General features: G+C 42.5%; 1 protein-coding gene across 5 annotated transcripts; it reads left to right on the forward strand.

Annotated features, from left to right (window-relative positions):
* The first annotated feature begins 4298 nt into the window (after positions 1–4298).
* Positions 4299–100373, forward strand: ptpn20 (protein tyrosine phosphatase non-receptor type 20). Of its 5 annotated transcripts, XM_029753292.1 has the most exons (42): positions 4299–4444; positions 29126–29212; positions 40441–40540; positions 41754–41907; positions 42572–42643; positions 42834–43008; positions 43325–43460; positions 43579–43717; positions 44500–44652; positions 45096–45281; positions 46756–46918; positions 46999–47257; positions 47604–47680; positions 47847–47924; positions 48075–48182; positions 49088–49204; positions 57861–58069; positions 70366–70467; positions 70913–71006; positions 71104–71189; positions 71747–71909; positions 72356–72570; positions 73422–73520; positions 73670–74118; positions 74306–75110; positions 75730–75900; positions 75984–76158; positions 76711–76921; positions 77019–77056; positions 78160–78224; positions 78706–78867; positions 81018–81459; positions 82733–82854; positions 82980–83065; positions 88298–88434; positions 88661–88809; positions 88962–89052; positions 95731–95887; positions 96155–96332; positions 96666–96881; positions 98346–98408; positions 99048–100373. In XM_029753292.1, the coding sequence occupies exons 1-42, from the start codon at positions 4354–4356 to the stop codon at positions 99216–99218; spliced, it is 6951 nt and encodes a 2316-aa protein (XP_029609152.1). In that variant the 5' UTR covers positions 4299–4353; the 3' UTR covers positions 99219–100373. The 5 variants fall into 5 exon arrangements, with proteins under 5 accessions (XP_029609152.1, XP_029609147.1, XP_029609150.1 ...); XM_029753287.1 differs by lacking the exon at positions 4299–4444 and having other exon boundaries at positions 28957–29212; XM_029753290.1 differs by lacking the exon at positions 4299–4444 and having other exon boundaries at positions 28957–29212; positions 88298–88407.
* Positions 100374–144179: the final 43806 nt, after the last annotated feature.

Consider the following 144179-nt stretch of genomic DNA (forward strand, 5'->3'; position numbering starts at 1 on the left):
AACAAACTAACATGGTCCAAGTACACCAAGACAGTCGTGAAGAGGGCACGACAAAACCTACTCCCCCTCAGGAGACTGAAAAGATTTGGCATGGGTACTCAGATCCTCAAAAGCTTCTACAGCTGCACCATCAAGAGCATCCTGACTGGTTGCATCACTGCCTGGTATGGCACCTGCTCGGCCTCTGACTGCAAGGCACTACAGAGGGTAGTGCGAACAGCCGCATACATCTCTGGGGCCTGCCACCCAGGACCTCTATAAAAGGCGATGTCAGAGGAAGGCCCTGAAAATTGTCAAAGACTCCAGCCACCCATGTCATAGACTGTTTTCTCTGCTACCGCACAGCAAGCGAAACCGGAGTGCCAAGTCTAGGTCAAAGAGGCTTCTAAAGAGCTTCTACCCCCAAGCCATAAGACTCCTGAACAGCTAATCAAATGGCTACCCAGACTATTTGTATTGTCCCCCCCTCTTTTACACCGCTGCTACTCTGTTATCATCTATGCATTGTCACTTTAATAACTCGACCTACATGTACATATTACCTCAACTGGTGCCCACCCCACATTGATCCTGTACCGGTACCTCCCTGTATATAGTCTCGCTATTGTTATTTTACTGCTGCTCTTTAATTACTTTTGTTTCTTATTCTTATCCATATTTTTTTTAACTGAATTGTTGGTTAGGTGCTCATAAGTAAGCATTTCACTGTAAGGTGACACCTACACCTGTTGTATTCGGCGCATGTGACGAATTACTTTTGATATGATTTGATCAAGTATGCAGACATTTGCACATCTCTAGTCAGAACACGTCTTTCACTAACTTTTTCCCCCTGGCACATTTTCTATCTGGCGTCCGCATTGTTTGAATGAGTTTATTGAATTAGTTTTTGTTGTGGATGTGTTCTGTGTGATGCTTGGATAATATTATACAATAAAAGGTCAAATTAAGAAATTAAGTTGTAAATACCATTATTTACTATCAGTACAAAACATTGTTTAGATGCTTTTCAGACAACAATGCTGTTTTAGACGTGTTTGTTTCATCATACGTTCTGTAGCTATTGTTCCAATCACATATTTGCGATGGTACGCTGCAGGGAACACTCAACAATGACTCTCAAACACCAAGTTAGGCATACCTAATTTCAAAATAGACCATAATCACTGTCAATCGTGAATGATAATTCTTCATGTTTTATCAGTGAATCTGCATGCCAATAATTTGTGTGATTGGCATACCAAGAAGGAGAGTGATGGAGTGCTGCATCAGATGACTTGGCCTCCACAATCACCCGACTTCAATTGGGATGAGTTGGACCGCAGAGTGAAGGAAAAGCAGCCAACAAGTGCTTTTCAGCCAACAAGTGCTTTCCAACAAAAGCATTCCAGGTGGTTGAGAGAATGCCAGAAGTGTGCTGTCATCAAGGCAAAAGGTGGCTACTTTGAAGAATCTTAAATATAAAATATATCTTGATTTGTTTAAAACTTTTCTGGTTACTACATGATTCCATATGTGTTATTTCATAGTTTTGATGTCTTCACTATTATTCTAAAATTTTGAAAATATTACAAATAAAGGAAAACCCTGCAATGAGGAGGTGTGCCCAAACTTTTGACTGGTGCTGTATACAGTAAATCAATCAATAATTTGTCTGTAGGTATTTTTAGATATAGGCATATTGTAAATGTGTCTTAGTCTCGTCACCATCTTGTTGCAAAAATAAATACAAACACAAACATAACTTTAAGCTACATATTGTAGTCTTTTAGAGTCCAGTCCATCTGATCTGTGTGGCTCAAGGAAAGCTCATTATGTCCAAACAAACTGATTGTGAGCCACTGAGCGGATGATCTGTTACAGATCTCAACAGCTAACATCTAACTGATGAAATCCAATCACACTTCACTAAACACTAGAGTACTGGAAATACTGTTTGGATGAGCTGGCACTAGGATGAGCGGGCTCTGTTTCTGAGTATTGGCTCAGGGACAGTCCGTACAGTAAAAGGCTCAGAGGAGAGGGTGTGGCTGAGATTTCGAAGAAACAAATGGGGAGGTCTATTTTTGTTTAGTTGCAAATTATTCCCTGTTATTTACAATGGTAAAACAAAAAAATTATCTTGAATATCCTGGTTCGGACTTCCTTGTTTTATCTCCATCCCTGGATTGATTTATTATCTCAATGGGGTGGCTGCACCTCAAACAGTTGCTATTCACTGACCTGTGCTGCTAAACTTCGGAAGTCTACTTCAGTGCTACTGAATCACTGCTATTGGCTTGTTTGTTTACTTTCGCACCATCAGACCTCAGTGACAAAATCACCAGACAGAGGGAACTAACTGTAATGGCTAAAATGGTAATGTTATATGGACGATATGCAGTAAACAGACACGAGGCCAAAGATGAATAAATATGTTGAGCAGTGCAAATTAAATCAGTCTTAATGACATTAGTTTTCGAGACTGATCCCTAGTTGATCACCTGCTCAGTTGTGTGTGTGTGTGTGTGTGTGTAGTGTGACAGACTGACTGTTTGATTGATGTGTCTGTCTCCCGGTTGTGTGTGTGTGTGTGTGTGTGTGTGTGTGTAGTGTGTGTGCAGGATGAGCAGCACGTTTGTGACGCTAGCGGAAGTGTTGGAGTGTCGAGGAGGCCCTCTTCTGGAGGACGAGGTGTGGTCCCTCCTCCTGGGCACTGCAGAGTCCCTGGTCGATGTCTCATACAAAGGTACAGTAATACTCCTGATGTACTTACTCACTGCCACTGACTAATACTAAATACTACTCCTGGGCACACACTACAGTACTGTTCTTTAAAATGACTAATGCTAATGTAGTAACTCAATATACTATACATACTTCTTAATATTACATAACATTATACTAAGGATATATGGATTTGTGGAGAAACATGATTTATTTAGAGATTTATCAGGTATTGCATGTCATTTCCACAGAATATTTCTATTCACTTTTCAGGACATAACAGTATGTGTAGCATCATAAGCCCCACCTCCCTGCTGCTCTCGGCCACTGGAACACTGGCGTTTAAGAACTGCACCCTATCAGATGAGGCAATGGCCTTCACCGCGCCAGAGATGCTGCAAGGCCGTGCCTCCTCAACCAAACCTGCTATAGAGAAGGTTAGCATACACACATTGTGCACAAGCCCCAGCTCCAATTAGACGTTTCGTAGGCAAAGTCCTAAGGTCAGCTTACCCTCACCAAATCCTATCTACATATATATCAGGTGTAAATGTAAACCTGACATTAGATTTGCCTCTATCGCAATGTGGTTTCTGATGTTGACATTAGTAGTTCTGCTGTTGAGCGGTGTAAGTGTGGATTATCTTGGTTCACTACAGACAGAGGATTTATGATGTAATCCATCTCTCACATGGCCTTAGGCCAGCAGCACTAACTAAAAGCATTAACACTGCTGCAGTAAGCTAAGTCCCTGCACTGACGCTAATACACAAGGGGGCAGCACTATGCTGTGTGTGTGTGTGTGTGTGGGGGGGGGGGGGGGGGTTCTCCTGATGCAGTAGATGGCAGCACTAACACAGCAATGAGCCTCAAGTAACTTGAAGCAAAGATAACACACACATATTGCCATCCAGTGGTGCTAGAGGAAATGCATTTTCGTAAGTGCTGCCCTTGTGTCGACAGTGCTTTGCCTGTGTAAACCAAAACACAATACACAAGGATACACCATCTGCGGTGTTAATGTGAATTGTTTTGGCATGCAGATTTTTTTCCCAGAAGGATTTAATGTCTGACTCATATTGAGTGTCATACTCTAATCTCTCTGTCTTCTACCAGATGCTGGTGTATTCACTTGGTATGACTCTCTACTGGTCTGTCGATTATCATCTACCTCAGAATCAGGTGGGTCCATACATTACCGTGGCCCTCAACATTAATTGACTTCAAAATTGAGAAACATAAAACTTGTTGAACAACAACTCGTTCTCTCAAGACTTTCTCTCAAGCATGTTCAGGCACCGCATCACACTTCTCTTTTTCCCTCCGTTGATATTGATACCTGGAGAGAGATTGATACCTTGTTTTTCATCTTTATTCTTGTCTCTCCCAGCCGGTCCAGTTGAGTGACCACCTTAACAGCCTGCTACTGAGCATGTGCGAGGACCTGGCCCAACGCAGGGTCAATCTGAACAGTATCTTGGAATCCTGTGAGTCTCAGCACAAAGCCTCTCTCCTGCCTCCACCCAACAGAGTCATAGGACAACTGGTGGAGGATGTCTTTCACAAAGCTGTGAGTGTGTGTTGGGGTGGCGGGGTGTCAGTGTATGGGGGTGTCTGTCTGTGTAATGCTGCAATTTTACCCGTGGAATGCTTTTCTCTCAGGTGGACCATGGCTCTGTGCCAGAGCCCTTTGCCCCGCTGAGTGGGATGAGTCAGATGATCAGAGAGAGGCTTCACGGTAAGGACAGTATCTAAACGGCCTCTATATCCCTCACAGCAAACCAGGAACATTCCCAGGACATTAGGCAACATTCCCCTTAAGTTGTAGTTAGTATGAAGAAAAAAAATCATTAGTATAAATAACGTCCCACAAACATTCAAAGAATGCTTTGATCACCCAATATTTTTTAAAGAAATGTTTGAAATTAAATATCCTTGGAATGTTCTCGTAACATTCACTAATGTTGTTTACAACATTTGTAAAAAACTGCCACAGAACGTTCCCCTAAGAATCTTATTAGGATGCCATGGAATGTAATAACACAATGTTCCGGTAATGTTCTGCCACAACATAACATGGGAGCAATAGAAGTGGTTCTGAGGAAACATTACACAAAAGTTCTGCTAATGTTGATGGATATGTTATTGGAAACACCCATAACAACAAGCAGGGAATATTACTTCAATGGTCTCAAAGTTATAGTGTTACGTTATGACATGATGATGTAAAAACTTTCCCAGAACATGCTTCAGCTAATATATCTGGATTCAATTCAATTGGTTCTGAGAAAACATTACAGAAACGTTCTACTAATGTTCATGGAGACGTCATCCAAAACAACATGCATGGAACATTCCCGCAAGACTCTATAGTTATTTTGTAATGTTATGACATGATGTTCTAAAAACTCACTTTAAAGATAATGGAATTAGTTATGAAAACATTGCCTTTATGTTCTGCTAATATTAATCGTAGTGTAACCAGGGCTCTAAATAAAATAAAAAAATCTATGGTAACATTGGTGTGCCCAACTTAAAGAAAGGAGCTCAACATAAAATCTTGGAGCACAAGAAGATGCAGTATATATATTTTTACATTGACTGAGATATAGCATTTTTTAAGCACATGTTGTGCTCTAGAAATTAATATTTTACCATGTAAAACATTTGTTTATTATAAAAAGCTAAAATGTTGATACAAAAATCTGTCATTGAAATTAGTCATTTGTGGAATAATAGGTTTCTACATTGTGTAAAAGCACTACCTTTGAGATGCATTACATTGAAAGTCCTACACTGTTTATTTAAGAGCATCAAGTTTGTGAGTGATGACCGTGAAGCCTATCATGCAAGAGATCAGTCATTCATTCATCGCTATGATCATTGATTTTCTAAATAAGGTATCCCTTTTCCTTTCTTTCTGCCCCCCCCCCAAAAAAATACAAATATTTTGATATACTGGTAAAGTAACCAGGTTGTTAGCTAGCTAATGATGTAACATGACTGAACAATGTGTAAACAAATAGCTGTGAGGGGTTTTGGAACGACCCACGACATGGTTTACGAACAGTGCCTAAAAATGAACTTTTTGGTCTACCAGCCACTGTAGCAGGTAGATGAAAAAAGTATACGAGCCACTCAGAATTCTTACCAGCCAATACATTTATTCGCCATAATGAAACACACACAAAAAAATATATTTTTTGTTTTTCCAGGTTTCGCACTTCCCCCAGTTGTTTTCTCAGATTTTCACTATTATTCAGACTTTTGTAATAGGAAAACAAAATTGGATCGTCTAAATCCTCAACAATGCTTAAACCACATTAGGAGACCACTTTTGAGGTTTGGGGAAGAGAATTGAGCATCATTTGAGCATGTCAAGAGACTGGTGTTTGTCTGGCTGTGTTTCTGTACTGCATGCACAATAGCAGTTTGCAAAAGAAAATACAACTCGATTGATACATATCATCATGATTTCCTATCATTCTGCCAGTTAAGCCTACTTTGCAATTAACATTTAATTTGGAACATTTTATGGGAAAGGCTTTAGAAATGACTGTTTCGACATCGCCAACTGGCTACACAAAGTGGTAGACACAGGCATTCCCATGCAGTTACGTCTTCAGAAAGTTGCAAGAAATTCAAATCAGTGATGCATTCTTTAATATTCTTTACATGTAGGCTTTGGATTGAACCAATCTGCGCTAACTTTTTTCTCTAAGGCACTCAGAAACAACTGCACAGGGAAGCCTATCATTACATCAATTATTATCTGGGTGATTGTTTTTCCTGGTTGCACTGGTTGCTCCCAAAATAAAATGTCAGGTTGCACAAAATATCTAGTAGCATACGCGACCAAAATGGTCTCACTTTAGAGCCCTGAGTGTAACATTATTATAGGAACTTGCAAAACTTTTGAACAATTTTCATTTCAATCTTCATACATCATGATATTTTATTAGACTATTGTCTAAACATAGTTTTTTTTTTAAAGAAAGTTAAATCAAGTAGATTTAAACCTGCAATCTGAGATCTTCCAGCCCTTTAGGCTGCTTAGTGTGCAGCGCCAACAGAATCCTAATGTTTCCAGTAGATTTCCCTTTACACTGAACTCGTTAGAGGGGCTGAACTCACCGATTCTGCCTGGGCTTTTCTACTGCTCATTAAGAAACATTTGATTTGCATCTTGGGGTTGTGGTTCGATGTGGGTGTGTTCGCTAAGGAAACTATTAACTGAATGATTACCTGCTGCATTCAAAGATAACCAACCTACAGAACTAGACTAAACTTCACTTGCGCCATCCTTGTGGTATTGAGAGATAAACATGGTAATGCTGTCACTGATTGCAGATAAAGGAAGATAGTACTTGCTTTGTTGTCCAACTGATCTTGTCCTTTCTGTCATGCTGTGAACCCCATTCATTGCCGCTTGCAGCTATATTTGTTCTTTGTCCCTCTTGAGTCATGACAGCAACATTTTGCCCTCAAAATCTATTTTGAAGTATTTGCAGAGAAGATCATAGTCCGCAATTTTACATCTAATTAAGGTGTTTTGTGCAGTATAGCGCAAGTAAAAAAAATGTGCATGAAAACTAGTCCATGCACTGCAGACAGTCGAGTCAGCTGCTGCTGAGCTCAGGAATTATTTCTGAGAACATGTCTACTACTTCATCAGCAAGCTGTCAAACTATCATCACAGATGGAAAAATGAACCAGATGTTTCACCGGATGTATAAATCGGATGCATCCGGTTGGCATTTCCACTCACCACCAAATATGGTGATGAGAGGAAGCCCAGTGCCCGATGTTGGGAGAAGATGGAGCGAGATGGATTCTGGCCGATGTTCTGCAAATTTTCTCATCTATGAAACATTTGATCCCAATACAGTTCTCTGTTCCCAAAACTAGAATCAGTTACAAACAGAGTGGACCAAGGTTGGTAGACTTTACCCTTTGCCAAAGTAAAAAAAAAAAAAAAAAAAAACATTGTGCAAGGGCAAATGTTGTTATTGCAGAATAGGCATTACCTAATGGAAATATGCAAATATATGCTAGAAGTGCCAAAAGGTTCTCCCTAGCTCATGCTTGGCTCTGCCCTCCTCCTTGCTTGTTTAATTTGCTCCCATTGCAAACGACATGCTGTGGTCTAGTTTGGGTAAAATAATCTTTGCTATCGTAAATAAAGCACAAGCTACACGCTGTTTATCAGTGCCCAAATTCACTAACTCATAAGGCCCGGACAATACCAGTATTACGATACTCATAAGTATCGTGGCTAGGAAACAAAACACAAAGCGGATTTAACTTCTTTAGGAAAACAGCCGTATCATTATGTTGTCATCCAGAGCTGCATTTATTCATTTTCCAAGCTATAGCACATCATATTTTACCAGAATTGTTTTGCGATACTGGTATTGTGCCTGCTAGGTTTTAAATGAACTGAGTAAAATCTCACGGACAATTATTCCCAATCTTCTGGGAGATATGTCAAGTGTTTTCTGTCTGTTAGAAATGGGGGAGAGATTAGTGGCGTTGAAAGAGTATCCAACATAACACTCTGAGTCACATGTTGGTTAATCACTCTCTGCAGTAGATGTGATGCTATTATTACAGCAGACTTCCCTTCCAGTGACGTAGCCTCCTTTATACAGGGATCTGTGGCTATTCTTTCAAACATTGTGCCTACTTTGACCAAACCCATCACTGAAAGTGGACGCTATCTCTGCCACTAGTCACTAGTCACTACCACTAATCCACTTCTAGAGTGTTCATTTACAAATGGGACCATATATTACCGGTATTAAATGTTCTCATTACGGCCCTTGTTTGTCCCTGTTTTACTGTCGCGAGTGGCATGTTAATGACAGATCTGTATCTCAATGCATTTTTTACCTAAATTACCATGCATTTCCCAGTGTGTAGACCTCCAAAACCAACCTGATACCCCAAATAAACAGTTTAGGGCAACCTTAAATCAATGTACGGGAACAGTTGACCCCCCCCCCCCACCTTCCCAGCACTCATCTCATCTCTTCATTTTCTTCTTCAGAGAGCGTTACAGTTCATCTTCCCAACGGCACAGTTGATAGCCCATGATAATGTCCTGATTTCAATATCTGGGAAATAATCACTTTCCCAAGCTCACAAGTCTCTCACCTGAGCCACCACCACCATGTTCTTGGTCAAATGATCCCTTCCATGCATCAAGACGCCATCTGTGTTCACCTTTGCATTACTCGAGAGAGAGGACAGAGCAAAACAACAGTTTTAGACATATCTGATTCTGGAAATCCAGACCATCTATTCACCATATGACAATTTATTACATTCCCAATATTCTTAATACCAAAATCTCTCAGACAAATGTCAAAGGGCATTACAACACACTGCTGAAACCATTTTTCAAATAGGCTTATACTGATATTTGATCCCAGGCATCTATTAGAAAGCTGAGTGAGACGTGGCCTCCTACATCTCCCTTCACATAGAAACGGTCATCTATATGAACCACTATCGATCAACCGAGGCCATACAACGCTATGTGAGAGTTTCCTGCCCCGCTGCTCTCAAGAGTGTTTGCTGCTGGGTTTTTTTCAAAGATGCAAACGCTTACATCGCGGCATTCTCTCCGAATGCAGCGGGTGCAGTACATTTAAGTCATTTAGCAGACGCTCTTATCCAGAGCGACTTACAAATTGGTGCATTCACCTTATGATAAGTAGGCTCCATTACTATTAAATCTGACCAATGGCCCCACATCTAACAGGGCTTTGATGATTTACCCTTTCCTCCCTGTTTCTTTGTCTTGGGCCATTAAAACCACTGTTAGTGACTTTCACTGTAGCAGCATTAACCCCTCGTAAGGCTGCAAAGTAATCGGAAGTTGATTTCACTCTCAAAGCGTTGTGCTCTATTTCATCCCAATGAAAATGTTGGTCCACAACCCCCGCAACTGCCGATTTGATAACAGGTTTCAAGCCTGCCATCAGAACAGATGTACGCATTCTATCAATGTACTCACGTACCCAGTCTTTTTGCAACGGAGTACATCTACGAATTTTGCGTTTATCGGTTTGTCTTTTTTGTTGATAAAATGCTGACATCAACACACTGCTGTATTGAGCTTTTGCTTTTCTTTTATGTTATTGTCACAATTGCATCTCTGAATTTTTTATTAGATTGGAATTTTCCATCAGCAGGGAATGGCTGACCAATTTTATCTAGTTTGCCAAATTTTTCTCATTGTCGAGATGATTTGGTGGAATGCTTGTGGACCTCTTTCAGCGCCTCTATGACTATTAAACTTTTCTTCCTCTAGTCCCCCTTTACAAGGAGAATCGGGGCCGCCGGTCACCATTTCAGTAGTTATTATCTCCTCACCCACGGCTCTAATACACGCCAATTTGAACTATTTTTTTTAGGTAGTGATATCCACTTCCCGGAGAGTAGTTACGGTGTCTGTACCTAATAATTTGGTCACTGGACCTGATATCTTGTATTAGAAACAATACTGAAGCTTCTATCAATTTACTACTGTAGAATACGGGTGACCTAATGTCTTATTCCAATGCTACGCCTCAAAAATCACTGTTGTTGACAACACACATTACCAAATCTTTCACAGTTCCCTGCGCCAATAGGGCAAAAACCAACCTCTCTACTGTTAATGCACACAACTCATGTTCACACAACGTTTGAATATCAAATGTATTTATAAAGCCCTTCATACATCAGCTGATATCTCAAAGTGCTGTACAGAAACCCAGCCTAAAACCCCAAACAGCAAGCACTGCAGGTGTAGAAGCACGGTGGCTAGAAAAAAGTCCCTAGAAAGGCCAGAACCTAGGAAGAAACCTAGAGGGGAACCAGGCTATGAGGGGTGGCCAGTCCTCTTTTGGCTGTGCCGGATGGAGATTATAACAGAACATGTCCAAGATGTTCAGAAGTTTATAGATGACCAGCAGGGTCAAATAATAATCATCATAGTGGATGTCGAGGGTGCAACAGGTCAGCACCTCAGGAGTATATGTCAGTTGGCTTTTCATAGCCGATCATTGAGAGTATCTCTACCGCTCCTGCTGTCTCTAGAGAGTTGAAAACAGCAGGTCTGGGACAGGTAGCACATCCGGTGAACAGGTCAGGGTTCCATAGCCGCAGGCAGAACAGTTGAAACTGGAGCAGCAGCACGGCCAGGTGGACTGGGGACAGCAAGTAGTCATAAGGCCAGGTAGTCCTGAGGCATGGTCCTAGGGCTCAGGTCCTCCGAGAGAAAGAGAATTAGAGAGAGCATACTTAAATTCACACAGGACACCGGATATGACAGGAGAAATACTCCAGATATAACAGACTGACCCTCGCCCACCGACACAAACTACTGCAGCATAAATACTGGAGGCTGAGACAGGAGGGGTCGGAAGACACTGTGGCCCCATCCGACGATACCCCCGGACAGGGCCAAACAGGCAGGATATAACCCCACCCACTTTGCCAAAGCACAGCCCTCACACCACTAGAGGGATATCTTCAACCACCAACTTACCATCCTGAGACAAGGCCGAGTATAGCCCACAAAGATCTCCGCCACGGCACAACCCAAGGGGGGGGGGGGGGGGGGGGCGCCAACCCAGACAGGAAGATCACGTCAGTGACTCAACCTACTCAAGTGACGCAAATATTTTTTTTTTTCTATGAATGTGGCTTTCCTCCAGAATTTATAGACAACCTTATCACCATCCACATTCCCTCCTGTTGTCCTTCTCCATGGACTACTTCTTTACAACCTGATATACTAGTACACAAGCATAACAATTTATACATACACACACACACACACACACACTATGGCCTTACGACCACCGCGGCTGGGACTTTTACCCCCCTTTACAGGTCTAGTAGGGAACCAAACCCACTCTGGATTTACCCTCTAGGACTTACCCTCTGCAGGTACCAGCCTGCTCGGACTTACCTTCCCGGGACTTACCATAAAGCTGCCATCAGTCGTAATACAATGGGACTACTGAATAAGCTCAGGCTTTCTAGGTCCGTATCCTATAATTGGTTCAGCCTACGACTCTCATCTCCCCAAGATGTCAGAATGAGTGGTAACAGGTGTAGGAACTGTGCCTACCTTGTTTTTGGTGTCGGCTCCTGTTTCACTGATTCTGAATATCTAGTTTGACTGTAAATCGTGGTGAACCCTGATCGCAGCGCCAACTGTTAGGATCTAAATTAAATGAGTAAAAACTCACAATCGATTATTAAAGCTCAAAACAAGTTGATTCACCCAATGCATCAGACACCTCAACAGACAAAGACATGTTCCCACCAGCACAAGTGTATACATACCCCAATTTAGGTGAAGTCTCCTCCTTCCCTCTAAACATTACATCTTTATTGCTAGGCAGGAAGTACAGTGATCTGGGTAATAAACTGTTCCTTCTCCCTTAATGTGACCTGACCTGACCTCGGCCCCTATTCCTCACTAATCCACAGTTCTCCACCCTTATCAGTGACCGCAACCATGTGATTGCCTTTCCGTTACACAGTAACACTCCAAGCCCTGGCTCATATCCAACCTTAATTGCCTCCACCATATACATTCCTCCTACAGATAATCATTCACTTCTAGTGTAGCACCCAGATTGTGGCCCTTCTCCTTTCCATAGGATACCTGATGTCTAACAATAATGTGTTCTGACAGAATGTAAACATTCTACATTCCCCTCTCTCCCTCAGTGACATGAATAAGGATATTTCATATTTTCACATTTAGAAGTCAGAACCCATCAGTTCCATCTCTGTATTTGTCAGTTAAGGTAGCTAGGAGCAAGCAGGCACATTGAGCAGGCAGACCACATTAGCTAAATAAGCTTATCAAGTCACTGGCGAGTGGCAACGTATGTGCTTCAGTGCCGTTTTGTTTTTACAACTTTCTCACTATCTATTACCGGAGTGTGGTTCTGTCTGGCAGTGTTTCATAGTGAATCATGTTACAAAACAGGTCGAGGCGAGACACAAGATGCTTGCGAATGGGTTTTCAATTTTGGAATAATGACAAGTGGCACTTGGGATGCAAGTGTGGATTGTATCAATTCGCATTTTACCCAAAACAGTGAGATTCGAGTGATCACTATCAAACACATCAGCAAGTGGCCACTCCATAAAGGGCTTCGGGGCCAAGTGTTCTTTCAACATTACATAAGACAACACGTCACCAATGTTAACAAGTCCAAGGCACTGCGTAGCCTAATGGGCAGGCCTGTCTCATTATCAGCACATTTGTTTCTCTGTGCATGACAGTTCTCCCTAGGTGTTACCATCTTGTGTTAGAGGGCAAGGGTGCATTATTGAAAGCACAACCCAACCCTCAAATATCCAAGAATCTAGGGACGTAACAGCTTCCCGAAATCTCACAAATCTCAATTTTGGAAAATACTGACTTTGATCCTACACTTTGTAGTCAATGTTTACGCTAAAATCAAGTTTCACTAATATCGATGCAACATAGACCATTGGTTGAAGATCTGATAACATTCAGTATAAAACAATATGCATAAGTAAAGAAAATTAGAAAGGGGAAAAATACTTTTTCCATGTCACTGTAGATGGGAGGGGTGAGGGTAACTGAAGGGTTGGACAAAAAAAGATAACTAAATGTGAAATGTGCCGTAAAATTGATATACACTGAACAAAAATATTAAACGCAACATGTAAAGTGTTGGTCCCATGTTTCATATGCACAAAAAGCTTATTTCTCTCAACTGTTGTGTACACATTTGTTTGCATTCCTGTTAGTGAGCATTTCTTCTTTGCCAAGATAATCCATCCACCTGACAGGTGTGGCATATCAAGAAGCCGATTAAACAGCATGATCATTACATAGGTGCACCTTATGTTGGGGACAATAAAATGTGCAGTTTTGTCACACAACAGAATGCCACATATGTCTCATGTTTTGAGGGAGTGTGCAATTGACATGCTGACTGCAGGAATGTCAAATCAGAGCTTTCGCTACATTTTTATTTATTCTACCATAACCAACCTCCAATTTCATTCTAGAACTTTCAGCAGTACTCCCAACCAGCCTCACAACCACAGACTGTGTGTAACCACAAAAGCCCAGGACCTCCACATCCAGCTTATTCACCTGCTGGATAGTATTTGAACGGCCACCCTGACAGCTGATGAAACTGTGTGTTTCCACAACCAAAGAATTTCTGCACAAACTGTCTCAGGGAAGCTCATCTGCATGCTCATCATCCTCATCAGGGTCTTGATCTGACTGCAGTTAAGTTAAGAGTCGTAACCAACTTCAGTTGGCAAATTCTCACCTTCAATGGCCACTGGCACAATGGAGAAGAAGTGTGCTCTTCATGGATGAATGCCAGTTTCAACTATACCGGGCAGATGGCAGATGACGTCGTTTGGGTGAGCTGTTTGCTGATGTCAACATTGTGAACAGAGTGCCCCATGGTGGCGGTGGGGTTATGGTATGGGCAGGCATAAGTTACGGACAGCGAACACAATTGCATTTTATTGACGGCAATTTGAATGCACAGAGCTACCGTGACAAGATCCTGAGGCCCATTGTCATGCCATTCATCCACTGTCATCACCTCATGTTCCAGCATGATAATACACAGCCCCAGTACACAATTCCTGGTAGATGAAAATGTCCCAGTTCTTCCATGGCCTGCATACTCAGACATGTCACCCATTCAGCATGTTTGGAATGCTCTGGATTAGAGGTCGACCGATTATGATTTTTCAACGCTGATACAGATTATTGGAGGACCAAAAAAAGCCGATACGGATTAATCAGTCGATTTTTATATATATATCAGTTGAAGTTGGAAGTTTACATACACCTTAGCCAAATACATTTAAACTCAGTTTTTCACAATTCCTGACATTTAATCCGAGTAAATATTCCCTGTCTTAGGTCAGATAGATCACCACCACCTTTATTTGAAGAATGTGAAATGTCAGAATAATAGCAGAGAATGATTTATTGCAGCTTTTTATTTCTTTCATCACATTCCCAGTGGGTCGGAAGTTACATGCACTCAATTAGTATTTGGTAGCATTGCCTTAAATTGTTTAACTTGGGTAAAATGTATTGGGTAGCCTTCCACAAGCTTCCAACAATAAGTTGGGTGAATTTTGGCCCATTCCTCCTGACAGAGCTGGTGTAACTGAGTCAGGTTTGTAGGCATCCTTGCTCGCACACGCTTTTTCAGTTCTGCCAACACATTTTCTACAGGATTGAGGTCAGGGCTTTGTGATGGACACTCCAACACCTTGACTTTGTTGTCCTTAAGCCATTTTGCCACAACTCTGGAAGTATGCTTGGGGTCAGAGTCCATTTGGAAGACCCATTTGCAACTAAGCTTTAACTTCCTGACTGATGTCTTGAGATGTTGCTTCAATATATCCACATCATTTTCCTACCTCATGATGCCATCTATTTTGTGAAGCGCAACAGTCCCTCCTGCAGCAAAGCACCCCACAACATGATGCTGCCACCCCCATGCTTCACGGTTGGGATGGTGTTCTTTGGCTTGCAAGCCTCCCCCTTTTTTCCTCCAAACATAACGATGGTCATTATGGCCAAACAGTTCTATTTTTGTTTCAGACCAGAGGACATTTCTCCAAAAAGTATGATCTTTGTCCCCATGTGCAGTTGCAAATCGTTGTCTGGCTTTTTTAATGGCAGTTTTGGAGCAGTGGCTTCTTCCTTGCTGAACGATATAGGACTCGTTTTACTGTGGATATAGATACTTTTGTACCTGTTTCCTCCAGCATCTTCACAAGGTTCTTTGCTGTTGTTCTGCGATTGATTTGCACTTTCCGTACCAAGGTACGTTCATCTCTAGGAGACCGAATGCGTTTCCTTCCTGAGCAGTATGACGGCTGCGTGGTCCCATGTTGTTTATACTTGCATATTATTGTATGTACAGATGAACGTTGTACCTTCAGGCATTTGGAAATTTCTCCCAAAGATGAACCAGACTTGTGGAGGTCTACAATTTTTTTCTGAGGTCGACCTCTAGTTTGGACCATGTTAGTTTGTTGTTGATGTGGACACCAAAGAACTTGAAGCTCTCAACCTGCTCCACTACAGCCCCGTCAATGAGAATGGGGGCGTGCTCGGTCCTCCTTTTCCTGTAGTCCACAATCATCTCCTTAGTCTTGGTTGCGTTGAGGGATAGTTTGTTATTCTGGCACCACCCGGCCAGGTCTCTGACTTCCTCCCTATAGGCTGTCTCGTCATTGTCGGTGATCAGGCCTACCACTGTTGTGTCGTCTGCAAACTTAATGGTGTTGGAGTCGTGCCTGGCCATGCAGTCCTGGGTGAACAGGGAGTACAGGAGGGGACTGAGCATGCACCCCTGGGGAACTCCAGTGTTGAGGATCAGCGTGGCAGATGTGTTGCTGCCTACCCTCACCACCTGGGGGCGGCCCTTCAGGAAGTCCAGGATCCAGTTGCAGAGGAAGGTGTTTAGTCCCAGGATCCTTAGCTTAGTGATGAGCTTTGAGGGTACTATGGTGTTGAACACTGAGCTGTAGTCAATGGCATAGCAGGTCATAGCAGGATTTCTTGTAAGCTTCCGGGTTAGAGTCCCGCACCTTGAAAGCAGCAGCTCTACCCTTTAGCTCAGTGTGAATGTTGCCTGTAATCCATGGCTTCTGGTTGGGGTATGTACGTACAGTCACTGTGGGGACGACGTCCTCGATGCACTTATTGGTAAAGCCAGTGACTGATGTGGTGTACTGCCATCGGAAGAATCCCGGAACATGTTCCAGTCTGTGATAGCAAAACAGTCCTGTAGTTTAGCATCTGCTTCATCTGACCACTTTTTAACAGACCTAGTCACTGGTGATTCCTGCTTTAATTGTTGCTTGTAAGCAGGAATCAGGAGGATAGAGTTGTGGTCGGATTTACCAAATGGAGGGCGAGGGAGAGGTTTGTACGGAGTACAGGTGATCATAAATTTCTTTACCTCTGGTTGCACATTTAACATGTTGATGGAAATTTGGAAGAACTGATTTAAGTTTCCCTGCATTAAAGTCTCCGGCCACTAGGAGCGCCGCCTCTGGGTGAGTGGTTTCCTGTTTGCTTATTTCCTTAAATAACTGACCAAAGACAGGGAATTTTTACTAGGATTAAATGTCAGGAATTGTGAAAAACTGAGTTTAAATGTATTTGGCTAAGGTGTATGTAAACTTCTGACTTCAACTGTAATATTGCCCGCTAACGTGAATTTATTTTAATGAAATATGCAGGTTTAAAAATATATACTTGTGTATTGATTTTAAGAAAGCCACTGATCTTTATGGTTAGGTACATTGGTGCCATGAGTGTGCTTTTTCGCGAATGCGCTTTCGTTAAATCGTCACCCGTTTGGCGAAGTAGGCTGTGATTTGATGATAAATTAACAGGCACCGGATTGATTATATACAGCGCTGGACAAACTAGTTAAACTAGTAATATCATCAACCATGTGTAGTTAACTAGTGATTGTTAAGATTGATTGTTTTATATAAGATAAGTTTAATGCTCCCTAGCAACTTTCATTGGCTCCTTGCTGCACTCTCGTAACAGGTGGTCAACCTGCCACAGTCTCCTCATGGATTGCAATGTAATCGGCCATATCGGCGCCCAAAAATGCCGATTACCGATTGTTATGAAAACTTGCCGATTAATCGGTTGACCTCTACTCTGGATCGACGTGTACGACAGCATGTCCAGTTCCCGCCAATCTCCAGCAACTTCGCACAGCAATGGAGGAGGAGTGGGACAATATTCCACAGGCCACAATCAACTCTATGCCAAGGAGCGCTGCATGAGGCAAATGGTGGTCACACCAGGTACTGACTGGTTTTCTGATCCACGCTCCTACTTTCTTTTTTTAAGGAATCTTTGACCAACAGATACATATCTGTATCCAGGCTGTATGACAACTTACAATGACGGCCTTGATTGGGAGTCCCATAGGGCGGCGCACAATTGGCCCAACATGGTATGGGTTTGGCCGGTGTAGGCCGTCATTGTAAATAAGAATTTATTCCTAACTGGCTTGCCAAGTTAAATAAAGGTTGTATTTTTTTTTTTATAAATCCCAATCATGTGAAATCCATAGATTAGGGCCTAATGAGTTTATTTCAATTGACTGATATGAACTGTAACCCAATAAAGTTTTTGAAATTGTTTCATGTTGCATTTATTTTTGTTCAGTGTACTATGTATAAGCTGGAAGTAGAAGTCTAAGTATGGCTGACAATTAGTTTACTCCTATTAGTGGAGGTGTAGTAGGTTTAGGGGAAAATATATATTTTTTACATTTGGGGGATTAGAAATTCAGCAAACAATTACATTGATAGCACCCACAATCTATCTGCAATATTAAAGCTGATCTACCCCCCAGTATTTAAAGCCTTGCACTTTGAAGTCAACCCGGGTTGGACTGGCCTTGGTGGGCTAGCTCGAATTGCATTTCCACTGCCTCCAGAATAGAAATTTCTATCTAGAAATTTAGAAAGTAATTTGGCTATAACTAGCTAGTTTGCAAGATGTTGAAAAAAACATTAAAATTCACCCACCCCACGCTGTAACTGTTACCCTATACTCTCGACGCCAGCTAGCCAAATGTTTAGCTTGCTATCTAGCTTAACGGTAGCGTTGTCACTAGCTTGATTCCTAATCTTCCTTGCCTTGGTATTTGCTATTACTTAGCAGGCTAACCAAACAAACCAGACAATAGGTTTGATTAGGATGCAGCTAGCTTTCAATCCCTGCTCACTCACATTAGCTATCTAGCTTGTTTCAACTCTGATTTGCTAGCATTCGAGGGCTGACTTATCATAAACATTTGTGACTCATCACCTGGATTCGGTCTTTATGTAGCAACATTTGAATCATTTTTTTTACATTGGCTAAAAGTAGAGACTCAGAGCTACAAAATGGTATATCATCCACGGCATTTTTGAGGAACAATGGGAAAGTAATTCTACTTTGAAAGTTGATACACTTGTAACCGCACTTTTGAGAAAACGGCCATTGAATGTTTTGGTCCTACTAAAGAGCTCTCCTTTTGTCTACACACATTCAGCATTGTTCACACCCTCTTAAACCAGCCCCACCCATCTCTTTAAGGATTCACATGAGGTCATGTGCTAAAGGCTAAAAGTGGTAGTAGCCTACAATAAAGAAAAATTCCAGATAAATAAATACACTTGTCTAAATTGATGGGTCATGTGAAAGAAATGTTATAACTCCCAGCCACATCCAGTGGTGGAAAAAGTACTAAATTGTCATACTTGAGTAAAAGTATAAATAATTTCAAATTCCTTATATTAAACCAGACAGCACAATTGTATTTAAAAAAAATTGCCAGGGGAACAATGTATTTAAGTATTTCAACCATTTCAACTTCCTTAAATTAAGCAAACCAGACGGCACAATTATATTATTTTCTATTGATCAATAGCCAGGGGCACAAGCCAACACTCAGACATAATTTACAAACAAAGCATTTGTGTTTAGTGAGTCTGCCAGATCTGATGCAGTATGGATGACCAGCGATGTTCTCTTGATAAGTGTTTGAATTGGACAATTTTCCTGTCAAAATGTAACAAGTACTTTTGGGTGTCAAGGAAAATGTATGGAGTAAAAAGTACATTATTTTCTTTACGAATGTAGTGAAGTAAAAGTCACCAAAATATAAATAGTAAAGTAATGCACAGATACCACAAAAAAACTACTTAAGTAGTACTTTAAAGTATTTTTACATCACTGCCAAAATGCCTTTACACCACTGCCAAAATGACTTTTACACCCAAATTACAGCATGCCTTGTAAAGGCACGCGGACAAGGACCAAACAAACACTATACAAAACACAGGATTGAACCCCAAACAAAAGAGCGAGGAGTACCTCGAATAAATAACATAAGCACACAACGATTACCACATGGGATGAGACCCGTAATCATCTGCGCAATCCACAATGACACGAAAGCTAAAACACACAGCACAGGTACTCACACGAACCAACGGACATTGTAACAATAATCGACAAGACAATGGTAAACCGAGGACACACTTATACAATTACTAATCACTGGGAATAGGGGCCAGGTGTGCATAATGAAAGTTCCGGAGGGATCCGTGACACACCAGTACATTAGCATACTTTATATACTGTTACACACGCACTTATCACATAGTATTCCATACATCAGTTAAGGCCATGCAACCTGAGTTGAAACCTGAGTGAGGTGCACATGTACAGTACATAAACAGATACATGCGCCATATATTTAAGTGGTGGACACTTGATGCGGTCACATGATACTGTTATGGTATATCACAAAATCATGTTACGACCACACATATCAATATTAATTTTCTATATCAATATTTTGTCTTGCTAAGTGGATGGACTCTACAAAATGTGTAAACGGTACAGCCAAATGGTTACTTGCATAGTAGCACTTTCAGAAATAGATCAATATAAATAATGTCAATATAAATAAAATATACAGTGTGTACAAGAACAATAACGATATCAGTGATAGACGAGGTAGTTAAATGCATACAATCAGGGGTAAAGCAGGATAAAAAAATAATAGTAGCAGCAACGTATGGTGTGTGTGTTACGAGAGAGTCATTTGAATAGAGGCACTGCAGATAGTGCTAATGACTGGCCCGTCCGAACCACGCATGAACAAGGGAATCTATATTTGGAGAGCCTGTTTCTGACCTGCCCTTGACTTTGGTGCAGGGCATGTGATGTCCACCTCTTCGTCGCAAAACTCCCTGATCTTGTCAAAAGATAGTTTGTCTAGCTGTGTCCAGTCCAGGTGGTGCTTTTCCAGGCAGACCATCTATGGGAGTAAGGATGTCAGCGTTGCGCAGCAGCTGAAACCTGGTCCTGACAGTCTGAACGCCCCTTGGCGACAACACCAGACTCCAGAGCATTGAAGCTGTAAAACAGGGAATAACAAAAAATCTGAAGACATTATGTATGAGGTAAGAATAACCTCATACAAAGAAAAACATTTTAGTACCTGAAGTGCTGGTACTGTTTGATCTGTGGCAGCGGCCTAAAGTACGGAGTCAGGTGTTTTTGCCAGCCATAGCTTTCCACCAGCCCCGTACCATCCTCCAGTCCAACCAACTCTGGGATGTTGACCCCTGTCACAGTGCTGTCCTTCAAAACACCAGCAATTTCACACAGTGTTCACTCTGGTCTTTCTGAAATGTTGCTCGATGAGGCCGAAGCACAAGTCAGGGGAAAACTTGGTGTGGCCTGTGATCAGGAAGTGAAGGTCCAGATTGTGGTGGAGCTTGTGCATGGTCCACCAGGCACAATATCAGAGCATAAACTTGTTCTTGTTTTGGCCACTACAGTCATGTCTATTCAGGTCCACACGTGTGTTCCAAACTCCATAGTTGAGGAAATGGTGCATGTAGTTGATAACTGTGCTGCTGCCTTTGCTTGCTTGGGCCAGCTCTCTTTTTGATGACTGTATGACTGGTGGATTAGAGTCAGGCGCGTTCTACTGATTAATGCTTAAAGACAAATTCCAGATACAAATATTTTAGCATTATTATACAATAGATGCGAAATGGCATTCTGAGAACATCACTACACACAGTTCATACGTTCTTTGTTAGTCAGTTCATTGTTAGTTAGCAAACCAGCCATTGAACTCCAGCTGGCTAGCTAACAGCAAGCTTTAGCTTGCAATGAAAACAACTTTCGGACAGAATTGGAAACGTATAATATCTGAATCTGTAGCTAGATTCTTACCTGTATACATGGATGAAAGCTTCACAGGAGTAGCAACATATTTGCAGTTCTCCATGGCTAACATAATATCTTTTGAAAAAAAAACTGCAGTACGGGAGCAGCTCATTTTATAGACATAAGATGCAACACCAACCAATCCAAACTCATCTCTCGGCATGGCCAGCCCACTCATTATCTCAGCCAATCATGGCTAGCGGGAAGGTTGCTGACGTTTTCCTGTGGCTAAACCAACTAGGCTTGTAATTTAACAATTGTATTCGTATTTACAGATGACATACACGTTTGATATTAAAGCACATGAAAGTTCAGATGTTCAAGAAGGCATTTCTGCCAAAAAACACATTTTGATGAAAAATACTTTTTTTACATTCAAAAGGATCTCCTGTGAAGTCGTGACTTGCGACATACGCCTAGTTTCCTGAATCGGGTCACATTTGTGTAGTGCAAAAATAAATGGATCCAAGTATGTTGGTAATTCATGTCATGTCCGACTACGGCTTGTCCATGTGCTAGCTAACAGCAACAAACCCAGACGAGCTAAATGTGAAAACTTCCAGTAGAGATCAGCTACTCATTAGCTAGCTAGCATTAGCTATATTATAGCTCTAAAGCATAATGTTTACGTTTTGAAATAACATATATTTATTTGATTGTACAGTTGTAGTCAGCAGTTTACATACACTTAGGTTGGAGTCATTAAAACTCGTTTTTCAACCACTCCACAAATGTATTGTTAACAAACTATAGTTTTGGAAAGTCGGTTAGAACATCTACTTTATGCATGACACAAGTAATTTTTCCAAAATTGTTTACAGACAGATTATTTCACTGTATCACAATTCCAGTGGGTCAGAAGTTTACATACACTATGTTGACTGTGCTAATTGACATCATTTGAGTCAATTGGAGGTGTACCTGTGGATGCATTTCAAGGCCAACCTTCAAACTCAGTGCCTCTTTGCTTGACATCATGGAAAATCAAAAGAAATCAGACAAGACCTCAGAAAACAATTATAGACCTCCACAAGTCTGGTTCATCCTTGGGAGCAATTTCCAAATGGCTTAAGGACAACAAAGTCAAGGTATTGGAGTGGCCATCACAAAGCCCCGACCTCAATGCTATAGAAAATTTGTGGGCGAAACTGAAAAGGTGTGTGCGAGCAACGAGACTTCAAAACCTGACTCAGTTACACCAGTTCTGTCAGGAGGAATGGGCCAACATTCACTCAACTTATTGTGGGAAGGTCCTTTGCTGTTGTTCTGGGATTGATTTGCACTTTTCGCACCAAAGTATGTTAATCTCTAGGAGACAGAACGCGGCTCCTTCCTGAGCAGTATGACGGCTGCGTGTTCTCATGGTGTTTATACTTGCATGTACAGATGAACGTGGTACCTTCAGGCCTTTGGAAATTGCTCCCAAGGATGAACCAGACTTGTGGAGGTCTACAATTATTTTCTGAGGTCATGGCTGATTTATTTTGATTTCCCCATGATGTCAAGCAAAGAGGCACTGAGATTGAAGTTAGGCCTTGAAATACATCCACAGGTACACCTCCAATTGACTCAAATGATGTCAATTAGCCTGTCAGAAGCTTCTAAAGCCATGACATAATTTTCTGGAACTTTCCAAGCTGTATAAAGGCACAGTCAACTTAGTGTACGTAAACATCTGACCCACTGGAATTGTGATACAGTGAATGAAAGTGAAATAATCTTTCTGCAAACAATTGTTGGGAAAATTACATGTCAGTAGATGTCCTAACCGACTTGCCAAAACTATAGTTTGTTTACAAGAAATGTGTGGAGTGGTTGAAAAACTAGTTTTAATGACTCCAACCTAAGTGCATGTAAACTTCCAACTTCAACTGTACATTCTATACATAGTGTTAGCAAGTACAAGCTAAGCTTTTCTAGCTATAATATTTAGCTATCTAGCTTTTCAAATGTTTGCCTAGAAAGCTAGCGAGCTAGCATCACATTTAGGAAATAGAAAAAGGGTCTTTAGTTTTAAAATTGGGGGGGACATAACTTGGTGGGGGGTCCTCCCATATTTGGGGGCATCTAAATCTCATTACCTGCATTTCTACACAATATAATATGACCCATAGCACTTTTAGCAGTCTCTATTAAGAACAACATAAGGTAAGCAAAAATGCCCAGTCATCAAGCTAGGTAAGAGATCATCACTAAATATGTGACTCATTTCAGGAAACTAGGCATATGTCGCACGCCACTTCTTCACAGGAGCAGTATTTGAAATGCCTTCTGGAACATGTGAACTTTCATGTGACTTAATAACAAACTTGTTTTCCATCCATAAATACAAATCCAATTGTTAAATTACAAGCCTAGTTGGTTTAGCCACAGAAAAAGCCAGGAACCTTCCCACTAGCCATGATTGGCTGAGATAATGGTTGGGCTGGACATGCTGGGAGATGAGTTTGGAATGGTCTGCCATGTAGCATGCTTCTGTCTATAACGTGAGCTGTTCAGTATGTGTTGACAGTTCTTTCTACCGCATCATTTTTGAAAGATTTAACGTTAGCCATCGAGAACAACAAAAGTTTTGCTCCTTTCCTCCACAACATTGCTGGCTCACTAGCTAATGTTACGTGTATGATTTGTGAGGTAATATTATTCTAATCAGAAAGCCATTTGCATTGCTAGTTATAGACTAATGTTATCTAGCTAACATTTAACCTAATTTGTTAGTGTTAGCTACCTGCAGATTCATACTACAGCTATGACAATGTTTGTATTGGTATGAGTTGGGAGTTAGCTACCTAGCTAGCTAGTTAGCTACCTAGCTAGCTACATGTCTAAACAAAAGGCCAGATTATGAAATGACCCATCAAATTAGCCAGGTGTGTCTGGGGGAGATTACGGCCATCTATTGTATTTCATGAACATGTGTACATGTCTAGACAATAGTGACCCATCCACTTAGCTAGATGTGGCTGGGGGGTGGTTATAACATTTCCTTCACATGAAGTGTGTCGGGTAAGCGTCATCTAATAATGCAAAAATATCTCCCAGGTCATTTTTGTTTGACATATTTTGGGTCACCGGGAAAAGCCTCTATCAACCCTTGATACAGTTTGAAAATCAACTTTAGAGGTTTGTCAGACTGCCTTGAAATCGTTTCAGTCTTTGAAGCTTCTGGCTTGTCCAGTGTTTGCTGCAGAAAGAAAATAAAGTGTTGAATCTGCAAGTATTCACCTCAGCTCCGTCACAGTCTGGTCTTCCCTGGCTACTTGACCCTGATGAAACCATTGTCACCATCTGATCCTGCTCAGATGAGGTATGACAAACAATTACATCGATGTACATTTATACATTGATTCTATTCATGGATAATATAATGGTTCAACAATTGAAATTACCATTATTCCCAGATCCCAGACTGTAGCCTACCCATCAACTCAAGATGGAACTTTGTATCCAGTCACTGATTGTTATAATATCCTGCAAAATTCACCTGAGCTCTGTAGACTGGTCTTCCCTGGCTGTCTGAACCTGCAGGGACACCTGTCACCATCTGATCCTGCTAAGACATGATGAGCATAGTGTTGTGTACTTACTGACTGTGCACCATGACTGTGAAGCCTGTAGAGCTGTTTATACCATGTCAGTGTGAAAAGTAGGAAATTAGCTCGGGAAACTGACAGCTCAATAACGATACATTGCTATACTGACTAATAAAACTCACATTGTGCTGAAAAAAAGTCTGAATATTTGTCTTCAATCGTTTGGCTGCTCGTTTTTTTTCGTTTGATTCAGGTCTAGTGTGATTGAGGCAAAAATAATTGCTAAAGTTAGCTAACGGCTAATGGTACATCATCAAATTGACTTCTGATGAAATTAGACTAAACAAAGCATTTCCATACACACACAACAGCTGCTACTGCTACCTGACAGATACTGTAGCTAGAGGCTAGCTAGAGCTGAACTGGCTGTGGTAACTACTAGCTTGCTAAGAAGCTGCTAGTAGTTCATTAATTTCAGTCGAGAGGGGATAAAACATTAGATAACGTAACATTTCAGTTACACTACTAGCTCAGCACTTTTTTTCTGTCAAACAGCAGTTACCTTGCCAGCCAGATCAGTGCAACTAAAGAATTGCCAGTTTCTGCTCTGCTTGTTTTTACAACTTGGAGAAAAAGCGCAACACAGTCAGCAGCTGCATCTGTTCATCTCTCCCGTGCTGGTCCTATACCGCAGCTTTTCAGAAGCGTTGCCTTCACACAGCCTGTTCGCACGCTCTGTGATGTCTGTGTGCTCCTAAATCAAGCTGGCTAAAACTGGAAAACATCCTACCCAACCGCTCTGAGACGTTTGCATGGTCCTAAAGCACATTGGAGCCATGTTTTGTATCACAGTGCAAAGATAAAACTGGAGGGGGGACAAACATACAATTTCAGAAAGTGGGGGGGGTTATGTTCGCCCGTCGCCAGTGAAAGTTGTGCCCCTGGTAAAAACAGCTCTAGCTTAGTTTATAAGACAGATGTTTATTTTTTACAGGATAATTACTTTTAAATTACTTTTGATGCACTCGTAGCAAGGATTTTTTTTAAACTAGCGAAAAACTGGAAACAGTACATCCCATAAAATCCCCCTAATTAGACCCCCACACCCCCCTCCTCGCTGTGAGATATAGGCCTTTGAGTCTGGATCTGAGCACCTCCCCTATGATTTCTAGAATACAAAGACATTCTAACCGTTCTGGTCTGTCCCAGAAACCGATGGGCTGGGCCTGAGTAAGAACACATGTGGGTAAAGCAGTTTTTTTTTAAATTTGTCATGGGCCTTGATACTCCATTGGTTAGAAATTATCCAATTGCTGATTACTTTGTTTTGTTCAACACCACTCATTTTGACATCACCTCAAACTACTTCAATGATGGCAGTCTCAGATTTAAGTACAGTATGTAGCGAACAATAGAGCAGCGGAAGAATTCAGTTTAAGTCATCAGGCAAGGCTATTGTAAGAAGCTTCAACATTGCCAACAACATGTCGTAGGCTATTAAAAAAGGACCTACCTGATGATATGTGGCCACTGTGTTGAAAAACAACTAGCTTTTTCTCTAATCTATTGATGACCAGATACTTCAGTTGTAACTGTGGCTCTGTTGCGCTCATGTTTTACGGTTGATAGACAACTTTTCCACTTTTTCAAACATGGACTCTTTTCAAATTTTTACATTAGCCTATAAAAATCAAAAGGTCTCCGGTGTTGCTGCATGGGCTCATTCTTTGTCTTGCTGTCAATTACACAGGTTGTGTGACCAATTTCTTGGTCGACTCATGTCGGCATCTCTGTGCATCAGTGATGGGGTAGGCTAAATAAATACAACCGAATACAGTGCATTCTGAAAGTATTCAGACCCCTTGACTCTTTCCCAAAAAAACGTATGTTACAGCTTTATTCTAAAATGTATTAAATTGTTTTTTCCCCTCATCAATCTACACACAATACCCATAATGACGAAGCAAAACAGGATTTTTGAACATTTTGCAAATTAAAAACTTATATCACATTTACATAAGTATTCAGACCCTTTACTTAGTACTAACCGCCTTGAGTCTTCTTGGGTATGATGCTACAAGCTTGGCACACCTGTATTTGAGGAGTTTCTCCCATTATTCTCTACAGATCCTCTCAAGCTCTGTCAGGTTGGATGGGGAGCATTGCTGCACAGCTATTTTCAGATCTCTCCAGAGATATTAGATCGGGTTCAAGTCCGGGCTCTGGGTAGGCCACTCAAGGACATTGAAAAACTTGTCCCGAAGCCACTCCTGCTTTGTCTTGGTTGTGTGCTTAGGGAAGTTGTCCTGTTGGAAGGTGAACCTTTGCCCCAGTCTGAGGTCCTGAGCGCTCTGGAGCAGGTTTTCATCAAGGATCTGTACTTTGCTCCATTCATCTTCTCCCAATCCCTGCCAATGAAAAACATCCCCACAGCATGATGCTGCCACCACCATGCTTCACCGTAGAGATTGTGCCAGGTTTCCTCCAGACGTGACACTTGGCATTCAGGCCAAAGAGTTCAATCTTGGTTGCATCAGCCAAGAGAATCTTGTTTCTCATGGTCTGAGAGTCCTTTAGGTGCCTTTTGGTAAACTCCAAGCGGGCTTTCATGTGCCTTTTACTGAGGAGTGGCTTCCGTTTGGCCACTACCATAAAGGTCTGATTGGTGAAGTTCTGTTGTCCTTCCGGAAGGTTCTCCCATCTCCACATTGGAACGCTGGAGCTCTGTCCGAGTGACCATCAGGTTCTTGGTCACATCCCTGACCAAGGCCCTTCTCCCCCGATTGCTCAGTTTGGCCAGGCGGCCAGCTCTAGGGAGAGGTTTAGTGGATCTGTCATGGGCGTCGTAAGGATTGGACCAAGGCGTAGCGGGTAAAGTGCTCATCTTCTTAATTTATTTAAAGAAAACACTTAAACAAAATAAACAAAGACCAAAAACAGTTCCATAAGGCATCCAGGCTATACAGAAAATAACCACCCACAAAACACAAGTGAAACGAACGCAACTAAATATGGCCTCCAATTAGAGGCAACAACAACCAGCTGCCTCCAACATAGAAATAGAAAACAGAACCTAAACCAAAAACACTGAAACACACAAAACAAACACCCCGTGCCACGCCCTGACCAAACTACAATGACAAATAACCCCTTTTACTGGTCAGGACGCGACAGGATCAAAACTTTTTGCATTTAAGAATGATGGAGGCCCCTGTGTTTATGGGACCTTCAATGCTGCAGACATTTTTTGGTACTCTTCCCCAGATCTGTGCCTCGACACAATCCTGTTTCGGAGCTATAGGACAATTCCTTCGACCTCATGGCTTGGTTTTTGCTCTGACATGCACTATCAACACTGTGGGACCTTTATATAGACAGGTGTGTGCCTTTCCAAATCATGTCCAATCAATTGAATTTACCACAGGAGGACTCTAATCAAATTGTAAAAACAGCTCAAGGAAACAGGATGCACCTGAGCTCAATTTCAAGTCTCATAGCAAAGGGTCTGAATAAATATTTAATTAAAGTATTTCAGAATTTTTTTTATATAGTTTATCATTTTGCAAAAAAATCGAAACCTGTTTTCGCTTCGTCATTATGGGGTATTGTTTGTTTCTGATGAGGGAAACAATGTATTTAATACATTTTAGAATAATGCTGTAACGTAACTAAATGTGGAAAAGGTCAAGGGGCCTGAACGCTTTCCGAATGCACTTGTATGCCTAATTAAAAGAACAGTGATGAAGGAAATGAAAAAATCCTGGGCAGAGCATGCTCAGAGCATTTGGCTGAGCGGGACTTGGAGCGAGAGAAAGCAGACTTTCCAACATTTTTTCAATCCGCGCCACGCTCCAGCCAAATTATGCACATTCCGCTCCTCGCTCCACTCCAGCTCCACTACTCCACTCACATCCTCTGATTCACATGGCACCAACGGAAACCCTTGTTTTTATCTTCTGTTGCAAAACCTTTTGCAATGTATTAATACCGCGTGCATTAATGAACTGTCTTCATCTGGTGTTCTACCTGGTTTCACCTGGTATTTTGCTTGGTATTTCACCTGGTGTTGTACCAGGTAAGCGTGATCGGTATCCTGACTACAGTGAGGGCAGCGCGGCTGGAGCGGAGAGCAGACGGTACTCTAACGACTCCACCAAGTCAGGTAAAATGCATGTGTTAAATGCTGAATCATGTTTGGTTGGAACAAAATAGCTTTTTGGTAGCACTTTAGTTTACAGTGCTGAAATAACAGGATAACGTCCAGAAAGTAACAGTAAACAACAAGGAAATAGGATGGCAACATCCAGGTAAGAATGCAGTAATAACCCATTAATAGTTAGTATGTAGCTGCTAAATACTGATATAAAGTGTGATGCATTTTCCTTGTTATGCAGAAACAATTATTTGTTACGGAAAACTATCAATAAGAGGCTAATAAGCAGATGTATTTTGAGGCCATTTCACCTCTTACCAGCACTGCCCATACTTATTAATAATGCACTTGAAACGATTACGAGGCGCATGCGTGTACCGATAGGATGCATAGGGTGTGAGTAGCTCCGTTTTGTACAAACAAAACATTTACATTTACATTTAAGTCATTTAGCAGACGCTCTTATCCAGAGCGACTTACAAATTGGACTGTGGTTTATATGTAGAAACTAGACAACAAAGTCTAAATCAAGCCTCTAAACGTGATCAATCAATATATCCCGAAGCAACTGGGAGAGTGTGAGCGATTAGGTTTGTGCAGCAGTGAAGCAAACAGTTGGTAAAACACCTCAGCCGCACGAATCCAACAGACCATGGCCTCCTTCAAAAGAAAAGGAAAAGACAAAGGGCAACTTGGAGACGCAAACCAACAAGCTACTTTGTAATATGTTGTCAAAAAAAGTAGATTTGCTCGATAAAACAGTAGAGGCTGTCAAATCAGACAAGCAAAAACGTGCGCATGAATTTACAATAAAAAAGAAATATCCTTTTGGAAACAAAGTTGCAAACTTTAGAAGAGGAATTGGACCAGCAATAAAACAGAATGAGATGTATATTGTCCTTACGAGAAGACGAGGAAATAGGAGACAGTCACTGGAGGAAAATGGGATCAATTCTCAACTCAGTTTCCCGGCTGTGTTGTAGGTATGGAAGGGAAAGCAAAGGATGGAATTCACAAGCACCGATAAAGCCTTAATCTAGCTGCAAGAAACTTTTCCACTCGAAAGCCTACAAACATTAAGCGTAATGGAGACCTCCACGGACAGAGTGGAGCCCCCTGCACTGAGAAGATGGAGTGGGAAGAAGCGATGCACGCAGGCTACATACAGTAATACTTAAGACCTGCTTATCGTACATTGTGACAGTATTATTGTCCCCTCCCCAAACACAATCTATAATCTACTTTCCCCAAGTAACTGTTCATCTCTATGAAGTAATGATAGAAGTAGCCGATGCCAACAGGCTACATGGACACTGATAAGAAAATTCAAAGGGGGAAATGTAGCATAACATAGACTGATCAGGTGAATTCAGGTGAAAGCTATGATCCCTTATTGATGTCACCTGTTAAATCCACTTCAATCAGTGTAGATGAGGGGGAGGAGACAGGTTAAATAAGTTTTGAGGCAGGTTAAATAAGTCTTGAGGCAATTGAGACATAGATTGTGTATGTGTGCCATTCAGAGGGTGAATGGGCAAGATAAAATATTTAAGTGCCTTTGAACGGGATATGGTAGTAGGTGCCAGGTGCACCGGTTTGTCAAGAAGAACTGCAACGCCGCTGGAATTTTCACACTCAACAGTTTCCCGTGTGTATCAAGAATGGTCCACCACCCAAAGGACATCCAGCCAACTTGAAACAACTGTAGGAAGCATTGGAGTCAACATGGGCCAGCATCCCTGTGGAACGCCTTCGACACCTTATAGAGTCTGGCTGTTCTGAGGGCATGTCAATAGGTGTTCCTAATGTTTGGTATGCTCAGTGCATGTCAATAACTGTTCTATGGATAGGTGTGTGTGCGCCCATGTGCGTGCGTGCTCGTGTATATGAATGGATGTGTGAGGGAGGGTGAATATGTATAGAAAGGCAGGAGAGAATGGGTGTGTGGATGCATAAGGTAAATGTTGTATGTGAAGTAATGAGAATGGACGAGTAAGTCGACGTATGAATGCGTGTAAATGTTTCTGAGAAGAGGGGAGGGTGGGAAGAGAGGGGAGGTTGGGACAGGCTTGGCTTGGATAGGGGTGTGTAAAGGGGGGAGGAAAACGGAGGGGCAGGTGGAGAAGGACAAGCTTGACTTGGGAAAGATGGAAGGATTTATCTATACTACAATGTAATTTTATTTATTTTGCAAACCTGCTGTAAAATTAATAAGTTCTGGCCAAATTAGGATAGGTTGTCAAGTCATTATTATTCCTTGTGTCATTATAGCTAAGATCCAATGGTGGTTATTGGTGAGAGTGGAGATGGGCTTTATCCAAGGGATCGGGGGGCTGGGGGCTGGAAGGGCATCAGACACTTCCGTGAAGTATGTGTGGTGCCTCCACTCATTTCACTTTGTTTTTTTGGTGGACCCACTCTCCCTAAGTAGAGCCCCACCAGCCACTATACTTTAATTTAATTCACACGGTATTATAAACTGACTGCACTATTTAAGTGGCAGTCTTTCTCTCATGTATTTACAATCACATAATCCACAAAATGTTGGTACATTAGGAGAGGAGTTGGTGCTTAAAAGCCCTAAAAAGGAAAAGTGTTTCAAAGTACAAACTAGTACTTGCTTTATGTTTTTTGTGTGTTATTTGTTAAATGTTTGCTCAGCCTACATGTTCACACATTCTATACAGTACCAGTCAAAGGTTTGGACATACCTACTCATTCAAAGGTTTTTCTTTATTTTTACAATTTTTTACATTGTACAATAATAGTGAAGACATCAAAACTAAGACATGGCGATTGGAACTAATAATCTCAAATTTGGATTTATCAGACCAAGGACAGATTTCCACCAGTATAATGTCCATTGCCTGTGTTTCTTGTCCCAAGCAAGTCTCTTCTTCTTCTTGGTGTCCTTTAGTAGTGGTTTCTTTGCAGCAATTTGACCATGAAGACCTGATTCAAACAGTCTCCTCTGAACAGTTGATGTTGAGATGTGTCTGTTACTTGAACTCTGAAGCATTTATTTGGGCTACAATTTCTGAGGCTGGTAACTCTAGTGAACTAATCCACTGCAGCAGAGGTAACTCTGGGTCTTCCTTTCCTGTGCCGGTCCTCATGAGAGTCAGTTTCATCAAAGCACTTGATGTTTTTTGCGACTGCAGCTGAAGAAACTTTCAAGGTTCTTGAAATTTACCGTATTGACTGACCTTCATGTTTTAAAGTAATGATGGACTGTCGTTTATCTTTGATTATTTGAGCTGTTCTTGCAATAATATGGACTTGGTCTTTTACCAAATAGGGATATGTTCTGTATACCACCCCTACCTTGTCACAACACAACACTGATTGGCTCAAAAGTAAATTCCACACATGAACTTTTAACAAGGCACACCTGTTAATTGAAATGCATTCCAGGTGACTACCTCATGAAGCTGGTTGAGAGAATGCCAAGAGTGTGCAAAGCTGTCATCAAGGCAAAGGGTGGCTACTTTGAAGAATCTCAAATATAAAATATATTTTGATTTGTTTAACACTTTGTTGCTTACTACATGATTCCATCTGTTATTTCATAGATTTGATGTCTTCACTATTATTCTACAATGTAGAAAATAGTAAAAATAAAGAAACTCTTGAATGAGTAGGTGTGTCCAAACTTTCGACTGGTACTATTTGAATTAAACCAAAGATACTGCAGTACGGGAGCAGCTCATACGGGAGTACGGGAGCAACACCGACCAATCCAAACTCATCTCTCGGCATGTCCAGCCCACTCCTTATCTCAGCCAATCATGGCTAGCGGGAGGTTGCTGACTTTTTCTGTGGCTAAACCAACTAGGCTCGTAATTTAACAATTGTATTCGTATTTACAGATGACATACAAGTTTGATATTAAGGCACATAAAAGTTCAGATGTTTGAGAAGGCATTTCTGCCAAAAAACACATTTTGATTAAAAAAAAAGGATCTCCTGTGAAGTCGTGACTTGCGACATACAGTTTCCTGAATCGGGTCACATTTGTGTAGTGCAAAAGTAAATGGATCCAAGTATGTTGGTAAATCATGTCATGTCCGACTACGGCTTGTCCATGTGCTAGCTAACAGCAACAAACCCAGACGATCTAAATGTGAAAACTTCCAGTAGAGATCAGCTATTCATTAGATAGCTAACGTTAGCTATATTATAGCTATAAAGCATAATGTTTACTGTTAATGTTTTGAAATAACATATATTTATTTGATTGTACACTTGTAGTCGGAAGTTTACATACACTTAGGTTGGAGTCATTAACTCGTTTTTCAACCACTCCACAAATGTACTGTTAACAAACTGTAGTTTTGTCAAGTCGGTTAGGACATCTACTTTGTGCATGACACAAGTCATTTTTCCAACAATTGTTTAAAGAGAGATTATTTCACTTATAATTCACTATATCACAATTCCAATGAGTCAGAAGTTTACATAAACTAAGTTACATTTACATTTAAGTCATTTAGCAGACGCTCTTATCCAGAGCGACTTACAAATTGGTGCATTCACCTTATGATATCCAGTGGAACAACCACTTTACAATAGTGCATCTAAATCTTTTAAGGGGGGGGGGTTAGAAGGATTACTTTATCCTATCCCAGGTATTCCTTAAAGAGGTGGGGTTTCAGGTGTCTCCGGAAGGTGGTGATTGACTCCGCTGTCCTGGCGTCGTGAGGGAGCTTGTTCCACCATTGGGGTGCCAGAGCAGCGAACAGTTTTGACTGGGCTGAGCGGGAACCGTGCTTCCTCAGAGGTAGGGGGGCCAGCAGGCCAGAGGTGGATGAACGCAGTGCCCTTGTTTGGGTGTAGGGCCTGATCAGAGCCTGAAGGTATGGAGGTGCCGTTCCCCTCACAGCTCCGTAGGCAAGCACCATGGTCTTGTAGCGGATGCGAGCTTCAACTGGAAGCCAGTGGAGAGAGCGGAGGAGCGGGGTGACGTGAGAGAACTTGGGAAGGTTGAACACCAGACGGGCTGCGGCATTCTGGATGAGTTGTAGGGGTTTAATGGCACAGGCAGGGAGCCCAGCCAACAGCGAGTTGCAGTAATCCAGACGGGAGATGACAAGTGCCTGGATTAGGACCTGCGTCGCTTCCTGTGTGAGGCAGGGTCGTACTCTGCGAATGTTATAGAGCATGAACCTACAGGATCGGGTCACCGCCTTGATGTTAGTGGAGAACGACAGGGTGTTGTCCAGGATCACGCCAAGGTTCTTAGCACTCTGGGAGGAGGACACAAGGGAGTTGTCAACCGTGATGGCGAGATCATGGAACGGGCAGTCCTTCCCCGGGAGGAAGAGCAGCTCCGTCTTGCCGAGGTTGACTGTGCCTTTAAACAGCTTGGAAAATTCCAGAAAATGATGTCATGGCTTTAGAAGCTTCTGATAGGCTAATTGACATCATTCGAGTCATTTGAAGGTTTTCCTGTGGATGTATTTCAAGGCCTACCTTCAAACTCAGTGCCTCTTTGCCTGACATCATGGGGAATTCAAAATAAATCAGCCAAGACTTCAGAGAAAAATTGTAGACCTCCACAAGTCTGGTTCATCCTTGGGAGCAATTTCCCAAGGAGTCCTATAGAGTCCTATATTGACATAACCTGAAAGGCCATTCAGCAAGGAAGAAGCCACTGCTCCAAAACCGCCATAAAAAGCCAGACTACGGTTTGCAACTGCACATGGGGACAAAGATTGTACTTTTTGGAGAAATGTCCTCAGGTCTGATGAAACAAAAATAGAACTGTTTGGCCTTAATGACCATCGTTATGTTTGTAGGAAAAAGGGAGAGGCTTGCAAGCCAAAGAACACCATCCCAACCGTGAAGCATGGGGATGGCAGCATCATGTTCGGGGGGTGCTTTGCTGCAGGAGGGACTGGTGCACTAAACAAAATAGATGGCATCATGAGAAGGAAAATGACGTGGATATATTCAAGCAACATCTCAAGACATCAGTCAGGAAGTTAAAGCTTGGTCGCAAATGTGTCTTCCAAATGGACAATGACCCGAAGCATACTTCCAAAGTTGTGGCAAAATGGCTTAAGGACAACAAAGTCAAGGTTTTGGAGTGGCCTTGACAAAGCTCTGACCTCAATCCTATAGAAAATTTGTGGGCAGAACTGAAAAAGGTGTGTGCGAGCAAGGATGCCTACAAACCTGACTCAGTTACACCAGCTCTGTCAGGAGGAATGGGCCAAAATTCACCCAACTTATTGTGGGAAGCTTGTGGAAGGCTACCTGAAACGTTTGACCCAAGTTAAACAATTTAAAGGCAATGCTACCAAATACTAATTGAGTGTATGTAAACTTCTGACCCACTGGGAGTGTGATGAAAGAAATTAAAGTTGAAATAAATCATTCTCTCTACTATTATTCTGACATTTCACATTCTGAAAATAAAGTGGTGATCCTAACTGACCTAAGACAGGGTATTTTTACTAGGATTAAATGTCAGGAATTGTGAAAACTGAGTTTAAATGTATTTGGCTAAGGTGTATGTAAACGTCCAACTTCAATTGTATGTAATGTGTACAACAACTATGTATTTATACTATGACTCTTCCATATACATCGGATGTCCACCGCCCTCATATGACGTCTGCTTAACTGTTTTATCTGGTTCTTCAATGACAGACGGAACAGACAAGGTTAACTTTGATTCTATATAATAAAGGCCAACAATATCCAGTTCATTACATGGAATAAGGTTATTGAACATTTAAAGAGATTGTCAGCAGATGTGGTTTTCCTGCAAGAGTTACTTCATAAAAGTAGAAATGTAATATTTAAATAGGAGCTTGGTTGGAGAGGCCTATGCTGCCACCTACAGTACTTTTGTAACTGTAGAGGTGTAGGCAGTCTGATAAACAATACACCCTTTTCCCTTATATCCCAGCACACGGACCAAGAAGGACGTTTTCAAATTTTTTATTGTATCTTTACATGGTGAAAAATACACATTGATTTCATTGTATATCCCCCCATCCTCTAGAGTTTTTAGATAGAATTCAAGCTATATAAGATCAAACACAGACTGGAACTAATATTTTAGCAGGTGACCTAAATTACACATTCAGCAAGTTAGACAGACAGCAATAAAAAAGGCAAATTCAAGAAGCCTCCAAAAAAGTCTGAAAAATGTAATCTCTACAAATATTTTACAGGACACCTAGAGATTGACTATTTCCAACTACAAAAGACTGTTCCTTTTTTCTCAAAGTAAGAAAAGCTCTTTAAAATGGACTACATTTTTATCTCCAACAATATACTGGGTTAAAAAATCCATGATATCTTTTGGACATCAGAGCAATGTTGAGGGAATTGTATTTGAGTCAGAAAAGGATACCCATATGAAGGTAAGATATACAAAACCATGCAGAAAGCCTATCCAACTGACAATCTCTTAAACAATATATTAACTATTCTAACCAAGACCTAAAAAGAACTGATATTGGCACAAGATGGAAGGATTATTGGAACATAACTAATGAATATTATACAGGAGACAAAATTCACAAATTCTATAGCAAAAGGCAGAGTAATGTCTTAAGTGTAAAGCTAACAGGACTCAATGATTCATGCTTTCTGGGATTGCTATAAAGTTCAAAAGTTATGGGCGTAATTAGAAAGTTTGCTGTCAGAAGTTTTACAATATAAATGTACTTTTAATCCATCTACTTCCATATTTCAAGACTTGTCAAATGAGGGTGCGGTGAGATACCCAATGGGTTGGTCTGTACTTTTCTCATCAATCATTTTGAAAAAACATTTGCTTAAAAACTAGAAATCAATTGACCCAACATCATTAAGACAGTGGATGAATCAAATGCATTATTATTTAAATATTTTTAAAAATATGGGCTATAGAGAGAAAAAGAATAGTGCAATTGGATGTCATATGGCATAGAGAAGTGGTCACCAACCGTTCCTGAGTCAAGATCACTTTCTGAGTCAAAATGCAAGCTAGGATCTATCGCTCAGATTTTTTTTATACATGACTTAAAAAACATAAGTTGTTTTCAACATTAACCAATTAAATCCAGTTCTGTAGCAATGAGGTTTGTGCAGTAGGCTATAGGCACAATAAATTATCACTGCATAATGGCTGTGCTTAAATTACCCTGCCAATGTTGTTCTTCCCAGAACATTCTGAAATTATATTTCAACATTTTAGGTATATGATCACACTGGTTATATATAGTTTGTTGTATTACTCGTGAGGCACATTTACTGGACTGATGGCCTGCATCTGATGGTCAGTCTAAGGGGAGGGAGGGAGCAGCGGTGAGATTGCCTCTCACCCAACTCACAGACCCTCCTCTCTCCCTCCCTCCTCTGAGAAAAGGGGACACAGTCTTCCAGCTGATGTCGAAACTTAAGCTGCACTATTTCTACCTCATGCACCAATTCATGTTACTCCTATGACCAAAGAAAGTGAAATATTCCTCGATATTAAAAAAGACGCAAGCCGCTAATAATACCGAAAGTTTAACGAAACATTTTGCTATACTCACTCGTAGCAGCTGCAGTTCTGGTTGTAGTGTGAGTGGAAGTAGGGAGAACGCGCATTTTATATCTTATAAAAGTGTTGAACAAAGTGCTGACAGTGCTGAATAACTACTTACCCATGAACTTACTCATAAAAACAGCAGCTCTTTCCTGTATTCGCTGAGTCTCTTTAGTCATGGTTTTAAAAGTTTTAATCTCACATTAAGAACTTTGCTGTGCGTTTGAGGCTTATTTTTAGTCTATGGTGCGAGGAAACTGTGCAGACACGGTGATCTCAGCTATCTGATTGGGCAACAGTAGGCCTATAAGTGCACTTGATTTGCTCTTTGGGCCTGCCGAGTAGGCGGAGCTCTACCTTCAGACACATGAAATGGTTCAAATGGGAACACTTTGCCTTCCCGGCGCTAGGGCTTCTGAACCAAATGCACCTACCGCCAACAGCAAAAAGTAAATAAAAAATAGAAATGCAAAGCTTTATCATTGGATTTTTTTACAGAAATGTTTGTTGATCAACTAGGAATAACTTGTCGACCAGTTGTAAATCACTGGCATAGTCTTCCCTGTGGCTCAGTTGGTAGAGCATGGTGTTTGCAACGCCAGCATGGTGTGTGCAACGCCAGGGTTGTGGGTTAGATTCCCACGGGGGGCCAGTACAAAAAATAAAAATAAAAAATGCGTGAAATGAAATGTGGATAAGAGCGTCTGCGAAATGATTAAAATGTAAATTAGAAATTGAATGGGTGGAAACATGTGGGTCTGAGCATGCGTTGTCTTTTGTCTATGTATGGTTTGTTTGGCCAACAAAAAATTGGAAGAATGTACTTGGAACTTTCGTAGAAAGATTGTTTATTTAACAGAAATGTTTGAGAAACGATGTACTAATTCTGTATGTGGATTCTCATCTAGGGCTGTTACGGTGACCGTATTACAGTCACACCGGCGGTCACAAGTCATGACAGCAGTCAAATTCCACGTGACCGTCACAGTAATTAGGCTTCTCCGTGCTCGGATGCTGCTGATGGTCATTAGTAGCCTACCAAACTTGCTAACTGCCTGGTACTCAGCACTCTATTGTCCCTCTAATCACCCCGACAACAATGCAAATGTATCAAAAATCTAAACAAACACTTCATGAGAGCCTCAGAACTCATGCTGCGCAACATTTCTATTGGCTATACAATTGCGTGAGAAAACATAGTTTTGATGGCCTATATTAAAAAAGGGAAGGATCCCTCAGCTCTCTATAGGCTAAGCCTACTGTATTTATTTCTCAACTTTCCTAATATTATGCACATTGCTTCTCTTTACAACAAGAGTAAAGCCTACCTGGCTGGCATGAAAATAAACCATGGGAAAGGCGTCCTTCATTCGCTATTTAAGTGCATAGATGACATGTATATTTTTTTCCCCTGTCCCTGTTTTGTGACTGGTGCATGATAGTGGTCCATTCTAAATCCAAACAAATTTCACGCATATAGTCCATTCGGAAAGTATTCAGACCCCTTGACTTTTTCCACATTTTGTTACGTTACAGCCTTATTTCTAAAATAGATTTAAAAAAAGAATCCTCATCAACCTACACACAATACCCCATAATGACAAAGTGAAAACAGGTTTATAGAAATGTTTGCACAAAAAGAAAAGATTACCTTATTGACATTAGTATTCAGACCCTTTACTCAGTACTTTGTGGAAGCACCTTTGGAAGCGATTACAGCCTTGAGACTTCTTGGGTATGACGCTACAAGCTTGGCACACCTGTATTTGGGGAGTTTCTCCCATTCTTCTCTGCAGATCCTCTCAAGCTTTGTCAGGTTGGATGGGGAGCATTGCTGCATAGCTATTTTCAGGTCTCCAGAGATGTTGATCGGGTTCAAGTCCGGGCTCTGGCTGGGCAACTCAAGGACATTCAGAGACTTGTCCCGAAGCCACTCCTCTGTTGTCTTGGCTGTGTGCTTAGGGTTGTTGTCCTGTTGGAAGGTGAACCTTCGCCCCAGTTTGAGGTCCTGAGCACTCCAACATCTAGTGTGTTCCAACGTCTAGTGTAAAGCCTTCCCAGAAGAGTGGAGGCTGTTCTAGCAGCAAAGTGGGAACCAACTCCATATTAATGGCCATAATTTTAGAATGAGATGTTCGATGAGCAGGAGTACTTTTGGTGATGTAGTTTATCTCTAACAGGTTATTACTGCGTTCTTACCTGGTCATTTCAGCGTTATTTACTGTTTACTATTACTTTCTGGATGTTACCGTTATTTCAGCTTTGTAAACTAAAGTGCTACAGTTTTGGTTTTTCTCGTTTAGTGACTCATGGAAAACAAACTGATGTTATTTGTGTGACTTAATTCTGGGTTTGCAGAGGAGTAGCTAGACAGCTCTCAGTGTTTTTCAAACATGATATTTGTTAATACTGTACAAAAAAAGGAGATTTCCCTGTTTCATTTGTTGAAGAATGTTCTAGATGATCTTAAGCACTCCTAATGATTAATTTGCTCTTTACGGTTAATGAGATAAATATTGCTGTGGAATGTGGAAGCTGCTGACATACATCCAGAGGGAAAGGTTCCTTTTCTTAGTGTAATATTTGTAAACCGTTGCTTGCAATAGGTATAACAGTATAATGTGTGGCATGTTTAAAATATTTAAATATCTTTGAACTGAACAAATGTTTGTACTAGGCCTATTTATTCCTAAAGTATCTGTTCTATCAGTGTCGTTTGGTGTTTGTGTTACAGAAAGTTTACTTCACAAACCCTGGAGACAGAAACCCAGGAGTTCGCCCACCCCTGCATACCCACCAAACATAGACCGGTATATATACCTGGAAATGTTGCGTACATGGCTAACAAAGCAGATGAGCACACACACACACAAACACACCTACCTGTGGGACTGACCTGTGTGTATCCTCAGACTTTAAACAACCAGATAGACTCTGGGAAATATGCACGCCCTCATCCATTACTGCATCCTACAGTCTTTGGAAAAAAAGTGCTATCTAGAACCTAAAAGGGTTCTTCTGCTGACTCCATTGGAGAAATGTTTGAAGAACCCTTTTTGCTAAGAGTAATACACGAAAATGGACAAAAATAAATAATTTTATGTTGTCTACAACGTACTTGATAATGAGCAACTAATGCTGTAAAAGTATTGGAAAAGTGTTCTGATTGTTTTGGAATAAGGCACAAGATTAAAGCCTGTGAAGGAAATGTTACTTTGTGAGGAAACAGTCTTGAAATATTAATCTTGACTTTCCGTCACGCTTCATAAAATCCGCCACCGGTTTTCCTCGCAGATCCCCACTGGAAATCTCCACAGGCAGAATCAAAGCAAGTAACGACAAGAGAATTATTAAAGATGCAAATGGGGTAAGAAGGGAGCCCCTGCTCGCAGCACCAAGTGGAGTTTCTTACACAGGGACACGAAGTCAATCTTAAATGAATCATTGTTTATTATCAGTGCGCTGGAGAAGTTCCAACCAACTCAACGCACCAAGTACACATGTCGATCAGGAGCTCTAATGGGGCAATCCCGTTAGTCCCCTTATATACTGGTTACAGACACGTTAAATAGGCATAGTTCATAAGGTTGGTTCTGGCATGTGTCTGGCACCGTCTCCTATCATAACTTAACAAACATATTCTGGGTGTTCTGCCAGATAGTCCTAAGGAGGAGGTCATGATGCCCCCCCACCACCCCTCATATCTTTACCAGACACAGGCAGAAACCAAGGATTGTTTATGACACCAAAGACAAGATTAACATTTCAAGACTGTTTCTTCACAAAGTAAAATTTCCTTCACACGCTCTTTCTGAACTTTCTATATATCTCTCTCACTGCTTGTTGACTTTGACTCTGAGCAACAATGACACTGTCTGAGTGTGTCACTCATCTTCCCTGTCCCCTTCTGCATGTTGTCCTTGTTTATTTCTCTCTCTCGCTCTCTCTCTCTCTCTCCTTCCCTCTCTGACTATCTCTCTTTCTTTGAATCTCTCCCTGACTCTTTCTCCCCTGTCCTTCAAGACTGCCACAGGGTCTCAGACACAGAGAAAGTAGTAGTAGCTGGCTGTGCCAGAGCCCCTACATTGGCGTCCCCTCAAAGGGCGCACCCCAACTCCCCAGCCCCTCCATCACTTTCAGCGACTCCTCAGCCAGCCTCACTCAGAGGAAAGCCAAGGTAAGTCTGTCTGTCCATCCGTACCTACATCAGTCCCTGCGTCCGTCCGTCTATGATCTATCTATGACACCCTGTTATGTTGGCTGAGACCCATGGAGTTATCTGCTGGGCTGTGGGGGTGATAATACACAAGAGCATTCATGACTCTAAATCATAGATTCTATATACTGTGTACTTCTTATTATTCTCATAGTTTGTCCTACACAGTTTAAGCTAGAATCCCAGTTACTTACATAATTTGATTGATTTGTATGTTACTCAAAGTACATTCAAGGTTTTTTACAGGAAAAATAGTTTTTCTTCGAAAACTAGGATGTGTACATACAGGAAAGTGTGTGTGGGGATGAAACGAAGATACAATAAACTAGGTTCAGTCAATGTAGCCTGTGACGTCACGGCCCCAGTGAGATTGAGGTAGCTGTCACCTCCGATTCAGTTCTGGTTTATCAGTCTTGACTTCAGACTGCAGTGCTGCTGGAGCATAGTGACTGTCACAACCAGGGTTGGTGCATCCTACACACAGACTGGAGAGTGTACGGACGTGTATGAGTGAGTGTGTGTGTGTCTGTGTATTGTGTTAGTATTGTTTCTGTGTGTAGCAATGTTATCATGGTGTGATTGTGTATCCGCATTGCTGTGTTTACATCGTGTTGTGTCTTGTCAGGCTCTTGGTCCCGAGTTTATCCGAATGGCTGACGAACCCCAGGTAGTTCTGGAGCTACCCGGATCCATAGTGGTAAGAACATTTACCACAATATTCATGATTTTTATTCTTGAGTGCATATTTTTGTTGACTACAGATTGATTGATTATCTTTTTTTACCCTCCTTTCTGTGTGTGTGTCTGTTTCTGTCTCTCTCTCTCTCTCTCACGCTCTCTCTCTCTCTTTCTCTCACTCCTGCACCTCATCCCTCTCTTCCCACCAGTCTAAGAAGGGCAGGTCTTGTTCGTCCCAGAGAGAGGTCATTGTGGTGTTGCCCAGTGGTCAGTCTGTATTGGTCAGATGTGACATAAAGTCCAGAGGGAGGGACGTGTTTGACATGGTGGTGGCTCACGCTAACCTGGTGGAGCACTTCTACTTCGGACTGGCCTACATCGATGGTAAGAAACTGACAACAACTTTGTGTCTCATAAACATACAGATTTAGGATCTTAATTTGATCACTATTTTGTTGCTGAGAATTTTGCAGGAAATGCAAACTTGTAGTGTATTTAAGGTTTAAAAAGGCATCTAAAGTTTGTAATTTCTACTTTAAAATGTCAGACTTGATTTTCCATAACTAAAATTCATTATAATCCACATAATAATTCACATTTCCTGTTGCGGCAGTATTATTTTCCTGCTGTAGCAAGCAAATGAAGATGCTACATCTGTAAAGTTGATTTTATAATGTCATATATATTTCCTTTCTTTTAGATGATGAATATTTCTTCTTGGACCATGAGACGAAAATCTCTAAAGTTGCTCCTGACAGTTGGAAGAAAGTAGTGTCGACCTCTTTTCTTGTTTTTCTAAGGATCAAGTTTTTTGTTGATGATATCTCCTTCATATTGTGAGTCTGCAATACTTTTTTTATTTAAAGAATCTGGAGATTTGGTGTCATGAACTGTTAGTGAAATGCAGTTATCAGTTTTTTCTTTAAAGAACTGTACATTGTTGTGGTGTTCCAGACACAAGGTGACGCTTCACCAGTACTACTTGCAGCTGCGGAAGGACATCCTAGAGGACAGGTTGTACTGTAACGAGGAGACAGGCATGTTCCTGGCGGCTCTCGCTCTACAAGCTGAGTTTGGGGACTACATGTCTGAGGTAAACTGAGTGAAGCACTGTCTCAGTTAAGAAACTTTTATTTTAAAATATTTTATTTTATGATGTACATAATGGATTACGTTCTCCATAAAACCCTGAGAGATTGTATGGCTCTTAATCAGTCTTCCAGCCAGAGCAGTAGGTTTATGAGTAAGTAGTACATCTCATTGACAGACCTGCAACCTTGGTGTTAAATTATGTGGTAAAGGGTATTGATAGGCACTACGCACTACGCTCTCCTCTATTGACTTATTGAAGGCTTTCGATACTGTAGACCACTCTTTATTTATTCAAAGATTGACTGCAATTGGGATATGTCTTCAGGTATCATGTAATTGATTTGACAATTACTTGACACACAGGACACTGTTTTTTTCTGATGGTGTTATGTCAGATTTCCTTGATATTACGAAAGGTGACCTACTAGGATACATTTACATTGAATTAATTGGTCTAGAGCAATTCAGTAGGCTGGTTGAGGACCTTTTTACTGGAGAATGTGTTTGTTTTTATGATTGTGTTTTACTTTTTGTGTATTGATGTGAATAGTGATGTGTATAGGGTATATTGATGTTAATACAGGGCTCATCTGTAAAAGAGACCTTGGTCTCCGCATGACAAAAATGAGCATTTCTTATTGGACAAGTCAAGGTAGTCCCTTCATGTTTCAGTTACTTTTCTTCCGTTTGGTACCTATGGAACACAATCCTGTTATATCTATGGTAAGAACTACTACACTAGTGGCAGTATATGTCATTGACAGGCCTGTTATCTCTGTTCAGTTGTATGGCAGGAACTACTACCAGCTGGAGCAGTTTGTGTCTAAGAGGATGCTGGAGAAGATGGCTCTGCCCAATCTAAAGGAGGAGTTGCCACGGTTACATGCCAACAATGCCGAGATGCTGCCAGAGGAGGCAGAAACCGAGTACCTAAAAGTAGGCAAGAGGAGAGACAACACACATAAATACAGTATACAATACTGTATGCATGCATTTGCACACACACACTCAGTAAATTTACTGAATTGAAATAACCACTTTTTTATAGAACTTTTATTTGACTTATAGGTGTCGAAAATCTTCATTTTAACCTTGTTTAACCTCTTTCAAACCTTGTTCAGCCCTGCAACATGAAAAAATGGCCCGCTCTCACACTTGATTATTATTTGCAATAATATAAGGTTTGGAAATGAAAGGCAATTAAAATCAAGCTTCTATTATTGCAAATCATAATCAAATGAGTGCTGGCCCTTTTTATATTTGATCTATTTTGGTTTTAAGAATTCTATTTACTTGTCTACACAAGAATATTTTGAGTTGAGCACATTCTCCTTTACTACGATCAACCTTGCAACATACTTGTTCTATCTCCTCTTCAGATCGCCCAGCAGCTTCCAGAGTATGGGATGGTGTTCCATCGGGTAGGCCGGGAGAAGAAGCCGGTGGTGGGGGAGCTGGTGCTGGGAGTCTGTGCCACAGGAATCATCATCTATGAGCTGAAGAACCACCTCCGCACTGTCACACGGCGATTCCTCTGGAGGGAGACCGATACCATCTCTGCCAACGTGAGTACTACTGGAATACTAGGGTTGTTCTACAACTACTATAGTACTTTTACTAGTTCCACTGTAGACCAGATAGCAGATTTTCCACACAGTCTAAGAAAAACAGGTTCCAAAAGGGTTCATTACAGAGGGATTGGGTTCTACCAAGAATCTACTTAGAACCTTTATCGTCCTAAGAACTGTTTTTTCCTAATTTCATAATTAATTAACATTATTTAAAATAAAATAAAAGTGTTATTTTTCAGTCTTCTGTGATGTAATATTGGAATGCAAACTCAAAATATAATACATTTCAACTCTATATTTGACATGGTACAGGTGTTTATTTAAAACATTTTAGGACCATAACCATGTGTGTAAGGTGAATACTTTTGTTTCAACGTAGATTTGTTTAAGACTACCAAGAACACTCTGTATGACCCTGATTTAGCCCACTGCAGTAAAAGGTTAAACTTTAGCCTTCTAGAGTGAGAATGTTTTAAACTGTACCTAATATGAGGAAATGTGTACACAGCAAATTGGCCAGTATTACCTAGTGTTGATTTTCAGTGTAACATTTCAGTGTAACAAAGAGGTAAATTAACACTCGGTGGTGTAAAATGACCCCAGTGTTGTTGTGAAAACCAGAGGTGAGTGTGATTTGTGTAATTTTTACTTTGTGTAGAGTAAAATACTCAGCCACACCCATCATTATCATATTTCCCAGCATGCTCTAAAGCATGCCCTAAAGTTTGTTTCAATATCTGTGCTTTTGCATGTGCATTGGTTGATTGATTGATCTGATGCAAAGATAAATAGCATACATTTTTCTAAACTAATTGAGTCTGTTAGTAGTTGACTTATTGCCCTCATTACTGAGATGGTTGTTCCAGTTAAGATGGTTTAGGTAGTTTATCATTCTTCCCCACCCTGGCAGTCATTCTGAATGCAGGTTGCGGGTGATTAAAAGGTTCAATTGTTGGATATCCTCACTCTGGCTGGATGCCAATAAGAATTACACATAATTTTGCAAGCCAGCATAACGTGACTAGAAGGTATGGTGTGGCCTGTAAACTAGGATTTTCAATATTAGGAAGGTGTTCTTAATGTTTTGTACATTCAGTGAATGTGTCTATTGTCATAAAGAGTTTAATTTTAAAGCCTGGTTGAACCTTTTATAGACGGTTCTAGGAAGAACCCTTTCAAGATAAAAGGGTTCTCTGTAGAACCCTTCATAGAGGGTTCTAGGAAGAACCAATTACAGGGGTTCTAAGAAGAAACCAACAGAGGGTTCTATGTAGAACCCTCTGCAAAGGGTTCTACCTAGCATTAAGAAGGGTTCCCCCATGGGGACAAACCCCAAAAACCCTACATGGTTCTACTTAGCACCTTTTTTTGTAAGAGTGGACTGTGCTTTCAGAAGGTTTTGCCATTAACAGCTCCAATGCTCTTGATTTAAAAGACAACCCCCTGACAGTTGTCTCTCCTCCCCCAGCATCGTAAGCTGACCATAGAGTGTGGTGGTCCCAGTGGTAAGAAGCACAGCTTTGTAACAGAGAGTTCTAAGATTGCGCAGTACCTCCTTAGTCTCTGCTCCGGGCAGCACAAGTTCCACAGCGAGATGAGTTCCAGGCAACTCAGCCACAGCATCGCTCAAGGTACGGGGCTCTTAGAGCGCACACACACAAACACACACACACAATTGCTTATTCATTATGATTATTTGTTGTCCTTCCAGATGAGAACATTGACAAGTACCAGTCTATTTGTCGGACCAGTGACTCCCGTATGAAGCGTCTTTCATGTTCTGAGGTTGTCCTGAACAGCGTAGAGTTACCATCCAACCTCGGCCACCGCGAGTCATTAAGTAAGTCGTGTGATGACATCACGGCGAAGGTGGAGGCGCGTCTAAGGCAACAGAGAGAGTTGAGGGAAATGAACAGAGATCTACCCGAGCCATGCCCACTGTCAGAGATGAAGGAACAGCAGGCCTGGAGGTAACACTACAAAACAGTACAAAACACTATGTAACCCTACATAACACTGCATACACTACAAAACTACATAACAATGAACCTCATCATCAATAACATGATTTTCACTTGAGCTCAAAGGGTCCTACATTCCATGGGGGTAACTCACCTCATCCACTACAATGTGTTTATTCATCCACAAAGGGAGAGACCCTCTGCTAATTTACGTTGACTTTATCCTTCGACAATGATGACAATATTTATGGTGACAAACTGTGTTGTTGTGTTCCAGTACTCAAAAATTATTTCCAACAGTACAGATTGTTAGTATAATGATAAACTATGCAAACCCATGACTGTTGTGTTCCAGTACTCCAGAGCCCATCCCCAGAATCATGTCCAATCCCATGCTACAGAAACATGACTCCACAACCTCCTCTATACAAGGTGAGGACTGACCACGCTATATACTCTTATCTAAGGAATTTACTATAACACTGCATATGCTTAACTCTCTGCATTAACTTAACTCTTAACTTAACTCTAATCTTAGCTTTTTTTATGAATGCACTTGGTATTATGTTTAACCCCTGACCTGTGGGTTATTTTACAGTAGACACTCCAACCAGGGGTTCTCCAGAGAGAGAGATCATCAGTCTGGTCCTAAGGAAAGACCCTAAACTGGGCTTTGGTGAGTAATAGAGTTTTAGGGGTGATTAGGTGTTGAAGGGTGAATTTGTAGATTCGTTTTTTGTCATAGAAATACAATGACTCTGGTCCTCGGTCTCTCTCTCTCTCTCTCTCTCTCTCTCTATTTTGTATCTCTATCTCTCTTTCTCAGGGTTTGTGATAGTTGGGGAGAACAGCACAGGGAAACTGGACCTGGGAATCTTCATAGCCTCCATCGTACCTGACGGACCAGCAGACAGAGACGGCAGAATCAGACCAGGTACTGAACAGGGAGCTAAAACAAGTCTTCAGGTGTCAGATAAGATTACGTATCAAGTGAACATAGTTCAAACACACACACCTACACTGCCTTCAGAAAGTATTTTATTGTAATTTTTTGTCAACGATCTACACTAAATATTCTGTAATGTTAAAGTGGAAGAAAAATTAGAACATTTGTTGAAAAGTCATGAAAAATAAAACACTAATATATCTTGATTAGATAAGTATTCAACCCCCTGAGTCAATACATGTTAGAATCACCTTTGGTTGCGATTACAGCTGTGAGTCTTTCTGGGTAATTCTCTTAAGAGCTTTCCACACCTGGATTGTGCAACATTTGCCCATTATTCTTAACCAAATACTTCAAGCGCTGTCAAATTGGTTGTTGATCATTGCTAGACAACCATTTTCTGGTCTTGCCATAGATTTTCAAGCAGATTTAAGTCTATACTGTAATTCGGCCACTCAGTAACATTCACTGTCTTCTTGGTAAACAACTCACAGTGTCTGGTGGAAAGCAGACTGGACCAGATTTTTCTCTGGGATTTTGCCTGTGCTTAGTTCCATTCCATTTATTTTTTATCCTGAAAAACTCCCCAATCCTTAACAATTACAAACGTACCCATAACATGATTTAGCCACCACTATGCTTGAAAATATGAGTGGTACTCAGTAATGTGTTGTATTGGATTTGCCCCAAACATACAGTAACACTTTGTGTTCAGGACAAAAGGTGAATTGCTTTGCCACACTCCAGATACAGACTGTAACACAACAAAATATGGAAAGAATCTTTGGGGTGTGAATAGTTTCTGAAGGCACTGTACATATCATACTAGTATTTTATTTTATATTTGGTTGATGGTCAGACTGATATTGTGCTTTGATTGGTTGATTATGCAGGTGGTCGTCTGATTTCTCTAAATAAGATCAGTCTGGAGGGCGTGACGTTCACTGACGCAGCAGTCATCCTCCAGAACAGCCCTGATGAGGTGGAGCTCATTGTCTCACAGCCCAAATGTACGTAGAACTTATTACAACCCTTATACAACCCCACCCAAATATACTCTTCATACTCTGTCATTGTCAAATCAAATGTTCACTTCAAATCAAATTTGATTAGTCACATGCGCCAAATACAACAGGTGTAGACCTTACAGTGAAATGCTTACTTACGAGACCCTGATCAACAATGCAGTTTAAAAAAAATACGAGTAAGAAATAAAAGTAACAAGTAATTAAAGAGCAGCAGTAAAATAACAATAGCGAGACTATACACAGGGGGTACCGGTACAGAGTCAATGTGCTGGAGCACCGGTTAGTTGAGGTAATATGTACATGTAGGTAGAGTTATTAAAGTGAGTTGATAACAACAGAGAGTAGCAGCAGTGTAAAAAAGGGGGGGGGGCAGCAATGCAAGTAGTCTGGGCAGCCATTTGATAAGATGTTCAGGAGTCTTATGGCTTGGTCTTGGATGGCAGGAAGCTTGGCCTCAGTGATGTACTGGGCCGTACGCACTACCCTCTGTAGTGCCTTGCAGTCGGAGGCCGAGCAGTTGCCATACCAGGCAGTGATGCAACCAGTCAAGATGCTCTCGATGGTGCAGCTGTAGAACCTTTTGAGGATCTGAGGACCCATGCCAAATCTTTTCAGTCTCCTGAGGGGGAATTAGTTTTTGTTGTGCCCTCTTCACAGCTCTCTTCGTCATTTATTTTTATTTCTAGACCTTATCTGGAAGATTGCTGCTTTTCTCACTCGTCTTTTGTGGTACTCAGCATAATTATATATTTTTTTATTTGGTTGATTAGCTTTTTTCACCCTCTTCCATTTGTCTATGTGTGTATTTCTGGGAAAGGGTAAGGGGGATACCTAGTCAGTTGTACAACTGAAATGTGTCTTCCTCATTTAACCACTCTGAATGTGCCTTAAGCTAGGTTTCCATCCAATTGGCGACAAATTTTCATTGCAATATTCTAAAATCTGCATAAAACAAAGTGCATTTTCCCACCATCAAATTGATACAAGTTAAATGGGTTTCCATCGCATTTTCAACTGTACTAATGGTTTTGTCACAAAAGAATGTTGCGTTATATAGCAAATGTGCCCAATCTGGTCTTGGCACGTGCACTGTAGCCAATAGCTCGCAGATACATTTAAAATGTTTTAACATATTAGTCATTTAGCAGACACTTTTATCCAGAGATTATTACAGTAGTGAGTGCATACATTGTCATACTTGTTTTTTCTCACCTGGTCTCCCATGGGAACCGAACCCAAAACACTGGCGTTGCAGGCGCCATGCTCTACCAACTGAGCCACACAAGACAATACGGGCAGGCTACCTACATGATGAGATTATTTTGGACAAAAGAACCAGATTATTTTTATTGGTCAAACGGCAGCCACGCATCGATCATCATGTCACCACAATAAGACCCTCAATATTTATTGGAAAGGAGCGTCAAGCTCATCACCGTGCACTTTCACCACCCTATGAAGTTCATCATAATTTATTTCATCTGTAGCCTAATAAACTGCATGCTTTCCTGAGTCATAGTGGGAGAATCAGACAACATATCATCACGACTTCAAGTTTACTTCGATATGATGGTTATTATATTAATATTTGTGCATAAAGGCAATTCCACCGTCGTTTCTCACATATTCAATTTTACTGACATAAAAAGATCCCATCTTGTCTAGCCTATTTTGTTTTGTAGACATTTGGAATGTTAACAGACAAATTTGCTGTTTCCATCAGGCCTGTCATTTTTTATTTGACATTAAAAGGTTGGATGGAAACCTGTGGTCTCATTTATCAATATTGCATAGAAACTAGAATGTTCATACGCATAGAAAAAGTGTGTTTATCAACAATCCTACAAGTGTCATGCACACACCGGTAGGAGATAATCACTGATAAATACCAATTATTCTTAGCCGCAGTGCTCATGCATGACCTTGGCTATTTGCATTTTGAAATGCCCCTAATTAACCAATCAAAATGATCCCCTAAAGCCTTACCATGAAATACGAAACAACCAAAAAAAGCTAAAATATAATAAATTCAGACTGAAATAGAGGTGCTAGTGTCAGAGATTGAGTACAACCAAAATGTTTTATTTGGCTTGCTCAGTTGTTGCTCGACCAGTAAAAATAAATACAAAGCTAAAAAGAGCGGACCATTAAGACAACTAGTTGCTTTAACAATGACAAATATACTTCAAATGAGTAGGCAACACTCACCAATAAGCCGTCCATCCTCAACAGCTCCCTCCTGTAGGTGTATAGGCCAACATTGCTGTTCTGCAGAATGAATGAGTCGTGCTGGCCACCTTACCAACACATTCAGCAGCGTCCTTTGCGCATCAGATAACCTATCAGTTAGTTGGATGGGCTATTTACAGATGGGCTGTGTACAGCTGCAGCGATCGGTAAGCTGCTATGACAGCCAATGCTTGAAGTGAGTGAGGGAGATATAAGTCTCCAACTTCAGTGATTTTTGCAATTCGTTCCAGTCATTGGCAGCAGAGAACTGGAAGGAAAGGCGGCCAAAGTAGGTATTGGCTTTGGGGGGTGACCAGTGAAATATACCTGCTGGAGCGAGTGCTACGGGTGGGTGCTGCAATGGTGACCAGTGAGCTGAGATAAGGCAGAGCTTTACCTAGCAAAGACTTATAGATGACCTGGAGCCAGTGGCTTTGGCGACAAATATGTAGCGAGGACCTGCCAACGAGAGCATACAGGTCGCAATGGTGGGTAATATATGGGGCTTTGATGACAAAACGGATGGCACTGTGATAGACTGCATCCAATTTGCTGAGTAGAGTGTTGGAGGCTATTTTGTAAATGACATCGCCAAAGTCAAGGATCGGCAGGATAGTCAGTTTTACGAGGGTATGTTTGGCATCATGAGTGAAGGAGGCTTTGTTGCGAAATAGGAAGCCGATTCTAGATTTAATTTTGGAGGTGTTTAATATGAGTCTGGAAGGAGAGTTTACAGTCTAGCCAGACACCTAGGTGTTTATAGTTGTCCACATATTCTAAGCCAGAACCGTTCAGAGTAGTGATGCTAGGTGGGCGGGCGGGTGCGGGCAGCGATCGGTTGAAGAGCATGCATTTAGTTTTACTAGCGTTTAAGAGCAGTTGGAGGCCACGGAAGGAGTGTTGTATGGCATTGAAGCTCGTTTGGAGGTTTGTTAACACAGTGTCCAAAGAAGGGCCAGATGTGTACAGAATGGTGTCTTTTGCGTAGAGGTGGATCAAAGAATCACCCGCAGCAAGAGGGACATCATTGATATGTACAGAGAAAAGAGTCGGCCCGGGATGGTGCTTTTATGGCGATGTGGGTGCCGTCTATTGCTCCGTTCGTATTTGAGAAACCATTGATGACAAAGAAACCCCTCTTGACTTCAACCTGTTGTGCGATGGTGTATGGAAATGGAATGTTACAGTTTATTTTCCTGATAATTGCATCCAAAACATTGGTTTATCAAGGGCTGGGTGATGCCGATCGGCAAGCTTCACTTGAAAAGTGCCCTTTGTGGATAGCACTTGGATGTGCACAGGAATGGCATGCGAATGGCAGTCTTAAATCCTCACAAACTCCTATAAGAGTTTTGGGAAACAATGTCTGATGAGCCAATCTGTACTTTTTGCCAAAAAAATCCCAACTTTCTCTAAAAACTCGCTCTTTACGAAATGCAGCATGTGCCAAATCTTCCAACAGAGCAAGATCAACCATCTCTCATTCGATTTCCCACTATCAGTCTTTTATAGTATTTCACCAATGGTTTCATTTCACAGTACCTATAATTTAACAAATGATTGTACTTTGTATAGATTATTATCATAACAAATGTACTGCTGTGGTGAAATGATATGGCTGTCAAGATATGCTGCATGAATTCATGATGGAAATACAATGAAATCGAAATTATTTAATTAATACTCCCACAATTTGACATTTTCAACATATAGTGTATTTTCCCCATTCTATGCTTGACAAGCAGTTCCCCTATTCCACCAGATGGCACTGTGCATATACATGGTCAAGGTTGTGCGCACATTTACGCACACTCTCAATCAAACATTAAAATTATCCCACGCATAGTTAAAGCACAGATTTGTGCCTAGGCATGATTGATAAATGAGGCCCCTGGTTTGTGTCTGTCTGTTTCTTTCTCTCTCTCTTTCTATTTTTCTTTCTTTCTATCTCTTTCTTTCTTTATTTAGTAACTGTATACAGTACCAGTCGAAAGTTTGGACACACCTACTCATTTTCTACATTGTAGAATAATAACATTGTAGAATAACATCAAAACTATGAAATAACACATATGGAATCATGTAGTAACCAAAAAAGTGTTAACCTCTCTGGGCCAGTGGGACGTTAGCGTCCCAATCTAGTCAACAGCCAGTGGAATCGCGTGGCGCGAAATACAAATACCTCAAAAATGCTATAACTTCAATTTCTCAAACATATGACTATTTTACACCATTTGAAAGATAAGACTCTCGTTAATCCAACTACGTTGTCCGATTTCAAAAAGGCTTTACAGCGAAAGTAAAACATTAGATTATGTCAGGAGAGTACCCTGCCAAACATAATCACACAGCCATTTTCAAAGCAAGCATATATGTCACAAAAACCAAAACCACAGCTAAATGCAGCACTAACCTTTGATGATCTTCATCAGATGACACTCCTAGGACATTATGTTATACAATACATGCATGTTTTGTTCAATCAAGTTCATATTTATATCAAAAACCAGCTTTTTACATTAGCATGTGATGTTCAGAACTAGCATACCCACCGAAAACTTCCGGTGAATTTACTAAATTACTCATGATAAACGTTGACAAAATACATAACAATTATTTTAAGAATTATAGATACCGAACTCCTTTATGCAAACGCTATGTCAGATTTTAAAATAGCTTTTCAGCGAAAGCACATTTTGCATTATTCTGAGTACATAGCTCAGCCATCACGGCTAGCTAATTTGACACCCACCAAGTTTGGGACAACCTAAACTCAGAATTACTATTAAAAAAATTGGATCACCTTTGCTGTTCTTCGTCAGAATGCACTCCCAGGACTTCTACTTCAACAACAAATGTTGTTTTAGTTCCAAATAATCCATAGTTATATCCAAATACCTGCGTTCAGGTCACTATCCAAAGGGTAACGCGCGAGCGCATTTCGTGACAAAGAAATTCAAAATATTCCATTACCGTACTTAGAAGCATGTCAAACGCTGTTTAAAATCAATTTTTATGCTATTTTTTTCGGAAAATAGCGATAATATTCCAACCGGACAACGTTGTATTCATTCAAAGAGTGAAATAAAAAAATGGCGAAGTCTCGTGAACGTGCATCTCCAGTGTCACTATCCCCAGGCAGGCCACTTACAAACTCTGCTGCTGTACTTTGCCCAGAGACAGGAGACACGTCATTCCGCTTTCTGAGGGCTTTAGAGAGCCAATGGAAGCCTTAGAAAGTGTCACGTAACAGCACAGATGCTGTAATTTCGATAGAGATGCAACAGAAGGACTACAAATTGTCAGACAGGCCACTTCCTGCATGGAATCTTCTCAGGTTTTTGCCTGCCATATGAGTTCTGTTATATTCACAGACACCATTCAAACAGTTTTAGAAACTTTACAGTGTTTTCTATCCAAATCGACTAATTATATGCATATTCTCATTTCTGAGCAAGAGTAGTAACAAGTTTAAATCGGGTAAGTTTTTTATCCGGCCGTGAAAATACTGCTTGACATGCTTCGAAGTACGGTAATGAAATATTTACAATTTTTTTGTCACGAAATGCGCCGGCGCGTCACCCTTCGGATAGTTACCTGAACGCATGAACAAAACGGAGCTATTTCAATATAACTATGGATTATTTCGAACCAAAACAACATTTGTTGTTGAAGTAGAAGTCCTGGGAGTGCATTCTGACGAAGAACAGCAAAGGTAATCCAATTTTTCTTATAGTAAATCTGAGTTTGGTGAGTGCCAAACTTGGTGGGTGTCAAAATAGCTAGCCGTGATGGCCGGGCTATCTACTCAGAATATTTCAAAATGTGCTTTCACCGAAAAGCTATTTTAAAATCGGACACGGCGATTGCATAAAGGAGTTCTGTATCTATAATTCTTAAAATAATTGTTATCTTTTTTTGTCAACGTTTATCGTGAGTAATTTAGTAAATTCACCGGAAGTTTTCGGCTAGTTCTGAGCATCATATGCTAATGTAAAAAGCTGGTTTTTTATATAAATATGAACTTGATTGAACAAAACATGCATGTATTGTATAACATAATGTCCTAGGAGTGTCATCTGATGAAGATCATCAAAGGTTAGTGCTGCATTTAGCTGTGGTTTTGGTTTTTGTGACATATATGCTTGCTTTGAAAATGGCTGTGTTATTATTTTTTGGGAGGGTACTCTCCTGACATAATCTAATGTTTTGCTTTCGCTGTAAAGCCTTTTTGAAATCGGACAGTGTGGTTAGATTAATGCATTTGAGCCAATCAGTTGTGTTGTGACAAGGTAGGGGTGGTATACAGAAAATAGCCCTATTTGGTAAAAGACTAAGTCCATATTATGGCAAGAACAGCTCAAATAATCAAAGATAAACGACAGTCCATCATTACTTTAAGCCATGAAGGTCATTCAATACAGAACATTTCAAGAACTTTGAAAAATTTCTTCAAGTGCAGTCACAAAAACCATCAAGCGCTATGATGAAACTGACTCTCATGAGGACCGCCACAGGAAAGGAAGACCTAGAGTTACCTCTGCTGCAGAGGATTAGTTCATTAGAGTTACCAGCCTCAGAAATTGCAGAGCAAATAAATCCTTCACAGAATTTAAGTAACAGACACATCTCAACATCAACTGTTCAGAGAAGACTGTGTGAATCAGGCCTTCATGGTTGAATTGATGCAAAGAAATCACTACTAAAGGACACCAATAATAATAAGAGACTTGCTTGGGCCAAGAAACATGAGCAATGGACGTTAGACTGGTGGAAATTTGTCCTTTGGTCTGATGAGTCCAAATTTGAGATTTTTGGTTCTAACCACAGTGTCTTTGTGAGATGCATAGTAGGTGAATGGATGATCTCTGCGTATGTGGTTCTGACCGTGAAGCATGGAGGAGGTGTGAATGTGGGGGTGCTTTGCTGGTGACACTATCAGAATTCAAGGCACACTTAACCAGCATGGCTACCACAGCATTCTGCAGAGACACGCCATCCCATCTGGTTTGTGCTTAGTGGGATTATCATTTGTTTTCAACAGGACAATGACCCAACACACCTCCAGGCTGTGTAAGGGCTATTTGACCAAGAAGGAGGGGGATGAATTGCTGCATCAGATGACCTGGCTTTCACAATCACCCAACCTCAACCGAATTGAGATGGTTTGGGATAAGTTGGACCACAGAGTGAAGGAAAAGCAAGTGCTCAGCATATGTGGGAACTCCTTCAAGACTGTTGGAAAAGCATTCCTAATGAAGCTTATTGAGAGAATGCCAAGAGTGTGCAAAGCTGTCATCAAGGCAAAGGGTGTCTACTTTGAAGAATGTCAAATTCAAATGGCACTCTATCTTTTTTGCAGGTGCATGGTAGCAGTTGAATAAAATGAGAAAGAAGAAGAAACCCGCACACTGCTCTTGGTAGTAACACTGCTCTTTAATAATAAGCTTCATATATCAGCCTCACGGCTTTCGTCAGAGCTTTTGTTAGTTTTTTATATTATCAACACGCATACGAATGGGGTTGGTGTAAGTGCTACCAAATAAAACAATGTGCATTTTATAAACATTCAAATAGACTGTGTACATAAAACGTATTAAACACGTCTGTAAAACCACAATGAGGACAGGACATCAACCTACCAAGAAAGTTTTCAAAAATCATTGGGTACAGTGCAAGAAAAACGTCAGAGTAATCTGAAATGGGGGCATAATTCATATTCACATTTACCACATAACATACATAGGCATTTCATCATTAAGACCTCTAGGAAATAATGTCTGGAGGGTGAAAATCTCAAAACATTCTCTTTTGCTTAGAGTATTTTTTATATCACCTCCCCTGTCTGATATCTTAACTTTCGCTATGCCACAAAATCTAAAGGTAGAAATGTCATGTTTCAGGTAATTAAAATGTACTGCGACTGGATAATCCTTGTCATTTCTCCTGATTAAAATTTTATGTTCACAAATTCTCGATTTGAGAGAATGTTGTGGAATTATTGTAATCAAAAGGAGAGACTTTTACATTTCTTCAAAACAAGTCAACTTTATTATTTGATTACTGCAGTAATGGCTCATACTTTCCATGTTGGAGTTTTGGCAGCACAGTCGCTCTCTGTTGTAACAAAGGGATTTTTAACTTCTCTATACTGCAGTGCAAGAGCGAGAACGTTTACGACCAGTCGTTAAGTCATTAAACCGGCCCAACTGTCCCTCTCCTCTGGGAGAGAGGGGGTTTGGGCTATCTGTCATCCTGTGATCCTCACCGAGAGAGAGAGAGTCATGACAACATCGTCTTTTTCACACGTTTCCAGAAACCAGGCCAGCTCAGTATGGCTTGGTTTGGCATGGCTCGTTACTGCTCATTAGAGTAAAAAGCACCTCTTTGTCCCTTCTCTCCCATGCAGATTCTCTGAGAGACAGTAAGACTTCTCTGGCCCCCAGTACCCTGAGTCTGATGTTGGAGAGGGGCATTGGGTGCCAGACCACCCTGGATGGAACAGAATTCCAACCAGCCATGGAGGAGCTGGAGGAAGCACTGGCTCTGTCCAACATGGCCACACCTAAACATGGCAAGAGACTCCACATCCCTGTGGTCCGGATCCTGGATGCTCAGGTAATGCTGGTATATTAACAAGAAGTTTATCTTTAAACCCATGTATAACACTTGTATTTTTTATAATGAGTATTTCTGTTTTTGAATTTGGCGCTCTGCAATTTTCACTGGATGTTGGCCAGGTGGGTTGCTACTGAGGTTAATAAACATCTGCTGCGCTCTGCATGTGAACCTACACCTTTTTCTCCTTGAGTATTCATTACAGAATACCTCACCTAAAAACGTAATGGATTCAGCAGAGCTACAGTGGTGCCTAACCCCGCAAGAGGAGCTTATGGAGGAAATTTGCCATCTTCTCCGCCAGCCTATCCCTACTCCTCCGACGCCAGATATCGTAACCCATAGCCCTCCTTCGTTCATACCCATGCCTGGAAAATATGACGGTTCGTCTGGGAAATGTCAGGGATTTCATATGCAATGCAGCAAATACATTGAGCACAACCCCACTAACTTCACCATCGACAAGAGCATGGTGGATTTTGTTGTGTCTCTGCTCACAGGCAAAGCCCTGGATTGGGCCACCATATGGACTGCCAACAGCACAGAACTCGGATCCAAGACACATTTCCACACCCTCTTCAAAGAGGTATTCGATCACTCTCCCTCCGGTCGTCCTATAAGAGACCTCCTCATAGAACTTCAACAAGGACGCAATTCAGCTGCCGAGTATGCCCTTGAGTTCCGCACCATGGCTGCAGGGAGTGGATGCAATGAGGCTGCTTTACTTACCGTCTGCCAAAGAGGGCTCAACAGAGAAGTTCAGGTGGAGCTGGCCTGTAGATGTGACCTTCAGGATTTAAATCAATACTTTCTTATGTCCATCTCCGTCGACCACCTCATCGCCGACCGCCGAAGAACTCTGCCACCCAGGAACCCGAAACCTTCTCTTTCTACAATTTCGTCATCCCATGCAGTCTTCCAGAGCCCATGCAGTTGGGCCATGCTCCTCTCCCGTGTATTGAACGTCAAAAGCGGATCCAAGAAGGGCTCTGCCTATACTGTGGAGGGAAAGATCATCTACTCAGCCATTGCCCTGTTCGCCCCCCACGGAGAGATGAGAAGGGTCCCCCCGCTGTCATGCAGGTAGGCATGTCGTTATTTCTAAATATCTCCCAGAAACAATTCTCTGTCCCAGTATTGATAACCGTGAAGGGGGTTACCAAGTACGTAGAAGGCTTGATAGATTCGGGAGCAGCAGCTAATTTTATCGATCACCAGGTAGTACAAGAGCTTGACATTGATCTAACACCTGTCACCCTTCCCTTAAGGATTAACACCCTGGATGGGCAGTCATTAGGCGCAGGCTTCATCACACACCTGACAGAGCGTCACCCTCCAGATTGGAGTCTTCCACACCAAAACCATTCAAGTCATGGAACTCTCATCCCCCAAACAGCCACTCATCCTCTGACACCCCTGGCTTTGTCGTCACGACCCTGCAATCTCGTGGCAACAAGGTGAACTACTGTCCTGGTCTTCTACCTGCTTCTCCAGTTGTCTCAGCCTACCCTGCAGAGCCACCACCATTGAGGACTCGGCATTGCCACCCACCATACCATCTGAATACGCCAAGTACAGAAATGTCTTCAGCAAAACCAAGGCCTCCACTCTGCCACCACATCGCCCAGGAGACTGTGCTATTGACTTACTCCCTGGAGTGTCCCCACCGAAGGGCCGTGTTTACCCCTATTTATCCCGGAAAATGAGGCAATGGAGACCTACATTGATGAATTGAGTTTAGTTTAGTTTATTAATTTGACCATTTTAAAAAACAAGCACACATACAACTTAAAAGCCATGCATACACATGAATAAAATCATCGAGAATAACACACAAAGTCTGGTACTTATTTCCATTGTGGTCCTCTTGAATCACTCAAACGGTTTCATTCGTCCTTCTTCCCCGGCTGCGTCCAGCTTCTTTGTTGGAAAAAAGGACGGTGGTCTCCGTCCATGTATTGATTATCGTTACCTGAATGACGTCAAGAACGGTTTCCCTCTGATCTCAGCGACCCTTGAGCAAGTGGGCCGAGCCAACATCTTTACGAGAGACGAGTGGAAGACGGCCTTTATCACCGCTCGAGGGCACTACGAATACCTAGTCATGCCCTACGGCCTTACGAACGCCCCCGCCATCTTCCAATCCTTTATGAACAAGGTTTTCCAGGATATGATTAACTGCTTTCTCATCGTCTACATTGATGACATCCTGATTTACCCCTACTCCCTGAAGGAATACATACAGCATGTGCAAAAGGTTCTTCAACGGCTCCTTGACCATAACCTGTATGTGAAGACTGAAAAGAGTGCCTTCCATGTAACCTCAGTAAACTTCCTCGGCATCGTACTGACACCTGGAGGGGTCAGCATGGATCAAATCTTAACGCTATTGCATACAATTACATTCTAAATGATTCTAGGCTTCCAACTTGGTGGAAACAGTTTAGGGAAAGCCCTTTACTGTTTCTGTTAGACAATACCCAAGTGCACAAAGCGAGGTCCACACAGAAATGGTTTGTCGAGATTGGTGTGGAAGAACTTGACTGGCCTGCACAGAGCCCTGACCTCAACTATATCGAACACCTTTGGGATGAATTGAAATGCCAACTGCAAGCCAGGCCTAATCAGCTCCCGACCTCACTAATGCTCTTGTGGCTGAATGGAAGCAAGTCCCCGCAGCAATTTCCAACTTCTAGTGGAAAGCCTTCCCAGAAGAGTGGAGGCTGTTATACAGTAGCAGAGAAGGGGGACCAACTCCATATTAATGCCCATGATTTTGGAAGGAGATGTTCAACAAGCAGGTGTCCACATACTTTTGGTCATGTAGTGTATCTTATTTACATACGTATTCACACCCCTGAGTCAATACATGTTAGAATCACCTTTGGCAGCGATTACAGCTGTGAGTCTTTCTGGGTAAGTCTTTAAGAGCTTTGCACACCTGGAAATGTACAATATTTGCACATTTATTATAAATTCTTCAAGCTCTTTCAAGTTGGTTGTTGATCATTGCTAGCCAGCCACTTTCAAGTCTTGCCATAGATTTTCTAGCTAATTTAAGTCAAAATTGTAACTTGGCCACTCAGGATAATTCTATGTCATCTTGGTAAGCAACTCCAGTGTATATTTGGCCTTGTGTTTTAGGTTATTGTCCTGCTGAAAGGTGAATTTGTCTCCCAGTGTCTGTTGGAAAACAGACGGAACCTGGTTTTCCTCTAGGATTTTCCCTGTGCTTAGCTCTATTTCGTTTATTTTTATCCTCAACAAATTCCCTAGTCCTTGCTGCTGACAAGAATACCCATAACATGATGAAGTGATGTGTTGTTGGATTTTCCCCAAACATAACTCTTTGCATTCAGGACATTAAATTAATTTCTCTGTCACATTTTTTGCAGTTTTATTTTAGTGCCTTATTGGAATATTTTTACTCTGTTCAGGCTTCCGTCTCTTCATTCTGTCAGTTAATATAGTCTTGTGAAGTAAGTACAATGTTGTTGATCCATCCTCAGTTCTTTCTCCTGTCACAGCCATTAAACTCTAACTGTTTTAAAGACATCATTGGCCTCATGGTGAAATCCCTAAGTGGTTTCCTTCCTCTCTGGCAAGTGAGTTAGGAGGGATGCCTGTATCTTTGTAGTGACTGAATACTTATTGACTCAAGACATTTCAGCTTTTCATTCTAATTCATTTGTCAATTTACAAAAGCATAATTACGCTTTGACATTATGGGGTATTCTGGGTGTAGGCCAGTGACCAAAAATATCTCAAGTTAATCCATTTTATAGTCCGTCTGTAACACAAGAAAATCGGGAAAAAGTCAAGGGGTGTGAATACTTTCTGAAGGCACTGTACTTACAGTACATTCGGTAAGTATTCAGAACCCTTCACCTTTCCCACATTTTGTTACGTTACAGCCTTAATCCAAAATGGATTAAATTGATTTTTCCCCTCATCAATCTACACACAATGCTCCATAATGATAAAGCGAAAACAGGTTTTTAGAAAGGTTTGCAAATGTATTATGAATTAAAACATATATTAAATTTACATAAGTATTCAGACCCTTTACTCAGTTCTTTGTTGAAGCATCTTTGGCAGCGATTACTTATGGCCACGACTGTATTGTGCCAGTTCCGGGGTTCTCTTTTTCTTCTTGGGTATGACGCTACAAACTTGGCACACCTGTATTTGGGGAGTTTCTCCCATTCCTCTCTGCAGATCCTCTCAAGCTCTGTCAGGTTGGATGGGGTGCATTGCTACAAAGCTATTTTCAGATCTCCAGAGATGTTAGATTGGGTTCAAGTCCGGGCTATGGCTGGGCCAGTCTAGGACAATCAGAGACTTGTTCCGAAGCCACTCCTGCGTTGTCTTGGCTGTGTGCTTAGGGTCGCTGTTCTGTTGAAAAGTGAACCTTCGCCCCAGTCTGAGGTCCTAATCTGCTCCAGAGTGCTTTTCATCAAGAATCTCTCTGTACTTTTCTCTGTTCATCTTTCCCTAGATCCTGACTAATCTCCCAGTCCCTGCCACTGAAAAACATCCCCGCAGCATGATGTTGCCACCACAATGCTTCAGCGTAGGGATGGTGCCAGATGTCCTGCAGACGTAACGCTTGGCATTCAGGCCAAAGAGTTCAATCTTGGTTTCATCAGACCAGAGAATCTTGTTTCTCATGGTCTGAGTCCTTTAGGTGCCTTTTGGCAAACTCCAAGCGGGCTGTCATGTGCCTCTTTCTGAGAAGTGGCTTCCGTATGGCCACTCTACCAAGGCCATTTTCCCATGATTGTTCAGTTTGGCCGGGCTGCAAGCTCTAGGAAGAGTCTTGGTGATTCTAAACTTCTTCCATTTAAGAATGGTGGCCACTGTGTTCTTGGGGATCTTCAATGCTGCAGAAATGTTCTCATACCCTTTCCCAGATCTGTGCCTCGACACAATCCTGTCTCGGAGCTTCGACTTAGCTTTGAACTTATGTACTTATGCGTTGTTTAGAAAATGCCACCAGAGGGCGTCAGAGTTTGAGGTTAAAGAGTCTGTGCACACTTTAATGGTGTTTGACATGGTTATGATGCCAATAATTTAATTTAAATGTGATATTGTGACACAGAGTTTGGTAAATTACATAACACCTGTAATAACACCTGGTATGTAGACTATTATGTAGCATGTAATACCATATTTGTCATGCAGACTGTGTAATAGCAGTTGTTATTAGCAGGTGACATTCAAGCATATGACAACAGGATGAACAGTCATCTAGAACACCCATAATGACTAGTTTTATTTCACTTATGCTGTTACTCATAACAATTCCAAACTGCTATTGACAAATGCTATAATGTGTTATGTAGCTGTTATAAAGGCTTTATGACTGGTTCCTCTAGGTTTCTTCCTAGGTTCTGGCCTTTCTAGGGAGTTTTTCCTAGCCACCGTGCTTCTAAATCTGCATGGCTTGCTGTTTGGGGTTTTGACTGGGTTTCTGTACAGCACTTTGTGACATCACCTGATGTAAAAAGGGCTTTATAAATACATTTGATTGATATGCATTCATAAGGACACATAAAGTAAAGTGTTACAAAGTTCATCATACTGACCAGACAGTGTGCCATGGAACAGTTCTGTCGGCTGCCAAACTGCGTAGGATCTAGTTTTAGTGTGATGTCCCTCGGGATCCAGTGTGCAGCAAACTGTTCACAGTTGAGATGTTAATGAGATCGGCCTCAGTTCTTAAGTGTTTTGTGGGGTAGATTTCGGTATGGGGACAACAGTAGTCTCTTTGCATTGTCGAGGGATGATAACTTATGTGAAGGACCTGTTGATGATGTCACAGAGAGGAACGCTGATTTCACATGCAAACTCCTTCAATATTCTTGGAGGAAGGCCAGGGGATTTGTGACAGTTGATGGGGGCCAGTCTACTATACAATGAAATGGTGGGCAATGAGGGGGCTGGCAGGAAAGGAGACAGAGCTGAATGTTTGTGGAGTGGAAATGACTAGGACATCTTGACAAACTTTGTGTTGATAGCGTTTGCGATTGCCGACAAGTGCTGGCGATGGATTCCAGGAAAGTTTTTTTTTAAGTTCTTTTGGTCTTTTGGTGTTGCACATGGATTTTACTCTACAGTCGTGGCCATAAGTTTTGAGAATGACACAAATATTAATTTCCACAAAGTTTGCTGCTTCAGTGTCTTTAAATATTTGTGTCAGATGTTACTATGTAATACTGAAGTATAATTATATGCATTTCATAAGTGTCAAAGGCTTTTATTGACAATTACATGAAGTTGATGCAAAGAGTCAATATTTGCAGTGTTGACCCTTCTTATTCAAGACCTCTGCAATCCTCCCTGGCATGCTGTCAATTAACTTCTGGGCGACATCCCATTCTTGCATAATCAATGCTTGGAGTTTGTCAGAATTTGTGGCTTTTGTTAGTCCACCCGCCTCTTGAGGATTGACCACAAGTTCACAATGGGATTAAGGTCTGGGGAGTTTCCTGGCCATGGACCCAAAATATCGATGTTTTGTTCCCCGAGACACTTAGTTATTACTTTTGCCTTGTGGCAAGGTGCTCCATCATGCTGGAAAAGGCGTTGTTCATCACCAAACTGTTCCTGGATGGTTGGGAGAAGTTGCTCTCGGAGGATGTGTTGGAACCATTCTTTATTCATGGCTGTGTTCTTAGGCAAAATTGTGAGTGAGCCCACTCCCTTGGCTGAGAAGCAATCCCGCACATGAATGGTCTCAGGATGCTTTACTGTTCGCATGATACAGGACTGATGGTAGCGCTCACCTTTTCTTCTCCGGACAAGCTTTTTTACGGATGCCCCAAACAATCGGAAAGGGGATTCATCAGAGAAAATTACTTTACCCCAGTCCTCAGCAGTCCAATCCCTGTACCTTTTGCAGAATATCAGTCTGTCCCTGATGTTTTTCCTGGAGAGAAGTGGCTTCTTTGCTGCTCTTCTTGACACCTGGTCAGCCTCCAAAAGTCTTCACCTCACGGTGCATGCAGATGCACTCACACCTGCCTGCTGCCATTCCTGAGCAAGCTCTGTACTGGTGGTGCCCCGATCCCGCAGCTGAATCAACTTTAGGAGACAGTTCTGGTGCTTCTTGGACTTTCTTGGGCGCCCTGAAGCCTTCACAACAATTGAACCTCTCTCCTTGAAGTTCTTGATGATCCGATAAATGGTTGATTTAGGTGCAGTCTTACTGGCAGCAATATCCTTGCCTGTGAAGCCCTTTTTGTGCAAAGCAATGAAGATGGCATGTGTTTCCTTGCAGGTAACCATGATTGACAGAGGAAGAACAATGATTCCAAGCACCACCCTCCTTTTGAAGCTTTCAGTTTGTTATTCGAACTCAATCAGCATGACAGAGTGATCTCCAGCCTTGTCTTCGTCAACACTCACACCTGTGTTAACGAGAGAATCACTGACATGATGTCAGCTGGTCCTTTTGTGGCAGGGCTGAAATGCAGTGGAAATGTTTTTTTGGGGATTCAGTTCATTTGCCAGGCAAAGAGGGACTTTGCAATTAATTGCAATTCAGTACCCCCTCTAGCACCAGGGTCAGCGCACTCTCAATTTTTTTTTTGCCATCATTGTAAGCCTGACACGATCACACTATAAGATAGATTTATTAAACATAAGAATGAGTGTGAGTTTTTGTCACAACCCGGCTTGTGAGAGGTGACAAAGAGCTCTTATAAACTCAGCAAAAAAAGAAACATCCTCTCACTGTCAACTGTGTTTATTTTCAGCAAACTTAACGTTTAAATATTTGTATGAACATAGCAAGATTTAACAACTGAGACATAAACTGAACAAGTTCCACAGACATGTGACTAACAGCAATGGAATAATGTGTCCCTGAACAAAGGGGGGTCAAAATCAAAAGTAACAGTCAGTATCTGGTGTGGCCACCAGCTGCATTAAATACTGCAGTGCATCTCCTCCTCATGGATTGCACCAGATTTGCCAGTTCTTGTTGTGAGATGTTACCCCACTCTTCCACCAAAGCACCTGCAAGTTCCCGGACATTTATGGGGGGAATGGCCCTATCCCTCACCTTCCGATCCAACAGGTCCCAGACATGCTCAATGGGATTGAGATCCGGGCTCTTCGCTGGCCATGGCAGAACATTCATGTCTTGCAGGAAATCACGCACAGAACGAGCAGTATGGCTGGTGGCATTGTCATGCTGGAGGGTCATGTCAGGATGAGCCTGCAGGAAGGGTATCACATGAGGGAGGAGGATGTCTTCCCTGTAACGCACAGCGTTTAGATTGCCTGCAATGACAACAAGCTCAGTCCGATGATGCTGTGACACACCGCCCCAGACCATGATGGACCCTCCACCTCCAAATCGATCCCGCTCCAGAGTACAGGCCTCGGTGTAATGCTCAGTCCTTCAACGATAAACACGAATCCGACCATCACCCCTGGTGAGACAAAACCGTGACTCATCAGTGAAGAGCACTTTTTGCCAGTCCTGTCTGGTCCAGCGACGGTGGGTTTGTGCCCATAGGCGACGTTGTTGCCGGTGATCTCTGGTGAGGACCTGCCTTACAACAGGCCTACAAGCCCTCAGTCCAGCCTCTCTCAGCCTATTGCGGACAGTCTGAGCACTGATGGAGGGATTGTGCGGTCCTGGTGTAACTCGGGCAGTTGTTGTTGCCATCCTGTACCTGTCCCACAGGTGTGATGTTCGAGTGTACTGATCCTGTGCAGGTTTTGTTACACGTGGTCTGCCACTGCGAGGACGATCAGCTGTCCGTCCTGTCTCCCTTAGGTGTCTCGCAGTACAGACATTGCAATTTATTGCCCTGCAGTCCTCATGCCTCCTTGCAGCATGCCTAAGGCACGTTCGTGCAGATGAGCAGGGACTCTGGGAATCTTTCTTTTGGTGTTTTTCAGAGTCAGTAGAAAGGCCTCTTTTAGTGTCCTAAGTTTTCATAACTGTGACCTTAGTTGCCTACCATCTGTAATCTGTTAGTGTCTTAATGACCGTTCCACAGGTGCATGTTCATTAATTGTTTATGGTTCATTGAACAAGCATGGTAAACAGTGTTTAAACCCTTTACAATGAAGATCTGTGAAGTTATTTGGATTTTTACGAATTATCTTAGAAAGACAGGGTCCTGAAAAAGGGACATTTATTTTTTTGCTGAGTTTAGGACCAGGGCACAAATAATATAATAATAATCAATACATTTGCTCTTTATTTAACCACGTTACATATAAAACCTTATTTGTTCATCGAAAATGGTGACTATCTCACCACAGGTTAATGAGAACTGTGTGCTTGAAAGGTTGCACATAACTCTGCAATGTTGGGTTGTATTGGAGAGAGTCTCAGTCTTAAATCATTGTACTTAGTTGTCATGCTAGTGATGGCCGAGAATCCACTCTCACATAGGTACGTGGTTGCAAAGGGCATCAGTGTCTTAACAGCGCAATTTACCAAGGCAGGATACTCTGAGCGCAGCCCAGTCCAGAAATCTGGCGGTGGCTTCTGATTTAAATTACATTTTCACAGAACCGCTTGTTGCAATTTCGATGAGGCTCTCTTGTTCAGATATCAGTAAGTGGACTAGAGGCAGGTTATGAAAGGGATAACGAATCCAGTTGTTTGTGTCATCTGTTTCGGGACACCCGCGTAATTGTGCACCCAACTAACTCAGGTGCTTCGCTATATCACATTTGACATTTTCTGTAAGCTTGAGTTAATTTGCACACAAAAAATCATACAACAATGGAAAGACCTATGTATTGTCCTTGTAAATGCAGACAGAGAAGAGCTCCAACTTCTTAATCATAGCTTCAATTTTGTCCCGCACATTGAATATAGTTGCGGTGAGTCCCTGTAATCCTAGATTCAGATCATTCAGGTGAGAAAAAATATCACCCAGATAGCCTAGTCGTGTGAGAAACTCGTCATAATGCAAGCGGTCAGACAAGTGAAAATTATGGTCAGTAAAGAGAACTTTAAGCTCGTCTCTCCATTAAAAAACATTTGGGCAGTCTTGATACAACATTTTGAACAGAAATGCAATGGTTCGTTGGATCAGTCTAAAACTTTGCACATACACTGCTGCAATCTAGTGGCCAAAACCTAACCTGGAATAACCCATTGTGACCTTTCTCTTGCATTTCAAAGATAATTTTAAAAAATATATAAAAAACATGTTTTTTTTCTTTGTATTTATCTTTTATAAGATCTAATGTGTTATATTCTCTTACATTAATTTCACATTTCCACAAACTTCAAAGTGTTTCCTTTCAAATGGTATCAAGAATATGCATATCCTTGCTTCAGGTCCTGAGCTACAGGCAGTTAGATTTGGGTATGTCATTTTAGGCAAAAATGTTATTAAAGGGGGCTATCCCTAAGTTATAGCCAGGCTCCCTTTACAGGTCGTACAACCTGTTTAGTGCTTTGGGAAGGTCTTGGTTGTGCATTTGGGCTCCAGAGGACACAGTTGTGGTCACTTGAGCCGACGAGAGGGAGGATCTCAGGCTTCAAGTACAATGTCTTTATGTTGGTGACAATCATGTCAGGATGGCTTCACCTCTGGTGTTGTTCTAAACTACCTGACAGTTTGTTGTCCAAGGCAGATTCCATGGACACTGAGGTAGTTGAAGTCCCCAAGAGTTGTCCGATGTCTGGGTACTTAGTACGGAGCAAATCAGATGAGGATATTAGATGTTCAAAGAGTTCATCCTGATGTGGTGATTGTGGCGGTGAGTACACCACACAATGTAATAGTAGATAGGTGCCGTGCGAGTCTCAGGTGTCTCACGTTCACCCACAAGCATTTCAGATGGTCGGTAACACTAATGAAGGTTAAGGGGGTATGAATGATGGAACAGTCTCTGATTTACAGTGCAACACATCCTACCTGGTTGATCCTGCCATGTGCTTGTCTCAAAGATTAAGCCATGCAAGTCTAAGTGCACACGGACGGTACAGTGAAACTGTGAATGACTCATTAAATGTCTCAAAGATTAAGCCACGTAAGTCTTAGGGTGTTTCTCAATATGTATACTACCGTGCTCCGATCATTCAAATTTGAGCATATGCGGTCGGAACATGAGTCCAAATCAGAACACTCAAATCGGAGCAAGGAGGGCAATTCTCGGATGCGTACTCCATTTGTACACATTTTGAATAATGCATTGATGCAAGCTTCAATGGAAAGTATGCACAGGAATATGACTCAACCACTTAAAAAACAACGCAACATTTCTTGAAAACAATGGCAGACAATATTTGAGCTGGAGCGAGAGAAAATAAACTCTGACGCAGAATTAAATGTTGCCCATTCACATCTCATATGTTGCCTGAAACGTTGTATCTTGATACATTAATAAATATGAACTTTGTTAATTTTGGCATGTTTAAGTCAATAGTGTCAACTAGCTAGCTAGCCACGAAAAGTTGGTTGCTAGCTAGATTAATACGATTCACATATAGCTAGCTGGTAATTATGACGTAAAAAGTTTGCTTCATGTATATCTTGTTTCATCTCTTTTGCCATTGTCCTGACTGGAAGCAGGTTCAGGGAATGGGAATGTGCAGCGTGAGGGAATACGGTAGCAACGGAGTGCGAGTGCAATATCAAATGTAATATTTGATGCGTTCTCCACACTCTCGTCCCCACAAGAACGTACTCAATAGAACGCTCATGGAGAACGAACTCTGAGCATGAAAGTGTAGAGCACGGTTGTATGAGAAACACCCATAAGTACACACGGCCGGTACAGTGAAACTGTGAATGGCTCATTAAGTCAATGATATAGCTATAATAGCATAGCAGCTGTCGAAAGCTGTGTATGCTGGAAACCCTTGTGTGAAGAGGTCAAGTGAAGGGTTGTGTTGTTCATATGAATTTTGTGTGTTTTACGCTATTGACAACCTTAACAGAATGGTTGTGTGGTATAGGATAGGATGTGATTTAATTTTTTTGTCCCTGAAGGGAAATTCTTGGAAAATTCTACTTGTTCAAGAGACTTGGATGGCGACGTAATGGGATAATAGGTTAGCCGATCAAGGTCATGTTCGTGGCTAATGTATAAATGGATTAAGGCTGGAGTTCAGGAAATTTGGAATACGTTATTGTAAACGAGCTGTAGAATTCACGACGTGATAGCATTCTTGGCATTCGTTCATTTTCTCTCTCTTTCTCTCACACACTCCCCTACCTCTTACCACCTCCCCTATCTCGCTCTCTGTCCCTCTCACTTTCTCCCCCTCTTTCCCTCCTTTCTCCCTCTTTCTCTCCCTCCCCCTCCAGGAGGTGCGTTCCAGGTCTCCCTCTATCTGCAGTCTGAGAGCCAGGGAACAGCTTGTGGTGGAGCTGAAGAAGGCCAACGGCAGCCTGGGCATAAGTGTAGCTGTGAGTATATATATATATGTTACAGTAGTGCTTCCCAAACACACCTTGGCCATACCATAGAAACAGAATAACTAGAATGTGTACCCATGAGTGTTCCAGTCAAATTGCTTTGTCGCTTCTAGTAATTATATTCCTCATTTCCACCTATAATACTACCACTGTCTCAGTCACACCAATCTACAGTACACATTCTTCTATAGGGTGGAGGTTAGGGGTCAGGCTAGGGTTTAGGTTTAGGGGTCATGATCATAACAATCCCTAGTGACTTTGCCTAGCCCCTACTCGCAGTCTCCTATACTTATGCAGTATGTTATATGTTCTCTATAAGGGAGTCAAAACCAGTGTTAGTTTTAGAGGCAGTAGTCTGAGGCTAGGGCCAGGGGTAGAAGCTATGATATAGTATATACAGTACAGTATGGGATACAGTATGTGTTGTGCTCTACAGGGTGGCATGAACACCTGTGTTCGTTACGAGGGGATATACATCAAGAGTCTGGTGCCAGGGGCTGCTGCTGAGCAGGACGGGCGCATTCAGATAGGTAACCAAACATCACTAATCAACCAATACCTGACTAGAGTCGACATTCAGATAGGTAACCAGACATCACTAATCAATCATGTGTGTATGTATGACAGGTGACCGACTGCTGGAAGTTGATGGGTTCAACCTACGAAGTGTAACACACAAACAGGCCGTGGAGTGCCTGAAGAAGACTGGAGAGGTACGATGCAAACACACTCCATCTTTCTCTCGCTCTTTATTCTTGCCTCTTTCCTTCTCTCTCTTTCTCTCTGATAGTGGCAGGGCAAACCATATGTTTACAATTGTTGTTATTTTAGCCCTTGCTAATGAGCTTTAGCCTCAGCCTTTAGGCTTGCTGACGTTAGCATGCTCTACACTGAAACCCGGGCCACATCTCTAACATAGTGTTAACAGACAGCTTAGCTTAGCCCAGTCACCCCCTGTCCAATCACTGGGTTACGTAACTCCCAGATTCCAGGACAAAACAAATAACATAACAAATCTAGCTATATTCTCACGACTTCAGTAGCATAACGAGTCTTTAAACAGCACTGTCTTAACCCTTACTTTAGCTGTTTTGTTTTTTCTGTGTGCATGATCGTTGTGTGTGTGTGTATGAACGCTGTGTGTATGTTCACTGTGGGTCTGTGTGTGTGTCTGCCTGCCTGCCTGCCTGTGTGTGTGTGTGTGTGTGTGTGTGTGTGTGTGTGTGTGTGTGTGTGTGTGTGTGTGTGTGTGTGTGTGTGTGTGTGTTAGGTGGTGAGTCTGCTTTTAGAGAGGGAGCCCCAGGTGGTGTTGGAGGCGGGAGCGAATCGCCCCCGCTCAGCTTCACAGAGCCAATCAGGAAGTCTCAGGAGAGACAGCTCCATGGTGATGACCTTGAGTGGCAAGACCAAGGACTACAGCTTTGTCACTGATGGTGAGAGGAGAGGGCACACCACACACACACTCTCACACACACAAACACATAGGCACACAACCAGGCAGACACACACACACGCAGACTCCCCCGAGGTGGCTGTGACTTATCTGACAGCTACATTGTGTTGGCTGTCACAGCCCCGACACACCCCCAGTCCCCTGAGAGCAGACACACTGATGCCTTATAGCTCAGTGTGTCTGCGCGTGCGTGTGTGTCAGCGTGTGTGTATGCATGCGTCCGTACATACGTACAAAACTCGGTCTTGGTTTTACTGTTTACACACATTCCAGTCTGGTGGAGGGGTTCAATGAAATGAGTCATGTTTTTGTTTTTAACAACAGAAAATGCTTGTTGGTGCATGTAAATAATGATGTGAAGCTGAAGCACCCTCCCCCTCTCTCAAACACTCCTAAAATAATGATGACTCTTTGCGCTCTTCTCAGACAACACTCTGAAGGTGCTGTTGAAGAAGAGCCTGTGTGGTTTGGGCTTCAGCTTCTACATCAGTGAGTTGAACAGTGGTTGTGACCAGCGCAGCAGTGTGGTGCGGATCAAAACCCTTTTCCAGGGTCAACCAGCCCAGGAGTCAGGACAGATCAGAGAAGGAGACGTCATATTGGCTGTTAATGGACAATGGGTTAAAGGCCTCAGCTACCAGGTACACGATGTCTTTCTTGTACAAATCTCTTTATCATGGTCCTTCAAGCCAGATATGAAGAATTGTGTCCTGTTGGTGAGTGTGAATGAGGTGGTTAGAGTTAGCGTTGTATTAAGATTAGGTTGTGTATGTTAGGGTTCGGTGTTAAATATTTTCATATGTTGGCGTACCTTGCTGAATCTGAGAGGGGGGAGGGGGGTGGTCTACCGATGAGGCGCAAGAGCATCACTAATGACGTTCTTTGTCTTTTTGTATGTTCTTTTAACAAATTATGATTCACAGATCACAGATTATTTTGACGAGTGATGATTTTATGGAGGTGGTGCTTAAGAGGAGGCAAAGATTTTAACCATAAAGTTTGGGTAGCTGTTAGTGTCATCTAGCTAGTGCATGCAATATTTGGTTCTAGTTTCTGAAAAGAGGTTTAATTTAGTTTTAGAATGCAGTGCATCTCTCTGTATGTTAGCTCTGTGCTTTATTAAGCACTCTCTCTCTACCTCCTTTGCTCTCTGTGCCACATCACAGTTAATCCCCTAATCTGATCTAACAGAAATTAACTCTGTATGTCTCACCTATGGCTCTGAACTATGGATTACACAGCGGTCGGACTGAGACGGCAGTGTAGTTAACATGCAAATTAGTTGTTGTCATGGAATGCTTGGTGGCAAAGGGGTACTGTATGTATCTGTGGCCCACCAAAATAACCATACATTAGTGCACAAAGTACAGTGACAAATAAATGCAGCAGATACAGAGAACCCCTGACCAATATGCCCCTGCCCTCCCCAGCAGACTGACCCACACACATATCAAAAAATTCCTTGTACTGACCCTTGACCTCTCATCCACAGAGGGTGTTGTTCCTGCTCCGTGGGCCTCCGTCTGAGGTCCACCTGACTCTCTGCAGACCTGCTCTTGGAGTACTGTCTCAACTGGATGCTGACACACTGGTGAGTACACACACACACACACACACACACACACAAACACTGACACACACAGAGAAAAACAGGCACACAGATAAATAGACACACACACACACACCTACACACACTGAGCACTGAGAATTGAGCACTGAGTTGTATCTCTCTTTAAATAGGTTCCTTTCTTGTCTCCAACCCGTGGGGTGAGGTCCAAGTCTCTAGACATCAGGCTAGAGGAAGATTATAGCCAGCTGCTCAAGCTACAGGCATACCAGAACCATCAGTACAACCAGGATAACCAGGCCCAGAAGAAGCCAATGCAGACATCACAAGCCCAGGACCAAGCCTCCAGGCAGGCCAGCCAAACAGACAAATCCCCTGAGCCCTCTGGAGGTCCGAAGACTCAACAGAGTCAGGATAGTCAAGTCAGTGAGATGGATGCAGCCGAGAACCAGCCCTCCTCACCATCTCCCACTCCTTCCTCACCCCCTTCCCCCATCTCCCTCGCCAGCAGAAGTGATGCAGGAGACAGTGAAGAGTTGTCGGTTGTGGACGAGGAAGTTTCCGAAGAAATGAGCTCGGCATCTGTCGGGGCCAAGACTAGTACTAGTCCCGTGTACACCAGGTAACGTTGATGTAACATTTTAAGTACAGAACAAATAATTGATTGCTGCCTTCTAGAAACAGGTTGCTCTTATAAAATAAATGTTTATTTTCAATGGGATTTACCTGTGTAATTAAAGGATAAACCAAATGAAAATAAATACACAGACAAACACACAACTGTGAATGAACCCTGTATGTACTTCCAGTGGCATCAGAGAAGAGGCGGACGGCAGTTTAACATACTGCCTTATGGGTGATGGAATAACCATTCTGGCTGATAAAGAGTACTTGACCATCAGTTCGACTTCGGAGAGTCCCTCTAGCCTCACCTCAAACACCTCATGTACCCCCAGTGTGGCTCCACACACTACCTCTCATACCCCCAGGAACAGATCCACCCCCCCCACTAGGGTCCGATCCACCACCCCCAAAAGTACTTCCATCCCCCACAGCTTGTCCTCGCAAACCACAAGCTCAATAAATCCCAATTTGTCATCGCAAACCACCTCTGTCCAGCAGACACCATCTCAGCCCTCCTCTAAGCCTACATCCAGCCTTTCCTCTAGGATGTCTGACCTCAACATCAGCCACTCGGTGCATCCTCTCCAGCCCCAGCATGCTACACCTCCTCTTCTCAGCCTCTCCTCCCATACCTCCAACCCCAACTCCAGGACCTCCGATCGCAAACACAGCATCACCTCCGATCGCAAACACAGCATCACCTCCGATCGTAAACACAGCATCACCTCCGATCGTAAACACAGCATCACATTCAAGACTACCAATGCCTCCAACATCACTCGTTCAGTCATCCAATACAATCCCCAACCCCCTGACACATTGCCCCCCTCGCAACCCCCCGCACTCCACCCCTCTCCCCAGCCTCCCTTGTCCTCACTCTCTCCCCCAATTCGGGCTGCACCTCTCCCACACACACACCCTACCTGGAGACAGGAGACAGAAGGGGAGGAGGACGAAGATGAGGATGAGAATGAGGAGGATCCCAGAAAAGTGAGACTTAATGTCATTGACATTACTTTAAAAAAAAAAAATTATATTACATCCATAAAATCACTTTCCTAGGTGCTGGATTAAAGAGGATAATGTAGAACAAAAAATACATCTGTCAGTATTATTTTCCTGACGCAGCCATAGTTTGGGGTTGAAATGTTGTCCGATTAAACAACACTTTGGGAGGATATACCAGTGTGCAGATACATTTTTTGTTCTAATGACATTTGATTGAACTTTATTCATAGGGATCCCGAGTGGCGCAGCGGTCTAAGGCACTGAATCTTGAACCAGGGACTGTAGAGACGTCACTACAGCCCCTGGTTCTAATCCAGGTTGTATCACATCGTTGTGATTGGGAGTCCCATAGGGAATCACAATTGGCCCAGTGTCGCCGGTGTAGGCCGTCATTGTAAATAATATATTTTTTCTTAGCTCACTTGCCTGGTTAAATAAAGTTTAATTTTAATTAAAAAAATTATAAAAACAATTACACATTTTTTTTATAGCACTTTTCACAACTTAGTTCACAAAAACCCAAGCCTAAACCCTAAAGAAAACAGCAGAGATAGTGTCCAGGCCTTTGTTCTATTTATCTGTCTTTGTGTTTTCCATCCAGGGCATGATGAAGGAATTTGAGATGTGTGTGGTTCTGACCAAGTCGTGGAGCGGTAGTTTTGGGTTCACCATCACACGCAGCAAACTGGATGCCTGCTACTACATTCAGGACATACTGGACAACCCTGCTAAGACTGACGGACGGCTCAGACCAGGGGACAGACTAGTCACGGTATGCACACACACACGGGAACGCACACATACACATAGGCACACATTGTCTTTACCTGTCTCTCCCATATTCCCCACTCCCAGGTCAACGGCCAGGATATGACAAATGTGACAGATGAGGTTGCCATGTCGATCCTGAGGTCGTCTCCTAGGAGACTGAGTTTGATCCTGGGGAGGGCGGTGACCAACCTGATAGCTCCACCTTTTCCAGACAGCCTGCAAGACATCATACTGTACAAGACACCGACTGGACAGCTTGGTAAAACACTGAATGGCAGCATGACTATTAGTATTTATCAGATAGGGGAACTATATTATAGAAAGCCAGTGTGAGGGTCTGCGCTCAGGCTGCAATGTATGGTGGCTGGTGCGTGGGAGAAAAAATATTTGTAGAACTACGTAGGTACTCAAACCATGAAAAGGAAAAACCAAGGAGGTTGAGATGCAAAAATATACTTAATTTAATCCATGCTCAAAAGGATATTAAAAGGTCCTCGTGCAGAGTGCTAAAAAGTGCTAAACAAAAAAAGGAGCATACGTTTCGGCTTCTATGCCTTCGTCAGTGCTGTACAATCTCATTAAGGAGGCACGTACTTAAGAAGACACCGGCTGTGCGTAACAGATGCAGGAAAAACGTGCTCTGTTACAATTTCAACCTTTCTGTCTCTATATATTTCTAATATCTGGATGGTGTTCATTAGGGCACACCATAGCAAAAACTTTGCAATAGAAAACATTCAATTGTTTAGATCGTATATCCTCGTGTCACTCTTTTTTCTTCTGTTTTGTTCCTAATGAACACATCTCTCAGGTATAAAGCTGACGGGTGGTATAGGCAGCAAATGGCAGGGGATCTACTGTCTGGAGGTGGTTCCTGGTTCACCTGCCTGTGAGGAAGGCAGCGTCCAACCAAACGACAGGATCCTGTACATCTGTGGCCGATGCACCATGGGAATGACTCTGGAGGACGCTGTCAAGGCCTGCGAGAACGCTCCACGCAAAGTGAAACTCAAGGCCACCAGGTGTGTGGGGTTGCCTGAGTGTGTGTGTGTGTTTTGTAGGCATGCATGCGTTTCTTTTGTTAAATGATCCGTCTGTTTCCTTTCTTTCTTGTTGTAGAGATGACCAGCCTGTGACTCCCAAAGCCAAGAGTAATGGTGCGTATAAGATCATGTAGGGAGATGCTTTAACCTCCCGGTGACCACCATGTTCAGTTCAGGACTCATCTCGGTGTATATGACCGCTGGTTCACATAGAAACAGACACGAACTGAAACACTGGAATGTTGGCTAAGTGTTGCAATGGGTTAAGTTGATGTAACGAGAAGTTTGTAACCAGGCAGGTTGATGCCTCATTGACAAAGTAGATGCTATTCTCAGATCAATCATTACCAGGGTAGATAACCATATTACCTGAGACAGAAGCTTCATGGTTTGGTCTTTCAACATTGCGGTGTGTGATTCTGTGTCCTGTCTGTCTGTGTCCAGGTCTCATTGACCTGAGAGAGTGGAAGATGGAGAAGCAAAGGGAGTATTTCAGTGGGACCCCCTCTCTCGCTACATTTTTTTTATTGGTCTCTCTCCTCTCATCTCTTTGTCTGTGTTTGTAGCCGTAGCCCGGTGCTGACAGACAGTGTGTGTGTGTTTGTTGACAGACAGGGCCTGTGCTGCCACTGCAGGATTAATTATTACAGAGCATCTATACCTCCACTGGGGTATTAGACCACACACACACACACTAGTTGTTTGTTGAGGGACAAGAGAGGGGCAGTCTGAAAGGCCAGTGTTGTCTACTTGGTTGAGAGGACACCTATGCACCAAAATGGCCACAGAGGAGGGAGGTCAACGTGAGTTTCTGTCCTGTTCTGAATATATCATCACCAGGGGAATGTTTTACTTTTGTTTGACGTGGACAGCTTTTGCAGAGGCTTTGTTTTGTGACTGGAGGGATAGAACATTATCCAAGGTCAAACAGGAATTAATGTGTTAGATTGATCTTGTTTGATCATACGTCTGTATTGGTTGTAGTACCTTTGCTTATGAATTATTGATGATGTATGTTTCTAATACTTGCAAGTTGTTTTTATCTCTCAGTAGATTAAGTTACATTGAGCAGGATTCAGGAACATTGAGCAGGAGCTATCATTTACCTTACCTGCCACACTGGCCTTTGGGTTGACCATAGGACTTACATAATATAGCAAACTTTTTTGGTCCATTGAAATGAAATATTTTGTTCTGTCTCTCTGTTTGTTCTGTAGCTAAAGCCGTGCCCGAGACCACTGGGAAATTCAGACCACTTCTCTCTGTCACCTCCGATCAAGACGTAAGTGTTAGCTCTCACTCTCTTCGTCTCTTTATCTACCTATCACTCTCTTTCTCTATCTTTCCTCTCTGTCTCTTTCTCCAACTTTTCTTTCTCCATCTCTCATCTTTCTCCAACTTTTCTTTCTCTGTCTCTTTCTCCAACTTTTCTTTCTCTATCTATTTCTCTCTCTCTCTCTGATGACACAGGTTGAAACTAGAGTCATCTGTTCTCTCGGCTTGGGGCCTGTGTGGGCATTCTCACCTGATTCATGCATTAATATTTTACTGCTCAAACACTGCTTACCTCAGCCTGTGGCAGAGAATTGGGAATGCTCTTATAGCAGTCTGGATAAAAGTGTCCACTTAATAGATAAATTGTAATTGCAAGTATCGCGGGATAAAGGCTTCCTAACTAGAATTTTCACAGTAATTTGACTTAAGTGGAAGTTAGCATTCACCCCTATGACTGGATTTGTAACTTCTACCTCTCCCTCTCTCAGAGCTGTATCTTGCAAATATATGTGTGTAAGCCAGAGAGAGGGGGTCTGGGCTTTGCTCTGATTGGAGGATGCAACGGAAGCGCGCTCAGAGTGAAGGAGATCTGCGCTGGAGGCGTGGCGCAGCAGGATGGACTGCTCAGAGTGGGAGACATACTGCTTGAGGTACGCACACTCTAAAGCCCTGCACAGGCATGCATTTTAAGCACAAGGCCTACCCATGCCTGCGACATTCAGAAACTCGGAATCAGAAATAACTTCCTCCGTTAGTACAGTAAATCCATTAGTTGCTCCTCTCTGTCTGTCACTCGCTCCCTGCGCACAGCTCGCTCTGCATGCGCTCTACTCATGGCTGCTTTGAGTCTGTGTATCCATAGCAACAGCTCCACCTGGGCTGCTCTGCTCAATGAACAGATATAAGAGAGCATTTAGCTGTTAGCTATTTTTTGTCACTCTAAACATTTTCTGTGAAATAATCTCTCCTGTCTTATATTTGACGAGGTTGAAGTACTTTGTTATGATCTTAGTCAGATATGACTGTGTAGCAGAGCACAAACAAAAGGTTCAGCTTCAAAATATTAGTGATACACGAGCCCTGCCTGTACCCTAGTTATTCATGGGAAAACAGGCCCTACCTGACCCTATCCTGATGTATAATGTTGGGGCCCGTCGGGCTCGGGTCAGGTAGCAGAGCTCTAACGCACACATGTGACTTATCAAGGACTGATCCATCCATGACTGATGATGCGTCCAAACATAACTTTTAATACAGTTGAAGTCGAAAGTTTTACATACACCTTAGCCAAATACATTTAAATTCAGTTTTTCACAATTCCTGACATTTAATCCTAGTACAAGTCCCTGTTTTAGGTCAGTTAGGATCACCACTTAATTTTAAGAATGTGAAATGTCAGAATAATAGTAGAGAGAATGATTTATTTCAGCTTTTATTTCTTTCATCACACTCCCAGTGGGTCAGACGTTTACATACACTCAATTAGTATTTGGTAGCATTGCCTTTAAATTGTTTAACTTGGGTCAAATGTTCCGGGTAGTTTTCCACAAGCTTCCCACAATAAGTTGGGTGAATTTTGGCCCATTCCTCCTGACAGACCTGGTGTAACTGAGTCAGGTTTGTAGGCTGCCTTGCTCGCACACGCTTTTTCAGTTCTGCCCACAAATTTTCTAAAGGATTGAGGTCAGGGCTTTGTGATGTCCACTCCAATACCTTGACTTTGTTGTCCTTAAGCCATTTTGCCACAATTTTGGAAGTATGCTTGGGGTCGTTGTCCACCCCCACAACATGATGCTACCACCCCCGTGCTTCACAGTTGGGATGGTGTTCTTCGGCTTGCAAACCTCCCCCGTTTTCCTCCAAACATAACGATGGTCATTATGGCCAATCAGTTCTATTTTTGTTCATCAGACCAGAGAATATCTCTCCAAAAAGTACGAAGTTTGTCCCCATGTGCAGTTGCAAACCATAGTCTGGCTTTTTTATGGCAGTTTTGGAGCAGTGGCTTCTTCCTTGCTGAGCGGCCTTTCAGGTTATGTCGATATAGGACTTGTTTTACTGTGGATATAGATACTTTTGTACCCGTTTCCTCCAGCATCTTCACAAGGTCCTTTACTGTTGTTCTGGGAATGATTTGCACTTTTCGCACCAAAGTACGTTCATCTCTAGGAGACAGAACACGTCTCCTTCCTGAGCGGTATGACGGCTGCGTAGTCCCATGGTGTTTATACATGCGTGCTATTGTTTGTACAGATGAACATGGTACCTTCAGGCGTTTGGAAATTGTTCCCAAGGATGAACCAGACTTGTGGAGGTCTACAATTTTTTCTGAGGTCTTGGCTGATATCTTTTGTTTTCCCATGATGTTAAGCAAAGAGGCACTGAGTTTGAAGGTAGGCCTTGAAATACATCCACAGGTACACCTCCAATTGACTCAAATGATGTCAATTAGCCTATCAGAGGCTTCTAAAGCCATGACATCATTTTCTGGAATTTTCCAAGCTGTTTAAAGGCACAGTCAACTTAGTGTATGCAAGATTCTGACCCACTGGAATTGTGATACAGTGAATTATAAGTGAAATAATCTCTCTGTAAACAATTCTTGGAAAAATGACTTGTGTCATGCACAAAGTAGATGTCATAACCGACTTGCCAAAACTATAGTTTGTTTTAACAAGACATTTTTGGAGTGGTTGAAAAACAAGTTTTAATGACTCCAAACTAAGTGTATGTAAACTTCCGACTTCAACTGTATATTTGTACTAAATATGTGTCATTGTTGTATTCAAATGTGTTCTAGGTGAATGGTATAATAGTATCAGGTCTGAGCCACTGTAAGGTGGTGGATATCCTGCGTCAGGCTGAGGGAAACATCCAACTCACAATCTGTAGAGACATACCACGGGCTAACACAGCACCCTGCACTGATGCATTCTTCTCTATGGGCTTCCCTGGAGACAACATGGCCGTCTGTCCTGGATCCAATATGGCCTCCTGTCCTGGATCAGCATCCAATATGGCTTCCTGTCCTGGGTCAAATATGGCCTCTTATCCTGGATCAAATATGGCATCTTGTCCTGGATCAAATATGGCCTCCTGCCCTGAAGTCAACATGGCTACCAGCAATGGATCCAACATGGCATCCTGCACTGGATCAAATGTGTCAGTCTTCATCGAAGCCGAACCATACTCCAACCCTTCTGCATGCTCCTCACCTGATGTCCAGCAGGACCTTGCCCCTGGTGAGATCTAAGGGATAGTTAATCCAAAAGTAATATTTGTTGTGGGGTTTCATACTTAAAAAGTGTTACTTTTAGCTATTTTTAGAGGAGTAAATATTTCAATCTGCAGGCCTAAATCCTAAACAAAATGTACTTAAAGGCCCAATGCAGCCATTTTTGTCTCAATATCAAATCATTTCTGGGTAACAATTAAGTACCTTACTATGATTCTTTTTGACCATTTTAATTGAAAACAAACAAAAATAGCTTCTTAACGAGCAATTTCTCAAGCTAAAATTTCTCGGACTTTCAGGGAGTGGTCTGAGTGGGGAGGGGAAAACTGGAAACTAGTTGTTATTGGCAGATAGGTTTGTAACTCTTTCTTATCAAATTGTATTGGTCACATGTTTAGCAGATATTATTGCAAGTGTAGCGAAATGCTTGTGTTTCTAGCTCCAACAGTGCAGTAATATCTAACAAGTAATATCTAACGATTTCATAACAATACACAAACATGTAAAGTAAAGGAATGGAATTAAGAAAATACAAATATTTGGTCGAGCAATGTCGGAGCAGCATAGACTAAAATACAGTATGAGTAGTGCAAAATATGTAAACATTATTAAAGTGACTAGTGTTACAAATGATTAAAGTGGCCAGTGATTTCAAGTCTATGTATATAGGGCAGCAGCCTCTAATATATTAACAAATTTACCATCTGCTGATGTCACCAGGCAGGCCAAAACTCTATCCCACCAAAACAGGCTTAAATTTCAGGCGGTCTTTTCAAACGGCTCTTACACTAAAAGGGCATTAAAAAACTAAAAATATATGTGTCCTCCGAAGAGGGGTGGGTGGTGGTGGGTGGGTTAATAACATTTTTAGAAATAAATAAAGAATAGGAGCAGGATACATTTTATTCCGATGGCCATCAGGCTGCTGAACAGTGGAACATAGGACAGATGTAGGATGCTGAACAGTGGGACATAGGACAAATGTAGGCCCAATACATGGTCGGGCAGTAGACTGCAGAGACGGAATAATTATCTTTCCAGTGTTTTCCATATTGAATGTATTATATTTTGTATTTGTATGCTGGCTTCACAAAATGAATTTTCATGTAAAAAAAAAAGAAGGAATGGCATTACATTTGCACAATTTCACAGTATTATTCCAACCTCATACTGTGGAAATATATGTATAAAACCCAGGAAAATAACATTTTTGACTGCACTGGGCCTTTTAAATAATTGAGTCATACTGTATGTAATTTTGCCTGTGTATTTGATTACAGAGGGGACTTCTGATCCAGTACCTGATGTAGAGGAGGACATTACCCCCCGTTTACCCCCCGACCCCTCCTATCACCCCTCACTTCGCCTGCGGGCCCTCACAGAAGAGGACATGGCTGGACAGGTAACAAACATACACACAACACTGTAGCATTGCAGTCTATCATGAAAATAGGAGAAACCACACTCACCTGTCACCTCTCTCTCTCTTTCTCTCCCATTCTCTCTCTGGTTTGTGTGCGTGTGTAGGAGAGCTGTAACAGTAAACCCTCTCATCCGGCTTGCTGCCTGTCCAGCAAGAGTATGACTAACTTGCTCCATGAAGCCTCGGACAGGTAAGACTGATCTTATCCTTCTCTCCTCTTTTCCTCCTCTCCAGTTGTCTCTCAATAACAATCACACATTGTTGCCAGTAGGGGAGAGTGGGGTAAGTGGAGGTGAAATAAAAAAATATATACAGTGCCTTCGGAAAGTATTCAGAACCCTTGACTTTTTCCACATTTTGTTACGTTACAGCCTTATTCTTAAACAGATTAAATAATTTTTTCCCATCATCAATCCACACTCAATACCCCGTAATGACAAAACAAAAATAGGTTTGCGAATGGAGGATGCTTTTCCTGTGGTTCATATTCATGCCAGCCAGGTAGACTATACTCCTGTTGTAAAGAGAAGCAAGGTGCTTAATATTAGGAAAGTGAAGTTAAGAAATAAATATAGTAAGCCTAAAGAAAGCTTATGGGATTGTCCTATTTTTATTAGAGGCCATCACTCTGTTTTCTCACGCAATTGCATAGCCTATAGAAATGTTGCACAACATGAGCTCATGGTCTCTCATGGAGTGTTTGATAAAATGTTTCATTACATTTGCATTGATGTCCGAGTGATTAGAAGGACAATAGAGTGCTGAGTACCAGGCAATTAGCAAGTTTGGTCGGCTACTACCAAACTAAATTACTTCTATGCTCTCTTCGAGGAAATAACACTGAAACATGCATAAGAGCACCAGCTGTTCCAGACGACTGTGTAATCACAGTCTACGTAGCCGATGTGAGTAAGACTTTTAATAAGGTCAACATTCACAAGGCCGCAGGGCCAGACGGATTACCAAGACGTGTACTCCGAGCATGCGCTGATCAACAGGCAAGTGTCTTCACTGACATTTTCAACCTATCCCTGACTGAGTCTATAATACCAACATGTTTCAAGCAGACCACCATAGTCCCTGTGCCCAATAACACTAAGGTAACCTGCCTAAAGGTCTCATCAACGGGGCTACAGTGGAGCAGGTTTAGAGCTTAAAATTCCTTGGTGTCTACATCACCAACAAACTATCACGGTCCAAACGTCTATAGCCATGAAGTGCTTTGAAAGGCTGGTCATGGCTCACATCAACACCATTATCCCAGAAACCCTAGACCCACTCCAATTTGCATACCGCCCCAACAGATCCACAGATGATGCAATCTCTATTGCACTCAACACTGCCCTTTCTCACTTGGACAAAAGGAACACCTATGTGAGAATGCTATTCATTGACTACAGCTCAGCGTTTAACACCAAAGTGCCCTCAAAGCTCATCACTAAGCTAAGGACCCTGGGACTAAACACCTCCCTCTGCAACTGGATCCTGGACTTCCTGATGGGCCGCTCCCAGGTGGTAAGGGTTGGGAACAATACATCTGCCACGCTGATCCTCAAAACAGGGGCCCCTCGGGTGCGTTCTCAGTCCTCTCCTGTACTCCCTGTTCACTCAAGAGTGCACGGCCAGGCACGACTCCAACACCATCATGAAGTTTGCCGATGACACAATAGTGGTAGGCCTGATCACCGGCAATGATGAGACAACCTATAGGTAGGAGGTCAGAGATATGGTTGTTTGGTGCCAGGACAACAACCTCTCTCTCAACATGATTAATAAGACAAAGTAGATGATATGGACTACAGGAAAAGGAGGACCGAGCACGCCCCCATTCTCATCGACGGGGCTACAGTGGAGCAGGTTTAGAGCTTCAAATTCCGTGGTGTCTACATCACCAACAAACTATCACGGTCCAAACACTCTAAGACAGTCGTGAAAAGGGCACAACAAAACCTATTCCCCCTCAGGAGACTGAAAAGATTTGGCATGGGTACTCAGTCCTCAAAAGGTTTCAGCCACACCCGTTGCTGACAGGTGTATAAAATCGAGTGCACTCTCATAGGATGACACCTTTCCAAATAGTCAGTTCATCAAATTGCTGTCCTGCTATAGCTGCCCCGGTCCACTGTAAGTTCTGTTATTGTGAAGTGGAAACAACAGCTCAGCCGCGAAGAGGTAGGCCACACAAGCTCACAGAATGGGACCGCTAACTGCTGAAGCACGTAGCGTTTATAAATCATATGTTCTCGGTTGCAACACTCACTATCGAGTTCAAACTGCATCTGGAAGCAGCGTCAGCATAAAAACTGTTCGTCGGGAGCTTCATGAAATGGGTTTCCATGGCCGAGCAGCCGCACACAAGCCTAAGATCACCAAGCGCAATGCCAAGCATCAGCTGGAGTGGTGTAAAGCTCGCCGCCTTTGGACTCTGGAGCAGTTGAAACAAGTCCTCTGGAGTGATGAATCACACTTTACCATCTGGCAGTCCGACGAACGAAACTGGGTTTGGCGGATGCCAGGAGAACGCTACCTGCCCAAATGCATCGTGACAATTGTAAAGTTTGGTGGAGGAGGAATAATTGTCTGGGGCTGCTTTTCATGGTTTAGGCTCCCTAGTGAAGGGAAATCTTAACACAGAATGTCATTGTACAGCATACAATGACATTCTAGACGATTTTGTGCTTCCAACTTTGTGGCAACATTTTGGGGAAGGCCCTTTCCTGTTTCAGCATGACAATGCCCCCCTCCACAAAGCGAGGTCCATACAGAAATGGTTTGTTGAGATCGGTGTGGAAGAAATTGACTGGCCTGCACAGAGCCCTGACCTCAAACCCATCGAACACTTTTGGGATGAATTGGAACGCCGACTGCGAGCCAGGCCTAATCACCCAATATCAGTGCCCAACCTAACTAATGCTCTTGTGGCTGAATGGAAGCAAGTCCCCGCAGCCATGTTCCTACATCTACTGGAAAAATGTACCTGAGGAGTGGAGGCTGTTATAGTAGCAAAGAGAGGACCAACTCCATGTTGATGCCCATGATTTTAACCAATAGCTACACAGACTAACTATATTGATAAAATACTGTATATAAATGCAACATGTGAAGTGTTGTCCCATGTTTCATGAGCTGAAATAAAAGATCACAGAAATGTTCCATGCTCACAAAACTTATTTCTCACACATTTTGTGCACAAATGTGTTTACATCCCTGTTAGTGAGCATTTCTCCTTTGCCAAGTTAATCTATCCATCTGACAGGTGTGGCATATCAAGAAGCTGATTAAATAGCATGGCCATTACACAGGTGCAACTTGTGCCGGGGACAATAAAAGGCCACTCTTAAAATCAGCAGTTTTGTCACACAGCACAATGCCACAGATGTCTCAAGTTTTGAGGGAGTGTGGAATTGGCATGCTGTTTACAGGAATGCCCACCTCAGCTGTCGCAAGTTTTGAGGGAGTGTGGAATTGGCATGCTGTTTACAGGAATGCCCACCTCAGCTGTCGCCAGGGAATTGTATGTTAATTGCTCTACCATAAGCCGCCTCCAACGTTGTTTTAGAGAATTTGGCAGTACGTCCAAACAGCCTCACAGTTGCAAACTGCGTTTAACCCCTCCAGCCCAGGACCTCCACATCCGGCTTCTTCACCTGCGAGATTATCTGAAACCAGTCACCCGTACGGCTGATGAAACTGTGGGTTTGCACAAACCGTCAGAAACCGTCTCAAGGAAGCTCATCTGCGTCCTTGTCGTCCTCACCAGGGTCTTGAGCTGACTGCAGTTCGGCATCGTAACCGACTTCAGTGGGCAAATGCTCACCTTCGATAGCCACTGGCACGCTGGAGAAGTATGCTCTTCATGGATGAATCCCGGTTTCAAATGTACCGGGCAGACAGCGTATATGGCGTAGTTTAGACGAGCAGTTTGCTGAAGACAACGTTGTGAACAGAGTGCCCCGTGGTAGCGGTGGGGTTATGGTATGGGTGCATGAGCTATGGACAATGATCACAATTGCATTTTATCGATGGCAATTTGAGATACCATGACGAGATCCTGAGGCCCATTGTCGTGCCATTCATTCGCCATTACCACCTCATGTTAAAGCATAATAATGCACGTCCCCATTTCGCAATGATCTGTACACAATTCCAGGAAGCTGAAAATGTCCCAGCTCTTCCAAGGCCTGCATACTCACCCATTGAGCATGTTTGGAATGCTCTGGTTCAACGTGTACGACAGTGTGTTCCAGTTTTTAGCAATATCCAGCAGCTTCGCACAGCCATCAAAGACATGTCGGAAACATTCCACACGCCACCATCAACAGCCTGATCAACTCTAAGTGAGGGAAATGTGTTGCGCTGTACGAAGAAATGGTGGTCACACCAGATACTGACTGGTTTTCTGATGCACACCCATACTTTTTTTCTAAATGTACAGTATCTGTGACCAACAGTATTCTCAGTCATGTGAAATCCATAGATTAGGGCCTAATAAATACTGTATATTTCAATTGACTGATTTCCTTATATGAACTGCAACTTAATGAAATCATAGAAATTGCATGTTGTGTTTATATTTTTTGTTCAGTGTACTTAGCAATCTTATGGCTTGGGGTAGAAGATGTTCAGGGTCCTGTTGGGCAGCAGGTAGCCTAGCATTTAAGAGTGTTGGGCCAGTAACCAAAAGGTTGCTGATTCGAATCCCTGAGCCGACTAGGTGAAAAATCTGTCTGTGACCTTGAGCAAAGCACTTAATCCTAATTGTTCTTGTAAATCTCTCTGGATAGGTGCGTCTGCTAAATGACTAAAATGTAATGTAAAATGTTCCAGACTTGGTGCATCGGTACGGCTTGCTGTGTAGTAGCACAGAGAATAGTCCATGACATGGGTGGCTTTGACAATTTTTAGGGCATTCCTCTGACACCTCCTGGTATAGAGGTCCTGGATGTCAGGGAGCTCAGACCCAGTGATGTACTGGGCCATGCACACTACCCTCTGTAGCGCCTTGCGGTCGGATGCCAAGCACTGTGTGTTCATATTGAAGTCGTGTCTCAGTTGTCCTCGGAGTACACTGTGTACATCTCTAGTATCAAACTACAGACTGTTACTCAACGTTTTTGGAGTGTAGACTTTGACCACAATGAGGCAGCAAAGAGTCACGGATGAAACACAAACTTGTGCTGCCTATGATGATACTGTATAACCATATCACAATGGGATCTCCTGGTTGAATAGAGGTTGACTTGATAGTTAGTATATCAGTAATGATATATCATAACATAATTATTGATAAAATCAGATACAATATAGAAAAGCACGGAAAATAGCATGATTTCAACCCCCTACGAAACACTATAAATGGTCTGGTCTGCCTCCCTAAGGAAAAGTAGAAATGGTCTCATCCCTACCCCCTGATCCCTCCCAGGAACCAAATCCCTGTGATGCCATTGGACAAAACCATGATGGGCAGCAAGAACAGCCAATCAGATGGCTGGAGCAGCGAGGATGAGGATGATGAGACATTTGAAGCTCAAGGTCAGGAGACCATGTCACCTTTCTCAGGTACAGGGTCAGGGGAGGGTGGCCGGTTCAAATCCTAAGTCTGACAGGAAAATGTGTTGCCGTTGTGCCTTTGAGCAAGGCACTTACCCCTAACTGCTCCAGAGCTCTGCACCATGGGCTATTATTTTTATAGCACAGATAAATTGTTGATTTTTAAAAACCTAACTACAGTGCATAGGTCCCATATTTATAATCATGAAGAACTTATTCCCTCTCCTCTTTCCAGGTCCACCTATAGTATCAGAAGAAGAGTTGGCCAGCCTAGCCATGATCAGTCCAGCTAAGACCAGTCAATACGCTGGGTCCAGAGTGAAAGCCCTTATACAGATACTACAACATCAACTAGACCAGCAAGAACTGGTCCGAGAGTTCATGGTGGGCATACACTGTGTGTTCCTCATTCATACACATGCGCACACACACACGCATGCATGCAAACACACACACTTATGAAGTATGTTAACCACGTCATGTATCTTGGTCTGCCTTTTTCAATAGCAGCAGAAAACATTTTCTGTTTGTTTCAGGCCTTGGAGCATCTTAAGCCGTCTGATAACTGTCTAGTGGGGAAAGCTCCAGAGAACCGGGAGAAGAACCGCTACCGTGACATCCTGCCCTGTAAGTCCCTGTTAAACCGGTTGAACTACAGTCCCTTTCATGCTTCTGTGTAGTCTGCACTGGAACCATCTAATCTGGGCTGGAGAGGACAGCTGCGGGAAAAATTGACACGACGTGTTAATTACGTCATTTTCTGGTTGTAAGATTACAACCTAATGGTCCCTGTTGCAACCAGATAATGACGGCTTTTTCATGACGATATCAAGACGTCATATTTTGTTTGTTATCTGCTCATATAATAGTTATTAAAGCTAAAGACATATTTTTATGGTGGCTGAAAGACGTCAGCAACACGTCCTTATACAACCAGTATACAACCTAAAGGGTATACTACAAAGCAGATTCAATGAGTTAGCCAGTATTTCTGTATTTTTAAGTTATATCTTGAAAACTTTATTGCTGACATGCAAAACATTTCAGGACTATATCAACAATGGAATAATGAAACAAATACCAAAAGATAGTTTGGGACTATATCATTTTGGGACTATATCAACAATGGACTAATGAAACAAATACCAAAATATTGTTTTGGGGTGGAATTTTCCTTTAAATATGATAAACAACCAGAAATAACTTTATTTTCTGTTTCAATGAGAAAGGTAAACTTAGATAGGAGTTTTGGGTTTGTGAGTCAATTAGACCATACCCATTTCAAGCTCAAGACCATCTTTCTAAAAAATGTAAATGTATTTCAGAATATTTTGTCAAGTTAACTGGTTAAAACCTCTTATATCTAGACGTTCCGCTAGCGGAACACCGCTCCAATATCCAATGATAGGGTGTGGCTCGAAATACAAACTCCTCGAAAATCCGAAAACTTCCATTTTTCAAACATATGACTATTTTACACCATTTTAAAGACAAGACTCTCCTTTATCTAACCACACTGTCCGATTTCAAAAAGGCTTTACAACGAAAGCAAAACATTAGATTCTGTCAGGAGAGTACCCAGCCAGAAATAATCAGACACCCATTTTTCAAGCTAGCATATAATGTCACAAAAAACAAAACCACAGCTAAATGCAGCACTAACCTTTGATGATCTTCATCAGATGACACTCCTAGGACATTATGTTATACAATACATGCATGTTTTGTTCAATCAAGTTCATATTTATATAAAAAAACAGCTTTTTACATTAGCATGTGACGTTCAGAACTAGCATTCCCACCGAACACTTCCGGGGAATTTACTAAATTACTCACGATAAACGTTCACAAAAAACATAACAATTATTTTAAGAATTATAGATATAGAACTCCTTTATGCAATCGCGGTGTCCGATTTTAAAATAGCTTTTCGATGAAAGCACATTTTGCAATATTCTGAGTAGATAGCCCGGCCATCACAGGCTAGCTAGTTTGACACCCACCAAGTTTGGTACTCACCAAACTCAGATTTACTATAAGAAAAATTGGATTACCTTTGCTGTTCTTTGTCAGAATGCACTCCCAGGACTTCTACTTCAACAACAAATGTTGGTTTGGTTCCAAATAATCCATAGTTATATCCAAATAGCGGCGTTTTGTTCGTGCGTTCAAGACACTATCCGAAGGGTAACAAAGGGTGACACGCGGACGCGTATCGTGACAAAAAATGTCAAAATATTCCATTACCGTACTTCGAAGCATGTCAAACGCTGTTTAAAATCAATTTTTATGCGATTTTTTTCGTAAAATAGTGATAATATTCCGACCGGGAGTCGTTGTTTTCGTTCAAAGACTGAAAATGCAAAATGGACTCTTCATGTGCACGCGCGCACCCGTCTCATTGTTCTCAGATCGACCACTATCCAAATGCGCTACTGTTTTTCAGGCAGGGGCTGCAAAGTCATCATTCAACATTCTGGCGCCTTCTGAGAGCATATGGGAGCCTTAGAAAGTGTCACGTTACAGCAGAGATCCTCTGTTTTGGATAGAGATGACAAAGAAGGCCATGAAATGGTCAGACAGGGTACTTCCTGTACAGAATCTTCTCAGGTTTTGGCCTGCCATTTGAGTTCTGTTATACTCACAGACACCATTCAGTTTTAGAAACTTTGGAGTGTTTTCTATCCAAAGCTACTAATTATATGCATATTCTAGTTTCTGGGCAGGAGTAATAACCAGATTAAATCGGGTACGTTTTTTATCCGGCCGTGAAAATACTGCCCCCTCTCCATAACAAGTTAACTAATTTATGCTGCTTTCTAGTATACACCTCTGAACATAACGACATAATAACGTAATTTCAACCAGTTTTTCTAGCTGGGCAGTGGTCATTCAAGTCTTATCCCTTATTTAATGAGTTCCCATATTTAGTATATTTCTTTTCTCTCACACTCTCACACACTCCGATTTCTGTGGTAATTTACTCTGGTGACTCTTACCCACTTTAGCTTGTGCCATTTGTTTTCTTGTTAACGTAACGACCGTGGAAACGTTCGTAATGACCTCTCAACAACACTCCATTGTGGATTTAACTCAGTGTCTCGACACATACATCACAAGAAAGAGAAGAAAGTTAACTTTTATTTTAGTGGGTGTGGATTATTTTGTGCAATTGAAAAAAGTAACGATTTAATACAGTTGAAATGTTTACAAATTAGATGTGCTGAAATGAAAGCATCCACACTCGGATTATAGTGATATTATGTCTGATCTCACAAACAATGTAAAGTATGTATAGATAAGTGTAATCTACAGCCAAGTGTTTGGATTTTAAATCTGGGCATCCTTCTCTTGACATAGTTGTTGTCACGTTCTCTTGCATAATTCAACAACAGTAATTCATTAGGCACTCTAGACAGCACAGGTGAGTGCAGATAGGCCAAGACAGGAGGTTTTGGAGGTTGCAGCCCTGTTCCACCCCTTTATATTTATTAATAAATGTATGCAAATACATCCAGTGTATACAGTGGGTATCATAAATATTCATTGGATTTCTTCAAAAAATTGTTGTGTTACAAAGTGGGATTAAAATGGATTTCATTGTAATTTTTTGGTCAATGATCTGCAGAAAATACTATTTTAAAGTGGTAAAAAGTGTGTTTTTTATTAATTAAAAATAAAACACTAAAATACTGTACCATGATTAGATACGTATTCACCCCCCTGAGTCAATACATGTTAGAAACACATTTGGCAGTGATTACAGCTGTGAGTCTTCTTGGGTAAGTCTCTAAGGGCTTTGCTTTGCGATATTTGTGCATCATTCTGTCAAGGTGTTAAGGATCATGGCTAGACAGCAATTTTCAAGTCTTGCCATACAGATTCGAGCAGATTTAAGTTAAAACTGTAACTTGGAAACTCAGGAACATTCACTGTCTTGGTAAATAACCCTTGTATTGTAGGTTATTGTCCTGCTGAAAGTTGAATTCCTCTCCCAGTGTCAGGTGTAAAGCAGGTTCTATTCTGGGATTTTTTCTGTGCTTAGCTCTGTCCCGTGTCTTTTTATCCGTTAAAAACTCCCCAGTCTTTGCCAATGTCAGGAATACCCATACCATGATGGAGCCAGCACCATGCTTGAAAATAAGTAGGCAGTTACTCAGTGGACGTGTAGTGCTGGATTTGGCCCAAACATAAGGCTTTGCATTTTGGCCAAAAAGTGTATTGCTTTGCCATGTTTTGTTTGTTGTTGCAGTATGAATTTAGTGCCTTGTTGCATACAGGATGCATGTTTTGGAATATTTTTATTCCCTATATTTTTATTCTTCTTTTCACTCTGTCATTTAGGTAATTATTGTGGATTCACTGCAATGTTGTTGATCCATCCTCCGTTTTCTCCCATCACAGCCAACAAACTCCGTAGCCGTTTTAAAATCACCAATAGCCTCATGGTGACATCCCTGAGCAGTTTCCTTCCTGTCCTTCAGCTCAGTTCAGAAGGACGACTGTATCATTGATGTGTTTGTGTGGTTTAATACATCATCCACAGCATAATTATTAACTTGACCATGCTTAAACAGATATTCAATGTCTGATTTGTTATTGTTACCCATCTACCAATCGCTGCCCTTCTTTATAAGGTTTTCAAAAATGTTCCTGGTCTTTATAGTTGGATGAATCTGTGCTTGAAATGCAATACTTGACTGCAGGACCTTACAGATGTTGTATGTATGGGGGATAGAGGAAGGCGTAGTCCTTCAAAAATCATTTCAACCCCTATTATTTCACACAGAGTGTGTCCACGTAACTTACTATATGATTTGTTAAAGAACCAGTGCAGTTAAGAATGTGATTTTCTTGTGTTTTATATACAGGATATTTAAAAACTAAAATATAAAATGTACCTAAGTATTCAGACCCTTTACTCAGTACTTTGTTGAAGCACCTTTGGCAGTGATTACAGCATTGAGTCTTCTTGGGTATGACGCTACAAGCTTGGCATACGTGTATTTGGGGAATTTCTCCCATTCTTCTCTGCAGATCCTCTCAAGCTCTGTCAGGTTGGATGGGGAGCGTTGCTGCAAAGCTATTTTCAGGTCTCTCCAGAGATGTTTGATCGGGTTCAAGTCCGGGCTCTGGCTGGGCCACTCAAGGACATTCAGAGACTTGTCCCGAAGCCACTCCTGTGTTGTCTTGGCTGTGTGCTTAGGGTCGTTGTCCTGTTGGAAGGTGAACCTTCACCTCAGTCAGAGGTCCTGAGCGCTCTGGAGTAGGTTTTCATCAAGGATCTCTCTGTACTTTGCCTTGTTAATCTTTTCCTCCATCCTGACTAGTTTCCCACTCCCTACCGATAAAAAAACATCCAAAATCATGATGCAGCCACCACGCTGCTTCACTCTAGGGATGGTGCCATGTTTCCTCCAGATGTGACACTTGGCATTCAGGCCAAAGAGTTCAATCTTGGTTTCATCAGAGAATCTTGTTTTTTACGGTCTGAGGGTCTTTAGGTCATTTTTGGCAAACTTCAAGCGGCTGTCATGTGCCTTTTACTGAGGAGTGGCTTCCGTCTGGCCACTCTACCATAAAGGCCTAATTGTTGGAGTGCAGCAGAGATGGTTGTCTTTCTGGAAGGTTCTCCCATCTCCACAGCGGAACTCTGGAGCTGTGTCAGAGTGACCATCAGGTTCTTGACCAAGGCCCTTCTCCCCCGATTGCTCAGTTTGGCTGAATCTTGGTGGTTCCAAACGTATTCCATTTAAAAATGAAGGAGGCCACTGTGTTCTTAGGGACTTTCAATGCTGCAGACATTTTTTGGTACTCTTCCCCAGATCTGTGCCTCGACACAATCCTGTCTCTAAGCTCTACGGATAATTCCTTCTACCTCATGGCTTGGTGTTTGCTCTGACATGCACTGTCAACTGTGGGACCTTACATAGAAAAGTGTGCCTTTCCTAATCATGTCCAATCAATTGAAATCAACACAGATGGACTCCAAGTTGTAGAAACATCTCAAGGATGATCAATGGAAACAGGATGCACCTGAGCTCAATTTCGGTCTCATAGTAACAGGTCTGAATACTTATGTAAATAAGGTATTTCTGTTTAGAATTTTTAATACATTTGCAAAGATTTCTAAAAACCTGTTTTCGCTTTTTCATTATGGGGGTATTGTGTAGATTGCTGTAGATTTATTTAATCCGTTTTAGAATAAGACTAACAAAATGTGGAAAAAGTCAAGGGGTCTGAGTACTTTTTGAAGGCGCTATATATAGTTGTCTTATAACGGCACAGGGCGAGACCCAGATGCAGACACCAGAGGCAGATGGTTTGATTCTCTGATATTTATTGAAAAACAAGGGGCAAGCAAGAGGCAGGTCGAGGACAGGCAGGAGTTCATAAACCAGGTCAGAGTCCAGAAGGTCGGCAGGCAGGGCGGCAGGCAGGCTTGTGGTCAGGGCAGGCTGAATGGTCAGAGAGGCGGGTACAGTTTCAGGGCAGGCAAGGGGTCGCAACTGGGAGGACTAGAAAAACAGAGACTAGGAAAAACAGGAGCATGTAAAAACACGCTGGTTGACTTGACAAGACGATCTGAGAACAGACACACAGAAGATACCGGTGTATATATACACAGGGAATAACAGGAACAAATGGAAGATCCTGGTGGGGGGTGGAGACAAGCACAAGACAGGTGAAACAGATCAGGGTGTGTCAGTACACCCCCTTCTAGGGGCGTCGCCTAAGGTCCTACCTGGGCGCATATCTGGTTGACCCGGGTGTCGGCGGTGAAAGTCGGCGATGAGGGCCGGGTCTAGGATGTCTTTAGCGGGGACCCAGCACCTATTGTCTGGGCCATAACCCTCCCAGTCAACCAGGTACTGGAAACCCCTGCCCTGTGGTCGAACACTCAGGAGGCGTCTCACCCTGTACTTGCTTCTCGTTTTCCAGCGTCTGTCCTCACACCCTCTCTGTCATTATTAAAGTGATCAATAGTCACTTTAATAATGCCACTTTAATAATGTTTACATATCTTGCATTACTCATCTCATATGTATATACTGTATTTTAAACCATCTATTGCATCTTGCTTATGCCTCTCTGTCATTGCTCAACCATATATTTATATGTGTATATATTCTTATTCCATTTTTAGATTTGTGTGTATTAGGTAGTTGTTGTGGAATTGTTAGATATTGCTGTACTGTCGGAACCAGAAGCACAAGCATTTCGCTACACTTGCAATAACATCTGCTAACCATGTATATGTGACCAATAAGATTTGATTTGATTCTCTCTACTCCTGCTCTCTAGATGATAAGACGCGTGTTCCAGTGGGTGATAACCAGGACTATATTAATGCCAGTTATATCCGTATGGAGGTTGGCAGTGAGGAATTCATCTATATCTCCTGCCAGGGTCCTCTGCCCTCCACTGTGCCCGACTTCTGGCAGATGGTCTGGGAAAACAGGTCTGTGCTGATTACTGTGTTGTGAAGTTCACATACAGTGCATGACATTAGTGTATACACAATCGTTTCCGCCAGGCATCGTTTCGACAGAAGACGTTTTGCTGGGGAAAATGAGAAATTCTTATTGTCCCATGTAGTCCCTCCCTGTTTCAGTCCGTTTTCTTCTGTTTGGTGCCTAAGGAACATGACCCTGGTGTGTCAGTGCTGACCTGTAACTAAAGTCTTATGGTATGAATAGTACAACAACCCTCGTTCCCCACTCCCCAGGTCTGATGTGATAGCCATGATGACCCAGGAGGTGGAGAGAGGCAGGGTGAAGTGTCACTGCTACTGGCCAGAGAAGGTGAACTGTCCCCTAGACACGGGACGCTTCCAGCTCAGCCTGGAGAACCAGCAGATCAAGGAATACTTCCACATCAAGATCATCCGCATGGTGGAGAAAGAGGTGAGGGGGAAGGAGGAACGATAGAAAGAGGGGACAGCTCAAATAGATGTGACGGAGAGGATACTAAAAAGAAGGGAAAAAATGTAAAGCATGAATTAGCATGAGTACAATGTGTCCATTTTTTGTGTCTACTAAATCCAGCGAAAGTCATTTTGAAGGACACACTATCTCTCATATCAATTACATTTTTCATCAGCCACTGTCATCTCTGCTCTCTCTTAGAGGATTTAGGCACTGGTCTCCTTTATGACAAAACACATTTGGAAAATTTTACAATTTGGAATTTGATTGGTTGATCAGTTGATTGATATCTGTTCCCTCCTCCTGTTCCAGTCTGGTGAGACCCACTTTGTCCGTCACCTGAAGTTTATCCGTTGGCCTGACCACGGTGTGCCGCGCTGTTCAGAGCAGCTGGTCAGATTTATCCGCTACCTCCGAGCAGTCCACCATAAAGGACCTGTCACTGTACACTGTAGTGCTGGGATAGGACGAACAGGAGTACTGATCTGCACCGATGTCATCCTGAGTCTCATAGAGAACGATCTCCCGGTGAGTTCGAACACACAGGTGCGCACCAATGATGTATAAACACTAGATTGCTGATACTATGTATTGGCCAATGAGAGACTTTGAAGCCACCATATTGGTACTCCTCAGAAGGAGCCAGTCCTCCATAGGAATTAATAGAATTCTACAGTATTTCAATTTAATGTTTCAATTTAATTGAATGTATTTAAGTATTTCTTTGTTGTAGTGGAGACGTTAAAAGTATGCATTAAGATATAATAGAATATAATATATTAGCAAACATTTATGTAGTCACAGGATCGAACCCTTTTTTTAAAATTTTCTCCTAAAATGGCATACCCACATCTAACTGCCTGTAGCTCAGGACCTGGAGCAAGGATATGCATATTCTTGATACCATTTCAAAGGAAACACGTTGAAGTTTGTGGAAATGTGAAATCAATGTAGGAGAATATAACACATTAGATCTGGTAAAAGATAATACAAAGAAAAAAACATGCGTTTTCCCCCCAAAAATCATCATCTTCATTATGTCGCTTAGGAGTCTAGGTGCAATTTGGCTTTTGGCCACTAGATGGCAGCAGTGTATCTGCACAGTTTTAGACTGATCCAATGAACCATTGCATTACTGTTCAAAATGTTGTATCAAGTCTGCCCAAATGTGCCGAATTGGTCAATTGAAACATTTTGAAGTACATAACTATGGAGAACATACATTTTTTATTACCATATAATTTTTGTAAGTTTACACACTTCCAGGAATGTTATAAATTATGGATAATTAGCTTCCCTTGCAGAAAAGACACTAACCTTCACACATCTAGATGGGGGGGGCACAGCAAGGGTTCAAACTATTGAACCCAGTTCCTACATTTTAATATCAAAATGGATTTTATCAAACAAAACTATGCTACGTTTTATTTCTGGGACCCTCAGGATAACAAATCAGAGCAAGATTACTGAATGTAAGAATAATATTTACCTTCAGAGGTGAATGTATCAAATCAGTTGCCGTGATAAACGTTTTTTGTTGTGTTTCAAAAGCATGGTAGTTTTTCACTGTAATAGCTACTGTAAATTGGACAGTGCAGTTAGATTAACAAGAATTTAAGCTTTCTGCCCATATAAGACACTTCTATGTCCTGGGAAATGTTCTTGTTACTTGCAACGTCATGCTAATCACATTAGCGCACGTTAGCTCAACAGTCCTGCAGGGGGGACACCGATCCCGTAGAGGTTAATAAACTTTTTTTACAATGGCTTTCGAAACAGTGCCTCTGGTCAGTTATCTAGTGTTTATATACATAATTGTTGCACACCCAGCCACAAACACATGCATGTACACGCTTGCACACACTCCTTACCTCAAATAAGGATACAAACAATGCTCTTCACTTGGTGTTCTTAAAAGTCCTTAAATATATATCAGAGCGATACCTGTACTAACCTCCATGAACCTAACTCCTTGTCCTTCTCTGTCCACAGATCAACGTCAGTAACATTGTGAGGGAGATGAGACTGCAGCGGTATGGCATGATTCAGACTAAGGTCAGTACAGTAGGCCTACCTGTATGAGGTTAGTGTCAGGAGTCACAGGTCAAACTTTTGATTGAACAGGCTACCATCAATCAGGCTACCATTGATTCTTTGTCTATGGCTTCCATAATCCTATCCACTATTGTTTCCTACATAATCAAATATTAAATTAAATATTCCACAAACCCAGTTTGAGTGGTGGTTCTTTGGTCCTGGGGTGGGTTTCCCAAAGCCTTCATAGCTAAAGTCTTGACGCTCAGTCACCCAGCCACCGAGCCCTGAAAGAGTAACAATTATAAAAATCTATGCTTGACGGTCAATCATCTATGCATGAATCATATATCATTTGTAAAATAAAGCACTTTGCGGTTCGAGTGGCATGAGTCTGGATGGTCGAAAGAAAGTATGTTAGCTGCCACCCAGAGAGTTAGAGTTAATAGAGTTAGTGGACCCCCAGAGAGCTAGAGAGAGAGAGGCTGCCACCCAGAAGCTGTTTCCCCCTAACCACTAATGTACCACATCATAAGTCATTATAACATCTTATAATTATCTGACTACAGTCAGCTCTTTACTGCACTGTGTGTGTGCGTGTGACAGTGTATGAGTGTTTGGGTGTGTGTGTAGTAACATCTGTTTTGTCTCTGGTTATAGGAACAGTACCTGTTCTGCTACAAGGTATGGTTGGAGGTTCTACATCGCATCCTGCAGCTGCATGGTAAGCAATGGCAACCAGAGAGCCCCCGCGAACTTAATACGAGCCCTCGCACACACAGTAACCGATGGCAACCTGAGAGCCCCCATGAAGATAATCAATTTGTTTGACCAGTTACTTGCCCCCGCCCATTAGTTGATTTTGTTATGAACACTGTATATATATGTGTTTTAGCCAATTCCTCTGTTCGTTTGATGTCATGCCAAAACATGACTATTCAGAGCTGGCTAAAGCACATATAGATGGGACGACCAGGCTACAGTATGTTTCTGCACGGTTTTGATATTTGGGTTCTCAATTTATTGATGGAGGTAGACATTTTTACTGTTGGTTCTTTTGTGGGTTTTTTTTTAGATGGCAGTGACTGATTAAAAACTTAATTGAAATGAGAGATACATACTGTGACTACAGTATTGGTTTGAGTTAGATCAATTATTTGACAGCCTTTAGGGGTTTAGTGACTTTGTCTTCTGTGTTAAGTTAGGAGTGTTTTGGTTGTGTGACTTTTAAAGGGTGTTACTATTTCAATTGTTCTATTTAATCATTCCACATTTTATTTTAAAGTTAGTGTATATTTTGCCTATTTTCAATTATAACCTAAATACATTTAATAGCACCACAGCACATCACTAATCAACAATGTCACTGCTCATTGCAATGCACAGGGTGAGGTGTATTATACCAAAATGTATATTAGAATATCTTTAAATATGTAGCTAATATGTAGAGTTAATGAAATATTGTGTTTAAATATTGTGAAATAAGTGCATGTAAATCTTGTATGAGTTTTGTCCATGACTGAAACCAGAAGTGAATAGAATCAAGTGCCTTGGAAAGACTTTGTTTCACCTTCGGAAACCTGAAAACCAGATTTGATTGAACAGGACCCTGAGAACACGTGCTCTGTGTGATTCTGTAAGGAATCTCTGTCCGATACTTTCACAGTTTTTTGTTCATATTGTGTTGTCCCACAGCTTGGATTCACTGTATGTGAATTAGTGGTGAAACTGTCTTCATTTTGCAGTCTGTCTACAACCACTGAACAAGTGCTTAGGCGTTTGAAATGTAATGGCAGTCAAATGCACAAAAACATATTGTATTTCTGAAAGCATTTCTCATCATTGTACAGTAACATCACTATTGTAGCTGCAGTTTCAGTAGCATGATAATATACCTCACTGTAACATACACTACCAGTACAGTGTAACCTTGGTCTGGTCACTATGTATTACCTCTGACTGTCATATAAAAGCTATTCTCAAATACTTATTTGTTTCACATTGTGGTAAGAGACAGGATCAGGATTAGAAACAGATTTTCTTAATTTGGTAGGTCACAGGTATTGTATATGACAAGGACTATTTACAAACTGACAGAACATGGAAAAGAGAGAGAGGAGAGAGGTCTACCTACAGGGCTAACTGACAGAACACGGAAAAGAAAGAACGAGAGAGAACCTTAACTGTGACTACATGGAGCCCTTTTCTTGTACAGAGTAAATTCTCTCTCCAGGTTTACTACATGATAAATAAGTATGTCTCACATGGGCCTTTGTGACTGCATGGAAACCCCACTGAGTACACACTGGTTGAATCAACGTTGTTTCCACACACACACACTTCTTAAAACCTGAAACTGGGGGAAAGCCCTGCAGCAATGTCTCTCTCTCCCACTGTCAGGACTCCATACCTCACTCCAACACTCACTCCTTCACTAAGTCCCTTCCTCATTCCCTCTCTCACACTCTCCCTTCTTCACTCTCTACCTCAGATGGTGTTATAGTTGTGTGTTATTGTATAATAGGCTTGACATGGGTTATTCAGGGTCCAGTCACTTTTAGGTTTATAGAGTTTTATATAAATCCTAATAGTCTTTTATAGTTTTGTATAAATAGTTATTTCCTTTTTTATAAAAGGTGATTGCAGGAATCTTGGCTGGAATGAATGAATGAAGAAATTAGTGAATTCATAAATTATTGTAATCCCTGGGCAGGGTCTGAGTGAGAGCTGGAACTTTTCTGGGAGAATCTCAATTGCATTGCCTTGATTCCTCACAACCTCTGACCTCCAATGGGTTTTGAGAAGGAGACAAGGAGAGATGCAAGGAATTTAGGAAATGCAATTAAGATGATCCCCCCCTGATCAAGTCTCACATCCTCCTTATCCGTCACCAGCCACCATTCTAAAGCACCACTGTGAATACTGCCCTCCTTTCTAACCATATGACACACGGGAGAGGATAAACACTGCTTTAGCTGCAAGGAGAAGAGAAGAGGAGTTGAGGAGAGGACAGACGGAGGTGAAAGAGAAGGAGTGGAGGAGGAGAAGAAGAGGACAGACGGTGGTGATGGAGTGGAGGAGAGGACGTACAGAGGTGATAGAGATGGGGCGTGGAGGACATGGGGAGGTGGTAAAGAAATTAGCTGTGGTGTGTTCAGTGAGAGAACAGTAATTTATAGACCACGCGGGAATGTGTAGAAATGAACTCACTGACTTCCAGTAAATCCTCAATTCTCTCGGTTGGGTTCACACAGCAACACACACATACGCCACCATGTTTTCTGTTAAGTAGATATATATATATTTTTAATAACACACACATGAGCTGCTGCATTACTCATCGCACACACATCTTGTTGGGCTTTAAAGAGCGTCTTAACTGTTCTAGGTCTAGGACTCATCACTTGTGGGACACTGGGAATTTGAGTTTTCTCAGGACTACTGTGGACTCGTCATGGACAGTTAAATGAGTGATATGAAGAACAGACGGACATAAACACTCAGGGAGGATAGAACACATCCTCCACGTATCCTGGAGTTTTCTGAGTGGCCAGAGAGCTGTAACTGACACACGCACACAGAGAAGGTGCTGGAGGTTCGAAGGCAAGCAGCTGGATTTTCAATTACACCTAGGGTCTAGGGGGAGCGTGAGGTGGGGGGGGGTGTATTTTTGTCTCAGTGGAGGTGTGTTGTCGGCACCAGCCTGTTGTTGAATGGGGGCCGAAGGTTAGTGATGATAGGGGCTCAATCGTCTTGGAGCGTACAGTACGAGTCAGTACATACCTCACTGTCACCACCACAACTTAGCAAAGTAGTTGGTGGCTGTGTGTGTGTGCTCATATTTGTGTTTGTGTATGCGCACATAAGTGGATGTGCAGGCATATGTGTGTTTGTGTGTTATTCACATCCCTTGTGTGTGTGTGTTTGTGTGTGTAGACCCCCTTGTCGTCTCTGGAGTGACAAAGTGACACTCACCGAACAACCATTCATGACAACGCTGAATAAAACCACTTATTTTACAGACGCACTCAAAGGAACAAGGAAGTCAAGGAAAACCAGTTAGGAGAAGTCCCTCTTGTAGGTCGACTTTATCTTAGGACTGACTTAAGGGGGAGTAGCTGCTGTCATGTTCTGTGATCGTGTGGGGTTTTGAGTTACTGCCAGAAGTAAATAAAACACCATTTCATTTGTCACATGCTTCGTAAACAACAGGTGTAGACTGACAGTGAAATGCTTACTTACAGGTCCAAATAGTGACCTGGGGAATAAATACAGGGTGAATTACGAATACAAATAAAGAGTAAAAATATCATGGCTATATTTAGGGAGTAGAAAATAACGTGGCTATATACAGGGAGTACCAGTACCGAGTCAATGTGCAGGGGTACGAGGTCATTTAGGTAATTATGTACTGTACATATAGGTAGGGGTAAAGTGACTAGGTAACAGGATAGATAATAGACAGTAGCAGCAGCTTGTGTGTGTGTGTGTCAGTGTAAGTATATGTGAGTGTGTGGGTAGAGTCCAGTGTGTGTGCATAGTCAGTGCAAGAGAGTTAGTGCAAAAAAGGGTCAATGCAGGTAGTCCGGGTAGCCATTTGTTTAGAAGTATTATGGTAGTGAGGGTAGAAGCTGTTCAGGTTCTTGTTGCTTCCAGACTTGGTGCATTGGTACCGCTTGCCGTGCAGTAGCAGAGAGAACAGTCTGTGGCTTGGGTGGATGGAGTCTTTGACAATTTTTTGGGGCTTGGTATAGAGGTCCTGGATGGCTGGGAGTCCGGCCCTCTGATGTACTGGGGTGTACGCACTACCCTCTGTAGCACCTTGTGGACAGCTGCCAAGCAGTTGCCATACCGAGCTGTAATGCAGCCAGTCAAGATGCTCTAGATCGTGTAGCTGTAGAGCTTTTTGAGGATCTGAGGGACCATGCCAAATCTTTTCAGCCTCTCCCCCCTCTTCACGACTGTCTTGTGATGTTTGGACCATGATAGCTCCTTAGTGATGTGAACAATGAGGAACTTGAAGCTCTCGACCCACTCGACTACAGCCCTGTCGATGTGAATGGGGGCATGCTCTGCATTCTGTTTCCTGTAGCCTACGATCTGCTCCTTTGTCTTACCGATGTTGAGGGAGAGATTGTTGTCCTGGCACCACACTGCCCAGTCTCTGACCTCCTTCCTATAGGTTGTCTCATCGTCGTCAGTGATCAGGCCTACCACTGTCATGTCATTGGCAAACTTAATGATGGTGTTGGAGTTGTGCGCGGCCCCTCAGCCATGGGTCAACAAGGAGAACAGGATTGGACTAAGCACGCATCCCTGAGGGGCCCCTGTGTTGAGGGTCAGCATGGCGGATGTGTTTTTGCCTACCCTCACCACCTGGGGGCAGCCCGTCAAGAAGTCCTGGATCCAGTTACAGAGGGAGGTGTTTAGTCCCAGGGTCCTTAGCTTAGTGAGGAGCTTCAAGGGCACTATGGCGTTGAACGCTGAGCTGTAGTCAATGAACAGCATCTTCACGTAGGTGTTCCTTTTGTCCAAGTGGGAAAGGCTAGTGTGGAGTCAATAGAGATTCCGTCATCTGTGGATCTGTTGGGGCGGTATGCAAATTGAAGTGGGTGATGGTGGTGTTGATGTGAGCCATGGCCAGCCTTCCAAGCATTTCATGGCTACAGATGTGAGTACTACGGGCGGTATTAATTTAGACAGGTTACATTGGCGTTCTTGGGCACAGGGACTATGGTGGTCTGTTTGAAACATGTAGGTATTACAGCCTGGGTCAGGGAGAGGTTGAAAATGTCAGTGAAGACATTTGCATCTGGCTACCATCTGGCCTTGTGAACATTAACCTGCTTAAGGGTCTTACTCACATCGCTACGGAGAGCGTGATCACACAGTCGTCCTCTCACGCATGGTTCAGTGTTGCTTGCCTCGAATCGAGCATAGAAGGCCTTTAGCTCACCTGTTTGGCTTGTGTCACTGGGCAACTAGTGGCTGGGTTTCCCTTTGTAATCTGTGATAATTTGCAAGCCCTGCCACATCAGATGAGCATCAGAACAGGTGTAGTAGGATTTGATCTTGGTGCTGTATTGATGCTTTGCCTGTTTGATGGTTCATCGGAAGGAGTAGTGGGATTTCTCATCAGCATCAGGGGTAGTGTCCCAATCCTTGACAGCGGCAGCTCTAGCCTTTAGCTCAGTGCGGATGTTGTCTGTAATCCATGGATTCTGGTTAGGATATGTACGTAGGGTCATTGTGGGGACAACGTCGTCGATGCCGTTGACTGATGTGGTAAACTTCTCAATGCCATCGGATGAATCCCGGAACATGTTCCTGTCGGTGCTAGCGAAACAATCAAGTAGCTTAGCATCCACTTAGCATCTCAGTATTAAGCACATCACTGGTGCTTCCTGTGAGTTTTTGCTTGCAATCAGGAGGATAGAATTTTGGTCAGATTTGCCAAATGGGGAGATGAGGGAGAGCTTTGTATTTGTCTGTGTCTGGAGTAAAGACGTTTTTATCTCTCTAGTTGCAGATATCCTGCATTAAAATCACCTATGAGTGCTGCCTCTGGCTGAGCATTTTCTTATTGGCTTATGGCCCTATATAGCTCGTTGAGCGTGGTCTTAGTGCCAGCATTGGTGTGTGGTGGTAAATAGACAGCTACGAAAAATATAGATGAAAACTCAGTTGGTAAATGGCATGGTATACAGCTTATCATGAGGTATTCTAACTCAGGCGAGCAGAACCTCAAGACTTCCTTAATATTAGAGATTGCGCACCAGCTGTTGTTAACAAAGTGACACACACCCCTGCACTTGAGTTTGTGACACACTGCCGTTCTGTCCTTCCGATGCATAGAAAAAACAGCTATTTTTAAATTAACCATATCCTCGTTCAGCCACGACTCCATGAAGTATAGGATATTACAGTTTTCCAGGTCCCGTTGATAGGATCATCTCGAACGGAGCTTGTCTAGTTTGTTCACCAGTGATTATACATTTGCCAATAGAACAGAAGGTAGTGGCAGTTTATTTACTCGCCGCCGTAGTTTCATCAGGGTGCCCCACGTTGGCCTCTATAATGCCGTCTTTTCCTCTTCCGAGTGTCGAGGATTAGAGCCTGGTTTGGAACCTGCGCAGCCGAGTCATTGAAGTAGAATTCTTCATCCAAATCGAGGTTAGTGATCGCTGTTCTGATGTCCAGAAGCTGTTTTCGGTCATAGGAAACAATGGCATTATGTACAAAGAAAGTTAACATCAGCGCAAAAAAAACACACAATAGCTAAATTGATCAGGAGCCCGTAAAATGGCTGCAATTACATCCCAGCGCCATTCTATCCTGCTCTCTGTGCATGCTCTTCTTTGTTTGAGTTGGTGAGTGTTTTGAGGCTGTCAGTTGGTGTTTTTCACAAGAGTATTTTCTCATTGTGTGGTTGTTGTATTGTGAAAGCAGGAGTTACTATATTAGCAAAAAACAATTGCTGTCTTTGAGATCTACTGTGAGATTGATGTAAATGAATAAGTTCTTCAAAAAGACAACATTGAAAGAAATGGACAGGTGAAAGCATTACAACAGTAGGCCTTCACTTAATTGCTTTCACCTATATATTTTCCAGATCAGTGCAGATAAAAGTAAAGGACGCCACTGTAGACTATTGAGATGCAGCCCTGGGTATATGGAAGGAAAGGTCTAAGAAGCAGATGTGAAGTAGCTAGTTTAGGGTTGACTAGCCCATCGTGCTGGAACGTCATCTCCCCTGAGACTTGAAGTACTGTGTCGTTTCCTGTCTACCAAAGCTGCTGTTTTCCAAGGGATATAATTCCGGGTCAGGCATACAGTAGGACCTGCGTTGCATGTACACTAAAGATACTGGATCTGAATACACCACTAGCTGGGTTGAATACAGCACTAGCAATCCGGTTCCACTAGCATTGCTACATGCTCCTAAAATGCTTCTACACAAACCATACTGGGTCTAGGCAGGACTCAGCTTTCCCAGCCCCACTGATTTGGCTCTTCTGTATCTGCTTGATTATAATTAGATAGCTGATATCTGAAGCGGACAGGGATACTGATGATGACGGACACTGATGAGGTAGAAACACTCATTGGGTTAACATGTGATGCATTGACCCTGAAATAGAATACTAGTCAATGATGAGAAAATGTAGAGAAAGGTCTGCACTCTTAATATTGAGCCGATGAAAAGATCAATTGAGCTCGTTCCCTATTCAATTTCATCTCATTCTCCACAATGCACCTCTCCTCACCACGGTCTCTTCACAGACACTGATTCATCTAATATCTTCCCGCCCATAGGTTTATTCATGATCATCAATCCCTATTCCTCTGTAGAATAAGAATTATATTTCCATGAATCTGGCTCTTCACCTCATCAGTCAGAGTCTTCTTCCAGTAACCCTAACGCACAGAGACCATCTATCCGTGTAATGACAGGGGTGGTATAAGGATGGTCTAGACATTAGTAGTGTGTGTGTGCGTGTGCGTCTGTGTGTGTGTGTAACTGCACACGTGTGTGTGATTGAAAAGCAGACTGAATCCAACATCTGTCCTCCAGGTCTTCGATGTGTCCTAATTAAGGAGCACTGAGTATCTCCATGGATGGGTTAACTTTACTGTAAACTCTATGTCAGTCTCTGTTCAATTAGACTGCTAGTCCTATTACGGATCTCAGAGGTCCCATCTCAGTTAAATAGATGGGATAACCATGCTACTTCCCAAGATGGCGCCGACGGAGATGTCAGCATCGCAACTAGCTCTTAGGAAACGTTGCAGTATTTCGTTTTTTTATGTACTATTTTTTTACATTATTAGCTCAGGAAATGTTTTGTGTCATTACATACACCCAGGAAGAACTATTGGATATTAGAGTGGCGGTAACTCACCAGAACTACTAGCATTATGACCAAGAATATGACTTCCCTGGAGCAGATCCTTTGCTCACTCTCCCCAGAGCAATTGAACTTATTCCAGAGGCCGATCCAAAACATCGATGGCGGAGGAGAGGCACTCGAGGTGGCCTGCTGGTTCGACTTAGGAGACACGCACACCACCCACCGCTTACGAGTATCTTACTCGCTAATGTTCAGTCTTTGGATAACAAAGTTGATGAGCTTAGAGCAAGGACTTCTTTCCAGAGAGACATCGGGGCCTGTAACATACTTTGTTTCACAGAAACATGGCTCTCTCGAGATACTCTGTCAGAGTCGGTAAAGCCAACAGGATTCTGAGTACATCGCACAGACAGGAATAAATATCTCTCCGGGAAGCAGAAGGGGTGGAGGGGTGTGTTTCATGATTAACGACTCATGGTGTAATTCTAGGAACATACAAGAACTCAAGTCCTTTTGTTCAACCGACCTAGAATACCTCACTTATTAAATGCCAAACATTATATCCCAAAATAATTCTCTGTCATCTCTACGGCCGTTTACATCCCACCTCAAGCCGAACCCTCGACGGCCCTCAAAGAACTTCACTGGACTTTATGCAAACTGGAAACCACACATCCTGAGGCTGCATTTATTGTAGCTGGGGATTTCAACAAAGGAAATCTGAGGACAAGGCTGCCAAAGTTCTATCAACATATCAACTGTACTACTCGTGCTACTAAGACTCTCGACCACTGCTATTCAAACTTCCGGAATGCTTACAGGGCCCTCCTCTGGCCTCCTTTCGGCAAATCTGATCACGACTCTTGCTCCTCCCGTCCTATAGGCAAAATCTCAAACAGGAAGTGCTCGTGCTTCGTACTATTCAATGTTGGTCTGACCAATCAGAATCCACGCTTCAGGATTGTTATGATCACGTGGACTGGGATATGTTCCGGGTATCTTGCGAAAATAATCTAGACGAATACACGGATACGGTGACTGAGTTTATAAGGAAGTGTATAGCAGATGTAGTACCCACTGTGACTATGAAAACCTACCCTAACCAGAAACCGTGGATAGATAGTAGCAATCGCGCGAAACTGAAAGCGAGAACCACCGCATTTAACCATGGCAAGGCGATTGGTAATATGGCAGAATTTAAACAGTGTAGTTATTCACTCCGCAAGGCAATCAAACAAGCTAAACGTCAGTATAGAGATAAAGTGGAGTCGCAATTCAACAGCTCGGACACAAGACATATGTGGCAGGGACTACAGACAATCACAGACTTCAAAAGAAAAAACAGCCATGTCTCCGAGACCAACGTTTTGCTTCTGGACAGGCTAAATACATTCTTCACACTCTTTGAGGATAGCACAGTGCCACTGACGCAGCCCGCTACTAAGGACTGTGGGCTCTCCTTCTCCGTGGCCGACATGAGTAAAACATTTAAATGTGTTAACCCTCGCAAGGCCCAGACGGCATCCCTAGCCGCATCCTCAGAGCATGCGCAGACCAGCTGGCTGGTGTGTTTATGGGCATATTCAATCTCTCCCTATCCCAGTCTGATGTCCTCACATGCTTCTAGATGCCACCATTGTTCCTGTATCCAAGAAGGCAAAGGTAACTGAACTTAATGACTATCGCCCCGTAGCACTCACCTCTGTCATCATGAAGTGCTTTGAGAGACTAGTCAAGGATCATATCACTTCTACCTTACCTGCCACCCTAGACTCAATTCAGTTTGCTTACCGCCCCAATAGAGCCACAGACGATGCAATCGCCATCATTCTGCCCACTGCCCTATCCCATCTGCACAAGAGGAATACCGATGAAAGAATGCTGTCTATTGACTATAGCTCAGCATTCAACACCATAGTACCCTCCAAGCTCATCATTAAGCTCGAGGGCCTGGGTCTGAACCCCACCCTGCGCAAATAGGTCCTGGATTTCCTGATGGGCCGCCCCTAGGTGGTGAAGGTAGGAAACATCACCTCCAGTCCGCTGATCCTCAACACTGGGGCCCCACAAGGGTGCGTGCTCAGCCCCCACTCATGACTGTGTGGCCGAGCACACCTCCAACTCAATCATCAAGTTTGCAGACGACACAACAGTAGTAGGCTTGATTACCAACGATGATGAGACAGCCTACAGGGAGGAGGTGAGGGCTCTGGGAGTGTGGTGCCTGGAAAACAACCTCTTACTCAACGTCAACAAAACAAAGGAGATGATTGTGGACTTCAGGAAACAGCAGAGGGTCACCCCCTATCTACACTGACGGGACCGCAGTGAAGAAGGTGGAAAGCTTAAAGTTCCTTGACATACACATCACTGCCCAACTGAAATGGACCACCCACACAGACAGTGTGGTGAAGAAGACGCAACAGAGCCTATTCAACCTCAGGAGGCTGAAGAAATCACAAACATTTACAGATGCACAATTGAAAGTATCCTGTCCGCTAAATCACCGCCTGGTACGGCAACTGCATTGCCCGCAAACGCAAGGCTCTCCAGCGGGTCATGCGGTCTACCTAACGCATTACCGGGGGCAAACTACTCGCCCTCCAGGACACCTACAGCACCTGATGTCACAGGAAGGCCATCAACCACCTTGATCCACTACCTGTTCACCCCGCTATCATCCAGAAGCGAGGTCAGTACAGATGCATCAAATCTGGGACCGAGAGACTGAAAAACAGCTTCTATCTCAATGCCATCAGACTGTCAAACAGCCATCAGTAGCACATTACAAGTTGTTGCCTATAGGCATAGACAAGAAATCACTGACCACTTTAAGGAATGGAACACTAGTCCCTTTAATAATGTTTACATATCTGGCATTGCTAATCTCATATGTATATACTGTATTCTATAATATTCTACGGTATCTTAGTCACTTAATGTTTACATATCTGGCATTACTCATGTCATATGTATATAATGTATTCTATACTATATATACATCGCTCATCCATATGTTAGATATTACTGCACTGTCGGAGCTAGAAGCACAAGCATTTCGCTACATCCGCAATAACATCTGCTAATCACGTGTATGTGATGAATAACATTTGATTTGATTTGATTTGATATGAGCAGATATCTCTTGAAGTTCAAGTTGACTTTGTCTGTCTTCGACAGGAAACTTGCTCTTTCTCATGTCTTGAGCTCAATGAATTCAGATTAGCCTACTGATGCCAGCTCTGGGCCCAGTTTTTCAAAACTTTTCTGTAATCCAGGATCAGATCAATCTGGCTGATTCTTAGCCAGTCTTTCTGAAAATAATTGGATAGGATCATTCTGATCCAGATATCACAATATCAAGATCACACAATACAGATTTCCAGTGCTTTTGACTAGGCCTACACCTTGCCATCTACTGGACAGGTTATGTTACAATGTCTACACTGTCATAGCGAAACAGATGGGTAAACTACATACATACATGAATAAAGGTAACTATGATTAAAAATAATATATCCTGCATTCCACTTTTAAATAAGTGCACACATTTCTTATAACAACTGACCACATACCTTTACTGCAGTCAATTTAAAGTTATGAACCTTTGGTTTTCAGATGTAAGATGAACATGTTTTAAACCTTCCCATTTTAGTTACATTGAAATGTATTGGTTGTGGTGCTTTTCAACTCTCTGAATCCACCCTGAATCCAGATTATACAGATTTTCAGCACCAACACAATCCCAATCCAATAATTAAATCGGTCATTCAAGAATACATAATCCTGATTAAAAATTGGATTAGATTACCAAATCTGAAACCCAATCCGAATGATGAGAATCTCATTATACATTTTGAAATACAAAATTCTAAGAATGAATTTGATCCGATTGCCAACACCCGATCAAGAGGGAGAGATGCACCCCCCTCCAACACAACAAGCCTCTCCCAAAACACAACACACATCAATCATATAGACACACACCTCCACTTCCAGTCCTTCTCAGTCAGATCACATCCTATGATCCTCCTGTTACATACACAAGGCCGTTATAATCACACACACAAACACAGCTCTTTCTTCACTCCCAGAAAAGTGGGAAGCATTGTAAAGAGGTTTGGTCTGGAGAGAGTAAATCAAAAGGTGTTTGGGGACAGAGCCTGGACAAGACCCATCTTCAGAGCGCTGGAAAGACTGACACACACGCAAGCACACACACACACACACACACACACACTGTTTCCACTCCATTTCTGTAATTATCTCTCCCTGCAGGGAGAGAAGCAGACTACATGTGAATGGGCATCGGTCACCAAGAGTACTGAGGGTTTCTCCACCACAACTCTGGGAATGGAAACAACTTTACTGAGTAAAATGTCCCTCAGTAAAGGGACATTACACTTAAAAAATCTAATTTTGTCAGCTGTTTTCAGACCTCAAAGTAGTCTTATATCAAGATGAGTCAATATTCCATCCCATCGGTGGTGTAGATCCAGCTACACGTCTCGACCCAAATGAATGGAAAACATCAGCACTGCAAATCTGGATATTACATGGTGCTTATCTTTTCCGTTCAATGGCCTGTTATGTGAAAGTATATCAACAGAAGAGCAATTTTAAAGTATGAAAACATCTGTCAAACTTTTGCGGTGTAATGTCCCTTTATACTCCTATAGGTCACAAATTAAAAGCTGTTTCATAAATCATATCAGAAAGACATTTATCCAAAATGATTTGGGTCATGATCTTCTGAGACTTAGCAGCCTTTTCAGACGGCTTTTATCCACTTTCTTTACTCTCCTACAGAGACTTCAAGGACTTTCTGTTCTCACAACTACAACATGTCACTTGAGTGTCAAGGACAGTCTTCTCTCTGTCACACACGCACCTCCCGAACTCCCCCACCCCTCAACAGCCGCGTCAGAATATCGTGATTAACACCTGCTGCCAATTAGCCAACCCTCTTCGTCAAGCTGTTGTTTGAAAAAAATAACTGCGGCTCGCAACATCAAAGATGTTCCCCAAATGAGAAAACGATATTACACACACACACTCCATGGTTAGGAACGTCATTTATCTTCATCTATGGCAGACCATCCTTGAGCGGCTCCGGCAGGAGCAAGTAATTGAAAAACAGCTTCGGAGTTTCGAATCCATGTTATTTAGCGGCGATGATAATTGATGACTCTCAGCTTGTGGAGTCCTGGGAGTCGTTTGTATTCATTAGTGTAAATTCTAATTAGGGTTTGTGATTAAAATGTGACTGTAACAGGCAGCGGGGTGCCGGGTGCGGAGACAGGCGCTGATGAGACCTCTGGTTCGGGTCACTGCCTCAGAGATTTGCCCTTAACCAGTAGTGTCATGGATGAGGAGGACGACAGTCCTCACTGCCGGCTAGCGCCATCAATCTGTGTCTACTTCCAGTTGAGACATCCGCTCTGATGGACACTGCATTTGCTTAAAGGAGAGATAGGGAGAGTGCTCCGGGTAAACAATTAAATAACCACATGCATGCATACACGTGTCATAGGCCAATAGACCTAAATGCATGTGCACACATACACACATTCCGGGAGAGACAAAACATACTTAATAAAAGTCACTGTGCAACGTTCCAAAAGACTAGTTAGAAATCATCTTCACTTCACCCTATAATAATAATACCTTTCTTTCCTGAAAATTATCCATTGAAGAGTAGTCTTATTAATCCATTAATTAAAGAGCGACTGCACCTAAAAACCATGTGGCATCAATATGAGTCAAACATTTATTCTAGTGACAAATTTACCACAAAGTGTAAATAGGTTCATTTTAATCATAAAGTCAATCTCGTCTAAAACAGAGTTTGGAACCTCAGTGCGTCACAACGAGGAAATTAAGGTTGGGTTTGGATTATAATTATGTCATCAAATCATGACCCCTTTTGCCAAGCTCCACCTGCAAATTGCCCCCCGCCCACTTTGCTTCCCTTCATTGAGGGCTCTGTTGTTTCATGGCCATTTAACACTGAAAAGCCCTATACAGATTGACCATGCAATGCATCCAGCAGGGTGCACAGCCAACAACTATGGTTGCATGCCCTGCCAAAGGACCCTGCGGAATAGGTGGTTGGAGTTTGTTGGTCCCCAGTGGTGGTGAATATACCAGTAGTTAGACCATAAACTGTTGGTTATGTACTGTATCTGGTTATGTATATTTTGATAATCATGATCAACTATCATCGCTAGCATAGCTGACATTAGCTAGCTAACATTAACCTACCTCAATACAACTTGGATTTGGCTTGGAAACACGATAACATTTTAAGAAGAATGAAAGTAATTAGTAGGAAAACCTTTTGTCATGATTGTGATGTTGCCAGATTGACTTTAGATGCATTATATCTTTATCCAGCTAACTAAGATTGAGGGGGCCACCGTATTTTAGCTAGCTAACATTAGCATTGCTTGCTATTTTTGACAAACTTGCTAGTAACAGTAATGGCAACACTCCTATCTCTCTAAAGTACATTTCAAGTAGATCTGACGACGTCATAATATGGCAAGGTTGTTTGCTACAAATTATCTGCATACTTTAGCAATGTCATTGTATTTCTATGCCACTATAAATGAGTGTAATTTAGACTAAGTAGTCAGATTAGCCTCTGAGGTGCAACCCATGTCTAGGGCACAAATAAACATTGGATGCAGCTATGGTGGTACTAGCTAACTCATGTCTGACTACAACAGTGTACTAACTAGCAGCAATAAAGTCAAACCAACCCAGGGCCATAGCAAAACATGTCACAGTTGGTTGCATAGTGTAACGGCATCACCGGCCTGTATCTAATCCAATCTGAAGCCAGTCAGTCTACATTGTAAAGCATATAATTAGCTTCCAAACAAGATTGCATTATTTCTAAAGCAATGTTCATAATTCAGGGATGATGACAATTGTTGACCCTGTTTTTCTGTAAGACAAAGTGCACAGTTGGCTGCCAGACTTATCCCCTGGTTATGAATGGATGACCTACCAGAAGGAGCTAAGGTGGGTATTATAACATGTCCAGCAATGTGATTGCAATGGTTTTAACGACCTCCAAAAATTATTTAATTTACTCTTCACCTGCAATTTTCACAGCTTGTCAGGTAAGACCTCAGAATAAAAGTGTAATGCAACACAAGTACCCTTGTGACACCTCCTCCATTGTTGCCAGTCTCCCTCGATTCCTATGAAAAGGACACCCCATCATGAGGCCTCTGATAGTGACCCGAGTTACTGTCCTGATGACACAGACGGCTTCATCAACAACGACAGGCAATGTGTGTTATGTGAAAAGTTGTATTAAAAAATACCCGACTTGATAAACTAACAGGCTAATTCCCCAGCCAAGCAGATACAACTAGAGTCATTTTTAGAACAAAATGCAATTTACCACTTGTCTGTCTTATATCACCCTGTCACATGCCCTCCCAGTCAACACCACCAAATAAGATTGCCTGCTGCAGTTGTTTAAGAGATGTCCAGTTTGCATCCGAACATGCAGCATATATACTGAACAAAAATATAAATGCAACAATTTCAACAATTTTACTCAGTTACCGTTCATATATGGAATTCAGTCAACTGAAATAAATGAATTAGGCCCTAATCTATGGATTTCACATGACTGGGCAGGGGTGCAGTCATGTAAGGGCATAGGCCCACCCACTTGGGAGCCAGGCCCACCCACAGGGAAGCCAGGCCCAGCCAATCAGAATGAGTTTCCCCCACAAAAAGGCTTTATTACAGACAGAAATAGTCTGCAGTTTCATCAGGTGGCCGGTCTCAGATGATCCCATGGGTGAAGAAGTCGGATGTGGAGGTCCTGGGCTGGCGTGGTTACACGTGGTCTGTAGTTGTGAGGCCATTTGGACGTATTGCCAAATTCTGTAAAATAACGTTGGAGGTGGCTTATGGTAGAGAAATTAACATGAAATTCTCTGACAACAGCTCTGGTGGACAATCCTGCAGTCAGCATGCCAATTGCATGCTCCCTCAAAACTTCAGACATCTGTGGTGTTGTTTTGTGTGACAAAACTGCACGTTTTAGAGTGGCCATTTTTTAAACGTGGGCCCAACACTTCACATGTTGCGTTTTATATTTTTGTTCAGTATAGAAGACCTAGCAAGGGGGCTCTCATCAGCATCATGCAGACATGCACTCGCTGTCAGCATTCCAATTAATGGAACAGTCAAACATGTGTTGGCAATTAATCTTGTGTGTGTATGTGACCGACCAGTATCTTTTATGAGGGGCCAGGAGCTGATCTATGCTGCTATGTCCATCAATGGGGTTCTGGCAAAGACCTCACCTCCAGCCTCACCTCTTGCCTGCTCTTCAACGGTCGTCAATGGGGAGAACAGAATTAGGTTTAGACTGACTTCACCAAAGTATATGTTTGTGTGCCAGATTTCACAGATTTCACCTGTTCCGGGATGCTGGCCTTCGAGGCAGAGTTTCTCTGTCCTGTGTCTGTGTTCTTTTGCCCATCTTAATATTTTATTTTTATTGCAACTCTTCTCGTGAGAGTTGCAAAGAAAATGATATGGCTTAAAGTGACAAGTGATCCATTTATTAAAGTGGCCAATGATTTCAAGTCTGTATGTAGGCAGCAGCCTCTCTGTGTTAGTGATGGCTGTTTAACAGTCTGATGGCCTTGAGATAGAAGCTGTTTTTCAGTCTCTCGGTCCCAGCTTTGATGCACCTGTACTGACCTCGCCGTCTGGATGGTAGCGGGGTGAACATGCAGTGGCTCGGGTGGTTGTTGTCCTTGAGGATCTTTTTGACCTTCCTATGACATCAGGTGCTGTAGGTGTCCTGGAGGGCAGGTAGTTTACCCCCGGTGATGCATTGTGCAGACCGCACCACCCTCTGGAGAGCCTTTACGGTTGTGGACGGTGCAGTTGCCATACCAGGCGGTGATACAGCCCGGCAGGATGCTCTTAATTGTGCATCTGTAAAAGTTTATGAGGGTTTTAGGTGACAAGACAAATTTCTTTAGCCTCCTGAGGTTGAAGAGGCTCTGTTGCACCTTCTTCACCGCACTGTCTGTGTGGGTGGACTATTTCAGTTTGTCCGTGATGTTTACACCGAGGAACTTGAAACTTTCCACCTTCTCCACTGCTGACTTGTCGATGTGGAATGGGGGGGTGCTCCATCTGCTGTTTCCTGAAGTCCACAATCATCTCCTTTGTTTTGTTGACATTGAGTGAGAGGTTGTTTTCCTGACACCACACTCCAAGTGCCCTCACCACCTCGTCGTTGTTGGTAATCAAGCCTACTACTGTTGTGTCGTCTGCAAACTTGATGATTGAGTTGGAGGTGTGCATGGCCACGCAGTCATGGGTGAACAGGGAGTACCGGAGGGGGCTGAGCACGCACCCTTGTAGGGCCCCATTGTTGAGGATCACTGAAGTGGAGATGTTGTTTCCTACCTTCACCACCTGGGGGCAGCCCATCAGGAAGTCCAGGACCCAATTGCACAGGGCGGGGTTGAGACCCAGGGCCTCAAGCTTAATGATGTGCTTGGAGGGTACTATGGTGTTGAATGCTGAGCTATAGTCAATGAACAGCATTCTTACATCGGTATTCGTCTTGTCCAGATGGGATAGAGCTGTGTGCAGTGTCTGTGGACCTATTGGGGCGATAAGCAAATTGAAGTAGGTCTAAGGTGACAGGTAAGGTAGAGGTGATATGATCCTTGACTAGTCTCTCAAAGCACTTCATGATGACAGAAGTGAGTGCTACAGGGCAATAGTCATTTAGTTCAGTTACCTTTGCCTTAAGTACAAGAACAATGGTGGCCATCTTGAAGCATTTGGGGACAGCAGACTGGGTTAGGGAAAGATTGAATATGGCCGTAAACACACCAGCTAGCTGGTCTGCGCATACTCTGAGTGACTATGTGTATGTGTCCACAGATGCAGAGACCTGGGGCCTCATTCTCAACCGTGTATATCACAAATCTGTGTGTAAACCATACAGGGGATCATTTCCACACATAGTGTTAGATTTATCAATATGAATGTTTGCTTGAGTGTGGTAAAATTTACTCACAGCCATGACCATGGGTAAGCACAGTGCCAAGTGGTTTAATAAGGGAACTTCTTGTCAAGTGTAGAATGGGGAAGATATATGTTGAAAATGTGTGAAATATATGTTGAAAATGTAATTAATAATGAAATAATAACATTATTTCATTGTATTTCCACTGTGAATTAATGCAACATATCTTTTATTATTTTTATTGGTCCATCCACCACCACCCCTCTTCAGAGGACAAAAGTAACTTTGTTTTTTGCAACATATCTTGACATGCTATGTAATTTGACCACATCAGTGCATTTGTTTACAATAATAATCCATATGAAGTACAGTAATTTGTTAAATGAGAGATACGTGTGAAAGTGATACCATTTTTGAAATACAATAAACGACTGCGATAATGGGATATTGAATGAGAGATGGCTAATCTTGCTCTGTTTGAAGATTTGGCCAATGCTACATTTTGCAGAAAGCGTGTTTTTAGAGACGGGTGGGACTTTTTCTGCAGAAAGTACAGAATGGCTTGCAAGATTTAATTAAGACCCACTTTAAAAAGACAAACGCATGCCATTCCGGTGCACATCCAACTGCTATCCACCGTCGGGTTTTTGGCAACAGGCACTTGAACAGTAACACATACAATTTCCATACACCATCGTACAACAGGATGTAGTCAAAAGGGGTTTCTTTGCCACGATGCCATCAATGGGTTCCAAAGTACGAACGGAGCAATAGACGGCAGTACATCACCATAAAAGCACCAACCCAAAATTATTTCAACTATGTGAACAGAAAAGGCTTCCGCTCTTAATGTGCAGGTGATAGGTTATGTAATGCACAAAACACGCTGCTGAATGTGGTGGCAAGGTGGTCCGGTGGAACGTACGACTTGTTCATTCTGCAGAACAGCAATGTTGGCCTAAATGCCTACAGGAGGGAGCTGTTGAAGATGGATGGCTTATTGGTGAGTGTTGCCTACTCATTTTAAGATGGTCATACCAAGGATCATTTAGCTGTTTGATTTTGAATTTTGGGACCCCTTTAGGATTCAAGGCACACAAAAAAAACATATCTCTATCTTAAACGTACAATATGTAGAAATCGCTGCGCCATTTCCTGGTTGCTAAAATTCTAATAGTTCAGTTTATGTGACAAAACAAGCAATTGATAGTGTAGAGAATCATTGTACCATCTAAACCACTGTGAAATATACAGTACCAGTCAAGTTTGGACACACCTACTCATTCAAGGGTTTTTCATAATTCTTTCCTATTTTCTACATTGTAGAATAATAGTGAAGACATCAAAACTATGAAATAACACATGGAATCATGTACTAACCAAAAAGGTGTTAAACAAATCAATATTTGAGATTCTTCATAGTAGCCACTCTTTGCCTTGATGATAGCTTTGCACATTCTTGGCATTATCTCAACCAGCTTCACCTGGAATGCTTTTCCAACAGTCTTGAAGGAGTTCCCACATACACTGAGGACTTGTTGGCTGCTTTTTCTTCACTCTGCGGTCCAACTCATCCCAAACCATCTCAATTGGGTTGAGGTTGGGTGGCTGTGGAGGCCAGGTCATCTGATGCAGCACTCCATCACTCTCCTTGGTCAAATAGCCCTTACAAGGCCTGGAGGTGTGTTGGGTCATTATCCTGTTGACATTTTTTTTATAATCCCACTAACGCTGCAGAACACCGTAGTAGCCATGCTGGTTAAGTGTGTCTTGAATTCTAAATAAATCACAGACAGTGTCACCAGCAGAGCACCCCCAGACCATCACACCTCCTCCATGCTTCTCGGTGGGAACCACACATGCAGAGATAATCTGTTCACCTACTTTTCGTCTCACAAAGACACTGCGGTTGAAACCAAAAATCTCAAATTTGGACTCATCAGACCAAAGGACAGATTTCCACAGTTCTAATGTTCATTGCTTGTGTTTCTTGGCCCAAGCAAGTCTCTTCTTATTGGTGTCCTTTAGTAGTGATTTCTTTGCAGCAATTCGGCCATGAAGGCCTGATTCCCACAGTCTCCTCTGAACAGTTGATGTTGAGAGTGTCTGTTACTTAAACTCTGTGAAGCATTTATTTGGGCAGCAATTTCTGAGGCTGGTAACTCTAATGAACTCTTGAGTCTTCCTTTCCTGTGGTGGTCCTCATGAGAGCCAGTATCATCATAGCGCTTGATGGTTTTTGCGACTGCAATTGAAGAAACTTTCAAAGTACTGGAAATTTTCCACATTGACTGACCTTCATGTCTTAAAGTAATGATGGACTGTCATTTCTCTTTGCTTATTTGAGCTTTTCTTGGACTTGGTCTTTTACCACATCTTCTGTATACCACATCTTCTGTATACCACCCCTACTTTGTCTCAACACAACTGATTGGCTCAAATACATTAAGGAAAGAAATTCCACAAATGAACTTTTAACAAGGCACACCTGTTAATTGAAATGCATTCCAGGTGGTTTTGATGTCTTCAATAATATTCTACATTGTAGAAAAATAGTAAAAATAAAGAAAAACCCTTGAATGAGTAGGTGTGTCCAAACTTTTGACTGGTACTATATTTGAATTAAACCAAAAATATTGTATTTTCACCTGTTTGAAACCGGTGTACAAAACCTAAAGTAAAAGACGCAAAAACAAACTTAAGAATTGTAAACATAGAAATTTTACATATTAGCGTAATATTTTTTATTACCACACAAATTACCAAAATTACAGGTTAAGAATGGTCAAAGAGATATGCTTATGTGTTCATCTTATCATATTTCTCCAAATCAGTGTGTCTTGTTTGCAATGAAACTGTCTCAGTTTGCAAATAATTACAATAAATCTGAGAAGTCATTAGGAATCTGAGCATGGTACTTTCAAAAGTTAGGCCTACCTTTCCACCCCAGACAGAGTATGCCTACCGACGCAGAAAAATGTAAGCTTTAACTGCTGGCTACTCTTCTTCCATGGCTTTACCCAACAATAGGTGACAAGTGTTTTCCTAAAAGCTCTCTGGGTTGGAACATCTTCTATTGTACAGAAAGGGAATAGGTTAATCAATTGATAGATACAGAATTAGATTACTTCCCAAGCAAAGTACATTTTTATCTCCTTGGCTATAGAAAGTTTTAACTCAGCCTCTGAATGTCAAAGAAACAAAACAATGATATCCCCATATGCATCAGTTACATCTTTCCTGGGAATTTTACAGCTTGTTTCTAGCATAAAGCATCGCGGGCCAAAGCTCTGTTACAGATCACTTCATTTAATCAGATCCATTTTATTTCCTTCAAAGCTAACAAGGGGTATGTAGGTCTGTGCCTTTAATAAGAAGTAGGCTTATGGCATACCCTCTCAATTAAAGTCTTGTATTGAACTTACCAGCCCTTCACTGACATGGAGGTAGGCTATTTAAAGAGTGCATGGTGGGTGGAGGAATTGACAGATATGAATATAGCAGCCTATAGATTAATTTAGTCTGTCAAACAGGTATGTCTACCTCATATTTCTTTAATAGCAAGAAATAATCTCCAACACAAAGCCCTCTTGTTGTTAAAATTTAAATTAAGACGTTTAAATGAATGCCTACTCGAATTTGCCTACTTTCAGCACCATGAGCTCTCCATTTCCGATTGACTGTGTCGCGGCGTTTGCTTCAAGTTTCAGCACCAAAATGTAAGTTACTCGAATCTGTCTTATTCTGACGTCAATAACTAAAGAAAATAGGCCTACATCATGGGCAAGAAACATATTGCTTTTGATTAAATCAATTATAGTAGTAGCAAGCTACAGTATCAAAGTTGACCTCCGGTCCTCCTCATCTTCTCGCTTTCCTTCTCAAACTGAACAGAATATAGGCTATAGGCTAGATCGTGCATTTTTTGGACTAGGCCTAATAAATAAAAACATTTGGAAGAAGCCTTTGACTCTCCTCCTGAACTGCCACAGTAGGCCTACACTGCATAGCCGGTGGTTAGGCAGCACACAAAAAAAGTGAGCAAGATAAGAGCAGGCCAGGGCTCAGGGTTGGAATATCCATTGCAGTGTTTAATGTAGCCTAGTTTTATTTAAACCATCCCAGCAGCTGTATCTTAGATATAACTTTGCTCTGTGCTTCTCCAAGCATGCACTTAGTAGCCTACAGCCAATATGCTATGGATCATTTGATTGAGACCACACTAAATAGCCGATAGGCGCCCTTGATATTGTGCGCACAGCGCAGAATTGGGAGATGACGGGCAGCATCAGGCACACATTGACATATAGCCAGCCTAATAAGAAACTTATTTTAAAACGGTGAGAAATATTGAAACGTCATCATTTACAAATCACATGACCCTCACCTTGACTAGATATTTGAAATACTAAACCCTCCCATTCACTGAAATTGAAAAAGCATGACTGTCCCACATTTTCCTCCAGGTACTCATCATGTACCTTTCGATCCATCCCTAAATGCCATTGATAATAGACTTGCAAGATGACTGACAGACAGCCTTGATACTGATGTCTCGGAATGGAGAGAGACCTGGAACTCATTTTTATTAGACACAACTTTTACTTGTAATGTCTTTTTTTTATTATTGAATTGAGTCAGAATGGGAGGGAGAAACCCTGTGTATTCTGCACCAGGATCAGGAAACTCCTGTTGTATACGGGACACCGTATACAACAGACAGGCACGAGAGTTCTAACCGGACATGCCCATTCTTTGACTTTATGGAAAAAGTCAAAGTCGTTTTCATTTCAAGTTAGTGCACTGTTAGCTGGCTGGCTCGCTAGCTACGTGTATGATCTGTGTGTAGTTATATTATTCATATCTCAGAGCCATTTGCATTGCTAGTTATAGCCTAATGTTAGCTAGCTAACATTGAAACTGGTTGGTTAGCTACCTGCAGATTCAGGCAGGGTAGTACATTTATGAGTTGGGATTATGGTTCATAGTTTAGCTAGCTAGCTACATGTCCAAACAAACTCCACTACTATGATAGGAAACATTTCAATTGAATGTTCATGATGTCACTGCAACAACTGTCGATAGACGTAGCTGTTAGCTCCGATTTCAGAGCACTCTCGTCTGTGTGCCAAAGCGCAGAATAACTTACACATTTACGAATGCTCAATACACATTGAATATGGCTGGTGTCAGTAAACTTCGGCAAAAAAGGGTAATTAAATTGTTGCCAGCAGCATAGATGCAGTCACCAATGCTCTGGATCACATAAAAACAGCCTAACCACCTCTGCTAGGGTCAGTAAAATGGTCAGTGAGCTGTTCTCTCATTTGTGTCTGGAAGTAGCTAACAAGCTAGCCAACGTTAGCTTGGGTGTTTGACTTTTGTTAAGTCAGAATGCTTGGATCAACCCTACTCCCGGCCAGAGCGTCCAGTGTGCGCTTTGAACGCTCCGAGAGCGAAATGCTCTGAATTTGCAAATGGACAATCTGACAACACTCTGAGTTTACAAACGCCCGGAGCGCACTCTGAGCACACTCTGGCACTCCAGGTAAAATGTACGAACACACATAGTATAAACCACCTTTTAGTCTTAAATTCTTTGTTTGTTTAGTACATGGCCTCACGTGAATCCTTAAAGGGATGGGTGGGGCTAAGGCTTTAGAGGGTGTAAACTTTGCTGAATGGGTGTAGATAAAGAAGAGCTCTCCAGTAGGTGTACCAAAACATTCAAAGGCCATTTTCTCAAAAGTGAGGTTACAAGTTCTTTAACTTTCAAAGCGGATTGCTTTCCCATTTTTCCTCAACTGTAGTGTATGATATACTATTTTCCAGCTCTGAGTATCTACTTTATCCAAAGTAAAAAAATAAATTTCAAATTTTGCTACATAAGACTGAATCGAGCCGGTTGGTCACATTTTTGTTCCTCTAAATGACTCTGTCAGTCCATCAGCCATTGTCAGTATTAATCATGTGCCTATGACCCTGAGTTATACTGTTCGCACCTAGACATTTTGCCCTAGTTAGGAAGCCCACTGTAAGCAGTTCACCCTGCACGATGCTCAAATATAAATTTAGCTGTCATGTCACCCTCTGATAAGCCTCCCAGTAAACCAATAAAACAATCTAGAATTCCATAAAAGCGCAAAAAAATATCCAACAGGCTACATGTAGCCTATGAAACAAGATTCGTGAAATTGATCATTTGCTAGCCAGAGAAAGCATTCATATACTGGCTATCTCTAAAACTCGCTTAGATAATTCCTTTGGTGATACAGTGGTAGCAGTATATGGTTATAACATATACAGAAGAGACAGGAATGCCAATATTCAGAGTCAAATGCTTTTGAAATAATGACTACAGGTTCACCTGCCTCACCTAAAGTGCTACCAGTCAGTATACCTAAAGCCTATTCTTTCGGGAAGTTGCTATAGACCACCAAGTACTAACAGTCAGTATCTAGATAATATGCATGAAATTCTTGATAATGTATGTGATATCAACAGAGAGGTATCTAAATGTAAATGTATCTAATATTGACTGGCTTTCGTCAAGCTGTCCACTCAAGAAAAAGCGTCAAACTGTAACCAGTGCCTGCAAACTGGTTCAGGTTATCAATCAACCTACCAGGGTATTTACAAACAGAACAAGAATTAAATCATTCACTTGCATTGACCAGATCTTTATTAATGCTGCAGAAATAATATAATAGCCAAAATTCCAAAGACTGGACCCAAAAACTGTTTATAAGCGATCATACAAGAGGATTTGCAATGCTCACTATGTTCAATCAAATACAATGTTATTTTACAACAAAAAAAACTGATTAACAAAAGACTTTCAGCATGCTTATTGGGAAGGGCACTCAACATGCTCGGCACTGACACAAATGACTGACGATTGGCTGAAAGAAATTGATAATAATAAGATTGTGGGAACTGTTTTGTTAGACTTCAGTGCAGCCTTTGATAGTGCAGCCTTTGATATCATTGATAATAACGTATTGCTGAAAAAAACAGACAATTATATAACATACATATATAACATACATATATAACAAACATATAGACTCAATGGTTACTAAATTGGTAAGAGGTCTAGACCATGATAAGGCATTGTTCTGCTTTCTTGATATCTCAGTCAACCAGACCAGTCCTACAGGCCCTAGTTTTGTCACACCTGGACTACTTTCCAGTTGTGTGGTCAGGTGTAGCAAAGAAGGACATTGGCCAATTGCAGTGGTCCAGAACAGAGCAGCACATATTGCACTTAAATATTCACAGAGGACGAATGTCAATGACATGCATGTCAATCTCTCCTGGCTCAATGTTGAGGAGAGATTGACTGCATCACTATTGGTCTTTGTGCGAGGTGTTGAAGGTAACATACTGTCTATTCAAGCAGTTGGTACAGTTCGGACACTCATCGGTTTCACGCAAGACATGCAACCAGAGGTCTCTTCACAGTCCCCAGGTCCAGAACAGAGGCTGGGAAACACACAGTATTAAATAGAGCCATGTCTAACTCTCTGCCACCCCAGATAACTCAAGCTAGAAATAAAAACATATTTTAAAAAATGATAAAAGAACAGTTTACGGCACGATGGGGGACTGTGAAGAGACACAGACATTTTTATGCATTTTGTATTGTATTTTGCTTTGCATTATGTATGCGATACGACTGTGATATGTGGTTGTCTCGCCTGGCTATGTTATTATGAATGCACTAGCTGTGGGTTTGATTGGAGTGTCTGCTCAATGGCGAAATTGTAATGTAAATGTAGTCGTATGTATGTACTGTATATTCATGTATATTATGTATTTGATTTGTTGTGTTTCCTGTTTGGACCCCAGGAGGCAGCGGCTAATTGGGGATCCCAATAAATACTAAATAAATACTAAATACCACACAGGAAGGTATGACTACCCTGACATGTTTGCCAAGGTAGCCCCATTACCACCAGATAAAATGACAATATGGGCAAAGTATCTGTTTCGGCTGGGAATGACAATGAAAGGTGCACATTGTTAAATTAGCAGAACACTGCTTCTATGGTGTTATGTACATATGTGTTTATACTACATGGACCTGTTATTACATTTGAAAGTTATCAAAAAACTTTGTTTGGAATATTTACATAAATTCAACAATTGCATTCTTCTCATATTACACTGTATGCTAGTGACCTACTGCTTCCTCCAGCATCTCACCATACATCTGCCCGTAGTTATTGAAGTCAACCTGCAGGAGGTGTGTTTGTTGTGATTGAGTGAGGGGAAACGGCTGTGGGCAAGGTTCTGACAGATGGGTGTGTCTTGGTGTTGACAAGGACACACCCAAGATACACCCACATCAAACCACACCCACATCAAACCACACCCCCAAGCCAACTCACAGTTGGCTTCTGTCATGGCCGCCAACATTTCTTGAGGAGCAAGCCAAAAATGAGGCCACATCAGCTCATACAGTTCCCCTTTAAATAAGCGTGTACAGATAACGATGATCAAGCACCGTCCATCCCCAGACGTGCTGATACTGTGACGTGTATGACATCCCAGTGGAGGGGACAATAAGTAGGTCACAGTGATACACATCAGACATGGCGCATCACTGGCTGCGCCGCTCCTCCACTTGGCAGCCTGTCACTAAATGGATAGGCAGGACGGCTTATTGAGTGCTCCGTTAGGGAGTGGCGGAGCGCCATAAATTACTGCTAATGCATGCTGTCACTACGGAATAACGCAGCGCCCTGTCACGATGGGTGGGAGAGGAACTTTATTAAATGTGCCATGCCAAAGGTCATCTGTCACCGGCCTGATATGTGACAGACAGGTCCCTGTCTGTGTGGACTACGATGTGAGGCGGGAGGGAGAGGGGGGAAGGGGCGGGTAGAAGGATATGGGGAATAGGGGAGGGTAGAATAGGTCCCTATAAAATACGTTATATTTTTTGCCTGAAACTGTTTTTTTATTCCTTTTTTCTCCTGGTTTCTGTTTTCCCCAGTTTTTCAGGTTTTCGCTAGAACATCCAATTGAGTTGTTTATCTAAGTCCACAACAATGCTTAACCTTTTGATGTGTACGAATACACAGGTGTGCTCATTCTACAATGGTCCCTGCAGCGTACACTCAAACCGGTGTGATTAGAACACTTCATTAGTACGTCTAGTTACGATTGAAGCAACAGTCAGCGTTTGAGCTGGCCGCAACGTTTTTTTCACAGAAACATTTTGCACAAACACAGTCTTTACAATGTTATGTCCTCAATGTAAGTAGTTTATATTTGGATGCAATGTTCAGACATTCACAAAAGTAGCAACAGCATAACACTATTCTCATCCAAATCGGAAAATGAAGTCTACATTAGTTCTAGCGCTAACTGAGTAAATAGTGAGCTAACACAAGCGGTCATATTTAGCTAACTCTTGACTGATAGAAAGCATAATATGAATTAGCTAATAACAACTACTATTTACAATTTATCACATCACGGGTGCGCTCATCAGTGATAGAAATAATTGAGTTAAACACTTTCTAAAAGTTGAAAGAAATCCGATGGGTAGTTTGTGCTCACCACCAGGTTTGTTTCGCCGTCAAGATGAGTTGGGTCTGTTTGCAGTATGCATGTTGAACACAAAAGGGGTGTGTTGTCTACCATCATTCATTTCCCACCCTTCACTTCCGGACGTTTACTTGAAAGATGAGTGAACCATCCCTTCACCTTGTTTTGCTATAACATCTTTGGTCTGACAGACGTTTACGTTTTGTCACCAAAGAAGATTTGTTTACATTTCTACTGTTGTGGCTAGATGGAGTAGCTAGGCTACAACACCTTTATCTAAACTCAGCAAAAAAAGAAATGTCCCTTTTTCAGGACCCTGTCTTTCAAAGATAATTCGTAAAAATCCATATAACTTCACAGATCCTCATTGTAAAGGTTAAACACTGTTTCCCATGCTTGTTCAATGAACCATAAACAATTAATGAACATGCACCTGTGGAACGGTTGTTAAGACACAAACAGCTTACAGACGGTAGGCAATTAAGGTCACAGTTATAAAACTTAGGACACTAAAGAAGCCTTTCTACTGATTCTGAAAAACACCAAAAGAAAGATGCCCAGGGTCCCTGCTCATCTGCGTGAACGTGCCTTAGGCATGATGCAAGGAGGCATGAGGACTGCAGATGTGACCAGGGCAATAAATTGCAATGTCCGTACTGTGAGACACCTAAGACAGTGCTACAGGGAGACAGGATGGACAGCTGATCATCCTACCAGTGGCAGACCACGTGTAACAACACCTGCACAGGATCGGTACATCCGAACATCACACCTGCGGGACAGGTACAGGATGGCAACAACAACTGCCCGAGTTACACCAGGAATGCACAATCCCTCCATCAGTGCTCAGACTGTCAGCAATAGGCTGAGAGAGGCTGGACTGAGGGCTTGTAGGCCTGTTGTAAGGCAGGTCCACACCAGACATCATCAGCAACAACGTCACCTATGGGCACAAATCCACCGTTGCTGGACCAGACAGGACTGGCAAAAAGTGCTCTTCACTGACGAGTCGCGGTTTTGTCTCACCAGGGGTGATGGTCGGATTCGCATTTATCGTCAAAGGAATGAGCGTTACACCGAGGCCTGTACTCTGGAGCAGGATCGATTTAGAGGTGGATCATCATGATCTGGGGTGGTGTGTCACAGCATCATCGGACTGAGCTAGTTGTCATTGCAGGCAATCGTAACGCTGTGCGTTACAGGGAAGACATCCTCCTCCCTCATGTGGTACCCTTCCTGCAGGCTCATCCTGACATGACCCTTCAGCATGACAATGCCACCAGCCATACTGCTCGTTCTGTGGGTGATTTCCTGCAAGACAGGAATGTCAGTGTTCTGCCATGGCCATGGAAGAGCCCGGATCTCAATCCCATTGAGCATATCTGAGACCTGTTGGATCAGAGGGTGAGGGCTAGGGCCATTCCCCACAGAAATGTCCGGGAACTTGCAGGTGCCTTGGTGGAAGAGTGGGGTAACATCTCACAGCAAGAACTGGCAAATCTGGTGAAGTCCATGAGGAGGAGATGCACTGCAGTACTTAATACAAGTGCAATTAGGAGGTTGCAGATTTCACAGAACAAAGCATCAAGGATATGGTTATTCTGTTGTAGTCATGCGCAATGATCTTGGTTGGTCATCAATCAACAAGATAATTGAAAAAACATTCTTATTTTATTTCATAATATACATCATTTAAAATGGCCAAACTCTATTCACAACGGTATTCAGTTGGTAAGAGAGAGACATTCAGTAAATACTAGGAATAGATTGTCCGCCATCTGTGTTATCCAGACAGAAAAGAGAAATAGGCAAAAGAACATTTCGATTTACAGCAATATAGAAAAGGAGTAATTTAACTGAGCAAACCAGAAACCTATCAATATATAAATTTAAACAATACTTTAAAATCATTTAAATATAATACATAGGAAAGTTGTGCTGGACTATGGTCGATGAGGAATCAATATACACTGCTCAAAAAAATAAAGGGAACCCTTATTAAACAACACAATGTAACTCCAAGTCAATCACACTTCTGTGAAATCAAACTGTCCACTTAGGAAGCAACACTGATTGACAATACATTTCACATGCTGTTGTGCAAATGACAACAGGTGGAAATTATAGGCAATTAGCAAGACACCCCCAATAAAGGAGTGGTTCTGCAGGTGGTGACCACAGACCACTTCTCAGTTCCTATGCTTCCTGGCTGATGTTTTGGTCACTTTTGAATGCTGGCGGTGCTTTCACTCTAGTGGTAGCATGAGACTGAGTCTACAACCCACACAAGTGGCTCAGGTAGTGCAGCTCATCCAGGATGGCACATCAATGTGAGCTGTTGCAAGAAGGTTTGCTGTGTCTGTCAGCGTAGTGTCCAGAGCATGGAGGCGCTACCAGGAGACAGGCCAGTACATCAGGAGACGTGGAGGAGGCCGTAGGAGGGCAACAACCCAGCAGCAGGACCGCTACCTCCGCCTTTGTGCAAGGAGGAGCAGGAGGAGCACTGCCAGAGCCCTGCAAAATGACCTCCAGCAGGCCACAAATGTGCATGTGTCTGCTCAAACGGTCAGAAACAGACTCCATGAGGGTGGTATGAGGGCCAGACGTCCACAGGTGGGGGTTGTGCTTACAGCCCAACACCGTGCAGGACGTTTGGCATTTGCCAGAGAACACCAAGATTGGCAAATTCGCCACTGGCGCCCTGTGCTCTTCACAGACGAAAGCAGGTTCACACTGAGCACATGTGACAGACGTGACAGAGTCTGGAGATGCCGTGGAGAACGTTCTGCTGCCTGCAACATCCTCCAGCATGACCGGAATGGCGGTGGGTCAGTCATGGTGTGGGGTGGCATTTCTTTGGGGGGCCGCACAGCCCTCCATGTGCTCGCCAGAGGTAGCCTGACTGCCATTAGGTACCGAGATGAGATCCTCAGACCCCTTGTGAGACCATATGCTGGTGCGGTTGGCCCTGGGTTCCTCCTAATGCAAGACAATGCTAAACCTCATGTGGCTGGAGTGTGTCAGCAGTTCCTGCAAGAGGAAGGCATTGATGCTATGGACTGGCCCGCCCATTCCCCAGACCTGAATCCAATTGAGCACATCTGGGACATCATGTCTCGCTCCATCCACCAACGCCACATTGCACCACAGACTGTCCAGGAGTTGGCGGATGCTTTAGTCCAGGTCTGGGAGGAGATCCCTCAGGAGACCATCCGCCACCTCATCAGGAGCATGCCCAGGCGTTGTAGGGAGGTCATACAGGCACGTGGAGGCCACACACACTACTGAGCCTCATTTTGACTTGTTTTAAGGACATTACATCAAAGTTGGATCAGCCTGTAGTGTGGTTTTCCACTTTAATTTTGAAGTTGACTCCAAATCCAGACCTCCATGGGTTGATAAATTGGATTTCCATTGATTATTTTTGTGTGATTTTGTTGTCAGCACATTCAACTATGTAAAGAAAAAAGTATTTAATAAGATTATTTCATTCATTCAGATCTAAGATGTGTTTTTTTAGTGTTCCCTTTTTTTGAGCAGTGTATATTTTTAGACTGAGTATTAATCGGGTCGATATGTTAATGTATTATGTCTGTTTGTGACAGTGTGTTTATATGTGAAAATGTGTTTGTATTAAAAATTGCATTTTAATGTTTAAGGAGTCTTGGAAGATTAGTCCAAATGAGTACTAAAAGAGAATCAAATCAAATGCAGCTGGTGGCCACACCAGATACTGACTGTTACTTTTGATTTTGACCACCCCTTTGTTCAGGGACATGTTATTCCATTTCTGTTAGTCACGTGTCTGTGGAACTTGTTCAGTTTGTCTCAGTTGTTGAACCTTGTTTTGTTCATACAAATATTTACACATGTTAAGTTTGCTGAAAATAAACCCAGTTGACAGTGAGAGGACGTTTCTGAGTTTAGCAGTCACGATGGGGGAAACTGTTGTTGACAACTGTAGCACTGTAGCTAGGCCTAACCCTAACTTTTTTACTAAACTTAACCTCATTCTCTTATTTACGTTAATTCACCTAACCTGCAGCATTCATTCTCATAATCTGCCACGTTAATTATCTCAACCTGCTGCAGTTGAAGTTTACATACACTTAGGTTGCAGTCATTAAAACTCATTTTTCAACCACTCCACACATTTCTTGTTAACAAACTATAGTTTTGGCAAGTCGGTTAGGACATCTACTTCATGCATGACACAAGTCATTTTTACAACAATTGTTTACATACAGATTTTTTCACTTAAAATGCACTGTATCACAATTCCTGTGGGTTAGAAGTTTACATACACTAAGTTGACTGTGCCTTTAAACAGCTTGGAAAATTCCCAAAAATGTCATGGTTTTAGAAGCTTCTGATAGGCTAATTGACATCATTTGAGTCAATTGGAGGTGTACCTGTGGATGTATTTCAATGCCTACCTTCAAATTCAGTGCCTCTTTGCTTGACATCATGGGAAAATCAAAGGAAATCAGCCAAGACCTCAGCAAAAAAACTGTAGACCTCCACAAGTCTGGTTCGTCCTTGGGAGCAATTTTCAAACGCCTGAAGGTGCCACGTACATCTGTACAAACAATAGTATGCAAGTATAAACACCATGGGACCACGCAGCCGTCATACCGCTCAGGAAGGAGACGCGTTCTGCTTCCTACAGATGAACGTACTTTGGTGCGAAAAGTGCAAATCAATCCCAGAACAACAGCAAAGGACCTTGTGAAGATGCTGGGGGAAACAGGTACAAAAGTATCTATATCCACAGTAAAACAAGTCCTATATCGACATAAGCTGAAAGATTGCTCAGAAAGGAAGAAGCCACTGCTTCATAACCTTCATAAAAAAGTTAGACTATGGTTTGCAAAGATCATACTTTTTGGAGAAATGTCCTCTGGTCTGATGAAAAAAATATAACTGTTTGGCCATAATGACCATTGTTATGTTTGGAGGAAAAAGGGGGAGGCTTGCAAGCCGAAGAACACCATCCCAACCGTGAAGCACGAGGGTGGCAGCATCATGTTGGGGGGGTGCTTTGCTGCAGGAGGGACTGGTGCACTTCACAAAATAGATGGCAAATTATGTGGATATATTGAAGCAAACTCAAAACTTAAGTCAGGAAGTTAAAGGTTGGTCACAAATGGGTCTTCCAAATGGACAGTGACGCCAAGCATTTACATTTACATTTACATTTAAGTCATTTAGCAGACGCTCTTATCCAGAGCGACTTACAAATTGGTGCATTCACCTTATGATGTCCAGTGGAATAACCACTTTACAATAGTGCATCTAAATCTTTTAAGGGTGGGGGGGGTTAGAAGGATTACTTTATCCTATCCCAGGTATTCCTTAAAGAGGTGGGGTTTCAGGTGTCTCCGGAAGGTGGTGATTGACTCCGCTGTCCTGGCGTCGTGAGGGAGCTTGTTCCACCATTGGGGTGCCAGAGCAGCGAACAGTTTGGACTGGGCTGAGCGGGAACCGTGCTTCCTCAGAGGTAGGGGGGCCAGCAGGCCAGAGGTGGATGAACGCAGTGCCCTTGTTTGGGTGTAGGGCCTGATCAGAGCCTGAAGGTATGGAGGTGCCGTTCCCCTCACAGCTCCGTAGGCAAGCACCATGGTCTTGTAGCGGATGCGAGCTTCAACTGGAAGCCAGTGGAGAGAGCGGAGGAGCGGGGTGACGTGAGAGAACTTGGGAAGGTTGAACACCAGACGGGCTGCGGCGTTCTGGATGAGTTGTAGGGGTTTAATGGCACAGGCAGGAAGCCCAGCCAACAGCGAGTTGCAGTAATCCAGACGGGAGATGACAAGTGCCTGGATTAGGACCTGCGTCGCTTCCTGTGTGAGGCAGGGTCGTACTCTGCGAATGTTGTAGAGCATGAACCTACAGGATCGGGTCACCGCCTTGATGTTAGTGGAGAACGACAGGGTGTTGTCCAGGATCACGCCAAGGTTCTTAGCACTCTGGGAGGAGGACACAATGGAGTTGTCAACCGTGATGGCGAGATCATGGAACGGGCAGTCCTTCCCCGGGAGGAAGAGCAGCTCCGTCTTGCCGAGGTTCAGCTTGAGGTGGTGATCCGTCATCCACACTGATATGTCTGCCAGACATGCAGAGATGCGATTCGCCGCCTGGTTATCAGAAGGGGGAAAGGAGAAGATTAATTGTGTGTCGTCTGCATAGCAATGATAGGAGAGACCATGTGAGGATATGACAGAGCCAAGTGACTTGGTGTATAGCGAGAATAGGAGAGGGCCTAGAACAGAGCCCTGGGGGACACCAGTGGTGAGAGCGCGTGGTGCGGAGACAGATTCTCGCCACGCCACCTGGTAGGAGCGACCTGTCAGGTAGGACGCAATCCAAGCGTGGGCCGCGCCGGAGATGCCCAACTCGGAGAGGGTGGAGAGGAGGATCTGATGGTTCACAGTATCAAAGGCAGCAGATAGGTCTAGAAGGATGAGAGCAGAGGAGAGAGAGTTAGCTTTAGCAGTGCGGAGAGCCTCCGTGACACAGAGAAGAGCAGTCTCAGTTGAATGCCCAGTCTTGAAACCTGACTGATTAGGATCAAGAAGGTCATTCTGAGAGAGATAGCAGGAGAGCTGGCCAAGGACGGCACGTTCAAGAGTTTTGGAGAGAAAAGAAAGAAGGGATACTGGTCTGTAGTTGTTGACATGGGAGGGATCGAGTGTAGGTTTTTTCAGAAGGGGTGCAACTCTCGCTCTCTTGAAGACGGAAGGGACGTAGCCAGCGGTCAAGGATGAGTTGATGAGCGAGGTGAGGTAGGGGAGAAGGTCTCCGGAAATGGTCTGGAGAAGAGAGGAGGGGATAGGGTCAAGTGGGCAGGTTGTTGGGCGGCACAAGACGCGAGATTTCATCTGGAGAGAGAGGGGAGAAAGAGGTCAAAGCACAGGGTAGGGGCAGTGTGAGCAGGACCAGCGGTGTCGTTTGACTTAGCAAACGAGGATCGGATATCGTCAACCTTCTTTTCAAAATGGTTGACGAAGTCATCCGCAGAGAGGGAGGAGGGGGGGAGGGGGAGGAGGATTCAGGAGGGAGGAGAAGGTAGCAAAGAGCTTCCTAGGGTTAGAGGCAGATGCTTGGAATTTAGTGGTAGAAAGTGGCTTTAGCAGCAGAGACAGAAGAGGAGAATGTATAGAGGAGGGAGTGAAAGGATGCCAGGTCCGCAGGGAGGCGAGTTTTCCTCCATTTCCGCTCGGCTGCCCAGAGCCCTGTTCTGTGAGCTCGCAGTGAGTCGTCAAGCCACGGAGCAGGAGGAGAGGACCGAGCCGGCCTGGAGGATAGGGGACAGAGAAAATCAAAGGATGCAGAAAGGGAGGAGAAGAGGGTTGAGGAGGCAGAATCAGGAGATAGGTTGGAGAAGGTTTGAGCAGAGGGAAGAGATGATAGGATGGAAGAGGAGAGAGTAGCGGGAGAGAGAGAGCGAAAGTTGGGACGGCGCAATACCATCCGAGTAGGGGCAGAGTGAGAAGTGTTGGATGAGAGCGAGAGGGAAAAGGATACAAGGTAGTGGTCGGAGATTTGGAGGGGAGTTGCAATGAGATTAGTGGAAGAACAGCATCTAGTAAAGATGAGGTCAAGCGTATTGCCTGCCTTGTGAGTAGGGGGGGAAGGTGAGAGGGTGACGTCAAAAGAGGAGAGGAGTGGAAAGAAGGAGGCAGAGAGGAATGAGTCAAAGGTAGACGTGGGGAGGTTAAAGTCACCCAGAACTGTGAGAGGTGAGCCATCCTCAGGAAAGGAACTTATCAAGGCGTCAAGCTCATTGATGAACTCTCCAAGGGAACCTGGAGGGCGATAAATTATAAGGATGTTAAGCTTGAAAGGGCTGGTAACTGTGACAGCATGGAATTCAAATGAGGAGATAGACAGATGGGTCAGGGGAGAAAGAGAGAATGTCCACTTGGGAGAGATGAGGATTCCAGTGCCACCACCCCGCTGGCTCGATGCTCTAGGGGTATGCGAGAATACGTGGGCAGACGAGGAGAGAGCAGTAGGAGTAGCAGTGTTATCTGTGGTAATCCATGTTTCCGTCAGCGCCAGGAAGTCTAGGGACTGGAGGGTAGCATAGGCTGAGATGAACTCAGCCTTGTTGGCCGCAGACTGCCGGAGACCTGGAACTCCACGTGGGTCGTGCGCGCTGGGACCACCAGGTTAGAGTGGCAGCGGCCAAGCGGTGTGAAGCGTTTGTATGGCCTGTGCAGAGGGGAGAGAACAGGGATAGACAGACACATAGTTGACAAGCTACAGAAGTGTTGTTTCTTGTATTATTGTCTCTTGTGTCTTTAGAGAACTGTTTCACTTTGATATCCTTTTTCTTCTGTCCTGATTTTCTCTTTCTTTTCTTCTGTTAACTAGATATTCTTTGTTATTCTTCGTTAGCTAGCTAGCTTCTTCCAAAAGAGTCCCTAGCAACTGCTTAGCAACTGGTAAACAATTCAGCTAGCTAAGATAACTACAATTTTATGAAAAATAAAAAAATAGTAACTTTTTTCAAAAGCCTATCTTCTTTGTTTGTTGCTTGTTTTTTCTCCTATTCAGTCTTGCAGTTTTCTTTTGCTTTTTTCCGAAGTACTTCACTCTAAAAACCATGTAAATTTCAATATTTGTAGGAGCTCAATTTTTCAGCAGCTGCTGCTTAATTTGAAGCATACTTCCAAAGTTGTGGCAAAATGGCTTAAGGACAAAGTCATGGTATTGGAGTGGCCATCACAAAGCCCTGACCTCAATCCCATAGAAAATGTGTGGGAAGAACTGAAAGTGTGTGCGAGCAAGGCAGCCTACAAACTTGACTCAGTTACACCGTCTCTGTCAGGAGGAATGGGCCAGAATTCACCCAACTTATTGTGGGAAGCTTGTGGAAGGCTACCCAAAACGTTTGACCTAAGTTAAACAATTTAAAGGCAATGCTACCAAATACTAATTGAGTGTATGTAAACTTCTGACCCACTGGGAATGTGATGAAAGAAATTAAAGCTGAAATAAATCATTCTCTCTACTATTATTCTGACATTTCACATTCTTAAAATAAAGTGGTGATACTAATTGACCTAAGACAGGGAATTTTTACTAGGATTAAATGTTAGGAATTGTGAAAAACTGAGTTTAAATGTAGTTGGCTAAGGTGTATGTAAAAGGCACACATCAGTCTATATAGGGCCCCACAGTTGACAGTGCATGTCAGAGCAAAAACCAAGCCATGAGGTTGTAGGAATTGTCCGTAGAGCTCCGAGACAGGATTGTATCGAGGCACAAATCTGGGGAAGGGTACCAAAACATTTCTGCAGCATTGAAGGTCCCCAAGAACACAGTGGCCTCCATCATTGTTTAATGGAACCACCAAGACTCTTCCTAGAGCTTGCAGCCCGGCCAAACTGAGCAACCGAATGAGAGGGTCCTTTGTCAAGGAGTTGACGAAGAACCCAATAGTCACACTGACAGTGCTCCAGAGTTCCTCTGTGGAGATGGGAGAACCTTCCAGAAGGACAACCATCTCTGCACCTTTGAGGTCTGCAGCACTCCACCAATCAGGCCATCATGGTAGAGTGGACAAGCGGAAGCCACTCCTCAGTAAAAGGCAGATGACAGCCCATTTGGAGTTTGCCAAAAGGCACCTAAAGTACTCTCAGGCCATGAGAAACAAGATTCTCTGGTCTGATGAAACCAAGATTGAACTCTTTGGCCTGAATGCCAAACCTGGCACCATCCCTACGCTGAAGCATGGTGGTGGCAGCATCATGCTGTGGGGATATTTTCAATTTTTTATTTGACCTTTATTTAACCAGATAGGCTAGTTGAGAACAAGTTCTCATTTACAACTGCAACCTTGCAACTGCGACCTGACCTTTTCAGTGGCAGAGACGGGGAGACTAGTCAGGATCGAGGGAAAGATGAACATTAGCAAAGTACAGAGAGATCCTTGAGGTAAACCAGCTCCAGAGTGCTCAGTACCGAGGATTCTCATTCCAACAGGACAATAACCCTAAGCATATAGCCAAGACAACGCAGGAGTGGCTTCTAGACAAGTCTATGAATGTTCTTGAGTGGCACTGCCAGAGCCCAGATTTGAACCAGATTGAACATTTCTGGAGAGATCTGAAAATAGCTGTGCAGCGATGCTCCCCATCCAACCTGACTGCTTGAGAGGATCTGCAGATAAGAATGGGAGAAACTCCCCAAATACAGGCGTGCCAAGCTTTTAGCATCATACTCAAGAAGACTCGAGGCTGTAATTGCTGCCAAAGGTACTTCAACAAAGTACTGAGTAAAAGGTCTGAAAACCTATGTAAATGTGATATTTCAGTTTTAGATTTTTTATAAATTTACTGTCATTTTGCTAAAAACTGTTTTTGCTTTTTCATTATTGGGTATTGTGAGGAGACTGATGAGCATGTTTTTTTTAATAAGGCTGTAACGTAACAAAATGTGGAAAAAGTCAAAGGGTCTGAATACTTTCCGAATGCACTGTAGATTGACGTGCAGGTGCATCAAAAGACTCTTAAAGATGAACTGTCCTGTTGCATAAAAAGCACATTTTGGAACAGTGAGTTCATTCTGACATCGTGGGGCTTTGAAAAGGTTACACGTTAAAACAGGATGAAAGAAACCGCACACTGCTCTTGATAGTATCACTGGTATTTAATAAGCTTACGTATCGGCCCAACGGCCTTCGTCAGAGCTTTTGTGAATTTTCGAAAACAGCACCTCTATGTAGACCTAGCCCCACCCACATCCGTTCCACATATGGAAAGGAGTTGGAGGCTAAGGAAAAATAAAAAAGTGCTACCAAACATAACAATATGCATTTCACAAATATTACAAGTGTATAGACAAGACGCACCAAACACGTCCATAAAATCACAACGAGGACATAGCAGGTTTTCATTAATCATTGGGTACATCATACGAAAAGAACTAAGTAATCTTAAATAGGAACATTTTTTAAATTCACAACATAACATACATAGGCATTTCATCATTAAGTCCTTTAGGAAATAATGTCTGGAGGGTGAAAATCCAAAAACATTCTCTTTTGCTCAGAGTATTATTAATATCACCTCCCCTGTCTGATATCTTGACTTTCTCTATGCCACAAAATCTAAAGGTAGAAATGTCATGCTTTAGGTCATTAAAATGTACTGCGACTGGATAATCCCTGTCATTTCTCCTGATTGAACTTTTGTGTTCACTAATTCTCTGTTTGAGAGAGCGGGAGGTTTTACCGACATAGCACAGCCCACATGGACATTTAATAATGTAAATAACATGGGTGGTGGTACACGTAATGATATCATTTATTTGAAACCGTTTACCTGTGTGGGGGTGGCAGAAATATTCACACTTCATCATATTGTTGCACTGTGCGCATCCTCTGCATTTATAGCTACCATTTGGTAGAGGGCGTAAAAGAGCCTGGCTGATTTTCTTTCGTGGCTGGCAGTTGGCATGAACCAGTTTATCGCGTAAATTGCGACCTCTCCTATATACAATGAGTGGTGGATTCTTAAATTCAGCCGGCAAAGCTGGGTCCGATGATAAAATATGCCAGTGTTTCTTAACCACACCTCCCACTTTTAACGTGTAAAAGGTTACACGTTAAAAAGGTTAAACCAGATCAGGAGACCACCTTTGAGGTCATGGAACATTTTTAGAAATCTCTATTTTTGGGTGTAGTTACCCTTTAATTCCAATGTGCACCTAGTAAGAGGCTGTTTAGCTATGCTTTTGTAGGGCACATAGGATGGTAGAGTCGCTAACGGCTACACAAAGTGGTAGATGTGTGCACCGCACAAACACAGGTGGAGGAATTCTCGTTGCCTCTTCAGACAGTTGCAGGAAATATGAATTACTGATTCTTTCTGTTAATTTCTTATGATGAACTTAAATTAATTCCCTACTAACATGCTGACCAAACTGGACGTGCACGTGCGTGCGCCATCACGCGCACATTGATTTTGTTCACCCACACCAGAAGCGATTAGAACACGCAGGTTAAAATACAAAAAGAAAACTCTGAACCAATTATATTAATTTGGGGACAGGTCAAAAAGCATTAAACATTTATGGCAATTTAACTAGCTAGCTTGCTGTTGCTAGCTAATTTGTCCTGGTATATAAACTTTGGGTTGTTATTTTACCTGAAATGCATAAGGTCTGACAATTAATCCACAGATAAAATGGTAAACCGAATTCACTTCTCGTCATCTCTCCTCCTACCTTAAGGCTTCTTTTTCGTCTTTGGACTTTATATGCTCCTAAAAATCAATGAGGAGAAGGCACGTGGGTATATGCTCCTAAAAACCAATGAGGAGATGGGAGAGGCCGGACTTGCAGCGTGTTGAGCATCACAAATAGAACCAATTTCTATTTTAGCTCCTGGCCACGCAGACGAACGCTGACACCCGTGAGCAGTGTGGGTGCAATGATTGAATAACATGTATGTGTACATTTATTTTGCAACGGTCACGCACGCGATGTGAGCGGTGTGGTCAGCATGTAAGTTCAATAAATGTTTTTATATTGTTGAGTTCAGTTTTAATGTCTGCGTTCTCCGCATTGCAGATTTTATAGGGCCCAAGTAGAGGGATGAGGGGGTAGGTGGGAGTAAAGGGGGAGAGAGAGGGTGTGAATAGGCAAGGAAGGAGGGGAAGGCCTGTGTTGGGGAGTCAGTGGTTGTTGTGCAGGGAGAGACAAAGATGAGAGGGGGGAAAGAGCGACGTACAGGGTTGTGAGGGGAGACGGTGTGTAGATTGGGGACGTGGAGGGATACTGAGTGACACAGGCGCAGTGTGATATATTACTGGTCCCATTAGCCAGTCAGTGGAGCCAACCAATAGATAGTCCTAAAAGGCCTGACTGATATCACCATCTCTAATGTCAAGTAACAGCTTTTTCCCAGAGTAAACTTCTCTAAAGCACATGTATCTGCTGGGTCAACATCTACTATCAACTACCTTTCTATGGCAGAATAGCAAGATTGTTGGTTCAGATCAAAGAGATAGAGGACTCATCTTTGTATCTGTGCCATTATAGCGTCTGTGACAGCCTTGGCAACACCATTGAGGCAATCTCCATCTTGAAGTAGTCAATTTTCTTCTTCACGATTGGCTGATCCCTCCTGATGACCCGGTTGGACGTAACTCCAACAGGGTCACCAGGAAGGATCAGCCAATGAAGTTGGAAGTCCCACCCATTTGACTACATTAAAATGGTGGAAGCCCTCAAAAGACGATGAGCCTTTTGGCCACTAGAGGCCTCTATCATTCTCTATGGTTCAGACACAGAGCTCTACCCCAGTGGCTTCTAGATGTATTTGAATTGTGACTGAACTCAAGCTTTTCATATTGTCTTGGTGTGATCTTCCAAATACATGAGACTCCTTTGTTTTACTGTATGCTATAATAGCCTACAACAATGCACTTTGGAGAAAGAAAAACAAATTGTAACCTCTTTTTAAAAATTTTCTTTCTATCGTTCTGCTTGAATCTTTTGGTGAATCGCTTTTTAAAAAGACCTCTGCAATAACTGCCTACAGCAATTATGCTAACACATGCTCTATTACCTCTAGGTTACACAGGCTCTGTGTGCATTCCTTAGGTCAACACTCCACCTCCACCCTCCACCTCCGCATGTAAAAACAGAGTTCCCCTCTCAATTACGTATGAATCGCACACTTTAAACTTCACACATCCCTGAGCAAATATGTGTAGCCCCTCTCACACACACACACACACATGCGGGCACACACACAGATGTGCGTAACCATACACACACATGAACACACAAACACGTGCGTGGGCACACACACACTCGCACGCCTATGTTCGGTCAACTGTGGAAAATCCCATAATTTCCTTCTGACCTGCTGCTAGCTTCTTCAAACAGGAGACCAGCGGCCAACATCAATGGGACTTTCTCCTAGGCAGAGGGCAACTCCCTGTGTACACACACACACACAGGACAACCCTCTCGCCCATACACCTCTCCAGGCCAGTGTAAATGTCCGTTCCAGGGTTTATCTTGGAGCAGCGAGGTATTTTTACACCTTTCGTAACAACTTCTCACGTAGTCATACACACACACACAACCTAGTGATGAGCAATTAACCAAAATGTCTGTTATTTTTCATTTTTTAAACACTGGTTAAACTATTTCCATTTTGTTCAGTTTTTGTTTTCTGTAAGCGCAATGAGCAGTTTTTCTAGATACAATACATGACCAAAAGTATGTGGACACCTGCTCATCGAACATCTCATAAAAAAATCATGGGCATTAATACGGAGTTGGTCCCCCCTTGCTGCTATAACAGCCTCCACTTCTGGGAAGGCTTTCCACTAGATGTTGGAACATTGCTGCAGGGACCTGTTTCCATTCAGCCACAAGAGCATTAACGAGATCGGGAACTAATGTTGGGCGATTAGGCCTGGCTCGCAGTCGGTGTTCCAATTCATCTCAAAGGTGTTCAATGGGGTTGAGCGAAGTGCTCCGCGCATGTCATTTACCTTTTTCCACACCGATCTCGACAAACCATTTCTGTAGGGACCTTGCTTTGTGCACAGGGTCATTGTCATGCCCAAACTGTTGCCACAAAGTTGGAACCACAGAATCGTCAAGATTGTCATTGTATGCTGTAGCATTACAATTTCCCTTCAACTAAGGGGCCTAGCCCGAACCATGAAACACAGCCCCAAACCATTATTCCTCCACCGCCAAACTTTACGGTTGGCACTATGCATTGGGGTTGTAGTGTTCTCCTGGCATCCGCCAGACCCAGACTCGTCCAGATGGTGAAGCATGATTCATCACTCCGGAGAATGTGTTTCCACTGCTCCGGTGTCCAATGGCTGGGGGCTTTGCACCACTCCAGCCGATGCTTGGCATTGCGCATGGTGATCTTAGGCTTGTGTGCGGCTACTCGGCCATGGAAACCCATTTCATGAAGCTCCCGACGAACAGGTCCTGTGTTGGCTTTGCTTCCAGAGGCAGTTTGGAACTTGGTAGTAAGTGTTGCAACCGAGGACAGCCAATTTTTATGCGTTATGCATTTCAGCCCTCGGCAGTCCCGTTCTGTGAGCTTGTGTGGCCTACAACTTCGTGGCTGAGCCGTTGTTGCTCCTAGATGTTTCCACTTAGCAGCACTTACAGTTGACCGGGGCAGCTCTAGAAGGTCAGAAATTTGACCAACTGACTTGTTGGAAAGATGGCATCCTATGATGGTGCCACATTGAAAGTCACTGAGCTCTTCAGTAAGGCCATTCTACTGCCAATGTATCTCTGTGGAGAATGCATGGCTGTGTGCTCAATTTTATACACCTGTCAGCAACGGCTGTGGCTGAAATAGCCGAATCCACTAATTTAAAGGGGTGTCCACATACTTTGTATATATACTGTAAATCAGACCAAGCCCGAACTGTTGGGTGTAGTAGGGAATTGTAATTTCCAACAGGCCAATATTCTACATCAGGGCACTTCAACCCTGTTCCTGGAGAGCTACTCTACCCACTTCAACCCCAGTTATAACCTGATTCAGCTTATCAATCAGCTAATTAATAGAATCGGGTGCACTAAATTAGGGTTGGAGCGAAAACCTACTGGACGGTAGCTCTCCAGGAACTGGGTTGGAAAGCATAATGTGGTAATTAACTACAATTACCATAATCTATTGTGCGCCTACTTGTCCTACTTCCCTCCCTCCCTCCGCTCCCTCCCTCCCTTCCTCAATGTAAACTGTTTAGACATCACGTGAATCTGATTAATGACGCTTTAAATAGGCAATAACAATCATTTACTGCAATTATTTAAAAGCAGATAACAAGATGGTAATTCATTACCATACATAGCCACATCATCCCTAGTACAAGAATGAAGACGTTAAGCTAGCTGTCAGTGGAAGTGTGAAGATGAGGCCTTTGTCCCCCTCTGCTTTTAGCTCTGCGCACACAACAACTTCCCGGTTTAATTTCTATATATTTAATTTCCATATTGACAATACAAACATGACTGATAATACTATTATATCGTCTTTCTTTAGCCATCATACTCTAGCCCCATCCACCCCAATATAATTAGCTTTAAAGGACTTCTAACCCAATGTTACACCCCATACACATAACAAACACACACAGAGCTCAATGTTACACCAAACACATTCATGTCTCTATCCTTACCAGTCTCAAGCACCATCTCTCTATTTGACCACTTTGTTCTTTCAACAGTGTGTCCAACCCCCTGGAGAATGGCCCGTAATAGAGCTCTCTGACATGTATTGTTACTGAAAGGGAATTTAGACCCTGAGTCTCTGCCCTTGCTCCTCCACTGCCTACCAATCGACAGCCAGGGCTGACACTGTGACGAATGCCCTCCCTATAGACCTGGCTGTGCGTGTGCATGCGACTAATGCAGAGTATACATCAGGAGTCCATTAGTAGTTTAGGCTTCTGGAGGACACAGCAGGGAGAGGGACAGCCATTGTTGTGGCCCCCATCATCCCTATCATAAGCTATGTTTCCATTAACTTGTCCAGTGATTTTTTTGTCAACATTTAGAAAGTTTGCATGGAAAATAGATGCGACTGCTACGGTGTGTTTCCGTTTAACGTCTTGTGTCGATAAAAACAGCTGGACGTAATACCTACAAAACATGAATTTATTTTTCGCAAAAACCTGGTGTCCAATAAAAATGAAGTGGTTGAAGTGTTTCTATGATCCTTTTAGGCAAATTGCGCATTAACAAATTGTCGACAGCCTGTATGCCCTCCCTCCCACCTATCTGTTTCATGTCTCAGCCTGCAAAAGCCAGCATGGATAGAATGCAAGAATTGACAAATATTTTTCAACCCTATCGCCACGGTCTGTGCCATGGTGAGACTTGCACTCCTGTAAATCTGAAATAATTGGATAGTGAAACTTGCACCCAGCTAACCAGAAAAGCAAGGGGAAGAAATTCTTAAATTTCTTGAAAGTCAAGACAATCCTTTTCCTGCAGTAGGCATTTAGAATAAAAATATGTAGTGGAGCTTTATAGTTGCGTGATGACATCACATGCCCTGCATACCTTCAAAATTATTCGAAAAACACTGTTTCCATAATAATGTTTCTTAGTAAAGAAAGTAAAACAAAACAAAAATCCACCCGTGTCAAAAGAATAAAAATGTTGTCGATCTTTAGAACATTTCTCCTATGTTTTCCATAACAAGTCATAATGGTTTTTTTGGGTGACATTGCCTTTGTCGAATAAACTTGGGTCAATGGAAACCTGCCTACAGTCACTCCTAAAGCACTTTTGGGGAAGTCTTGATGTAGTGCAGTTCTGGTTGTTTTTCTCTACTAAAGTCTG

The sequence above is a fragment of the Salmo trutta genome, chromosome 5, assembly GCF_901001165.1.
Source record: "Salmo trutta chromosome 5, fSalTru1.1, whole genome shotgun sequence".
In the NCBI taxonomy this organism is placed as follows: Eukaryota; Metazoa; Chordata; class Actinopteri; order Salmoniformes; family Salmonidae; genus Salmo; species Salmo trutta.

Coding starts and splice junctions, on each gene's coding strand:
- ptpn20 (XM_029753287.1), top strand. CDS start 28,975: ATGGCACCAACGGAAACCCTTGTTTTTATCTTCTGTTGCAAAACCTTT. Junction 43,009..43,324: donor CGGACTGGCCTACATCGATG/GTAAGAAACTGA, acceptor CCTTTCTTTTAG/ATGATGAATATTTCTTCTTG. Junction 48,183..49,087: donor AGACGGCAGAATCAGACCAG/GTACTGAACAGG, acceptor TTGATTATGCAG/GTGGTCGTCTGATTTCTCTA.